The sequence below is a fragment of the Salmo salar genome, chromosome 02 (genome assembly GCF_965601325.2).
Source record: "Salmo salar chromosome 02, fSalSal1, whole genome shotgun sequence".
Lineage (NCBI taxonomy): Eukaryota > Metazoa > Chordata > Actinopteri > Salmoniformes > Salmonidae > Salmo > Salmo salar.
In genome coordinates this window covers 92374180-92513430 of record NC_138292.1, presented here as the reverse complement: position 1 = coordinate 92513430, position 139251 = coordinate 92374180, and the positions used below count along the sequence as shown (strand labels likewise).

At 41.1% G+C, this 139251-nt stretch overlaps 3 protein-coding genes, 1 long non-coding RNA gene and 1 pseudogene across 4 annotated transcripts; 2 read left to right on the top strand and 3 right to left on the bottom strand.

Moving 5' to 3' along the window:
• Nucleotides 1–3974: 3974 nt before the first annotated feature.
• LOC123732742 (uncharacterized) lies at nucleotides 3975–16939 on the bottom strand. The gene is made up of 2 exons (XM_082968237.1): nucleotides 16304–16939; nucleotides 3975–5779 (listed from the first exon to the last, which is right to left on the bottom strand). Exons 1-2 carry the CDS (start codon nucleotides 16698–16700, stop codon nucleotides 4977–4979), a joined length of 1200 nt encoding a protein of 399 aa, XP_082824363.1. The 5' UTR covers nucleotides 16701–16939; the 3' UTR covers nucleotides 3975–4976.
• A 7346-nt stretch (nucleotides 16940–24285) lies between these two features.
• LOC123732767 (uncharacterized) lies at nucleotides 24286–78357 on the top strand (annotated as a pseudogene).
• Nucleotides 51716–58640, bottom strand: LOC145863045 (uncharacterized). Its single transcript, XM_082968234.1, has 2 exons — nucleotides 58087–58640; nucleotides 51716–54610 (listed from the first exon to the last, which is right to left on the bottom strand). The coding sequence occupies exons 1-2, from the start codon at nucleotides 58379–58381 to the stop codon at nucleotides 54402–54404; spliced, it is 504 nt and encodes a 167-aa protein (XP_082824360.1). The 5' UTR covers nucleotides 58382–58640; the 3' UTR covers nucleotides 51716–54401.
• Nucleotides 78358–106315: 27958 nt separating the features above from the next.
• LOC106610832 (uncharacterized) lies at nucleotides 106316–115957 on the top strand. The gene is made up of 2 exons (XM_045711980.2): nucleotides 106316–106926; nucleotides 114436–115957. The coding sequence occupies exons 1-2, from the start codon at nucleotides 106551–106553 to the stop codon at nucleotides 115419–115421; spliced, it is 1362 nt and encodes a 453-aa protein (XP_045567936.2). The 5' UTR covers nucleotides 106316–106550; the 3' UTR covers nucleotides 115422–115957.
• A 6480-nt stretch (nucleotides 115958–122437) lies between these two features.
• LOC123732733 (uncharacterized) lies at nucleotides 122438–135934 on the bottom strand. Its single transcript, XR_014382378.1, has 2 exons — nucleotides 135356–135934; nucleotides 122438–125469 (listed from the first exon to the last, which is right to left on the bottom strand). It is a non-coding gene; the product is annotated as an uncharacterized LOC123732733 (long non-coding RNA).
• Between the last annotated feature and the right edge of the window lie 3317 nt (nucleotides 135935–139251).

Sequence of the window (139251 nt, the reverse complement as noted above, 5' to 3'; positions counted from 1 at the left end):
TCATTCAGAAGGCGAGATCAGTACAGGTGCATCAAAGCTGGGACCGAAAGACTGAAAAACAGCTTCTATCTCAAGGCCATCAGACTGTTAAACGGCTCACGCACAGAGAGGCTGCAGCCTGCATATAGACTTGACATCATTGGCCACTGTTAATCAGGCACATGGAACACTAGTCACTTTAATAATGTTTCCATATCATTTCTCATCTCATATGTATAAACTGTATCTCAGTCTATGCTGCTCTGACATTGTATATCCATATATTTATATATTCCTAATTCCATTCCTTACCTTAGATTTGTGTGTATTAGGTATTTGTTGTGAAATTGTTAGATATTAATTGTTAGATATTGCTGCACTGTGGGAACTAGAAGGACAAGCATTTCACTACACCTGCAATAACATCTGCTGAACACCTGTATGTGACCGACAACATTTGATTTGCTGAAGGTAATTTGTGTAAAATGTATTTTTCCCCTCATTCACCCCATGTGGGAGAAAGGTAGACTTGCTGAGGGAAGAAAGATAGAAATACATTAGCTAGCGAAAGAGGAGACTGACAGCAGGCCCTGAGTGGAAATAACAGATGGCCATACATCCCCAAGTAGGAACGGCCAGGCAAGCTGTATGTATGGCCATGACTAAATATATGCCAAGCGTAAGCCTGCAATGCATGCATTATTTTCATATCCATATGAGGAGAGTCTAGCCCCTACTATGTTAGAGCTAAAAGCAGATATGGGCGTTATCCATTGGGTTGAAAGAAAAAGGTGGCAGAACGCATAGGGGGTTTTACTTCATTTACATAAAGGATGGATTTATGTATTGTATATGCATAAAAGCAGAGCCGGGGCCTAAGGAAGGCAGTTGTTGTCCGCGGACCGGCTCGGCTTTGTTACTCTGTATTAAAGTCTATATTGAATTTACAAGTTCTGTAAGAAGTGTTATTCTTAAGACAATTTTCCACGACACCCATCTCTTTACATTGCTTATTTATATTCAGTGGCCTGACTGTGTCCAGACTGTCAAAGGCCCTTCCTGGTAGATCTGAACCTAATGCAGCTTTGAGTGATCAGATGACAGAAATCACATTTAGGTACCAGGTGTAACTGAGGCCATAGATGCTCCATATCCATTACATTGAGTGTTTTATATAATATGACTAAATGTGTTTATTTCTGTGTTGCAGGGGCAGTCAAGAAATGGAACAGCAAGGCCACAGAACATGACATAAGCAGAGCTGTGGGAGACCACCTCAAGCCCCTGGTAGAGCCGGGGGTGGTGTTTACCACTCCACCACGCCTTCAGCAGGCTGGAAAAGTGGGATTGATACTGTTTTCATGCTAAGATGGACCAAGATACGTGTTGCTTTTACACATGTTTGACAAGAGTCTTGATTGGTCGGTCATTGGGTTCATTTGTCTCACAATATGTTCAAATCAAATCAAGCTTTGTTTATACAGTACATTTAAGACATGGATGCAACACAATGGCTTCACAGGAAAAAAATGATAGAAGAATTTATGTTAAAGTATTCCACCCTGAAACTGTAGAATTGTGTGACATGTGTTAAGATCATAAGACTATAATCTGATGATGTATGTTTCAAAGTAGGTCAGAGAAATATTGACGGTTATGAGGGAACATGTCTGTGGGTTTGAAACAAGTTGATCTATTTCTCTGAAGACTGAGCTCTGAGAAGGGAAGTAAGCCAGGCGTTGCGAAACCACAGAGGTTTCCTGTTTTGAGCCAGACTTGTCAGTTGCAGACATGAAGGTGGAGGAACCCGGTCAGACAGAAAGAGCTATCAAAGTAGAACATTGCGACAGAGTTAGTGAGGAGGGGCATTTATAAAGTGTATGATATAACCAAATGTGAGGTATAAAAGGCTATGTACATTGTATGATTTTTAGAATAAAGGACTAATCTATTGCAGAATCTGAGACTTTGTCTAATTCTTTATTAATTGAAGCCTTTACAACCTTCTGGAAATAGACAAAGCTTTGAGTAGTAGTTGAGTTCAACCATTGAGATAGCAAAATTCCCATGACAAATAAACAGATATTTAGTACACAAACATAAGATAACAGATGACTAAACTGAAAGACTAATGAGCATTGATTAAAATATGAATTGGATGCAATATCCAATCCAAAAATACAGGCTTGTTTTTTAGGAGGGGCTCTGAAAGTCACTATGGGGGTGTCCACAGGAAGTTGACTAGTAACAACAACTGGGACCTAAAAGACACCCACAAAATCTGCCCAAGAAGAGGCAAACAAAATAAAAACCCACACCAAACTTAAAGACAGGAAGCAAACCAAAAAGGTTGAGCAACTAAAAGTGTTGACTCTCCACATCTATCAAGACAACTGGAGCACTGGGCCAGACACTCTTAAATAGAACCTGGACCAGCTCAGGTGAAACACCTTCCCACTAACGAGATGGACAAGCCAGCACAGGTGTAACACATACTGACTAACGAGGTGACACCAATCAGTGCGTCCTACGTGCTAACGAGCTAGACGTGCTAACGCGCTAACGGGCTAGACGTGCTAAAGTCCAACCTCAAAACATAAGTGGAAAAACCAAAGAATGTAACACCTTCCCCCTGTTAGGGTTGAACTGGCTATTTGTTTGCATAACCTATATAATATACCGGGGAAGCTATGCTACAATATTAAGTATATAAACTACGGATAAGTCAACTGCTGAAGACAAGAACTACAACCGGCGACAGGAAGTGCGTCACGAGGCTGGGACCAGCCTGCACGCCGACGATAGGATGAGCAAGTTTAAACCACGCTCCTCCTCCCTCTGACAGGCCAGCATTGAGCGGGAACTATCTCTGTCAGAGTATATAAGGGAAAACAATAGGATGTGATGCTCTCTTCTCTGTCTGCCCTGCGTGGTGTCACAGCGAGACCGTATATATACGAACAACCTATTTACCATACACGTGTTTGCAATAATTAAAGAACAAAGAAAACTTGAGTTACTCTTTGCCAAATAATTTGTTCTAATACCAGATTTGAATTGACGCGACTCGATACCCCTTAAGAGAATGCTTACCACCACAACTTCCATTCCTCATTATAATCAACTACAATGCTTCACCTTCTACAATATAAACATGTTGTCTACTGGATGTCAACAGTTAAAAACAAGAAAAAACACATTTCTAAGTACATATATATTTTTTGAAAAATTCACTAGCTTCTAGAACTCTAGTCTTCCTAAAAATTCACTAGCTTCTAGAACTCTCGTCTTCCAAAAACTCACTAGCTTCTAGAACTCTCGTCTTCCTAAAACTCACTAGCTTCTAGAACTCTCGTCCCCTTGGAACGAGCCCAAACAAAACTCCTCTCCAAAACGGAAAAACATGCAGTCAAAATAAATTGTGATCCATGGTAAGGCACTGGCTAAACGCAAAACACAAATCTTTTTGACTGCCCACCCTTGAGACAATCAGCAACCAAGTTGTCCTTACCACGGACATATCTGATTTCAAGAGGAAACTCCTGCAATATCCGTAGTAACTTTCCACCTCACTGCGGAGCTTCTCACTCTTTTCACGGTTCACTAGATAGGCATGTTGTTGGATCGGGGCCCAGTCCCCAATGTCATGCTCTAGTACATCTGGGTTGGCACATCTGAGAATGAACCCTGATATTCTAAAAGCAGGGCAACAATGTCAATATAATTGTTCCCAAAAATGGTCAGTTGGTTGAATAAATAATTATGATTACTTAATGTTACATGAATTGTAAATATGAAATATAAAAACCAAATGTACACCCCTTTGTTAATATGTATTGACAATAATGAACTTAATGGTGAGGCATGAAATAATAAAACATGTATATTTTGTCAGGCTGAATGTTTCAAATATGAGGTGTTTTGAGTCATGCTTCTTCAGTAGTGGAATAAAGACAATTAGCACTTCAATGTTGTAAATAAATACTGGAGTGATGTAGGATTGTTCATAAAATTGATTATAGACCAATTTATTATACTGCGTTCATGTGTACAGGCTGCAAGTACGTTGAAATTCAATTGTTTTAAAGTCATTGAAAATAAACGACCCAAAACAACATTTTCAACTTTCACATTCAACTAAACCGAACGCATATTGGACGTTAGCCTTCTTTTCAATGTCTTTCCAATCACATTTTTTTTTACAAGTTTCCAAATCAATAACCAATATGCAGAAACAGTTTGGGATAAATTGAAAACCTAAACATAAAATGTGCAATAAACACAAACATCTGCCACAATAATCATATTACTTGTATTTTTTAAACAAGCTTTTTATAAATTGCACAAGCACCAGAAACGCTGTAGTTTTGACAAGTAGCAATAAATCACTGATATCGATTAGGGGGGGGAAATCAGGTTGTACGTGCTGTTGAAACTAACACAACTAAAAAAAACACATGGAAATGGGAGATATCTTTCACCTCACTGGTTAGAGGACAACCTGCAGAAGACAGTCAGCTACATTTTGGAGTGATGCATTTAAATGTAGGGGTCACTAAACAAAGGAATGCAACACTTATTTGTCATTACTCATCAATATCATGTTGAAATCAATTGTGAGAGAGGAGGGAGATGAGGTTGCACGTCCTGTTAAAACTAACGCAGCAAAAACCACTGGTTAGAGGACAATTTGTAGAAAACAGCTAGCTACATTTTGAAGTGCTGCATTTTGATTCAAGTGGGTCACCAACATGGTAAGCGGAACACAACTTTTTTTATTTTTTATTAGTCACTCTTTGTTAAATCTCATATTTGGTAACTCTTCCATTTCAGAGCCTGGATTTTTCCCCTGAGGCTAATATCCATATCATGCTGAAATCAATAGAACAGGGGACAAACGTTTAGGGTTCTACATTGTGACATTATTAAAATAGTCCTACTACAATGTTAAAACATTCTACATTGTGACATTATTGTGAGATTTCATTTAATTGATATCATGAAACGATTCCATGTATTTTCTGATGTTTAATCAGACATCTTTTATCAGAGTATTTCTTCCCACATTGATGACAGCTATAAGGTTTCTCTCCTGTGTGTATTCTCTGGTGTAAAGTCAGATGGCCAGATCTACTAAAACTCTTCCCACATTGATCACAGCTATAAGATTTCTCTCCTGTGTGTGTTCTCTGGTGTAAAGTCAGGTAGTCAGATCTAGCAAAACTCTTCCCACATTGAGCACAGCTATAAGGTTTCTCTCCTGTGTGTGTTCTCTGGTGTAAAGTCAGCTGGCTAGATGTAGTAAAACATTTCCCACATTGATGACAGCTATAAGGTTTCTCTCCTGTGTGTATTCTCTGGTGTAAAGTCAGCTGGCCAGATGAAATAAAAAGCTTTCCACATTGAGCACAGCTATAAGGTTTCTCTCCTGTGTGCATTCTCTGGTGTAAAGTCAGCTGGCCAGATGTCGTAAAACTCTTCCCACATTGATCACAGCTATAAGGTTTCTCTCCTGTGTGTGTTCTCTGGTGTATAGTCAGATGGCTAGGTGCAGTAAAACTCTTCCCACATTGATCACAGCCAAAAGATTTCTCTCCAGTGTGAATTCTTTTATGTATTTTAAGTTTTACTGCAGAGTTGAATCTTTTCCCACAGCCAGAGCAGCAGTGAGGTTTATTTCCTGTGTGTCTCGGCTGGTGTTTCTTGAGGTGTTCTGATCTGGAGAGACTCTTCTCTGCCTCATCAGCATCCTGATGTTGTTGAGGCTCCCCAGAGGATCCACGATAGTCCCGTCTCTCTCCTTTGTGAACGACAAAGTCAGACAGATGGTTAAACCTCTTACATCTAGATGTTCCGCTAGCGGAACACCTCACCAATATCCAATAGTATAGCGTGGCGCGAATTTCAAATACCTCAAAAATGCTAAAACTTCAATTTTTCAAACATATGAATATTTTACACCATTTTAAAGACAAGACTCTCCTTTATCTAACCACATTGTCCGATTTCAAAAAGGCTTTACAACGAAAGAAAAACATTAGATTATGTCAGGAGAGTACCCAGCCAGAAATAATCACACACCCATTTTTCAAGCTAGCATGTAAGTCACAAAAACCAAAACCACAGCTAAATGCAGCACTAACCTTTGATGATCTTCATCAGATGACACTCCTAGGACATTATGTTATACAATACATGCATGTTTTGTTCAATCAAGTTCATATTTATATCAAAAACCAGCTTTTTACATTAGCATGTTTTGTTCAGAACTAGCATACCCACCGAAAACTTCCGGTGAATTTACTAAATTACTCATGATAAACGTTCACAAAAAACATAACAATTATTTTAAGAATTATAGATACAGAACTCCTTTATGCAATCGCGGTGTCCGATTTTAAAATAGCTTTTCGGTGAAAGCACATTTTGCAATATTCTGAGTAGATAGCCCGGCCATCATGGCTAGCTATTTTGACACCCACCAAGTTTGGCACTCACCAAACTCAGATTTACTATAAGAGAAATTGGATTACCTTTGCTGTTCTTTGTCAGAATGCACTCCCAGGACTTCTACTTCAACACCCAATGTTGTTTTGGTTCCAAATAATCCATAGTTATATCCAAATAGCTGCGTTTTGTTCTTGCGTTCAAGACACTATCCGAAGGGTGACGCGCCGGCGAGTATCGTGACAAAAAATGTCAAAATATTCCATTACCGTACTTCGAAGCATGTCAACCGCTGTTTAAAATACATTTTTATGCGATTTTTCTCGTAAAATAGCGATAATATTCCAACCGGGAGACGTTGTATCCGTTCAAACACTGAAAATAGAAAATGGAGTCGTCACATGCACGCGCACCCCCGTGTCATTGTTCTCAGAACGACCACTTTCCAAAACCCCTACTGTTTTTCGCCCAGGGATTGCAGAGTTATCATTCCGCCTTCTGAGAGCCTATTAAAATGTCACGTTACAGCAGAGATCCTGTATTTTCGATAAAGAGGCTACAGAAGGCCAAGAAATGGTCAGACAGGGCACTTCCCATATAGAATCTTCTCAGGTTTTGGCCTGCTATATGAGCTCTGTTATACTCACAGACACCATTCAAACAGTGTTAGAAACTTTAGGGTGTTTTCTATCCAAAGCTAATAATTATATGCATATTCTAGTTTCTGGGCAGGAGTAATAACCAGATTAAATCGGGTACGTTTTTTATCCGGCCGTGAAAATACTGCCCCCTATCCTAAACAGGTTAAAGGCCCACAACAGCAGTAATCCACTGTTTATTTGAGGTAAAAGGTGATGCCCAGAGCGTACCCATGAAGTTGTACAACAATTGACGTCTGTTAAATAATTTGACAATTATTTGCCGCCGTATGAAAATCAACCCAGAGGACCTCCGGGTGACTATACACAGATCTACCCTCTCTGACAGAAGAAAATGGAGATGCTACCACAATTATCCTCAAGGGGACTCCGATGAAGGAGGTGGAAGACACAACAGCAGCAACAAGCAGCATGAGAACATTAAAATTGGATGAAAAAAGAAAGCACAGTTCCTGGAGGGAGTTTCCCTCGCCACCCCAACTCACTCCACACAAAGGAACAGACTGGAAGATCCTAGACATATGGCCGCCTGTAGAAAACACTAACTACTACAGAAGCAGAAGAAAAGTCCAATGTGCCACCATCCATGGGTGACCTATTCAGAGAGCAAGAGAAGGAGGACTAGACACTGCACTGAAGAAGGCCCAGCTTGCACAGATCCAGACAGGAAGTGGTGGTTTTACTCACAATATGATGGCTGCTCAAAGTTTTCTACAGGCTCACCACAACCACAGCCTGCAGCTCCCCCACAGTCACATCAGTCACACCCGTGAACCTGGTGCCTGCAGGGTATGTGCTTTTCACCACTCAACCTTATGGTGACCCTCAACCATGGACCGGAAGAGGAGGTAGGCCCGCCAGAGCCCTGCATGACTGGAACAACACTCAATGCTGGACCTGTGGGCATTTGGGGCATGCGAGTTCACAGTGTGGGGGAAATGAAAGAGGAAGAGGTTACAATAAGGGCAGAGGAAACTTTGGGTCTGGCAGAGGAAGAGGAAACTCAGCCACAGTACCACTCGCCTGGAGCTGAATATGCTCCCTGGGGCCACTTATGCCCTATGGACAAGGAGGACAAGTTAATGACAGAGAAGAGCCGTGGCCAATGGGAAATCACAACACCAACAGTTGTTATTTCCCTCAGAATCAACAATGAAGGAACAATAACAGGGACATGGGGACAGCCCAGGAATGTGTACTGGACAAAGACTTGTTTGATGAACCTCTGCTTGACTCTGACATGGTGCTGTTTGTTGATGGTTCTACTTATATAGATCAAAGCACAGGGAAGACTCATGTAGGATCAGCTGTAGTAGATGTGGGAGGTGACATTGAGGTTATACGGCCCCTACCAGAACATTTATCACGGCACATTTATTAGCTCTGAACACAGCTTGTGAATTGGGGGAAGGGAAGGCCCTTACTGTCTACTCAGATTCAGCATAGTGGGGTTTAGAGAGCAGGAGAGTTGACTAATACCACAGACACACCTATTAAAAACAGACCTTATGTTGAACAGGTGATTGAAGCTGTGAAAACCCAACACATTGGCTATTGTTCATAACAGTTCATTTATCGTTGCGTGACATGTTTGTTATATAACAGAGAAAATGGAACCAGCCAAGATGGATGGGACCCTTCCAGGTGACCATGGCAACAAAAGAGGCTGAGATCCACCGATGAGGAGATGCCAGAGGAGAAACGGGGAAGACCACAGCCAGAGGAGAAACGGGGAAGACCACAGCCAGAGGAGAAACGGGGAAGACCACAGCCAGAGGAGAAACGGGGAAGACCACAGCCAGAGGGGAAACGGGGAAGACCACAGCCAGAGGGGAAACGGGGAAGACCACAGCCAGAGGAGAAACGGGGAAGACCACAGCCAGAGGAGAAACGGGGAAGACCACAGCCAGAGGAGAAACGGGGAAGACCACAGCCAGAGGAGAAACGGGGAAGACCACAGCCAGAGGAGAAACGGGGAAGACCACAGCCAGAGGAGAAACGGGGAAGACCACAGCCAGAGGAGAAACGGGGAAGACCACAGCCAGAGGAGAAACGGGGAAGACCACAGCCAGAGGAGAAACGGGGAAGACCACAGCCAGAGGAGAAACGGGGAAGACCACAGCCAGAGGGCCGAGACCAAAGGCCAGAAGAACCAACAGAGTGTTCAGCCACAGAACCTGAAGAGTCATCAGATGTCGAGGACACCATCACACACTATGGTTGTGAAACAAGAAAATCACAACCATAGAAACACATGCAGGGTATTTATTGCTCTCCAAATCCTACTGGTTCCCTTTGTGGACGGGGATGTGGACAATAATAAATGGGTGAAAGCAGTGACATACATAGGATTAAAGGGGAACACATCTGGCACATGGGTAATGCAACAGGTGACAGGTGTAAACTTTTCCAGAATGGAGGAAGGCATTGGAGCACCTTTTGGATGGATGTGGGTATGCAGTGACAGGGGATACCTCACTTTACCTCCTGGATGGGGGTGGATGTTGTTATTTGGGGAGAACAGAAATGTACATGTTAAGAATTCTGGTCACCGACCTTTTCAATGAGACAGGTAAAACCAACTCTGGGGAACTGAAGCGTGCCAAACGACTCATCCCAGACAATCAGGAAGACTATGGTCATGTCCTACACCCGGGGGAGATTTTTGGTATGTCAGTCATACCCTCCTGGGGTGTGGCTGTCCTGGGAAAGTGGGTGAATAATTGAACCTATTATTTACAGGCCCATATGAGTTTAACGATCCCAGGATTTAGCCAACTCTCATTAGATGTCCAAAATCTGAAAGCTGTCGTCGGCTGCCAAGAGTTGGTTTAGATGATCTTTTGGAGAAGGAAGAAGGACACTGTAACGTACTAGGTATTATTGATCCTGATAATTGTGTTCTGCTCCTCCTGACTCCTCTGAGAATATGACTGCCAAAATGGATCCGATCGCTGATCTTAGTAAAACTCTCTCAAAAATCTGTCTTTGACAAAATTGGTGACTGGTTTAATGCTAAATTTGGAACTGTAATAGGGAAAGTTATGTTGACTTTGTTTTCATTGTTTACTCCTGTACTTGTAGTGGGATTGGTGATTTTGGCTACTGTTTGTATTTGGAAGAGAATGACTAACTGCTCTGGAACATGCTGGAGTGATGGTGTTGCTGGAAGCTGATGCAAATTATGCTGAAGGTGAGACTGGTGCTTTTCTGGTTTCTCTTAATCCCATTGTCCATCCAACTCATGAGGTTCATTCCAGGAACCTCAGGAGGAATGGGAATATAGACAGACTCACCCCACCACCATTCCAGGACTCAGGAGGAATGGGAGTATAGACAGACTCACCCCACCACCATTCCAGGACTCAGGAGGAATGGGAGTATAGACAGACTCACCCCACCACCATTCCAGGAACCTCAGGAGTTGTTTCTCCCTTTAGCAAGCCATCCCTGGGATCAAATGGATCCTGGGGTTTTGCCAACTCTGTTTGATTTCAGAGGAGAATATTATGATTGAACCTGTGAGACGTATTAGTCTCAGAGGGGGGAATGTAGGGGGTGGGTCCCAAAGACCCTCTCCATTATTGATTAAGGGGACTTTAAGATTCATATGTTTTGCTGCAGGCCTTATAATAAGATACTGTTGCTATGTGCCTAAACTCTGCCACTATACGTTGCACAAGCCATCTATATTAGTCTTTGTGGTTAAGCTCTGGCTGTTGTGAGTGTGCTGCAGGCTGGGTCTGAGTCAGACTGAAACTAGATAAAGAGAAGTAACCACTGTCTGGTTTTGACAGTTTGATCTTGTGTGACAGTTTACAATTCTAAGAAATTCAGAGAAGCTACTGTACTAGGTTGCCTTATAAGGTAACCTCAGCTTATTGATACACACATACATTGACATAGGTGATCATACCACTAGGGAGTGATCACATGTATAAAATCAGCTGGGCCTTTAGGTGGGGAGCAGAACTTACTCAGAAACATGCCTTATGTTCCTGTTGTCAACATCTGTCTGCAATTACATTAAATAAAGGTTTGATTGGTTTACTTAAAGAAGATATTGTCTGACTGCTGATTTCACCAATAAGCTGGGGCGTCAGCGTAGTGGTTAGAGCGTTGGACTTGTAACCGAAAGGTTGCAAGTTGGAATCCCTGAGCTGACAAGGTACAAAATCTGTTGTTCTGCCCCTGAACAAGGCAGTTAACCCACTGTTCCTAGGCCGTCATTGAAAATAAGAATTTGTACTTAACTGACTTGTTAAATAAAGGTTAAAAAAAAAAGCCAAAGAGGGACAAGGAACCTACCCCGACAACGCTAATGAGGAAACCGCTAGTTTTGGACGAAGGTTCAGGTTTTTACACAATGTGTTCTGAATATTACAACTTTGGATTATAATTGTAAGGCTCGTTTGAATCTCCTGCTTAGTATAATGTTTGTGTTATTGCCGCAAATCAACTGCTTTATACTTCAAGAAGTAAAATGCTCTTTGGCTAGCTTTTCCATCGGCCTTACAATGAGTGTTTGTACACTTTGTGTATGCCAAATTGACCCATAACTTCACCTAACAACAACATAGACGTAGGACTAATTTAATATTTCAGGTGAAACAAGGAAACTAAAATGTATTTGTCATGACATTTCATAACCTGATCACCAGATAATTTTGTGAATAATCCCACTAGGCTACTCTGTAATGAGTTGTCATTCTAAATGTCCTGAATAAAGGAAAATAGCTCTGTGTGTTGTACAATAGTTTATACATCAAGGAACAATTCTCTACATATTATGAGCTAAGTATCTCTGTGGTCAAACAGACTAACGAGACCCTACTGGAAATCAAGCAGACAATAACACATTATAAACATGAATTTGTTTAGGGAGGTTGGATCCAACGTGGAGCACGGCATAACTGTCTTTAAGATGGCGCCAGAGAGCAAGGCTGACTTTTTACTTATTCCCAACCAATTGTGTTTTTTTTAAATAATTTCTTTGCATTGTTAGGAACTTATTTTTTTTACTTATTTTGTAAATAATGTTGTCGCTACCGTCTCTTATGACCGAAAAGAACTTCAAGACATCAGAACTGCGATTACTCACCACGGACTGGCAGAATCCTTTTTTTCCTTTAACGAGTCTGACGTGAACGATGTACTGCTTTTTCGGGAACATGCCCAGATCCCTGTCAATTACGTGAAGCGAAGGTGGAGAAATAGGGGCCAAAGGACAGGCTGCCTTCTGAGAATTCGTAGGCGATTGAATAAACCCCCACTTCCTTCCATTCTGCTAGCAAACGTGCAATCTTTGGAAAATAAAATCGATGACCTACGCGGAAGACTAAACTACCAACGGAACATTCAAAACTGTAATATCTTACGCTTCACGGAGTCGTGGCTAAACGATGACATTATCAACATACAGCTGGCTGGTTATACGCTGCACAGGCAGGATAGAACAGCGGCGTCTGGTAAGACAAGGGACGGCGCACTATGTATTTTGTAAATAACAGCTGGTGCACGATATCTAAGGAAGTCTCGAGCTATTGCTCGCCTGAGGTAGAGTATCTCATGATAAGCTGTAGACCACACTATCTACCTAGAAAGTTTATCTGTATTTTTCGTAGCTGTTTACATACCAACACAGACTGAGGCTGGCACTAAGACCGCATTGAATGAGCTGTATTCCGCCAAAAACAAACAGGAAAACGCTCACCCAGAGGCAGTGTTCCTATTAGCTGGGGACTTTAATGCATGGAAACTTAAATCCGTCTTACCAAATTTCTATCAGCATGTTAAATGTGCAACCAGAGGGAAAACAACTCTGGACCACCTTTACTCCACACACAGAGACACATAGAAAGCTCTCCCTCGCCCTCCATTTGGCAAATCTGACCATAATTCTATCCTCCTGAACCCTGCATACAAGCAAAAATTAAAGCAGGAAGCACCAGTGACTTGATCAATAAGAAAGTGGTCAGATGAAGCAGATGCTAAGCTACAGGACTGCTAGCACAGACTGGAATATGTTCCGGGATTCCTCCGATGGCATTCAGGAGTACACCACAACAGTCATTGGCTTCATCAATAAGTGCATCGATGACGTCGTCCCCACAGTGACCGTACATACATACCCCAACCAGAAGCCATGGATTACAGGCAACATCCACACTGAGCTAAAGGCTAGAGCTGCCACTTTCAAGGACCGGGACTCTAACCCGGAAGCTTATAAGAAATCCCGCTATGCCCTCCGACGAACCATCAAACAGGCAAAGTGTCAATACAGGACTAAGATCAAATCGTATTACAAAGGCTCTGACACTCGTTGGATGTGGCAGGGCTTGCAAACCATTACAGACTACAAAGGGAAGCACAGCCGATAGATGCCCAGTGACACGAGCCTACAAGATGAGATAAACTAAGGCAAATAACACTAATGCATGAGAGCACCAGCTGTTCCAGAAGACTGTGTGATCACGCCCTACGCAGCCGATGTGAGTAAGACCTTTAAACAGGTCAGCATTCACAAGGCCGTAGGGCCAGACGGATTACCAGGATGTACTGCGAGCATGCGCTGACCAACCTGCAAGTGTCTTCACTGATATTTTCAACCACTCCCTGTCTGAGTCTGTAATACCAACATGTTTTAAGCAGACCACCATAGTGTTCTTGGGCACAGGGACTAAGGTAACCTGCCTAAATGACTACCAACCCGTAGCACTCACGTCTGTAGCCATGAAGTGCTTTGAAAGGCTGGCCACGGCTCACATCAACACCATTATCCCAGAAACCCGAGACCCACTCCAATTTGCATACCGCCCTAACAGATCCACAGATGATGCAATCTCTATTGCACTCCACACTGCCTTTTCCCACATGGACAAAAGGGACACCTATGTCAGAATGCAACAAAAAATTGCATGAAATGAAATGTATGTTTCAACTGTATTACCCCATCAGAAACCAAAACATGAGCTGGTATAAGGCCACTGTTTGTAAACAAATACTATATGGCTGAGGAGTAGGGTCGAGCCAAGCGTTCTGACCTCACAATGACAGTAAAGCACCCAAGCTAACTGGCTAAGGTTGGATAGCTTGCTAGACACAAATGAGAAAGAACCTCACTCTTACCATTTTACTTGCCCTAGCAGAGCTGGTTAGGCAGTTTTCATGTTATCCAGAACGTTGGTGAATAACTGTGCTGCTGGCAACAATTTAATTTGAGCTTTTTTGCAGACGTTTACTGACACCGGCCATATTCAACGGGTGTTGAGCGAGCGTCAGTAAATTACATTTACATTTGAGTCATTTAGCAGACGCTCTTATCCAGAGCGACTTACAAAATGGTGCATTCACCTTATGATATCCAGTGGAACAACCACTTTACAATAGTGCATCTAAATCTTTTAAGGGGGGGGGGGGGGGGGGTTAGAAGGATTACTTTATCCTATCCTAGGTATTCCTTAAAGAGGTGGGGTTTCAGGTGTCTCCGGAAGGTGGTGATTGACTCCGCTGTCCTGGCGTCGTGAGGGAGCTTGTTCCACCATTGGGGTGCCAGAGCAGCGAACAGTTTTGACTGGGCTGAGCGGGAACTGTGCTTCCTCAGAGGTAGGGGGGCCAGCAGGCCAGTGGTGGATGAACGCAGTGCCCTTGTTTGGGTGTAGGGCCTGATCAGAGCCTGAAGGTATGGAGGTGCCGTTCCCTTCACAGCTCCGTAGGCAATCACCATGGTCTTGTAGCGGATGCGAGATAATAATGATATAATGATAACTAAATTCATCAGTTATTCTGCGCTCTGGTACTCAGACAAGAGTGCTCTGAAATCGGAGTAGAGAGCCAGAGCGAATTTATGAACGCACCCAAATTAACAATGTCCATTGAGAATGCACACGACCCCTTGGCTAAGAATGACGTTAATAATCAAGTTGGGTAGTTAGTTAGAATATAGTTAATATACTGGCAATTTTGATGTATAAGTAGCTGATAAGAGAATTATCTAATAAAGGTAAATGAATCAATAATCCATTATGAATTAGTAGTTATGTAGCATGGATAATGAATAATTAAGGTACTGAATGGTTAGTCACATAAGGTCTAGTAGAGGGCCAGAACAAAATGTGTGTGTGTGTGGTTTTAGCAGGGAGATAAGAGAACAGTAGGCATCTGTTTTACCCGACCTAGAAAGTTGGGGAGACTTTGGAGAAAACCGGGAGGTACCTCCAAGGTTTCTCTAATCTCGGGGGGAGAGCACAGACAGCGCTGGATAGTGATTAACGGTTGTGAGAAATCCGAGGAGTGTTTCATATATCTGGTGTTTGTGAAAATGTATGTGCGTTAGCAGGGAGGGAACTATAAAATGTCTTTGTTATTTGGACCTCAGAACTTTCTCTGAATAAAGCCGAATGAACCTTTTGCAGATGCTGAGTCTTTGCCTAATTATTACCCCATTGTCTTACAAACCTTGGGAATTAGTCAAGGCTTATTGATTGTTAATTATTATCATTGGGATAGAAAATTCATTTGACAGTAGCCAACTAATGTTAGGTAGCTAGCTGACATACTGGTACATACTGCTGTAAAGATATGCTATGCGGTTTGTAAGGATAGCGTAGCTAACGTAATGTGTAACGTAACTTATTTGAAAAGTCATTACATTGCTCAACATTTTCTTAACATTTGTCATAATTAGTTAAAGCAATGAATTCATTTGTATCCGCTCTCTCGTCGGATTTTGGCTGCATATTTTCCGCCATTTTCTACAAAACTGAAAATAGTTGAAGCCACGCCCATTTCCAGAAGAATTGCATTATGGGCCCTAAAAGCACAGAAATAGTGTCCTCTGCATGTATACTTTGTATTTTGTTGAATGTAGTACGACATCCGGGAACTTTTGGCATACTAACTATATCCATACTATGACCAATAAGCATACTATATACTCAACTCACAATTCACATCACAAATAGTGCGGTTAGTATGAGTATTCTAACACAGCTCAGGTCTCTGGGCTGCCATTTTGTTTCTGTTTCTTATTGATCAAGTCACTGGTGCTTTCTGCTTTCATTTTTGCTTGTAAGCAGGATTCAGGAGGATATCAATGTCTATAAATAAATAATAAAACATTTAAATATTGATGTAGCAATTGCAGATTTCCCCTTTAACACCACACATCAGTTCAACAACTGCAGAGTTTGTGCCTCTGTTTTTAAGACAGTACTTACTAGTATTAACCAGGGTCCGTTCATAGTTAGAACCATTGGACGCCTTAACATGCCTTTGGGAAACCGAGCCCAGATATCCAGTTTCCTCCTCTTCTTCCTTTTTCGATGCGACAGTCCCCCTCTCCCTCTCTTTCACTCCAAAAAATGCATCCTCCTCTTGTTTCACTGTAACATCCTCCTCTTCCTTCACTCTGAAGGCCTCTTCTTCCTCTTTTACTGTAACATCCTCTTCTTTCACTCTGAACGCGTCTTTTTCTTCTTTCACAGTAATGGCCTCACCCTCTACTTCTTGTTTTACTGTGATATCCTCCTCTTCCTTCTCCTCTTTGACGAGAGCTTCTTTTTCTGTCCAGCAGATCTGCACTTCTTTATCAGGAGAGTAGTTTAGTGAACTCATGGTCGGAGATGTTAGCTAGTTAGGCTAATGCTAACTTAACCAGCCCGCTACCTGACTAATAACGACAACACCGTAAATATGAAATTAAATCTGATGACTAACTAGACGACCGAAGTGGGTTTAAAACACAGTAGCTAATATACACTAAAGAGTTTAATTGGTTCGGCTATTTTGTCTAGCAAGCTACCGAGGTGGCTGAATAACTGTTGTTGCGGTTGAAAGAAGTGTTCCGTCCACTACATTATACGTCACACCAACAGCATTACCTTAAATTCCCACACCGCCATCTGCTGACTGGAATGGGTAACGCAGTTGAGTAAAATGTTCATTTTATTTTCAGACAACAAGTTAAAGTGTAGGAAGCGTTAGTTTTTACTCACCAGTGTAACAACACAGTGTGGTTAAAGACTTAGTAACGTAGTTGTATTCACGATCTGGTTACCTGTAAGTACAAACAGTTATGTTTTTGTGTTATTACATATTTATTAATTTATTTTGGGATACCTTCTAAACTACCCACAATGCAATATTCCCAAGTCATATGAAGTATCTACTCTGTACTACCGAGTTTGTATGCTAGTGTAACGGTGTAATTATGTTGTTAAATTCCTGCATAAAATGGGTATTATTCCTCCTGGTCTATTAGTGTGTTTACATTGTCTAATACAATCAAATCAAAGTGCATTTGTCACATGCGCCGAATAAACCGGTGTAGACCTTACAGTGAAATGCTTACTTACAGGCTCTAACCAACAGTGCAATTTTTTAAGTAAAAAATAGCTATTAGGTGAACAATACATAAGTAAAGAAATAAAAACAACAGTAAAAAGACAGTGAAAAATAACAGTAGAGAGACTATATACAGTAGAGAGGCTATATACAGTAGAGATGCTATAACAGTAGAGAGGCTATATACAGTAGCGAGGCTATATACAGAAGAGGAGGCTATATACAGTGGGAGAGGCTACAACAGTAGAGAGGCTATAACAGTAGAGAGGCTATAAACAGTAGAGAGGCTATAACAGTAGCAAGGCTATAACAGTAGGGAGGCTATATACAGGCACCGGTTAGTCGGGCTAATTGAGGTAGTATATACATACATGAATGTGTAGTTAAAGTGACATACATATATGATAAACAGAGAGTAGCAGCAGCGTAAAAGAGGGGTTGGGGGGGGGCGGCACAATGCAAATACTCCGGGTAGCCATTTGATTACCTGTTCGGGAGTCTTATGGCTTGGGGGTAAAAGCCCCCCTTCGCGTGAACGCGCACGCACTCAATTCTTCTTCCGCCATCTGCTGACTGGAGTGGGTAACGCAGTGTAGTAAAATTTATTTTCTATTTTGGCTTCGGTGTTGTGCCGAATTCTTCATTGCTGCGACTTGCTTGCTAGTTGAAGTTTCTGATCACGTCAGGCTGCGTTTCATTTTATTTTTCATGACGGTTTGATCGTGGGGAGGCACTAGTAATGTCTGCAGTTTTCGGTTTGGCTATTTGTTTCAAGTGTATTAGTCTATTAATTATTCATTTCGGTTGCCTATCCTGATGTGAAGTTTGTTCTATAGAAAGTATTTGACTCTAGCCACAAAATTAAGGAAATTAGAAGGGGGGGGGGGGGGGGGGGATTTCAGCAAGGCTATTTTACATTTTAGTCATTTAGCAGATGCTCATATCCAGAGCGACTTACAGTAGTGAATGCATACATTTCAAACATTTCATGTAATTTAATTTTTTTCGTACTGGCCCCCTGTGGCAATCGAACCCACAAACCTGGCATTGCACACACCATGCTGGCGTAGCACACACCATGCTGGCGTAGCAAATACCATGCTCTACCAACTGAGCCACAGGGAAGGGCCTGTTGGAATTCTATCTTGGGACTGCAAGGCCTGGCACACGTCATAATCATTTTTGGTGACCTATCATGCCCTCTGATGTGCCACAGGAAGTATTAGAGTCTAGTCACATTAGGAAGTGGTTATTTCAGAAATAATAGTTTTCAGAGCCCTCTACTGTTCTCTCTACCCATCCCTCAATCCCCCATCCCATCCTGCTTTTCCCTCTTATGGCTTTTCCAACAACAACAAAAAGTACACTTTTTCTGTCTTAGGTATTAAGAATGTAGGTACAGTAGTAATAATAAAATAATAATAACAATAATAAATCAAAAATTTGTACTCTGGGCGAAAAAGAACGTTCAAATATATAAGTCAACATGAGTGCATATCCATAATCACAGTAAACGGTTATAATAATAGACAAACAACAATAAATAAATAAATGTATAATAATATCATAAACAAAACTATGACTGAATGTGCCTCCATGAAGAATCCCCTCCCCAATAGGTCCCTTCACCTCCACCATCCCATCAGCCCACAATAGGACACGCCCAGCACCTCCATCATCCCCATCAACCTCCCCCCACCCCTCAACCACAAAACACTATAATGACAATAATAATAGAAATTAAAATACAAAAAAATATATGTAACAGTGTAGGTTCCGTCCCTCTCTTCGCCCCAACCTGGGCTTGAACCAGGGACCCTCTGCACACATCAACAACTGACACCCCAAGAAGCATCGTTACCCATCGCGCCACAAAAGCCGCGGCCCTTGCAGAACAAGGGGAACAACTACTTCAGCTCTCAGAGCGAGTGACATCACCCGATTGAAACGCTATTAGCGCGCACCACCGCTAACTAACTAGCCATTTCACATCGGTTACATATAGACCAAGATATATATACACATACATGTACAGTACATATAGATCAACATATTGACAGGACACTCAACATGTACAGTACATATAGATCAACATATTGACAGGACACTCAACTTATCTCTTTTCCTCCATCAGATATGCAGCTGACATTTCCACCTGGATGACATCACATAATCAGCAACACGGAGATGCTCTTCATCCGAGGGAATGCCCACCCATTCTCATTGTTACATCATTTACATTCCAGCCCTAAGGAATACCTGCCCATTCTCATTGTTACATCATTTACATTCCAGCCCTAAGGAATACCTGCCCATTCTCATTGTTACATCATTTACATTCCAGCCCTAAGGAATACCTGCCCATTCTCATTGTTACATTATTTATATTCCAGCCCTAAGGAATACCTGCCCATTCTCATTGTTACATCATTTACATTCCAGCCCTAAGGAATACCTGCCCATTCTCATTGTTACATCATTTACATTCCAGCCCTAAGGAATACCTGCCCATTCTCATTGTTACATCATTTATATTCCAGCCCTAAGGAATACCTGCCCATTCTCATTGTTACATCATTTACATTCCAGCCCTAAGGAATACCTGCCCATTCTCATTGTTACATAATTTACATTCCAGCCCTAAGGAATACCTGCCCATTCTCATTGTTACATCATTTACATTCCAGCCCTAAGGAATACCTGCCCATTCTCATTGTTACATCATTTACATTCCAGCCCTAAGGAATACCTGCCCATTCTCATTGTTACATCATTTACATTCCAGCCCTAAGGAATACCTGCCCATTCTCATTGTTACATCATTTACATTCCAGCCCTAAGGAATACCTGCCCATTCTCATTGTTACATCATCCCAGATGATCACATGTGATTTACATTCCAGCCCTTGTCAGCTCCAGATTTGACTATTTCAACTCTCACCCTGCTGGAATCCCTGCATTCTCATATTCCCCTCTACTGATTAGCACCCTGGACAGGCTCCCTACTGCACCTCACATTATGTTCAGGATTCTAATTCTAGCCTACAGGGCCAGAAAATGACCAGCTCTTTCATAACTCTCGGCCTGGATAAAGTGCTGTACTGTTGTTCTTTCTCTGTGATCTACAGTTGCGTCATTCTTGAAGTCGTCTTCTCTTTCAGGATTCAGTGGACAACCACCAAGACTTGGCTGTGTGCTGTTGCCTAATTGGTTGAATGAGTTGAGCTGCAGGCATCATAACTGCAAAGTCCCTTGTTGTTTGTAAATGCTGATTATATAACCACCTATTCAAAAAGCACTTTGATACTGATTTACTTTTGTACTAGGAATACATTTCTCCCTGTTGCTCTATGTTTATAATACAAACATGTTGTTGTGCTTTTACTCTCGCAGTGAACAGGTTAGGTAGCAGTTTTCTACTGATCATACTGCATATAATATACTGTATATGTTACATTTTAGAATATGGTCGATTCCATCATGTAATACAACATCTACCATAACATGTATTTATGGTTTCAGCATATACTGTACAAATTGATAACTTTAAAATCAATCTGATTTGCTAAAGGTACATTTATTCTCCCCTGATCCTCTTTATTCTCCCCTGGTCCTCTTTATTCTCCCCTGTCCTCTTTATTCTCCCCTGATCCTCTTTATTCTCCCCTGTCCTCTTTATTCTCCCCTGGTCCTCTTTATTCTCCCCTGTCCTCTTTATTCTCCCCTGATCCTCTTTATTCTCCCCTGATCCTCTTTATTCTCCCCTGTCCTCTTTATTCTCCCCTGATCCTCTTTATTCTCCCCTGTCCTCTTTATTCTCCCCTGATCCTCTTTATTCTCCCCTGATCCTCTTTATCCTCCCCTGTCCCTCTATTCTCCCTTGATCCTCTTTATTCTCCCCTGTCCTCTTTATCCTCCCCTGTCCCTCTATTCTCCCCTGATCCTCTTTATTCTCCCCTGATCCTCTTTATTCTCCCCTGATCCTCTTTATTCTCCCCTGATCCTCTTTATTCTCCCCTGATCCTCTTTATTCTCCCCTGAACCTCATTATTCTCCCCTGATCCTCTTTATTCTCCCCTGACCCTCTTCCTTATTTCTACATTTAGTTAACCTCAAATAACACAACAGGTTTGGTTTGTCTTTTTTAATCATAACATATGGTATTGTCTTGCCTCACAGATATCATGATATACAATAAAGACAGAATGAAGTGATTTATTTTCCATCACTGTGGCTTGTCCAAGATCCAACGTATTCCACATCCAGACACACTCATTGTTCTTCTGACTATAAGTGATATGGCTCCACTGCTATGGAAAACACACTGTATATTATCAGCATCACAGATGATAAAGATTGTAATGATAAGTTTGTATTTACACGTCACCATGTGTTTTCCAAAACAATATATAAACGTGGGCGTCTTTCTGTGGGTTGCTGAAGCCTCTTTTTTTGTGAAAGAGTGCTTCGTTTTACTGTTAATGGCTTTTATACTGTAGAGTATTTTTATTTTTTGAAGTGTCACAACATATCATGGAAGACGTCAGGCCTACCTACACTACGCCATACTTCTCATTTGACCTTTCAGTAAAGCAACAACAAGAAGCTTCATTGATGACTGACATTAGGCAAGGTAATCCAAATTACACAACTGGCAGAAATGTCACAACGTTGCAGATTATTACAACACAGTTGATTGATTTAATTTGGAAAACTGATGTTTTCAGAAGAATGGATCCTGCAACCGATAGTAACTTTGTCAATTACAAAAGCAATGGTGGCTGTCCCGTGGGCTTGACCAAGAAGGAAAAAAATCATTTTTTTCTGAAAAATGCCATTGATTTTGTTGTTGAAGGCGAGATTTACAAGTCCACTTTATCTGTGGATTGTTCCGTTATTAATTGGTCTAAAACTATCAACCCGTTGTCTTATCTACCGCCATGACTATAATATTTATTATATCGTCTTATAGCAATTTGAAACCGTTATGACACAAGGCCGAGTTGAGTCGTTTACACCCAATCTTCCTCAGAGATCAGCCTTTTAATAGCAAATCTCGTGTCAATTCGATGTTGTTGTGTTAATTTGTAGTTGACAAAACGTTTTTGTGACGTCAGATCTACTAGTGTTCAACATGAAACGTCATTTAATTTCACATTGGGATTAATAATGCATCGTTTACACTCACCTGTGCATATGACTAAATAGCGGACTATCAAATCCAAACGGCTGAGAGATTTATCTCAATGTCATAGTTTCATAGATTATAACCTTCATCAAAATATATACAGACGGTGGCTGAAAACTTGGCCATTTTGTCTTAGAATCAACAGTAGAGGTTTGAAGTAAGTAGGCCAACTTGTTGAATATTGTAGCCTTACTATATCAAACTTTTAATACAATTAATGAGTGGAACAAATGTAATTTTATTCAATTGTTTCAAGTTTTCTTAATGAATACTTTTATCATGTTTAATAATGTATCCACTGAATACTTTTGTGTTTAACTCACAGCTGGTGAGCTATTGTCACGACTTCCGGCGAAGTCGGTGCCTCTCCTTGTTCGGGCGGCGTTCGGCGGTCGACGTCACCGACCGTCGACCGCCGTCATTTTCCATTTGTTTTGTCTTTATTTTACACACCTGATTTCTCTCCCACAATTGCTGTTTCATTATTTAACCCTCTGTTTCCCCATGTTTTTTTGTGAGTGATTGTTTATTGTATTTTCGATCTGTCATGGTGTGCGTGTATTTTTTACTTTGGATTTTTGACATTTTGAGTAAAAGTACATTGAGTACTCATATCTGCTGTCCTGCGCCTGACTCTCTACACCAGCTACACATAGGACCCGTTACAGCTATAGTACAGCAGGAACAAATACACCTCCCGTGCCTTCTGGACAAAGGTAGTCTGTGCTGCTGAGGAGGCCAACAACATCTCTGTTGAGTTTCATGCAAGCATAGGGGCTCATTGTGGACAAAAAAAAAACAAGAGATGCAATCTCAAAAATATTTTATTGGTCAGGGCTGACATAGACAAATGGGTAATTATAAATCTAACGTCCTCTTATCTAAATAAAACTGGCTATTCTAATTCTGATACTTCTTGTGAAAAAATATGCTAATGTTTTTGTGTTTGTTTTAATAGTTGGCAATTGCTATTGAGAACTATTGAAACACTTCTGAAAACTATAGCTCTATCAGTCCTAATATTTTTCCTCCTTCAATCAGGTGTCACAATGTGTACCTTGTCAGGCCAGCATGACATCTATAAAACAGGAGGTGGAGTATACTCCAATAATGCTATGTGGCTTTACGATTACATTCCTCCTTTTACAAAATGTAATATATTTATTTTGAGAATATAAAGTCATAATGTTAACATTTACATTTAGTGTTACTATGTTATTACATAACTTTAGCTTAGCTGTCAAAACAACATTGCAGTTACACAGTAACAGCTATGTAATTGTAGTTTGTCAGTATAGGTTATAGGTGGATACACGGTATAGGACTGAGTATAATCTGATTGGTCCCATTGGGAGCTGCCTCACATGTATTCAAATTGGACATGGATAGTTTTCCAGGTGCTACTGTCTGGACCTGGGGGCGACCAATCATGTGTACTTTCTGGAGTAATAGACTCAAACACTATTGTGAAGGTGTGAGGTTTCACAGTAGACCTGTGGGGGATTGTGTGAGTGTGGAGACCTCTCCCCCAGTCACTCTTCTGATTTATTGCCCTGGTTACCTGGAGAGAGCCACAAAAGCCAGTTGTTTTTCTGTAGTTCAATAGTAATATCCTCTAAAACTATCTGATGACAAACAAACTTTGCTGCCCTGTTTCCAATTATCCACATGGCTAGGAGAACCTATTCAAGTAAGTAAGTAAATAGATTATGAAAATGTAAAAAAAACAACGATGTATTATTAGCTAACTAGCTACAGTGCAGGCTAACACTAATGAGCTGCTAAATGAGCTAGCTAGCTAGCCAACTTCAAATACTGTATAGATAGATAGATAGATAGATAGATAGATAGATAGATAGATAGATAGATAGATAGATAGATAGATAGATAGATAGATAGATAGATAGATAGATAGATAGATAGATAGATAGATAGATAGAGTAGATGGAGATAGATAGATAGATAGATAGATAGATAGATAGATAGATAGATAGATAGATGGGGAGATAGATAGATAGCGAAGTGAATTAAATATCACCAGCTACCTAACTTCATATTAGCTAGCTATCTTGATGTATTTATCACAGTAAAAAACAAACTCCAAATGCATTTGTAGGTAGCTAGCTAACAGCCATGGAGGAGGGTGAAAGGATAGCAGCCCCAACTGTCAGTGAGAGGGGAGGCTATTCTGGATAGGAAAGGTACTTTTGTGTAGTTCCTGTCCCTAGAAGTGAGGACGGAGATAATAGTAACATAATATTCAGTGTGGTGTAATTTGACTATAATGAAGTCTGTTTCTTGTGAGGTTTTCTGTCCTCAGATAAAGAGCTCTATGAAAGCCAGTCTACATATGAAGAGGTCCCAATGAAGAGCAGTGGTTCTCAGTCCTGGGGACTCAAAGGGGGGCACATCTTCACACTGCACAGCTGATTCAAATGATCAACTCATCATCAAGCTTCAAGTGGTATTTATGTATTCATTTGTGATGCCATCCTTGATATGATCCTGTTATTGTCACATGCTACACATGTACATATGTGTGACCATGCATCTAACAATCCAATGTTATCATGATTTGTTATCAGGGATATTATACTTTAGTAATCCACAATGACCTGGTGATGTAACAGTCTAATAATTACATTGTCTACCATATTCCTACAGATACCTTGTAACTGGAGATTCCTTCAAAACGATCGCCTACAGTTACCGTGTAGGGCGCTGCAAGGTTGGGTGACCAGGGTCATCTGGGACTGCCTCCTGGAGGAATTCTGGTGTGTGAAGGCTACCTGTGTCCTGCGTAACTTCATGAGGATGGACACGAGGACCAGGAGGGGATCTGCAGCTCGCCGCCGTGTGCCAGAGGAGGAGTCTGCTGCTCTGCAGGATGTTTCAAGGATGGGGTCCAACAACGCAGCAAGAGAGGCAATCCGTGTGCAGGAGATCTTCACCTCCTACTACTTCAGAGGGTGCTGTTCCCTGGCAACACCATAGACTACACTATGCACAACCAAAGGCTCTTTTAAGAGCCATTCACATTGCAATAAGAGTATTCTTCCATTTACTGAGCTATGTCAACTGCAGTTATTCAATTCACAGTTTCTCTCCCTTTGATTTCTACTTCTCAGGTGAGGGTGCTGTTTAGGTAAGGGTGTGATGTCTGTGCAAAAACAAAACAGGCTATTTTAAATCACCCATATCGAAAAAATGTAGAACAATTAGACACCCTATAACCCACACCTACACACTCATGTATCAATCTGATTGATGGATTGTGTTGTGCAGTAAGCAGGTTCAGGTGTATAACTGTGGCTCCTTCCATCTTCAAAGAATAGGCAAGAGGGCCAACCATGGAGAATAGTAAGACACTTCATTATTTCTATAACTATGCTATATTGTTTGTCGTTGTGGGTCCGTTCATGTTTTTCAGCATAAAGTACTCTGCAGCCACTTAGTGTGGTGTGGACACCAGGTGAGGCCACACACAGATTCCTGTTGAACACTGTCGCTTTAACTACCTTATTTTCTCAATAACAGTCTCTCTCCTTCACTTCATCCCTCTCTCCCCTTCTCCCTAAATCCTCTATGTTATATCAGCTGTGTCGGTGAACCCCTCCTGCATCTGAACTGGCTACATAGAGGGCACAGCATGATCAGAGGTGAGAGGTCACTTGGTCAGGTCAACAGGAAGTATTATTAAAGAGATGCTTTACATTGAAATACAGACAGAGATGCAGTAGTCCCAGAGTTAATGATCCAAGGTCAGTTTATATTATACAGGAAGTATTATTAAAGAGATGCTTTACATTGAAATACAGATAGAGATGCAGTAGTCACAGAGTTAATGATCCCAGGTCAGTTTATATTATACAGGAAGTATTATTAAAGAGATGCTTTACATTGGAATACAGATAGAGATGCAGTAGTCCCAGAGTTAATGATCCAAGGTCAGTTTATATTATACAGGAAGTATTATTAAAGAGATGCTTTACATTGAAATACAGATAGAGATGCAGTAGTCCCAGAGTTAATGATCCCAGGTCAGTTTTACATTTCACCTCCTGATTGATGACTAACAATGTTAGAATAAAAAATAAAAACACAAGGTTTAAACATGCTCTCTCTCTCCTTCTGTCTCTCGTCTGCAGGTATGTTTTGATGTGAGAGGATGCCAACCCCCAGTCCCATCATCACCACCTCACCTGCTTTTAAGAACCTTTGGGCCGACGAGAGACACTATTATGTAATTGTGATGAACTGAGAGAATATTTATGTAGCACTGTGATTCATTAATCATGTGCTGCCTTCCCTGCTCCTATGTGCTTACCTCTTTCCCGTTCTGTCTTTTACACCTCTCTCACCACCTCCTCTTTCTTCCTCTGTTTTTATAATGCACAACAGATGTGCATTGAAGGACAGATTGAAACTTGTATTTATAACACTTGGATAATGAGCTTTTCAATAAAGCGTTTCACATTCTCTACTGGTTGAAATGAAGTGTAATGTGATGAAATACTCCACCTATCCTGTGTTTATCAGATCAATGCAGATGAAGGACATTAGATGTTGAGATGAACCAGTGTTAGAGTATTTACATGATGCATAGGAAGTGTAGTGTTCTGTTTTTAACATTATATTTCTATATATATGAATTAACTAGTTAAATCCTGTTTCTAGTCTATTAGTTACAATGTGTAACCATTGATGTCCCAGGACCAAGATTGGTAAACACTGTTGAAGTGTATAATTGTAATACATACATGCAGACACAGCGTCATTCAAAGATGGGAATTTGATACTCCTGGTATTGGATATGACTGAAAAATAATCTCGAAGACATTCATACCTAAACTGCACCTTTATTTGCCAAGGTAGAGTACATGATCAGTGAATATATTAAATGTACAGGCTACAATGTGGGGATCTCATGCATGGTAATAACTACATGTATATACGACTTGCATCCTTGGCACAACATGATATTATATTCTACTCAATCCATAGGCTTCATTAATGTCATTCAGGCTGTTTTGAAGTTGATACAACTGGCTATGATAGCTGAGGTTCATAGGTTCTGAACTAATATGTATACCAAACGTTTGGGTCCATACACAGATCGGCTAGATAGCTAGCTACACATCCATAGGCATACAGGTATTTTAAATAATCCACTGCACAATAAGCAAGAACATAGCTAGCTACGTTATTTCATCTATCTGCATGGCAAATATCAGCAAGGCAAGCTTACACAATTGTACATTCAATTTGCAGTAAATTCTTCAGCTAACTAGATTCTATACATCCACTGTTTCACAAAACGACAGCCTGGTTTGCTGGTTGTTTCAGGAGTCCCTAAAACAACCAGAATGACAATTTCATACTCATGCCACAACACCCATAAAGCTAGCCCAGCTAGCTGGCTAATGTTAGCTAGTCTAAAAAATAAAAAATAAAAAAATAAAAATGTTAGCTAGTCAGCTAGCTGGCTAAAGTTAGCTAGTCAGCTAGCTGGCTAATGTTAGCTAGTCAGCTAGCTGGATAATGTTAGCTAGTCAGCTAGTTGGTTAATGTTAGCTAGTCAGCAAGCTGGCTAATGTTAGCTAGTCAGCTAGTTGGCTAATGTTAGCGTGTCAGCTAGCTTGCTAAATCGCGATTTTCGTAAATGAACTTTACGATAAAAAAAAGCATAATCGTTTGTCTCTACATTAACTAACATTCCTGTCAACTGTACATGTTTCTGCATGATTCGTTGTGACTTTAAAATCCCTTACATTTGCTTCCATCCTAGTATTTCTGTCCTCCATCTTTGATCCAGTTCAGTTCTGTGTAGGGGTACCCCTCTCTCCTAGTATTTCTGTCCGCCATCTTTGATCCAGTTCAGTTCTGTTTATGGATACCCCTCTCTCCTAGTATTTCTGTCCTCCATCTTTGATCCAGTTCAGTTCTGTGTAGGGGTACCCCTCTCTACTGGTATTTCTGTCCGCCATCTTTGATCCAGTTCAGTTCTGTGTAGAAGTACCCCTCTCTCCTAGTATTTCTGTCCGCCATCTTTGATCCAGTTCAGTTCTGTGTTGGGGTACCCCTCTCTCCTAGTGTTTCTGTCCGCCATCTTTGATCCAGTTCAGTTCTGTGTAGGGGTACACCTCTCTCCTAGTGTTTCTGTCCGCCATCTTTGATCCAGTTCAGTTCTGTGTTGGGGTACCCCTCTCTCCTAGTGTTTCTGTCCTCCATCTTTACTGAAGAAAGTCTAACAGTCACTGGTGCAGCAGCAGCCTCCCCTGGTCCTAGTGCCGGCCCGATAAAAAGTTTAAGATGCGATGTAACTGTTCACGAAAAAAATAAATCACAGAAAAAATATATTGACTGATATTGATTTATTTAAGGGGGGCTAATGAATATTTAGGCTAATGAATATTTAGGCCTAGCGACGTCCCGGATTCCTACCCTTTAACTTTTTGTCTGAAAATTAAATAAACATTTTACTCAACTGCATTACCCACTCCAGTCAGCAGATGGCGGTGTGTGAATTTAAGGTAATACTGTTGTATTAATAAATGCTGTAAAATAGTCATACGTTTGAAAAATGGAAGTTTTCGGATTTTAGAGGAGTTTGTATTTCGCGCCACGCCCATCATTGGATATTGGAGCAGGTGTTCCGCTAGCGGAACGTCTAGATGTAAGAGGTTAATGATCTTCATCTGGTGGCACTCCCAGGACTCCATGTTACACTAATGTTTGTTTTGTTCAATAAAGTCCCTCTTTATGTCCAAAAACCTCAGTTTAAATTGGCGCGTTATGTTCAGTAATGCATTGTCTCAAATAACATCCGGTGAAATTGCAGAGAGCCAAATCAAATTACAGAAATATTCATCATAAACATTGATGAAAGATACAAGTGTTATACGTAGGTTTAAAGAAACTTCTTGTTAATCCAGTCGCTGTGTCAGATTTCAAAAAGGATTTACTGCGAAAGCAAACCATACTATTATCTGAGGATAGCACCCCATCAAACAAACACAGACAATCATATTTCATCCCGCCAGGCGCGACACTAAACAAAAGAAATAACAACATAATTCATGCCTTACCTTTGAAGATCTTCTTTTGTTTGCACTCCAATATGTCCCATAAACATCACAAATGGTCCTTTTGTTCAATTAATTCCATCGTTATATCTCCAAAATGTCCATTTTTTTGGTGCGTTTGATCCAGAAAAACACCAGTTCCAACTCGCACAACATGACTACAAAATATCTAATAAGTTACCTGTAATCTTTGTCCAAACAACTTTCCTAATAAAACTTTAGGTATTTTTTAACGTAAATAATCGATAAAATTTAAGACGGGATAAACTGCGTTCAATAGCAGATAAAAACAAAGTGGAGCGAGCTTTCAGGTCACGCGCCCCAACCACAACAGCACACTTCACTCGACCCTCGTTCTGAACAGGGCTACTTCTTCATTTCTCAAAGGAAAAACAAAAAAGTATTTCTAAAGACTGTTGACATCCAGTGGAAGCGATAGGAACTGCAAGCAACTGCCTTAGAATTCTAGATTCCCATTGAAAATCCATTGAAAAAAGAGTGACCTCAAAAAAAATGTCCTGGTTAGTTTATCCTCGGGGTATCGCCTGCCAAATAAGTTCTGTTATACTCACAAACATCATGCAGTTTTAGAAACTTCAGAGTGTTTTCTATCCAAATCTACTAATAACATGCATATCCTAGCTTCTGGGCCTGAGTAGCAGGCAGTTTACTTTGGGCACGCTTTTCATCCGGACGTGAAAATACCGCCCCCTAGCCAGAGAGGTTAAGCTTCTCTAGTGTCCGTGAGTTATTTACTCTGAAAAATTAGAACCTAACACTATAATTACTGTTCCCTGAAGGAGGGAAACGAGGTACAACACCTTTTTGACCCCACCCCTTCCTGGGTCGGTGAAGAGCGGTATTAAATTTAAGGAATAAATCCGAGCCTCGCGCTCATCACCTGTGGAAGGCAGGGCTTCATGCGTGGCGTGAATTGAATAGTATGTTGTACCCAGTTTCCCTCCTTCAGGGAACTGGCGGCAACAGTGAGAGACATATTTCTGGAGAGATACATTAGAAGCTCGAACTGTAAACATGGGCACCCTCATAGATATTATCCTGACCAACTTGCCCTCCAAATACACCTCTGCTGTTTTCAATCAGGATCTCAGCGATCATTGCCTGCATCCGTTATGGGTCCGCGGTCAAACGACCAACCCTCATCACTGTCAATCGCTCCCTAAAACACTTCTGCAAGCAGGCCTTTCTAATCGACCTGGCCCGGGTATCCTGGAAGGATATTGACCTCATCCTGTCAGGAGAGGATGCCTGGTTGTTTTTAAAAGTAATTTCCTCACCACCTTAACTCTTACATCTAGACGTTCCGCTAGCGGAACACCGCTCCAATATCCAATGATAGGGCGTGGCGCGAAATACAAACTCCTGGAAAATCCGAAAACTTCAATTTTTCAAACATATGACTATTTTACACCATTTTAAAGACAAAACTCTCCTTTATCTAACCACACTGTCCGATTTCAAAAAGGCTTTACAACGAAAGCAAAACATTAGATTATGTCAGCAGAGTACCCAGACAGAAATAATCAGACACCCATTTTTCAAGCTAGCATATAATGTCACATAAACCCAAACCACACCTAAATGCAGCACTAAGCTTTGATGATCTTCATCAGATGACACTCCTAGGACATTATGTTATACAATACATGCATGTTTTGTTCAATCAAGTTCATATTTGTATCAAAAACCAGCTTTTTACATTAGCATGTGACGTTCAGAACTAGCATTCCCACCGAACACTTCCGGTGAATTTACTAAATTACTCACGATAAACGTTCACAAAAAACATAACAATTATTTTAAGAATTATACATACAGAACTCCTTTATGCAATCGCGGTGTCCGATTTTAAAATAGCTTTTCGGTGAAAGCACATTTTGCAATATTCTGAGTAGATAGCCCGGCCATCACAGGCTAGCTATTTTGACACCTACCAATTTTGGCACTCACCAAACTCAGATTTACTATAAGAAAAATTGGATTACCTTTGCTGTTCTTCGTCAGAATGCACTCCCAGGACTTGTTGTCACGGTTGTCGTTGGTAAAGGAGTACCAAAATGCAGCAGGACTGTGTATGCTCATCTTGACGTTTATTTAAACTATAATCAAGTGAACACCAGAACAACAAACAAACAAAACAAACTTACAATCAACGAACAGTCTTGAAAGGCTCACTCACGCTAAACAAGAAACAATCTCCCACAAAATACAAACACACCCTAATATATGGGACCCCCCCCCTAAAGGTGCTAACCCCGGAAGCACCTCAAGAATAACAAAAACGCCAAACTGCAACAAAAAATCCCCCTAAACGAAAGAGAGGGAAGGGAGGGTGGCTGCCGTCACCGACGGCACATGTGCTACACCCCCCCCCCCCCCAACCCACCTATGCAGGTGGTGGTTCAGGCTCCGGCCTATTGTCCTCCAGGGTGCCGACCGACCCGATCAGCCTCGGACCGTAGGCAGACTCCCCCTGCACCGGATCATGGGCAGACCTCCTCCTCTCCACCCTGTATGCAGAATCATCAATTAAACCGTTAATTACTTTAAGTTCTGAAATGTCAGGCTTACTCAGTTTAGGCTTGTTGCTAGACTCCCTTGATTTTTGGTCATCGGCAGACTCTGGGCAGATGGGTCACTCTGGCTGATCCTGGCCGATGGGCCACTCTGGCTGATCCTGGCCGATGGGCCACTCTGGCTGATCCGGGCAGTCGGGCCACTCTGGCTGATCCGGGCAGTCGGGCCACTCTGGCTGATCCGGGCAGTCGGGCCACTCTGGCTGATCCGGGCAGTCGGGCCACTCTGGCTGATCCGGGCAGTCGGGCCACTCTGGCATCTCCGGGCAGTCGGGCCACTCTGGCATCTCCGGGCAGTCGGGCCACTCTGGCTGATCCTGGCCGATGGGCCACTCTGGCATCTCCGGGCAGTCGGGCCACTCTGGCATCTCCGGGCAGTCGGGCCACTCTGGCATCTCCGGGCAGTCGGGCCGCTCTGGCGACTCCTGACTGACGGGCAGCTCTGGCGACTCCTGACTGACGGGCAGCTCTGGCGACTCCTGACTGACGGGCAGCTCTGGCGACTCCTGACTGACGGGCAGCTCTGGCGACTCCTGACTGAGGGGCAGCTCTGGCGACTCCTGACTGAGGGGCAGCTCTGGCGACTCCTGACTGACGGGCAGCTCTGGCGACTCCTGACTGACGGGCAGCTCAGGCGCCTCCTGACTGACGAGGCTGGGCTGACACACTAGACGCCTGATGCGTGGAGCTGGTACTGGATGTGCCAGCCTGGAGACACGCACCTCAGGGCTAGTGCGGGGAGCGGGAACAGGCCGAGTCAGACTGGGCTGACGCACCTCAGGGCTAGTGCGGGAAGCTGGCCTGGGGCTCCATTCTTGCCCCGCAAAACTGCCCTTGTGCCCCCCCCAAAAAAATGATTGGGGCTGCCTTTCGAGTTTCCTTAACTCTTCCAAAGCCCTTGAAACGCTCATCCTTAGCTCCGCCCACGTCCATGCTTCTTCCTCGTTACTCTGCTGCTTGGTCCAACTTTGGTGGGAGATTCTGTCACGGTTGTCGTTGGTAAAGGAGGACCAAAATGCAGCAGGACTGTGTATGCTCATCTTGACGTTTATTTAAACTATAATCAAGTGAACACCAGAACAACAAACAAACAAAACGAACTTACGATCAACGAACAGTCTTAAAAGGCTCACTCACGCTAAACAAGAAACAATCTCCCACAAAATACAAACACAAACGCACCCTAATATATGGGAATCTCAATCAAAGGCAAATAGACCACACCTGCCTTCAATTGAGAGTCTCCACCCCAATTACCTAAACATAGAACCAGACTCAATAGACTAAACATAGAATTACATGAATATCAAACAGTGCCCAAAAACCCTGGAATACATAAATCAAATGCCCTCCTAAATAACACACCACCCCAAACCACATAAAACAAATACCCTCTGCCACGTCCTGACCAAACTACAATAACAATTAACCCTTATACTGGCCAGGACGTGACACTTGTACTTTAGACCCAATGTTGTTTTGGTTCCAAATAATCCATAGTTATATCCAAATAGCGGCGTTTTGTTATTGAGTTCAAGACACTATCCGAAGGGTGATGTGCCGGCGCGTATCGTGACAAAAAATTTCCAAATATTCCATTACCGTACTTCGAAGCATGTCAAACACTGTTTAAAATCAATTTTTATGCGATTTTTCTCGTAAAATAGCGATAATATTCCGACCGGGAGACACTGTTTTCATTCAAAGACTGAAAGAAGAAATGGTGTCTTCACGTGCACACGCACGCCCGTGTCAATGTTCTCAGATCGACCACTATCCAAATGCGCTACTGTTTTTAGCCCAGGGACTGCAGAGTCATCATTCAACATTCTGGCGCCTTCTGAGAGCCTATGGGAGCCTTAGAAAATGTCACGTTACAGCAGAGATCCTCTGTTTTCAATAAAGAGGCCAAGAAAGGCCAATATAGAAGGCCAAGAAATGGTCAGAGAGGGCACTTCCTGTATAGAATCTTCTCAGGTTTTGGCCTGCCATATGAGTTCTGTTATAGTCACAGACACCATTCAAACAGTTTTAGAAACTTTATGGTGTTTTCTATCCAAATCAAACAATTATATGCATATTCTGGGCAGGAATAATAACCAGATTAAATCGGGTACATTTTTTATCCGGCCGTGAAAATACTGCCCCCTATCCATAACAGGTTAACAAACCTCCAAATGAGCTTCAATGCCATTCAATGCAATACCAAACTCCTTCTGTGGCCACCAACTGCTCTTAATTGCTAGTAAAATTAAATGCATGCTCTTCAACCAATCTTCTCTGCACCCGCCGCCTGGATAGCATCACTACTCTGGACGATTCTGACTTAGGTATTTGTTGTTGTCCACATATTCTAAGTGTCTGGTAAACTCTCCTTCCATCTCCAATCCAAAATTAAATCTAGAATCGGCTTCCTATTTCGCAAACAAAGCCTCCTTCACTCACGCTGCCAAACATACCCTCGTAAAACTGACTATCTTATAGATCCTTGACTTCGGCGATGTCATTTTCAAAATAGCCTCCAACACTCTACTCAGCAAACTGGATGCAGTCTATCACAGTGCCAACCGTTTTGTCACCAAAGCCCCATATAGCACCCACCACTGCAAACTGTATGCTCTCGTCGGCTGGCCCTCGCTACATATTCGTCTCCAAACCCACTGGCTCCAGGTAATCTACAAGTCTTTGCTAGGCCGCCTTAACTCAGCTCACTGGTCATCATAGCAGCACCCATCCATAGCACGCGCTCCAGGAGGTATATCTCACTGGTCATCACCAAAGCCAACACCTTCTTTGGCCGACTTTCCTTCCAGTTCTCTGCTGCCAATCACTGGAACAGAAAAAATGTATGAAATTGTATGAAATGTATGCATTCACTACTGTAAGTCGCTCTGGATAAGAGCGTCTGCTAAATGACTAAAATGTAAAAAAAAATGGAACGAATTGCAACAATCGCTGACTTTGGAGACTTATATCTCCCTCACTAACTTTAAGCATCAGCTATCTGAGCAGCTTACCGATCGCAGCAGCTGTACACAGCCCATCTGTAAATAGCCCATTCAACTGCCTACCTCATCCCCATGTTTTTATATACTTTTTTTGCTCTTTTGCACCCCAGTATCTCTACTTGCACATCATCTGCACATCTATCACTCCAGTGTTAATTTGCTAAATTTTAATTACTCTGCTACTATGGCCTATTTATTGCCTTACCTCCTTAATCCATTTGCACACACTGTATATAGATTTCTCTGTTGTGTTATTGACTGTACGTTTGTTTATCCCACTTGTAACTCTGTGTTGTTTGTGTCGCACTGCTTTGCTTTATCTTGGCCAGGTCGCAGTTGTAAATGAGAACTTGTTCTCAACTGGCCTACCTGGTTAAATAAATAAATAAATAAAATCTTAACTTTATTGACAACACCCAAATGGATACTGTCATTAACGCAGTTCTTCAATAATTACACATAATTCTTAATGCTTTAGCAAACATTTTATTAAACAGGACATTCAAAAATATCCTTGCAATTATAATCCAAAGTAGTGTGAAATGTACTCATAAGCAACCTGGAAATGGAGGTTACTGCCCTGAATTTCCCCCATTCACATTCAGAAAACATTGTGAAAAACTAAAATCTTTGCTCACCATTTTTGCTCCAGGCAGATATAGTACATCCATAACTATCGGTTTCCTCATTAGCAGGGAGGAGTTTCTGCAATCAAATTGCCCTCGTGCCGCAATTTTAGCAAACACAGAAAGGGGCCTATATTGGAGACCAAAAGTCCTCTGGCACACTGCTTAGAGTTTCAACAACATGAATAACTTATTTCTAGCCTACAATGATCAATGTCACTACGAATGTGAAAACAAGACAAAATATGACTGTTCTTGCTCATTTTAAGGCAAATATCAAATATTTTTTACATTCATTAGAGACGTCAATTGTTGTCCAACATCATGGCTCCGCTGTTGGCATCACCTTTTACAATGGATTACCGCTGTTGTGGGCCTTTAATCATCTGTCTGACTTTGTTGTTCACACAGGAGAGATATGGGACTATCATGGATCCTCTGGGGAGCCTCAACAACCTCATGATGCTGAAGAGGCAGAGAAGAGTCTCTCCAGATCAGAACACCTCAATAAACACCTGCAGAGATCCACAGGGAAGAGAACTCACTGCTGCTCTGACTGTGGGAAGAGATTCACCTCCCCATCAGGCATTAAAATTCATCAGAGAATCCACACAGGAGAGAAACCTTATAGCTGTAATCAATGTGGGAAGAGTTTTGGTCGATCTGGAAATCTGACTGCACACCAGAGAACACACACAGGAGAGAAATCTTATAGCTGTGATCAATGTGGGAAGAGTTTTACTACATTTGGCACTCTGACTCAACACCAGAGAATACACACAGGAGAGAAATCTTATAGCTGTGGTCAATGCGGGAAGAGTTTTGTTTAATCTAGCACTCTGACTCAACACCAGAGAATACACACAGGAGATAAACCTTATAGGTGTGATCAATGTGGGAAGAGTTTTGGTCAATCTGGCTATCTGGTATCACACAAGAGAATACACACAGGAGAGAAATCTTATCGCTGTGATCAATGTGGGAAGAGTTTTGGTGGATCTGGAGGGCTGACAGTGCACCAGAGAACACACACAGGAGAGAAATCTTATATCTGTGGTCAATGTGGGAAGAGTTTTGGTGGGTCTGGAAATCTGACTGCACACCAGAGAATACACACAGGAGAGAAATCTTATAGCTGTGATCAATGTGGGAAGAGTTTTACTACATTTGACACTCTGACTCAACACCAGAGAATACACACAGGAGAGAAATCTTATAGCTGTGGTCAATGTGGGAAGAGTTTTGTTTAATCTGGCTCTCTGACTCTACACCAGAGAACACACACAGGAGAGAAATCTTATAGCTGTGATCAATGTGGGAAGAGTTTTGTTTAATCTGGCCATCTGGTATCACACCAGAGAACACACAGGAGAGAAGCCTTATAGCTGTGATCAGTGTGACAAGAGATACTCTGATAAAAGATATCTGATCAAACATCAGAAAATACATACATGAAGGAATTGTTTCATGATATCAATGAAATTAAATCTCACAATGTAGAATGTTTTTAACATTGTAGTAGGAGTATTTTAATGATGTCACAATGTAGAACCGTAAGCGTTTTTGTCCCCTGTTCAATTGATTTCAACATGATATGGATATTAGCCTCAGGGGAAAAATCCAGGCTCTGAATTGAAAGAGTACTATTTATGTGATTTAACAAAAAGTGACTAACAAAAGAAAGAGTTGTGTTACACTTACCACGTTGGTGACCCACTTGAATCAAAATGCAACACTTCAAAATTTAGCTAGCTGTTTTCTACAAATTGTCCTCTAACCAGTGATGTACACATTATTCCCAGATTCCGTGTGGTTTTTGAGCTGTTAGTTTTTACAGGACGTGTAACCTCTTCTTCCTCCTTTCGCACAATTGATTGCCAGCAGCATACCACCCTGCATCCCACTGCTGGCTTGCTTCTGAAGCTAAGCAGGGTTGGTCCTGGTCAGTCCCTGGATGGGAGACCATATGTTGCAGGAGGGCCAGTCGGAGGAACTCTTTCCTCTGGTCTAAACAATATCCCAATGCCACAGGGCAGTGACTGCCCAGTGTAGGGTGCCGTCTTTCGGATGGGACGTTAAACGGGTGTCCTGACTCTCTGAGGTCATTAAAGATCCCATTGCACTTATCGTAAGAGTAGGGGTGTTAACCCCGGTGTCCTGGCTAAATTCCCAATCTGGCCCTCATGCCATCTAATCATCCCCAGCTTACAATTGGCTCATTCATCCCCCTCCTCTCCCCTGTAACTATTCCCCAGGTTGTTGCTGTAAATGAGAATGTGTTCTCAGTCAACTTAACTAGTAAAATAATGGTAAAGAAAAAAAAAATCCACATGATATTGATGAGTTATGACAAATAAATGTTCCTTTGTTAAGCGACCCCTACATTTAAATGCATCACTCCAAAATGTAGCTGACTGTCTTCTGCAGGTTGTCCTCTAACCAGGGAGGTGAAATATATCTCCCATTTCCATGTGTTTTTGTTTAGTTGTTAGTTTCAACAGCACGTACAACCTGATTTCCCCCCTAATCAATATCAGTGATTTATTGCTACTTGTCAAAACAACAGCGTTTTTCGTGCTTGTGCAGTTTATAAGGTGCTTGTTTTAAAAAATACAAGTAATATGATTATTGTGGCAGATGTTTGTGTACATAGCACATTTTATGTTTAGGTTTTCAATTTATCCCAAACTGTTTATGCATATTGGTTATTGATTAGGACATGTTAAAACTGTGTTTTGACATTGGGGATATCCCACCTAGCAACATGTAATTGAAAAGCTGTTGAAAATAAGACTATGCAATCAAATATTTCATATTTACATTTCATGAAACATTTAGTAATGATAATTATTTATTCAACCAACTGACAATTTTTTGGTACAATTATATTGACATTGTTCCCCTGCTTTTAGAATATCAGGATTCATTCTCAGATGTGCCAACCCAAATGTACTAGAGCATGACATTGGGGACTGGGCCCCGATCCAACAACATGCCTATCTAGTGAACCCTGAAAAGAGAGAGAAGCTCCGCAGTGAGGTGGAAAGTTACTACGGATATTGCAGGAGTTTCCTCTTGAAATCAGACATGTCCGTGGTAAGGACAACTTGGTTGCTGATTGTCTCAAGGGTGGGCAGTTAAAAAGTTGAGTGTTTTGCGTTTAGCCAGTGCATTGCCATGGATCGCAGTTTATTTTGACTGCACGTTTTTCTGTATTGGATAGGAGTTTTGTTTGGGCTCGGTCCAAGAGGAACGAGAGTTCTAGAAACTAGTGGGGGGGGAATATATATATATTGTTGACAGCCAGTGGACACCATGTTTATATTGGTGAAGGTGAAGCATTGTAGTTGATTATAATGTGAATTGGAAGTTGTTTTCTGTTGGTTGTAAGCATTCTCTTAAGGTATTACCGTCTTTGGTTTTTCCATTTTTGTTTTGAGGTTTGGAACGTAGCACGTAGGACGCACTGATTGGTGTCACCTCATTAGTCAGTATGTGTTACACCTGTGCTGGCTTGTCCATCTCGTTAGTGGGAAGGTGTTTCACCTGAGCTGGTCCAGGTTCTATTTAAGGGTGTCTGGCCCAGTGCTCCAGTTGTCTTGATACATGTGGAGAGTCAACACCTTTAGTTGCTCCACCTTTTTGGTTTGCTTGCTGTCTTTAAGTTTGGTGTGGGTTTTTCTTTTGTTTTCCTCTTCTTGGGCAGATTTAGTGGGTCTCATGGTGAGTGACTTTTATGTCACAGTTGTTGTTACTAGTCAACTTTCAGTGGACACTGAGAGCAAAACTGCATGATTATGTTATAATACTTTTATTGCATCAAATGGTTGTTTTATGCAACAGAATAGAGGGTTCTTAGAACTATTGTGTCTGTGTTCTACTGAGGATGGGCCTCTGGGAGAAAACACTGACTAGAGATTTACAATGTCTTTTGGGTGATAAAACCTAAAGAGACCACATTCCAGAGCATGAGTTAATGTTTCTGTTATATATGGTACCAGGGAGAGATGACCCCAGGGCCAGACCCTGGTCTCTACACAAAGAGTACTGTTTTTACAGCAGATACTGTAGGTGAGAATTATAAGTATCTTTCATACAAATCTTAACCTTGTGACCCGTTTTATACATCTGTTGGTCATGTAGGTTGAAAGGGGTGCATCTTGGCTATAAAAGACCTTTGTACTTTTCTCTCGTGGCTCTCAACGAATCATCTGGTGGTGGTTCGACCAGCCATCATTATTGTAGGGCGCCCAATTGATTGACTTTATTTGTGTGTTGTATTGACCTGCTCCCTTATGTGAATAAAGATTTAGTTTAAGAATAACTCTGACTTGTGTGATAAGTTTGTCTCATTTGATATTAACCACCACATTTGGGGATGTGAATCTTGACTTGGTGACCGCTCCTGGTGACCTGGGTAAATGGTGCACCAAGGATCCCTCAAACTTGGGATCTCAGGGAAACCACACTGCACGAATGGAGAAAATGGACCCACCTCTTTCTCCCCTGACCCATCTGTCTATCTCCTCATTTGAATTCCATGCTGTCACAGTTACCAGCCCTTTCAAGCTTAACATCCTTATCATTTATCGCCCTCCAGGTTCCCTTGGAGAGTTCATCAATGAGCTTGACGCCTTGATAAATTCATTTCCTGAGGATGGCTCACCTCTCACAGTTCTGGGTGACTTTAACCTCCCCACGTCTACCTTTGACTCATTCCTCTCTGCCTCCTTCTTTCCACTCCTCTCCTCTTTTGACCTCACCCTCTCACCTTCCCCCCCACTCACAAGGCAGGCAATACGCTTGACCTCATCTTTACTAGATGCTGTTCTTCCACTAATCTCATTGCAACTCCCCTCCAAGTCTCCGACCACTACCTTGTATCCTTTTCCCTCTCACTCTCATCCAACACTTCTCACGCTGCCCCTACTCGGATGGTATTGCGCCGTCCCAACCTTCGCTCTCTATCTTGCGCTACTCTCTCCTCTTCCATCCTATCATCTCTTCCCTCTGCTCAAACCTTCTCCAACCTATCTCCTGATTCTGCCTCCTCAACCCTCCTCTCCTCCCTCTCTGCATCCCTTGATTTCCTCTGTCCCCTATCCTCCAGGCCGGCTCGGTCCTCCCCTCCTGCTCCGTGGCTCGACGACTCACTGCGAGCTCACAGAACAGGGCTCCGGGCAGCCGAGCGGAAATGGAGGAAAACTCGCCTCCCTGCGGACCTGGCATCCTTTCACTCCCTCCTCTCTACATTTTCCTCTTCTGTCTCTGCTGCTAAAGCCACTTTCTACCACTCTAAACTCCAAGCATCTGCCTCTAACCCTAGGAAGCTCTTTGCTACCTTCTCCTCCCTCCTAAATCCTCCTCCCCCCCCCCCCCCCTCCTCCCTCTCTGCGGATGACTTCGTCAACCATTTTGAAAAGAAGGTTGACGACATTCGATCCTCGTTTGGTAAGTCAAACGACACCGCTGGTCCTGCTCACACTGCCCTACCCTGTGCTTTGACCTCTTTCTCCCCTCTCTCTCCAGATGAAATCTCGCGTCTTGTGACGGCCGGCCGCCCAACAACCTGCCCACTTGACCCTATCCCCTGCTCTCTTCTCCAGACCATTTCCGGAGACCTTCTCCCCTACCTCACCTCGCTCATCAACTCATCCTTGACCGCTGGCTACGTCCCTTCCGTCTTCAAGAGAGTGAGAGTTACACCCCTTCTGAAAAAACCTACACTCGATCCCTCCGATGTCAACTACAGACCAGTATCCCTTCTTTCTTTTCTCTCAAAAACTCTTGAACGTGCCGTCCTTGGCCAGCTCTCTTGCTATCTCTCTCAGAATGACCTTCTTGATCCTAATCAGTCAGGTTTCAAGACTGGGCATTCAACTGAGACTGCTCTTCTCTGTGTCACAGAGGCTCTCCGCACTGCTAAAGCTAACTCTCTCTCCTCTGCTCTCATCCTTCTAGACCTATCTGCTGCCTTTGATACTGTGAACCATCAGATCCTCCTCTCCACCCTCTCCGAGCTGGGCATCTCCGGCGCGGCCCACGCTTGGATTGCGTCCTACCTGACAGGTCGCTCCTACCAGGTGGCGTGGCGAGAATCTGTCTCCGCACCACGTGCTCTCACCACTGGTGTCCCCCAGGGCTCTGTTCTAGGCCCTCTCCTATTCTCGCTATACACCAAGTCACTTGGCTCTGTCATATCCTCACATGGTCTCTCATATCATTGCTATGCAGACGACACACAATTAATCTTCTCGTTTCCCCCTTCTAACAACCAGGTGGCGAATCGCATCTCTGCATGTCTGGCAGACATATCAGTGTGGATGACGGATCACCACCTCAAGGTGAACCTCGGCAAGACGGAGCTGCTCTTCCTCCCGGGGAAGGACTGCCCATTCCATGATCTCGCCATCACGGTTGACAACTCCCTTGTGTCCTCCTCCCAGAGTGCTAAGAGCCTCGTCGTGACCCTGGACAACACCCTGTCGTTCTCCACTAACATCAAGGCGGTGACCCGATCCTGTAGGTTCATGCTCTACAACATTCGCAGAGTACGACCCTGCCTCACACAGGAAGCGGCGCAGGTCCTAATCCAGGCACTTGCCATCTCCCGTCTGGATTACTGCAACTCGCTGTTGGCTGGGCTCCCTGCCTGTGCCATTAAACCCCTACAACTCATCCAGAACGCCGCAGCCCGTCTGGTGTTCAACCTTCCCAAGTTCTCTCACGTCACCCCGCTCCTCCGCTCTCTCCACTGGCTTCCAGTTGAAGCTCGCATCCGCTACAAGACCATGGTGCTTGCCTACGGAGCTGTGAGGGGAACGGCACCTCCGTACCTTCAGGCTCTGATCAGGCCCTACACCCAAACAAGGGCACTGCGTTCATCCACCTCTGGCCTGCTCGCCTCCCTACCTCTGAGGAAGCACAGTTCCCGCTCAGCCCAGTCAAAACTGTTCGCTGCTTTGGCACCCCAATGGTGGAACAAGCTCCCTCACGACGCCAGGACAGCGGAGTCAATCACCACCTTCCGGAGACACCTGAAACCCCACCTCTTTAAGGAATACCTGGGATAGGATAAAGTAATCCTTCTAACCCCCCCCCCCCCCCCCTTAAAAGATTTAGATGCACTATTGTAAAGTGGTTGTTCCACTGGATATTATAAGGTGAATGCACCAATTTGTAAGTCGCTCTGGATAAGAGCGTCTGCTAAATGACTTAAATGTAAATTTAGACATTCCACATAGTCCAGGCTCCCTCACAAAAAGCACTAAGCAGAAGTTAAACCTACCTCTTTGAAAGATTCATTTAATCTTCCATTTAGTCCTGGAGTAGCTCTAATCCTCACTCTTGCGATCGGACAGGTTAAATCTACCACTATTTTAAGATAACTCAAAGCGACTTGAACAGACTTAAGACAGCTCAAACAAGCATTTTAGTCTGGACTAAGCTTAAGCCTTGTCTGTGAAACCGGCCCTGAGTGTTTTATATAATATGACTAAATGTGTTTATTATATATAGACATCTTGAACGTAGTTTTAAAAAAAGAATGAGGTGAGCGAAACACGCAAAGTGGAGTTTTTAGAAAAGCCTCATAGGCTCTGAGTTTGTGTTCCTGTGTGGCGGTGTAAACAGGGTCCAGTCAGGAGGCTCTGAGTGTGTATTCCTGTGTGGAGGTGTAAACAGGGCCCAGTCAGTAGGCTCTGAGTGTGTATTCCTGTGTGGAGGTGTAAACAGGGCCCAGTCAGTAGGCTCTGAGGCTGAGTCAGCTATCTGTGTGAACTGGATGAAAACTAGAATCTGTTTACTAGTTAAGACCATTTGTGCTATAGTATAAGATGGTACGGTGCACCTGTAATTATTTTAAACCTGTAATTGTTTTAAACCTGGACACCATTTTAGAAGTATTGAAAGATGTAAATGTATGAGTTGCATTATCCTAGGAACTAACCATGAGATAGAAATGTGAAAATATTCCTGCAGGTTAAAATATTGTTGAAAAACAACTAATTGATTAGGTATGTTTGGGAATAGCATTGTGTGACTGTGAAATGAGAGTTGTGTGGCTGTGAAATGAGAGTTGTGTGGCTGTGAAATGAGAGTTGTGTGGCTGTGAAATGAGAGTTGTGTGGCTGTGAAATGAGAGTTGTGTGGCTGTGAAATGAGAGTTGTGTGGCTGTGAAATGAGAGTTGTGTGGCTGTGAAATGAGAGTTGTGTGGCTGTGAAATGAGAGTTGTGTGGCTGTGAAATGAGAGTTGTGTGGCTGTGAAATGAGAGTTGTGTGGCTGTGAAATGAGAGTTGTGTGGCTGTGAAATGAGAGTTGTGTGGCTGTGAAATGAGAGTTGTGTGGCTGTGAAATGAGAGTTGTGTGGCTGTGAAATGAGAGTTGTGTGGCTGTGAAATGAGAGTTGTGTGGCTGTGAAATGAGAGTTGTGTGGCTGTGAAATGAGAGTTGTGTGGCTGTGAAATGAGAGTTGTGTGGCTGTGAAATGAGAGTTGTGTGGCTGTGAAATGAGAGTTGTGGAAATGAGTCTTAATCTGTCGTTTGGATAGTAACATATAGAAGTATTCTTAATCAGATGATTGAAATGTGGATAATAAGCGGGATGATATTTTAGAAAGCAGCTGAAGGTCTATAGTTCCTGGGAGGCTTGATTTTGCCGTGGTCTCTGGGAGGTTAGAGAACCGTTGACCATCCGGTCATTGTCCGGGAAACAAACGTTTATTTTTGGTTCTGCTGGGAGTATGTTTGGAGAGCTGCTTCGTAGCTATGGAGAGTCCTTGAAAAAGCAAATGGAATGGTTGTTGTGACTACCTGAGAATTTCTTACGTTTTATATGGATTCTGTAAATATATGAAAATATGACGAATTTTATGTGTGTATAATGATTACTAGAGATTTGATAAAGTAATACTGGGAATATAATTAGATACAATTTAAACAACCCATATATAGACGAACATAGGCTTTGAGTTGGTATCTTTAATGGATCATTTGATAAAGATGAGGTTTAAGCATTATTAAACAGTCTACAAAGTCTGGGCAGTTGTCTCAGAAACTGATGGGAGTGTGTCCACTTTAGGGGAAGTTACCCTAACGATGAAACTATAAAATGCTTTTTGGACTTTCTCCGTCCGGGGACTATATTTGAAATAAAACTGCCCTTAAGGTCTGGGGGGGGGGCTGCCCCTACGAACCAACGACTCCCTTTGAAAACGGGCGATGCGGCATCAGAAACATTTATTATAGTGTAAAAATGTACTACAAAGTGTAGCTAAATATAATAACTTTGGTCATACCCACTCAGCACGTGACGTCAAAGGACGTTGAATTACGGTCGATATCAGGTCCGTCTGTGGCCTCTATTTCGCCCCTAAAAAGTCATCCCAAATTGGGCTGTGTATAACTATGTAAATGTCTCTCGGACAAGGTGACTTTTATCAATATACACTCTAAAAAGTAAAGGTTCCTGGAGTATCCTGTAGGGGTTCTTCAAATTGAAACTGTGGGGGAACCCCTAAAAGTTATTTGAAGAACCTTTTGTGGGAACCCCTATAAGTTCTTTGAAGAACCCCTTATCATGGTTCCTCAAAGAACCTTTTGGGGTTCATTTTTTAAACTCCCTGTCCACCCTCCCTTAATATTTACAAAACAATTTACCAAACAAAACACATTACCAAATTGCAACATTCCTGCAGACATGTCAGACCATAATAAATAATACATTTACTTTGTATAGTGCTTTTCATGACGTTTAAAATATATAAAATAATGATGTACATTAAAAACATACATTAAAAATGAATCATAGGTAAACTAACAACATTGTAGACTTGATGCTAAATACAGATTTTTCAGCTTTAGTGTGTATATCGTATCCACTTAGTTATGTTAGGAAGTTTTCCATCTTTAAGACCGGCCCTGGTAACTTCACCCCAACTTCTCTTATCCCCAGAACACAGTAACTTAAGAACACAAGTGTTTTTCTGACATTTTTGGGAAATTTAAGGGAAAATAAAAATACAGCCGTAGCAGAGCTCCAAGTCCCATGGGGACGTCCTCGAGGGCCTGGATGTTCTCCCCATCAAAGGCCAGCGGGATTTCACTCTCATGGTGAAATGGATTTCCACCGATGTGCAGTAAAGAAGTGAAGAGCGGTGAAATCTGTGTCAACAAAGGTAAGAAAAGATTAATACACATACAATAACCTCTCTAAGGGGTGTGGGACGGTAGCGTCCCACCTGGCCAACATCCGGTGAAATTGCAGAGCGCCAAATTCAAAATTAAATTACTATAAATATTTAACTTTCATGAAATCACAAGTGTAAAACATCAAAATAAAGCTTAACTTGTTGTTTATCCAGCCGCCGTGTTAGATTTCAAAAAGGCTTTACAGCGAAAGCAAACCATGCGATTATCTGAGGACAGCGCTCAGCACACAAAACATTACATACATTCTTGACCAGCCAAGTAGATTAGTCACGAAAGTCAGAAATAGCAATAAAATGAATCACTTACCTTTGATGATCTTCCTATGGGTCACTCACAGACTCCCAGTTACACAATAAATGTTTGTTTTGTTTTGTTCGATAAGTGCCTCTTTATATCCAAAAACCTTTGCGCGTTTTGTTCAGTAATCCAATGGCTCAAAGGCAGTCACAAGAGGCAGACTAAAACTCCAAATAGTATCTGTAAAGTTCGTAGAAACATGTGAAACGATGTTTATAATCGATCCTCAGGTTGTTTTTAGCCTAAATAATCGCTAATATTTTAACCAGACAATAGCGTTGTCAATATAAAAGAAAAACAAGAAAGGCGTGTTCTCGGTCGTGCGCAGTAAACAGCTCTGGGGGCATCCCACTATCCACTGACTCAAAGTTGTCATTCTCCCTCATTTTTCAGAATAAAAGCCTGAAACAATGTCTAAAAACTGTTCACAACAAGTGGAAGCCATAGGGAACGGAATCTGGGTCGTATCCCTTTAAATGGTGGATAGGCTTTCATTGGGGAAAACAGCCATTACAAAATAATGGCACTTCCTGGATGGATTTTCCTCAGGTTTTCGCCTGCCATTCCAGTTCTGTTATACTCACAGACATTATTTTAACAGTTTTAGAAACTTTGGAGTGTTTTCTATCCAAATCTACTAATTATATGCATATCCTAGCTTCTGGACCTGAGTAGCAGGCAGTTTACTTTGGGCACGCTTTTCATCCAGAGGTGAAGGAGTGAGAGCGGTGAAATCTGTGTCAACAAAAGTAAGAAAAGATTAATACACATACAATTAACAAAGAATATAACAAATGTTCAGCTGTAGTTTTATATAAGCATGCACACCTATGTTTATGAAGAAACAGATGATTGGTGCATAGACATACCTTGTCATGGACATAAAGGCCACTCGGGTCATCATTGAAGAGGTAGGGCAAGAGCAGAATCGCTGCTGTGGTCTCCAGTCCTAGTAAAGTAAAGCAATGATCTTACTACACTTGCTAATTTTATTACAAAATACATTAGAGAAAGGGAAGGAATAAGAGCAGATCCCTCTTCTGTATTGTCCTTCAGGGACTGTCAAAATAGCAGGATGATGTCCTCACCCCTGCCTCGCCTCTACCTCTGCTAGTCCATGAATTATATATTTATATTGAAATATAAATATTGAAAGATAAATGGCATCAACATACAATTGAATGCAAAATAGAAGAACATATTGGAAAAAGCACTAGCCAATACAGTACTGCCATACAGTAACAGTACTGCCATACAGGCCTAATATCACATTTCAAGATATCTTTGTACACAAATTGTTCAATATTTTATCAGGCTGACTTGAAAGATTATATGCAACATTTTGCTGCTTGGCAATACTGTGTTTGGATTCTGAAGGGCATTTATACAAAAGAGGTAGTCTAATACCATTATGCATTTCAATCCCATCTACAGCTACCATCTAAGATATTAATTTCCCTCCACAAGGAGGAGGACATGTAACGTTTCCAAAATGGGATAGTATTGTACATGTAACGTTTCCAAAATGGGATAGTATTGTACATGCAACGTTTCCAAAATGGGATAGTATTGTATATGTAACGTTTCTAAAATGGGATAGTATTGTACATGTAACGTTTCCAAAATGGGATAGTATTGTACATGTAACGTTTCTAAAATGGGATAGTATTGTACATGTAACGTTTCCAAAATGGGATAGTATTGTACATGTAACGTTTCCAAAATGGGATAGTATTGTACATGCAACGTTTCCAAAATGGGATTGTATTGTATATGTAACGTTTCCAAAATGAGATGGTATTGTCCTTAGTTAGTTAGTTAGTTAGTTAGTTAGTTAACGAAGCTAACGTTAGCTAGTTCATTATCACAAAAGTGAGAACTGCTCTAGATTGGAAACTTACGTTAATGAGTGTAAAGCCATGTTGGCTTTATGGAAACGATACACAATATATGGGAAAGAATATAGTTGAGGAAATAATCCAAACCTAGTTGTGCCTAGTTAGGAGATAACGTTAGCTAGCTACCTAACGGTACTGTACTGTAGCTCATACAACGCCGACGGTCAAACCCGGCTTTCTAATATTTACGTTCATTAACTATAGTAACGTAATGGAAGATATTCACAGAAAACCATCATTGTCTTCGTTATTCATTATTAGTATGTTATATTATTATAATAAATGATTTAGAGACATATTCAGAGCCAAACATCAACCCAACTTAACCTTTTTAACTTTTGTCGCATCCAAACTTGTCACCATCGTTTTCAGTTGTAATTGCGAAGTTCCCGGAAGAAGTCCAGCAACAACGGAGGTTCCTCGATGAACCCACCTTCTAACAAGTTCTTTGAAGAACCTTTTGGGGCTGTTTTTCATTGACCAAGAACCCTACGGTTCTTAGGGGATCTGAGAACAACTCCAGTTGAACCCTTCATTTTTAGAGTGTAGTCGGCTCTATTTACTTTCAGATTCAAACATGATGATTAGCATCAACGATCAAGTCAGCTGCTGCTGCTCCAATACAGTATGAGGTGAGACGGTGAACTGACGTTGAACTGGGCAGTCAGCTGCTGCTGCTCCAATACAGTATGAGGTGAGACGGTGAACTGATGTTGAACTGGGCAGTCAGCTGCTGCTGCTCCAATACAGTATGAGGTGAGACGGTGAACTGATGTTGAATCATAATGATTAAGTTAATTAGTGAAACTGTTAAAACAAAGAATGTATGACATATTAAATATATTACTCTATTGTTATCATAGAGAAACATCATGAAATATTGTACTTCATATTAACATCAACATGCATTATTGTTTCAATTCAAATTCACATAATAAGGATATTTCGTGTTTAAAAGTTCAGAAGTCAGAACCCATCACCTGCTATGTAAAAGAGACAGAAGAATGCACAATGGTCAATGCTATCTGGGATCCTTGGGACATCCCTACCCTAAACCCTAACCTTAACCCCCTACCTTAACCATTTTAAATGTCAACTTCAACAGGATAGGGACGTCCCAAGGATGTATCTCTACCTGAAAATACATGATCTAAGTGATTGATAGTTGGTATTCAGCAGTTATAAAGCCTTATTTACTTTAATGAACTACTAAAATAGTGATTTTGTCAGACAGCAGCACTACACTTTATTGAGTGACTGATCCATTCATCCTTCCATCCCTCCTCAGCCTTCCTCTCCTCTGAAGACCCAGTGAGGGTGGAGCTCAGTCAGAGAGCTGTTGAGGGACTTGTTAGGAAGAACACTTCTACAGCCAGAGAGGTGAGAGGTCACACATGGTTTAGATGGTAAATATTTATGTCCCCTTAGCGGTTCATCACGTCAGCAAAATGGAATATGTTCCATCATCTATGTTTATTTACATTAGTGCAAATTATCCACTGATATTGGTGTAATTTCTCACCCCTTTTGGCTGTATGAAAGTTAATTTCCCCTCAGGCACACACATTTGTTCTTTGTTATTACCCGAGCCACTGCCTGTTCAGCCTGCTATCATCCAGAAGGTGAGGTCAGTACAGGTACATCAAAGCTGGGACCGAGAGACAGAAGCTGTTTTTCAATCTCAAGGCCATCAGACTGTTAAATAGCATCACTAACACAGAGAGGATGCTGCCTACATACACAGACTTGAAATCATTGGTCACTTTAAGGAATGGAACACTAGTCACTTTAATAATGTTTACATATCTGGCATTACTCATCTCATATATATATACTGTATTCTCTCCTATTCTACTGTATCTGTCTATGTATTACTCATCTCATATGTATATACTGTATTCTATCCTATTCTACTGTATCTGTCTATGTATTACTCATCTCATATGTATATACTGTATTCTATACTATTCTACTGTATCTTTCTATGTATTACTCATCTCATATGTATATACTGTATTCTATCCTATTCTACTGTATCTGTCTATGTATTACTCATCTCATATGTATATACTGTATTCTATCCTATTCTACTGTATCTGTCTATGTATTACTCATCTCATATGTATATACTGTATTCTATCCTATTCTACTGTATCTTTCTATGTATTACTCATCTCATATGTATATACTGTATTCTATCCTATTCTACTGTATCTGTCTATGTATTACTCATCTCATATGTATATACTGTATTCTATCCTGTTCTACTGTATCTTAGTCTATGTATTACTCATATCATATGTATATACTGTATTCTATCCTATTCTACTGTATCTTAGTCTATGTATTACTCATCTCATATGTATATACTGTATTCTATCCTATTCTACTGTATCTGTCTATGTATTACTCATCTCATATGTATATACTGTATTCTATCCTGTTCTACTGTATCTGTCATCTCATATGTATATACTGTATTCTATTCTACTGTATCTGTCTATGCAGCTCTGACATTGCTCGTCCATATATTTATATATTCTTATTCCATTACTAAGATTTGTGTGTATTAGGAATTTGTTGTGAAATTGTTAGATATTACTGCACTGTTGGAGCTGGGAACACAAGCATTTAGTTAGATATTACTGCACTGTTGGAGCTAAGAACACAAGCATTTAGTTAGATATTACTGCACTGTTGGAGCTAGGAACACAAGCATTTAGTTAGATATTACTGCACTGTTGGAGCTAGGAACACAAGCATTTAGTTAGATATTACTGCACTGTTGGAGCTAGGAACACAAGCATTTAGTTAGATATTACTGCACTGTTGGAGCTAGGAACACAAGCATTTAGTTAGATATTACTGCACTGTTGGAGCTAGGAACACAAGCATTTCGCTACACCCGCAACAACAACTGCTAAACACATGTATGTGACAAATAACATTTGATTTATTATGAAGGTCATGTGTAAAATGTACTTTTCCCCACTCATTCACCCCATCTCTTTACGTTGGTAATTTTTATTCAGTGGCCTGACTATGTCAAAGGCCCATCCTGGTAGATCTGAACCTAATGCAGCTTGGAGTGATCAGATGACAGAAGTCACATTTAGGTGCCAGATGTAACTGAGGCCATAGATGCTCCATATCCATTACTTTGAGTGTTTTATATAATATGACTAAATGTGTTTCTGTGTTGCAGGGGCAGTCAAGAAATGGAACAGCAAGGCCACAGAACATGACATAAGCAGAGCTGTGGGAGACCACCTCAAGCCCCTGGTAGAGCCGGGGGTGGTGTTTACCACGCCTTCAGCAGGCTGGAAACGTGATACTGTTTTTCATACTAAGAGGGACCAAAAGTCAGTCATTGGGTTCATTTGTTGAAATCAAATCAAGCTTTATTTATACAGCACATTTCAGACATGGATGCAACACAATGGCTTCACAGGAAAAAATTAAAAAATGAAAGTAAACAACAAATAGAAGACTAACAACTGAAAGACTACTGAGCATTCTAAGGAAATGACATTGATTAAAATACTAAGAATTGGATGCAACATCAACCCAAATTATAAGCTTGTTTTTTAGGAGGGGCTCTGAAAGAAACTATGGGGGTGTCCACTGAAAGTTGACTCGTAACAACAACTGGGACCTAAAAGACACCCACCATGAGACCCACTAAATCTGCCCAAGAAGAGGAAAACAAAAGAAAAACCCACACCAAACTTAAAGACAGGAAGCAAACCAAAAAGGTGGAGCAACTAAAGGTGTTGACTATCCACATCTATCAAGACAACTGGAGCACTGGGCCAGACACTCTTAAATAGAACCTGGACCAGCTCAGGTGAAACACCTTCCCACTAACGAGATGGACAAGCCAGCACAGGTGTAACACATACTGACTAACGAGGTGACACCAATCAGTGCGTCCTACGTGCTAACGGGCTAAACATGCTAACGAGCTAGACGTGCTAACGAGCTAGACGTGCTAACGAGCTAGACGTGCTAAAATCCAAACCTCAAAACATAAATGGAAAAACCAAAGCCTGTAACACCTTCCCCCTTAAGACAACAAATATATCCTATATTTTTGTTGGACAAGTTTGATTACCAACAACAGAAAACAACTTCCATTTCATATTATAATCAACTACAATGCTTCACCTTCACCAATATAAACATGGTGTCTACTGGCTGTATACAATTAAAAACACGTATTTCTAAATAATATACAATCGTATTATTTTCTCTCCTTTTTCTTTCTATAGAATCCTAAAACTCACTAGCTTCTAGAACTCTCGTCCCCTTGGAACGAGCCCAAACAAAACTCATCTCCAAAACGGAAAAACATGCAGTCAAAATAAACTGTGATCCATGGCAACGCACTGGCTAAACGCAAAACACAAATCTTTTTGACTGCCCAACCTTGAGACAATCAGCAACCAAGTTTTCCTTACCACGGACATGTCTGATTTCATTAGGAAACTCCTGCAATATCCATAGTAACTTTCCACCTCACTGCTGAGCTTCTCTCTCTTTTCAGGGTTCACTAGATAGGCATGTTGTTGGATCGGGGCCAGTCCCCAATGTCATGCTCTAGTACATTTGGGTTGGCACATGTGATAATTAACCCTAATATTCTAAAAGCAGGGCAAAAATGTCAATACAATTCTAACAAAAATGGTCAGTTGGTTGCATAAATAATTATGATTACTAAATGTTACATGAAATGTAAATATGAAAAATTTGGTTGCATAGTCTTATTTTCAGTCTTCTAATCATATTACTTGCATTTTTTTTTAAACAAGCACCTTATAAACTGCACAAGCAGCAATAAATCACTGATATCGATTAGGGGGGAAATCAGGTTGTACGTGCTGTTGAAACTAACACAACTAAAAAAACACATGGAAATGGGAGATATCTTTTACCTCACTGGTTAGAGGACAACCTGCAGAAGACAGTCAGCTACATTTTGGAGTGATGCATTTAAATGTAGGGGTCACTAAACAAAGGAACACAACACATATTTGTTATAACTCATCGATATCATGTTAAAATGATTTGTGTGACAGAAGGGAGATGAGGTTGCACGTCCTGTTAAAACTAACAACTCAAAAACCACACGGAATCTGGGAATAATGTGTACATCACTGGTTAGAGGACAATTTGTAGAAAACAGCTAGCTACTTTTTGAAGTGATGCATTTTGATTGAAGTGGGTCACCAACGTGGTAAGTGTAACACAACTCTTTTTTTGTTAGTCACTTTTTGTTAAATCTCATAAATAGTACTTATCCATTTCAGAGCCTGGATTTTCCCCCTGAGGCTAATATCCATATCATGCTGAAATCAATAGAACAGGGGGCAAACGTTTAGGGTTCTACATTGTGACATCATTAAAATACTCCTACTACAATGTTAAAACATTCTACATTGTGACATGAATTCATTGATATCATGAAACAACTCCTTTATGTATGTATTTTCTGATGTTTGATCAGATAACCTTTATCAGAGTATCTCTTCCCACATTGAACACAGCTATAAGGTTTCTCTCCTGTGTGTGTTCTCTGGTGTGATATCAGGTTGCTTAGCTGAGAAAAACTGTTCCCTCATTGATCACAGCTATAAGGCTTATCTCCTGTGTGTGTTCTCTGGTGTAAAGTCAGCTGGCCAGATGTAACAAAACTCTTCCCACATTGAGCACAGTCATGAGGTTTCTCTCCAGTGTGTGTTCTCTGGTGTGATATCAGGTTGCTTAGCTGAGTAAAACTGTTCCCACATTGATCAAAGCTATAAGGTTTCTCTCCTGTGTGTCTTCTCTGGTGTATAATAAGATGGCTAGATGTAGTAAAACTCTTCCCACATTGATCACAGCTATGAGGTTTCTCTCCTGTGTGGATTCTCTGGTGTAATGTCAGCAGACCAGATCCAACAAAACTCTTCCCACATTGACCACAGCTATAAGTTTTCTCTCCTGTGTGTGTTCTCTGGTGAAGAGTCAGATGGCCAGATGTAGTAAAACTCTTCCCACATTGAGTACAGCTAAAAGGTTTCTATCGTGTGTGGATTCTCTGATGAATTTTAATGCCTGCTGAGGAGGTGAATCTCTTCCCACAGTCAGAGCAGAAGTGAGTTATCTTCCCTGTGGATCTCTGCTGGTGTTTCTTGAGGTGTTCCGATCTGAAGAGACTCTTCTCTGCCTCGTCAGCATCATGAGGTTGTTGAGGCTCCCCAGAGGATCCACGATAGTCACGCCTCTCTCCTGTGTGAACAACAAAGTCAGACAGATGGTTAAAGGCCCACAACAGCGGTAATCCAGTGTAAAAGGTGATGCCAACAGCGTAGCCATGATGTTATACAATAATTGACATCTGTAATGAATGTAAAAATTATTTGACAATTGTCTTAAAATGAGCAAGAATTGTCATATATTGTCTTGTTTTCACATTAGTAGTAACATCGATGATTGTAGGCTAGAAATAAGTTATTCATGTTGTTGAAACTCTAAGCAGTGTGCCAGACAACTTTTGGTCTCCAAAATTTAGTTGTAGAAACTCCTCCCTGCTAATGAGGAAACCGATAGTTATGGATGTACTATATCTGCCTGGAGCAAAAATGGTGAACAAAGATTTTAGTTTTTCACAATGTATTCTGAATGTGAATGGGGGAAAACTCAGGGGAGTAACCTCCATTTCCAGGTTGATTATGAGTTCATTTCACACTACTTTGGATTATAATTGTAAGGCTCGTTTGAATGTCCTGCTTAATATAATATTTGTGTCGTCATCGCAAATCAACCGCTTTGTACTTAAAAAACACTTCAACCAGTAAAATGCTCTTTGGCTTTTCCATCAGCCTGACAATGAGGGTTTGTAAACTAAGTGTTTGGCAAATTGGCCCATAACTTCACCTAAGAATAACATAGACCTACTGTAGGACCCATAACTTCACCTAACAACAAATATACCCATGTCGTGATGTTTGTCATGTGACTGTCATTCAGAAAATGATTTCCTGGATCAGCTGATGATAGTTGAACATGTGACTAACTAAACAGCTACAGTATTAAGTATTATGTGTAATTATTGAAGACCCGCGTTAATGACAGTATCCATTTGGGTGTCGTCAATAAAGTTAAGGTGACTCTAGGTTAAAACCATTGGATTTAGCAAACTCTGAAATGACTTAGGATTTCTGTGCCCATAAAACTGTTTTCCCAGTGTAACATAAGGAGACACTAAATGTTACATAGTTAGAGAGCATTTCAGAATACAAAAAAAACCCATCATATGACAAGGGTAACATTATGACTATAACTACTGTTCCCTGAAGGAGGGAAACTAGGTACAACATACTATTAAATCCACATGTTATGACTATAACTACTGTTCCCTGAAGGAGGGAAACTAGGTACAACATACTATTAAATCCGTGCCTCGCTGGAAGCCCCGCCTTCCACAGGTGATGAGCGTGAGACTCGGATTTATTCCTTAAATTTAATATCTCACTTCACCGACCCAGGAAGTGGCGCGGCCAAACGGGTGTTGTAACTCGTTCATAACTGGCACGCAGATCGGTAGAAATGGTAAGATAAATTGGCACTTCAAATGGAAATGAAAAAAGTTTGCCGGTTTTACCGGAAACTTCAGGAGCATAACATAGCATCCTCAAGTCATTTGTGTGTGTTAATTATTTAATAAAAAACTTGAAGCATCAGTTCAGTTCAAGTTCCGCACATACATTTGATTTTATTAAACACATGGGGTGTGTCTATATGGAAAAATACACGTCATAACATTTCAACCAATCAATTGGTAGAAATAAACAATTATTTTTTAGTTTTATTTGGGACAGCCCTAGAACATAGTGCATTCAGACCCCTTCCCTTTTTACACATTTTGTTACGTTACAGCCTTATTCTGAAATGGATAACTTTTTTTTTAATGATCAATCTTCAGACAATACCTCATAATGACATCACAATACCCCATAATGACATCACAATACCCCATAAAAGTCAGAAGAAAGTTTAGAAATGCTTGCATACCAGTAGGTTGTATCTCTGTAGGACATGCCAGGGGGTTGTAACTCTCTAGGTCATGCCAGTAGGTTACAGTAGGTTGTAACTCTCTAGGTCATGCCAGTAGGCTACAGTAGGTTGTAACTCTCTAGGTTATGCCAGTAGGCTACAGTAGGTTGTAACTCTCTAGGTCATGCCAGTAGACTACAGTAGGATGTAACTCTCTAGGTCATGCCAGTAGGCTACAGTAGGTTGTATCTCTCTAGGTCATGCCAGTAGGCTACAGTAGGATGTAACTCTCTAGGTCATGCCAGTAGGCTACAGTAGGTTGTATCTCTCTAGGTTATGCCAGTAGGTTACAGTAGGTTGTATCTCTCTAGGTCATGCCAGTAGGCTACAGTAGGTTGTAACTCTCTAGGTCATGCCAGTAGGTTACAGTAGGTTGTATCTCTCTAGGTCATGCCAGTAGGATGTAACTCTCTAGGTCATGCCAGTAGGCTACAGTAGGTTGTATCTCTCTAGGTCATGCCAGTAGGTTACAGTAGGTTGTAACTCTCTAGGTCATGCCAGTAGGCTACAGTAGGTTGTATCTCTCTAGGTCATGCCGGTAGGTTACAGTAGGTTGTACCTCTCTATGTCATGCAGGTAGGTTACAGTAGGTTGTAACTCTCTAGGTCATGCCAGTAGGCTACAGTAGGTTGTAACTCTCTAGGTCATGCCAGTAGGCTACAGTAGGTTGTATCTCTCTAGGTCATGCCAGTAGGCTACAGTAGGTTGTAACTCTCTAGGTTATGCCAGTAGGTTACAGTAGGTTGTACCTCTGTAGGTCATGCCAGTAGGTTACAGTAGGTTATATCTCTCTAGGTCATGCCAGTAGGTTACAGTAGGTTGTATCTCTCTAGATCATGCCAGTAGGCTACAGTAGGTTGTATCTCTCTAGGTCATGCCAGTAGGCTACAGTAGGTTGTATCTCTCTAGGTCATGCCAGTAGGTTACAGTAGGTTGTATCCAAGTGGAAACAATTATCAACCCAATGTGGAAAGTGTTGAATTTGGTCAATAACAAAATGAATGGCTTATTTGCTACGTGAGGTTTACTTGATCTAACAGAAGTTTCGTAATGATTAAGTTGTTATGTGGACACGTGACATACCGACAACTTTGATAAAAACACTATAGGAGTTGTCTCCAGATCGCTATGCATATTCATGCTAGTAGCTTAGCATCTCTCTCCATTGAATACAGGCGGTGGACGTCAACAACCCTCATGGAATATAAACAATAGATTACAATAATAAGATGTATCCACCAATCCAAAGACAGGATAGGTGGGAGATAGACAACCCACAGTGCAGCTTTGTGGACAACGACTCCCCTTGTCAGGACGGAGAGACATCTTGTCAGTATATCCATAATCTTTGGTGTAGCCAACCCAACTCTCACATGGCTCTATTGGGGGTCACGGTGTGTAGTAAAACATCACTACATTCAAATCACTACATGCCGTGGCCCCCAGTCTGCGGTCAGCAGATAGACCCTTCTCAAATATATATGTTAAGTCACTTTTTGGAAACGGAACGGAGAAAACAAGGGGTAGCTTGTTCTCTACGTCCTGATTCTAGAAATATCAGTCATCATCCCAGGGCCCTCCGTTGAAGAGGTATTGACGAGCCAACTCCGAATATCCAAAGTTAAAAACTAATTGAATGCGGTACTTACTGGTGTTAATCAGATCTCCTTTCTCCTCCTCTTCATCTTTCAATCTGACAGTAATCTCTCCTTCCTTCTTCACTCCTTCCTTCTTCACTCCAAAAACTGCATCCTCCTCTTTCTCCTCCTCCTCTTTCACTGAAACGTCTTTCTCTTCTTCTTTCACTGTAACAGCCTCTTGTTTTACTGTAACATCCTCCTCTTCCTTCTCCTCTTTCACGACAATGTTCAGCCCCAGAGCTTCTTTCTCCGTCCAGCAGATCTCCTCTTCTTTAACAGGAGGGGAGTAGTTTAGGGAGCTCATGTTCGGGGATGTTAGCTAGCTAGCTATCATTAGCGACCAGGCTAATGCTAACTTAACCAGCCAGCTACTATAGCTGACTAATAAAAAATAACGTAATATTAAATTAAATAGGTTAACGAGTAGATACGACAGAAGTGTGTCTAAAACACAGTAGGTAATATAGACCGAAAGCGTATAAATATCTTGAATCTTTCGGCTATGTTGGCTAGCAAGCTACCGAGGTGGTTGACGAGCTGTTTATGAAGAACCGTCCACTAGATTATACGTCACGCTGGCAGCATCGCCTGAAAGACGCACATCGCCGTCTGCTGACTGGAGGGAAACGCAGTTGAGGATCAGATTTTATTTTCAGACAAAGATTATTTTACATGGATTTAATTAAATAATACTATTATATTGAGACATACAAAGACAGAAATGTGTTGATTGATTAGTGAAAATAAAACATGTTTACTACAGCACATTTAAGGTAGTTCCATTAAATCAAACCAAATCTAAATAAGTAGCCAGCTACTGTAGGTCTATACTGCTCCTACATGGTGTAACAATACATCATGTAGATGTATATAATGAACAGACTAGGTCTATACTGCTCCTACGTGGTGTAACAATACATCATGTAGATGTATATAATGAACAGACTAGGTCTATACTGCTCCTACATGGTGTAACAATACATCATGTAGATGTATATAATGAACAGACTAGGTCTATACTGCTCCTACATGGTGTAACAATACATCATGTAGATGTATATAATGAACAGACTAGGTCTATACTGCTCCTACATGGTGTAACAATACACCACTACCGTTCAAAAGTTTGGGGTCACTTGGAAATGTCCTTGTTTTTGAAAGAAAAGCACATTATTTGTAAACACTGTGCTGGCCTTCTTGTTCTTTATCGAGGCTTTTGTAAACAGTGTTTTTGCAATGCAGCAATTCAACCATGAAGGCCTGATTCTCTGAACATTTGATGTTGATATGTGTCTGTTACTTGAACTCTGTTAAGCATTTATTTGAGCTGCAATCTGAGGTGCAGTTAACTCTAAGGAACATATCTTCTGCAGCAGAGGTAACTCTGTGTCTTCCATTCCTGTGGCAATCCTCATGAGAGCCACCCATACCTTGTCACAACACAACTGATTGGCTCAAATGCATTAAGAAGGAAAGAAATTCCTCAAATTAACATTTCACTTGGCACACCTGTTAATTGAAATTAATTCCAGGTGACTACCTCATGAAGCTGGTTGAGAGAATGCCAAGAGTGTGCAAAAGCTGTCATCAAGGCAAAGGGTGACTGCTTTGAAGAATCTCAAATATAAAATATTTTTTGATTTGTTTAACCCTTTTTTGGTTACTGCGTGATTCCATGTGTTATTTAATAGTTTTGATGTCTTCAATGTTATTCTACAATGTAGAAAATAGTAAAAATAATGAAAAACCCTTGAACGAGTAGGTACTGTATGTAAATTTGATATTTCAGTTGTTGTTTTTGTTACATTTGAAACGTTTATAAAAACCTGTTTTCACTTTTCCATTATGGGGTATTGTGTGTAGATTGATGAGGATTTAAAAAAAATGTAAAATCCATTTTAGACTAAGGCTGTAACGTAACAAAATGTGTAAAAAGTGAAGGGGTCTGAATACTTTCCGACTGCACTGTATATATAGGGGCAGTACTTAGTGACATCACTTCATAAAACAGGAGGTGCAAATATATAACATAGGTTCACAATATCAACATTCAATGTATCAAAATATATGACCAAGCTGGAAGTGTAAAGGCCAGCCCAACCACAATCCTAGAGGTTCACTGATGATCAACCTCCTCCTTCACATCTGACTCCTGATGATCAATCTCCTCCTTCACATCTGACTCCTGATGATCAACCTCCTCCTTCACATCTGACTCCTGATGATCAACCTCCTCCTTCACATCTGACTCCTGATGATCAACCTCCTCCTTCACATCTGACTCCTGATGATCAACCTCCTCCTTCACATCTGACTCCTGATGATCAACCTCCTCCTTCACATCTGACTCCTGATGATCAACCTCCTCCTTCACATCTGACTCCTGATGGTCCAGCTCCTCCTTCACATCTGAGTCCTGATGGTCAACCTCCTCCTTCACATCTGACTCCTGATGATCAACCTCCTCCTTCACATCTGACTCCTGATGATCAACCTCCTCCTTCATATCTGACTCCAGTGATCAATCCAGAGCATCTTCTTTTTTGGGGGAATCCCGATGGAGGACGTCATCCAATAGGCCGTCATCACCACCACCGCCCACAAGATAATTGTCATTCAGGTTATCAATAGGAAGAGCATTAGCAATATGTCCTGTCTGGTAACTTTTCTCGTTCAATGGATTTACATTGGCAGGTGCACAGGGAGAACCCCCATTAAAAAAACTCAGTTGATCTTAAACTGCGGAAACACTTTTGGAAGTCTTTAACTATATCTAAGTCTGTGGCCTGTGATGTTGGGACAGATGATAGTCCCTTATTATACAAGAGACAAAATCCCCTAATTGTCACCGGCGAATAGAACCGTTTTAAGGGTGAGTCAAGCGCAGGAGACTGAGGTCCGTTGGAACAAACTTGATTTAATAAATCCAAGGGCAAAATCCATATACGGCTGGGAGCACAACAGTCAAAAAGACTAAAAGAAGCTCCGCTCAAAAAGGCAGACGGGGCGCAGCCCGGCAACCCTAATGCCTATACAATAAGTCGTAAACCAAACAATATAACACCACACGTAACAAAGAACGATCCCGCACGAATCCTAACAAAACACAGACAGACTAAATACCCCCCCACTAATGACAAACACGAAACGGGTGCAATCAAAAAACAGACATAACTAACAGACACTGAAACACAGATCGGTGGCAGCTAGTAGGCTGGCGACGACGACCGCCGAGCACTGCCCGACCGAGGAGAGGCGCCACCTTCTGTGGACGTTGTGACAGTACCCCTCCCCTGACGCGCGGGTCCCGCAGCGCGCCGACTCCGGCCTCGGGGACGACCCGGAGGGCGAGGCGCTGGGCGATCCGGGCGGAGGCTGTGGAACCCAGCACCTCTCCTCCGGACCGTACCCCTCCCAGTCCACGAGGTACTGCAGGCCCCCCACCCAACGTCGGGAGTCCAAGATGGCCTGGACTGTATACGCCGGGGCCCCTCCGATGTCCAGGGGGGGTGGGGGGGCCTCCCGCACCTCAGCATCCTGCAGCAGACCAGCTACCACCGGCCTGAGGAGAGACACATGAAACGAGGGGTTAATACGGTAATATGTAGGAAGTTGTAACCTATAACACACCTCGTTTATTCTCCTCAGGACTTTGAATGGCCCCACAAATCGCGGACCCAGCTTCCGGCAGGGCAGGCGGAGGGGCAGGTTCCGGTTCGAGAGCCAGACTCTATCCCCTGGGTTAAACACAGGGGCCTCACTGCGGTGGCGGTCAGCACTCTCCTTGTGTCGTTCTCCAGCCCTCTTTATACACTCCTGGACAGCATTCCAGGTCTCCCTAGAGCGCTGGACCCATTCCTCCACCGCAGGAGCCTCTGTCTGGCTCTGTTGCCATGGCACCAGGACCGGCTGATAACCCAACACGACCTGGAAGGGTGACAGGTTAGTTTAGGAGTGGCGCTGAGAGTTCTGGGCCATCTCGGCCCAGGGCACGAACCGCGCCCACTCCCCTGGCCGGTCCTGGCAATACGACCGCAGAAACCTGCCTACATCCTGGTTAATGCGCTCTACCTGCCCATTACTCTCGGGGTGGAAACCCGAGGTCAGGCTGACCGAGACCCCCAGCCTCTCCATAAACGACCTCCATACCCTGGACGTAAACTGGGACCCCGATCAGATACGATGTCCTCGGGCACCCCGTAGTGCCGGAAGACGTGGGTGAATAGGGCCTCCGCGATCTGTAGGGCCGTAGGAAGACCGGGCAACGGAAGCAGATGGCAGGACTTCGAGAACCAATCCACAACAACCAGGATCATCGTATTCCCCTGAGATGGCGGGAGATCCGTAAGGAAATCCACCGAGAGGTGAGACCAAGGCCGCTGTGGAACGGGGAGGGGCTGTAATTTCCCTCGAGGCAGGTGCCTAGGAGCCTTGCACTGGGCGCACACCGAACAGGAAGAGACATAGTGTCTTACATCCTCAACCAAGGTGGGCCACCAGTACTTCCCCTTCAGGCCTCGCACTGTCCGTTCCACCCCAGGGTGACCCGAGGAGGGTAGAGTGTGGGCCCATCGGATCAAGCGATCGCGAACACCCAGCGGAACGAACTTCAGACCCGCGGGACATTGAGGTGGAGTGGGTTCTGACCGACTCGCGCGCTCGATGTCCGCATCCACCTCCCATACCACCGGTGCCACCAGACAGGAAGCAGGGAGTATGGGAGTGGGATCGATGGTCCGCTCCTCGGTGTCGTAGAGACGCGACAGTGCGTTGGCCTTCCGGTTCCGAGAACCTGGAATGTACGAAAGGGTAAACTGAAACCTCATAAAGAACATGGCCCACCTGGCTTGACGAGGATTAAGTCTCCTCACTGCCCGGATGTACTCCAGGTTACGGTGGTCGGTCCAGATGAGAAAAGGGTGACATGCCCCCTCAAGCCAATGTCTCCACACTGTCAAAGCCTTGACCACGGCTAACAACTCCCTGTCCCCCACATCATAGTTGCGCTCCGCCGGGCTCAGCTTCTTAGAAAAGAATGCGCAGGGGCGGAGCTTCGGGGGAATGCCCTGAACGCTGTGAAAGAACAGCTCCTACCCCAGCCTCGGACGCGTCCACCTCCACTATGAATGGCAAAGAGGGATCCGGATGCGCCATCACCGGAGCATCGGTAAACAGAACCTTCAGACGACGGAAGGCTCTGTCCGCCTCTGCTGACCACCGCAATCGCACCGGACCCCCCTTCATCAGTGAGGTAATGGGAGCTGCCACCTGACCAAAACCCCGGATAAACCTCCGGTAATAATTGGCGAACCCCAAGAACCGCTGCACCTCCTTCACCGTGGTAGGGGTCGGCCAATTACGCACAGCCGTAACGCAGTCATCTTCCATCACCACCCCTGTGGTGGAAATGCGATATCCCAGAAAAGAGACGGCTTGTTTGGAGAACTCACATTTCTCAGCCTTGACGTATAGGTTATGCTCCAGCAGCCGCCCAAGCACTTTACGCACCAGAGCTACATGCGCGGCGCGTGTGGCGGAGTAGATCAAGATGTCATCGATGTACACCACCACACCCTGTCCAAGAATGTCTCTGAGAACCTCGTCCACAAAGGATTGGAAGACGGCGGGAGCATTTTTTAACCCATACGGCATGACGAGGTACTCATAATGGCCAGATGTGGTACTAAATGCGGTTTTCCACTCGTCTCCATCTCGGATACGCACCAGGTTATACGCACTCCTGAGATCTAGTTTGGTGAAGAAGCGCGCCCCGTGAAATGACTCCACGGCCGTAGCAATGAGAGGTGAACTAACTGAACCCCACTGTGATAAAATTTAGACCTCTATAGTCAATACACGGGCGCAGGCCTCCCTCCTTCTTCTTCACAAAAAAGAAACTCGAGGAGACGGGTGATTTAGATGGCCGAATGTATCCCTGTCTCAAGGACTCAGTGACGTATGTCTCCATAGCCACTGTCTCCTCCTGCGACAGAGGATACACGTGACTTTTAGGAAGGGCCGCGCCAGCCTGGAGGTTTATCACACAATCCCCCTGTCGATGGGGTGGTAATTGAGTCGCCTTCGTTTTACTGAAGGCGATAGCCAAATCGGCATATTCAGAGGGAATGTGTACAGTTGAGACTTGGTCTGGACTCTCCACCGTAGTTGCACCGATGGAAACTCCTATACACCTACCTGAGCACTCCCTCGACCACCCCTTAAGAGCCCTCTTCCCCCATAAAATCTGAGGGTTGTGAGAGGCTAGCCAGGGAAGTCCCGCACCACCGGAAATGCCGCGGAATCAATAAGGAACAGGCTGATACGTTCCTCATGACCCCCCTGCGTCACCATGACCAGTGGCACTGTTACCTCCCTCACTTGGCCAGACCCTAGTGGTCGACTATCTAAAGCATGCACGGAGAAGGGTTGGTCCAGTTTAACCAGGGGAATCCCTAACTTATCAGCAACCCCACGGTCCATAAAACTCCCAGCTGCGCCTGAATCGACTAGTGCCTTATACTGGGAGTGAGGGGAAAACTCAGGAAAAAAAACAGTGGTCGACAGGGGGCTCTGGGAGTGTCTGGTGCTGACTCACCTGGGGGGTCGAAGTGATGCTCTGCCTGCCATCTGAATTCCCGGGAGAACCTCTCCAGCACCGGTCCACAGTGTGTCCTCTACGGCCACAGTGGGTGCAGGAGAGGCCCCCCCCTCCGGTCCTCCTAGCAGCAGTCCCTCCTAGCTCCATGGGCGTTGGAGCAGGAGGGATGGGAGGTGGAATGAATAGGCCCCGATCGGAACGTCCCCGGGCAGCCAGCAGGTTATCCAGCCTGATGGACAAATCAATCAACTGGTCCAGGGTGGTGGTATGGTCCCGGCAAGCCAGCTCCCGGCGGACGTCCTCACGTAAACTACACCTGTAGTGGTCAATCAGGGCCCGCTCATTCCACCCCGATCTGGCGGCTAGAGTCCGGAACTCCAGGGCAAAGTCCTGAGCGCTCCTCGTCTCCTGCCTCAGATGAAATAATCGCTCGCCCGCCGCCTTGCCCTCCGGGGGATGATCGAATACCGCCCGGAAGCGGCGAGCCAACTCTGGGTAGTTGTCCTTAGCTGAGTCTGGGCCCTCCCAGACGGCGTTGGCCCATTCCAGAGCTCTACCCGTGAGGCACGAGACGAGGACGCTCACCCTCTCTTCATCGGAGGGAGAGGGCCGGACGGTCGCCAGGTATAGGTCCAACTGGAGCAAAAACCCCTTGCACCCAGCGGCCATTCCATCGAACTCCCTGGGAGCCATGATCCGGATCCCGCCGGTACTGGGTTCGGTGGGTGTCGGTAGGGGCGCAGGGTGATGACTTGGTCCTGGTGGGGGTGAAGGAGCGACTCGCTCCCAGCTCTCCAAACGGGCCAGCACCTGGTCCATGGCCGTGCCCAGTCGGTGGAGGAGGCTGGCATGTTGGGAGACTTGTTCCTCCATTGATGGTGTTTCTGTCCCTGCTGACTCCATAATGTGGTGCGGGATTCCGTTTTAAGGGTGAGTCAAGCGCAGGAGACTGAGGTCCGTTGGAACAAACTTGATTTAATAAATCCAAGGGCAAAATCCATATGCGCCTGGGAGCACAACAGTCAAAAAGACTAAAAGAAGCTCCGCTCAAAAAGGCAGACGGGGCGCAGCCCGGCATCCCTAATGCCTATACAATAAGTCGTAAACCAAACAATATAACACCACACGTAACAAAGAACAATCCCGCATGAATCCTAACAAAACACAGACAGACTAAATACCCCCCCCACTAATGACAAACACGAAACAGGTGCAATCAAAAAACAGACATATCTAACAGACACTGAAACACAGATCGGTGGCAGCTAGTAGGCCGGCGATGACGACCGCCGAGCACCGCCCGACCGAGGAGAGGCGCCACCTTCTGTGGACGTTGTGACACTAATTCTACAGCACAACGGCAGACTCATGTCTTCAGTGTAAAACTAACAATGACTCAATTATCATTCTGGGAATGTTATGATGTCATAAAGTTATGGGCGGAGTTAGAAAGTTGGCTGTCAGAAGTACAGTTATACAATGTAAAATGTATTTTAATCCGTCTGCCTGCATATTTCAAGACATGGCATTTGAGGGTGCAGTGAGATACCCGATGGTTGGACGATACTTTTCTCATCATCATCTTAAATATTATACTTAATTAAAACCTGGAAATGAACCAATCCTCTGTTGTTAATTCAATAGAAAGGTCAAATGCTTTATTATCTAAAAGTTGAAAGTGACGGAGAGAAATAAAATGGTGCTGATGCGGGCGCTGGAGATGGGGGTGTGTTCTAGTGGGTCTGGGCAGGTGTGATGTAGTTAATGGAGATGGAGGTGTGTTCTAGTGGGTCTGGACAGGTGTGATGTAGTTAATGGAGATGGAGGTGTGTTCTAGTGGGTCTGGACAGGTGTGATGTAGTTAATGGAGATGGGGGTGTGTTTAACGTTTACAAGCTTGAGCTAGATATCAACCTAGTGTGACCTTCCTGGTCCCTCATGTCAGTGAGTCAACACAGGAAGGAGCAATGGATGGACAGTTCATTTATTTCCAAAGCTGAAATGATTGGACACACACAGTATGGATGAATGATCAGTAGTGATGGGATATAAACAGCACTCCCACAGCAATTCTCCATAAATTTGCCCTGTAATATACTAACAAAAAACTATCAAGATGTCTGTCAAAGTTATTGTGATCATATAGTGGATTTAACAATTCCTAATAATTCTTAATTGACTATAATAAAATAAATACATAGTTTCCATGTGTAATCTCATATTCACAACATCAGAATAAACTGTCATCCATTTTAGTATGAAAATATATCAAATTAACCTGAAATATTACTCAACGTCCCCCTCTGGTGGTGAAGAAGTATAATCCACCTAAACTAACAGAACCGGGCTGATAAACTGGCTGGTGTTCATGAGTTTATAAAACACATACTTTATACATGTCATAAATTACCTGCATTGATGAGACACACAGTGTGGATGAATGAACAGTAGTCGACAGGATATAAATAGCACTCCTAAAGAAGATGCAGTGTGGATGAATGATCAGTAGTGACAGGATATAAATAGCATTCCTAAAGAAGATGCAGTGTGGATGAATGATCAGTAGTGACAGGATATAAATAGCACTCCTAAAGAAGATGCAGTGTGGATGAATGATCAGGATATAAATAGCACTCCTAAAGAAGATGCAGTGTGGATGAATGATCAGGATATAAATAGCACTCCTAAAGAAGATGCAGTGTGGATGAATGATCAGGATATAAATAGCACTCCTAAAGAAGATGCAGTGTGGATGAATGATCAGGATATAAATAGCACTCCTAAAGAAGATGCAGTGTGGATGAATGATCAGTAGTCGACAGGATATAAATAGCACTCCTAAAGAAGATGCAGTGTGGATGAATGATCAGGATATAAATAGCACTCCTAAAGAAGATGCAGTGTGGATGAATGATCAGTAGTGACAGGATATAAAAAGCACTCCTAAAGAAGATGCAGTGTGGATGAATGATCAGTAGTCGACAGGATATAAATAGCACTCCTAAAGAAGATGCAGTGTGAATGAATGATCAGGATATAAATAGCACTCCTAAAGAAGATGCAGTGTGGATGAATGATCAGTAGTCGACAGGATATAAATAGCACTCCTAAAGAAGATGCAGTGTGGATGAATGATCAGTAGTGACAGGATATAAATAGCAATCCTAAAGATGATGCATTTTCCAGTTTGCTACCAATTTGAAAGAGGGAACTTTAGCATATAACCCACATGGAAAACTGAGATTGGGCAAATAACATATAAAGAGAGGCCAACCCAACAACAGTAGTTACAAAAACATAAATTGCTAATTTATGATTTAAAAGGTGGATTTTATGATGTAATGTCAACTACATACATTTCTATCCCAGGACCACTCAATTTCCAAATTCTCCAAAAATCTGCTGTGGATTACCCAGAATCCCATACCTTTATCACTGAGTGTAATGTAAACACACGAGCAGCAGTCTAAGGTACTGCATCTCAGTGCTAGAGGCGTCACTACAGACCCTGGTTCAAAACTAGGCTGTATTTCCCGAAATAAGTTAATAAATATGTAATAATGCAAAAACATAACTGTTTGTACTTATAGGTAACCATAAAGTTACACTTGTGAGTAAAAACTCATGCTTCCTACACTTTAACTTGTTGTCTGAAAATAAAATATACATTTTCCTCTACTGCGTTACCCACTCCAGTCAACAGATGGCGGTGTGGGCCTTAAAGGTGAGGCTGTTGGTGTGACGTATAATCTAGTGGACGGAACGCTTCTTTCAACAGCAGCAACAGTTATTCAGCCACCTCGGTAGCTTGCTAGACAAAATAGCCGAACCAGTAAAGCTCTTTAGACGCTTTAGTGTATATTAGCCACTGTGTTTTAAACCCACTTCTGTTGTCTAGTTAGTTATCCGATTTAATTTCATATTTACGGTGTTGTTGTTATTATTCAGCTAGCGGGCTGGTTAAGTTAGCATTAGCCTAGCTAGCTAACATCCCCGACCATGAGTTCACTAAACTACTCCCCTCCTGTTAAAGAAGAAGAGGAGGAGGAAGTGGAGGCTGTTACAATACAAAAACAAGTAGATGGTGAGGCTGTTACAGTGAAAGAAGAAGAGAAAGACATTTCAGTGAAAGAAGAGGAAGACGCGTTCAGAGTGAGAGAGGAGGAGGATGTTACAGTAAAAGAAGAAGAGAAAGAGGATGCAGTTTATGGAGTGAAAGAGGAGGAGGGGGAGATGACTGTTACATCGAGAAAGGAGGAAGAGGAGGAGGAAACTGGATATCTGGGCCCGGTTTCCAAAAGGCATCTCAAGGCAACCAATGGTTCGAAGGATGAATGGGCCCTGATTAACACTAGTAAGTAGTGTCTTAAAAACAGAGGCACAAACTCTGCAGTTGTTGAACTGATGTTTGGTGTTAAAAAATCTGCAATTGCTACATCCATATTGTGACTTTTATTTATTTATAGCCATTGATTCTTGAAGAATATAACACATGCCTCATGAGCTTAGTTCAACTGTTGTACCCCATCACAACCCCAAATAAGCTTTTTTTACTCCAATGTTTAGAAACAATGTAAATCAACACTGTATAGCCTCAACATGGTTAAAAATATAATGTTAATATTATGGATGGTCAGTCCTTGCATCCATAGGTCTGTCTGTCTGTAGTTACATCTTATTACCAAAACAGTGGTGGAATGACAGATTTGTTATTGTATGAACTGCAGATTGCTGGGTTGTGTGGGTTTTTTGAACAGCAACAAATTGTCAGCCCAGAGACTTGGTTTGGTAAACAGCTGAGGGATGGGGGCTGGAGAAATGTAACCACTCTCACATTCATAGAGAAAGCTATTGTAGCAACCGTAACTCAACACCTAGCGACCTTGTCAAGAATTTCAGACATCTTGGCGTAACAGTTATAAGGTGTTGGCTTGACAGTTGCTTGGCCCAGGTTTGAGTTCAGCTCAGGGCTACCCCCTGAATTCACTACACTATGAATACAAGGACTGGCCATCCATGATGTCATAATGATAGTTTAACCAGGTTTCTAGGCTATATAGTATATTCTAGAATTCATCCATGATGTCATAATGATAGTTTAACCAGGTTTCTAGGCTATATAGTATATTCTAGAATTCATCCATGATGTCATAATGATAGTTTAACCAGGTTTCTAGGCTATATATTATATTCTAGAATTCATCCATGATGTCATAATGATAGTTTAACCAGGTTTCTAGGCTATATACACTGCTCAAAAAAATAAAGGGAACACTTAAACAACACATCCTAGATCTGAATGAAAGAAATAATCTTATTAAATACTTTTTTCTTTACATAGTTGAATGTGCTGACAACAAAATCACACAAAAATAATCAATGGAAATTCAATTTATCAACCCATGGAGGTCTGGATTTGGAGTCACACTCAAAATTAAAGTGGAAAACCACACTACAGGCTGATCCAACTTTGATGAAATGTCCTTAAAACAAGTCAAAATGAGGCTCAGTAGTGTGTGTGGCCTCCACGTGCCTGTATGACCTCCCTACAATGCCTGGGCATGCTCCTGATGAGGTGGCGGATGGTCTCCTGAGGGATCTCCTCCCAGACCTGGACTATAGCATCCGCCAACTCCTGGACAGTCTGTGGTGCAACGTGGCGTTGGTGAATGGAGCGAGACATGATGTCCCAGATGTGCTCAATTGGATTCAGGTCTGGGGAACGGGCGGGCCAGTCCATAGCATCAATGCCTTCCTTTTGCAGGAACTGCTGACACACTCCAGCCACATGAGGTCTAGCATTGTCTTGCATTAGGAGGAACCCAGGGCCAACCGCACCAGCATATGGTCTCACAAGGGGTCTGAGGATCTCATCTCGGTACCTAATGGCAGTCAGGCTACCTCTGGCGAGCACATGGAGGGCTGTGCGGCCCCCCAAAGAAATGCCACCCCACACCATGACTGACCCACCTCCAAACCGATCATGCTGGAGGATGTTGCAGGCAGCAGAACGTTCTCCACGGCGTCTCCAGACTCTGTCACATCTGTCACGTGCTTAGTGTGAACCTGCTTTCATCTGTGAAGAGCACAGGGCGCCAATGGCGAATTTGCCAATCTTGTGTTCTCTGGCAAATGCCAAACGTCCTGCACGGTGTTGGGCTGTAAGCACAACCCCCACCTGTGGATGTCGGGCCCTCATACCACCCTCATGGAGTGTATTTCTGACCGTTTGAGCAGACACATGCACATTTGTGGCCTGCTGGAGGTCATTTTGGAGGGCTCTGGCAGTGCTTCTCCTGCTCCTCCTTGCACAAAGGCGGAGGTAGCGGTCCTGCTGCTGGGTTGTTGCCCTCCTACGGCCTCCTCCACGTCTCCTGATGTACTGGCCTGTCTCCTGGTAGCGCCTCCATTCTCTGGACACTATGCTGACAGACACAGCAAACCTTCTTGCCACAGCTCGCATTGATGTGCCATCCTGGATGAGCTGCACTACCTGAGCCACTTGTGTGGGTTGTAGACTCCGTCTCATGCTACCACTAGAGTGAAACCACCGCCAGCATTCAAAAGTGACAAAAACATCAGCCAGGAAGCATAGGAACTGAGAAGTGGTCTGTGGTCTCCACCTGCAGAACCACTCCTTTATTGGGGGTGTCTTGCTTATTGCCTATAATGTCCACCTGTTGTCTATTCCATTTGCACAACAGCATGTGAAATTTATTGTCAATCAGTGTTGCTTCCTAAGTGGACAGTTTGATTTCACAGAAGTGTGATTGACTTGGAGTTACATTGTGTTGTTTAAGTGTTCCCTTTATTTTTTTGAGCAGTATAGTATATTCTAGAATTCATCCATGATGTCATAATGATAGTTTAACCAGGTTTCTAGGATATATAGTATATTCTAGAATTCATCCATGATGTCATAATGATAGTTTAACCAGCTTTCTAGGCTGTATAGTATATTCTAGAATTCATCCATGATGTCATAATGATAGTTTAACCAGGTTTCTAGGATATATAGTATATTCTAGAATTCATCCATGATGTCATAATGGTAGTTTAACCAGGTTTCTAGGCTATATAGTATATTCTATAACTGCCAGTGTAGATTTCCTGTGGAGGCTAATTATTACAGCTGTTGATAAGTCATTGTATAATATTCAACCAATTTTTTTTCATGCCATTACATTAAAGGCAAGACATACCTAGATTCAATTACATTCATGAATTGGTTTGAAACCTTTGTTTTAAACCCTTCTCAAAGTTGGTGCCTTGATGGATTTGTAAAAAATGGTTTGTCATAAAACACTTTTTATTTATTTAAATGTAACCTTTATTTAACTAGGCAAGTCAGTTAAGAACAAATTCTTATTTACAATGACTGCCTACCCCGGACGACGCTGGGCCAATTGTGCGCCGCCCTATGGGACTCCCAATCACGGCCGGTTGTGATACAGCCTGGATTTGAACCAGGGTGTCTGTAGTGATGCCTCAAGCACTGAGATGCAGACCGCTGCGCCACTCGGGAGCCCCAGAATCATGTTCTAGTGCTGTCCCCAACTAAAATACATCTTGGTCAACCAAGAGTCATCTGTTCTTTCTACCAATCACCCCATGTGTTTTTATAAAATCTATATGTACTGAACTTGTCTGATGCTTTAAGCACGCTGTTTGATTAAATAAATAAGACACACAAATGACTGGAGGGAGCCAGAGATCAAGATAACCTAACCAGAAGAGAGAGAAATTCTGTAGTTTCCGGTAATGGGCTACACCAGCGGTCGGCAACCTTTTCCATTTGGAGTGGCAATGTATCTTACCATTTCTACCAATCTGTGTGCCAGTTATGATTTTCATATGCGCATTTTTGTAGAACAGTTTCATTTAATTTATAATAGTATCTCAAAATCATAGAATGTAGATTAATCACAGACAATCTAAATGAAAATTATACAAATCTAAAAGTAACTTTTATTGCCATTGCCAACTATGTACAAAAAAATAGCCTACATAAAGCCAAAAATAAAAGTTAAATAAATAATAAAAAATATTGCATTCTGCATTTACATTTTAGTCATTTAGCAGATGCTCTTATCCAGAGCGACTTACAGTAGTGAATGCATACATTTCATAAATTTTTTCTCCGTACTGGTCCCCCCTGTGGGAATCGAACCCACAACCCTGGCGTTGCAAACACCATGCTCTACCAACTGAGCTACATGGGACTAAAAGGTAAGAAATAAATATCCTAAAAATCACATTGGCTGCACATGGCCTGTCTACAACGAACTTGAAACATATCAACTGGGTCGGCCCGAAACTCGAGATAGCAAGCTTGCAACATTGTATAAAATATTCTGGGTCCTCAGTTTCCCGGCACCAGTGAGTTCGGGACAGACACAGCTGTCGGCTATTTGTGCAAAGGATAAGAAGTAATCAGGTATTTTATGACATTTCCACTGGATCAGAGCAATACATTTTTTCCTTTTATGCTGAGTGGTTATCAAAAGGGCGAGAGCTGGAAATATTTTACTAAAATACTTTATTCGCAATTGATTTTGATTAGACTTTGTTTACTTGCTGTTTGAGGTGAAGAAAAAATGTCTTTGAGAAGCTCCACAACTCATTAGTGGTGGTGCGTTAAGACAATCAAATGTTATCAGACATCCCAAATTGACACATTTACAGGCCTAGAATACAGTATATACATATGAGATGAGTAATGTAGGGTATGTAAACATTATTAAAGTGACTGGTGATACCTTTGATTAAGTCCATTTATTAAAGTGGTCAGAGATTGAGTCAGTATGTTGGTAACAGCCACTCAATGTTAGTGATGGCTGTTCAACAGTCTGATGGTCTTGAGATAGAAGCTGTTTTTCAGTCTCTCGGTCCCAGCTTTGATGCACCTGTACTGACCTCACCTTCTGGATGATAGCGGGGTGAACAGGCAGTGGCTCGGGTGGTTGTTATCCTTGATGATCTTTTTGGCCTTCCTGTGACATCGGGTGTTGTAGGTGACCTGGAGGGCAGGTAGTTTGCCCCCATTGATGCGTTGAGTAGACCGCACTACCCTTTGGAGAGCCTTGCGGTTGAGGGCGGTGCAGTTGCCTTACCAGGCGGTGATACAGCCTGACAGGATACTCTCGATTGTGCATCTGTAAAAGTTTGAGTGTTTTCGGTGACAAGACAAATTTCTTCAACTTCCTGAGGTTGAGGAGGCACTGTTGCACCTATTTCACCGCGCTGTCTGTGTGGGTGGACCATTTCATTTTGTCCGTGATGTGTACACCGAGGAACTTAAAACTTTCCACCTTCTCCACTACTGTCCCGTCGATGTGGATGGGGGGTGCTCCCTCTGCAGTTTCCTTGAAGTCCACGATCATCTCCTTTGTTTTGTTGACGTTGATTGAGAGGTTATTTCCCTGACACCACAATCCGAGGGCCCTCACCTCTTCCCTGTAGGCCGTCTCGTTGTTGTTGATAATCAAGCCAACTACTGTAGTGTCGTCTGTAGTTGGAAGCGCGCATGGCCACCCAGTCATGGGTGAACAGGGAGTACAGGAGAGGGCTGTACACCCTGTTCAACACTGGGGCCCCTTGCGGGGGCCCCAGTGCGGGGCCCCAGTGTTGAGGATCAGCGGGGTGGAGATATTGTTTCCTACCTTTACCGCCTGGAGGTGACCCGTCATAAAGTCCAGGACCCAGTTGCACAGGGCGAGGTCTCCAGCTTAATGACGAGTTTGGAGGGTATTATGGTGTTAAATGCTGAGCTGTAGTCAATGAACAGCATTCTTACATAGGTGTTCCTTTTGTCCAGATGAGATAGGGCAGTGTGATGGCGATTGCATCGTGGCCCTATTGGGGCAGTAAGCAAATTGAAGTGGGTCTAGGGTATCAGGTAGCGTGGAGGTGATATGATTCTTGACTAGTTTCTCAAAGCACTTCATGATGACAGAAGTGAGTGAAATGGGGTGATAGTAATTTAGTTCAGTTACCTTAGCTTTCTTGGGAACAGGAATAATGGTGGCCATCTTGAAGCATGTGGGAACAGCAGATGATTGAATATGTCCATAAACACATCAGCCAGTTGGTCTGCGAATGCTATGAGGACGCGGCGAGGGATTCCGTCTGGGCCGTCAGCCTTGCGAGGGTTAACACGTTTAAACGTTTTACTCACATCGGCCATGGAGAAGGAGAGCCCACAGTCTTTGGCAGAGGGCCGTGTCGGTGGCACTGTATTGTCCTCAAAGCGAGCAAAGAAGTTGTTTAATTTATCTGGTAGCAATTTCGTCCACCTTGTTGTCTAGAGATTGGACATTGGCGAGTAATATGATCGGAAGCGGTGGATGATGTGCTCTCCTTCTGAGTCTGACCAGTAGGCCGCTCAGTCTGCCTCTCCTATGATGATGATGATGATGATGATGATAATAATAATACCTAAAACAACAAATAACAGTCATCTTAACTTTACAGACAACACCCAAATGGATACTGTCATTAATGTGGTTCTTCAATAATTACACATAATACTTAATACTGTAGCTGTTTAGTTACAGTCACATGTTCAACTATCATCAGCTGATCCAGGAAATCATTTTCTGAATGCCAGTCACATGGCAAACATCACAACATGGTATTTATATATATATATATATATATATGGTATCACGATATTTGTTGTTAGGTGAAGTTATGGGTCCTACAGTAGGTCTATGTTATTGTTAGGTGAAATTGTGTGCCAATTTGGCAAACACTTAGTGTACAAACCCTCATTGTCAGGCTGATGGAAAAGCTAGCTAAAGAGCATTTTACTGGTTGAAGTGTTTTAAAAAAAAGTATAAAGCAGTTGATTTGCGATGATGACACTAAATTTATATTAAGCAGGACATTCAAATGAGCCTTACAATTATAATCCAAAGTAGTGTGAAGTGCACTCATAAGCAACCTGGAAATGGAGGCTGTTATTATTCCCTGAGTTTTCCCCCATTCACATTCAGAATACATTGTGAAAAACTAAAATCTTTGCTCACCATTTTTGCTCCAGACAGATATACTACATCCATAACTAGTGGTATCCTCATTAGCAGATATACTACATCCATAACTAGTGGTTTCCTCATTACCAGATATACTACATCCATAACTAGTGGTTTCCTCATTACCAGATATACTACATCCATAACTAGTGGTTTCCTCATTACCAGATATAGTACATCCATAAATAGCGGTTTCCTCATTAGCAGGGAGGTGTTTCTACAACCAAATTGCGTGTGCATCGCCCTCATGCCGCAATTTTAGCAAACACAGAAAGGTGCCTATATTGGAGACCAATAGTTGTCTGGCACATTGCTTAGGGTTTCAACAACTTGAATAACTCAATCATCGATGTTACTACTCATGTGAAAACAAGACAAAATAGGACTATTCTTGCTCCTTTTTTGTGGGCCTTTAACCATCTGTCTGACTTTGTTGTTCACACAGGAGAGAGACGTAACTATCGTGGATCCTCTGGGGAGCCTCAAAAACCTCATGATGCTGACGAGGCAGAGAAGAGTCTCTCCACATCAGAACTCCTCAAGAAACACCTGCAGAGACCCACAGGGAAGAGAACTCACTGCTGCTCTGACTGTGGGAAGATATTCACCTCCTCATCAGGCATTAAAATTCATCAGAGAATCCACACAGGAGAGAAACCTTTTAGCTGTACTCAATGTGGGAAGAGTTTTACTCAATCAACCAGCCTGATATCACACCAGAGAACACACACAGGAGAGAAACCTTTTTACTGTGCTCAATGTGGGAAGAGTTTTTCTCAGTCAACCAGCCTGATATCACACCGTAGAACACACAGAGGAGAGAAATCTTATAGCTGTGATGAATGTGGGAAGAGTTTTGTTACATCTAGCAGTCTGAGTAAACACCGGAGAACACACACAGGAGAGAAATCTTATAGCTATGCTCAATGTGGGAAGAGCTTTACTGAGTCTAGCTGTCTGAGTAAACACACAGGAGAGAAATCTTATTGCTATGCTCCATGTGGGAAGAGCTTTACTGAGTCTAGCTGTCTGACTAAACACCGTAGAACACACACGAGAGAAATCTTATAGCTGTGATGAATGTGGGAAGGGTTTTGTTACATCTAGCGGTCTGACTAGACACCGGAAAACACACACAGGAGAGAAATCTTATAGCTGTGCTCAATGTGGGAAGAGTTTTACTCAGTCAACCAGCCTGATATCACACCGGATAACACACACAGGAGAGAAATCTTTTAGCTGTGCTCAATGTGGGAAGAATTTTACTCAGTCAACCAGCCTGATATCACACCAGAGAAAACACACACAGGAGAGAAATCTTATTGCAGTGCTCAATGTGGGAAGTTTTACTACATCTAGCAAGCGGACTACACACCATATAACACATACAGGAGAGAAACTTCAGCTGTGATCAGTGTGACCAGAGATAAAATGATAAAATACCTCAATTAATGAATTAATGTCACAGTGTAGAATGTTTTAACATTGTAGTAGGAGTATTTTAATGATGTCACAATGTAGAACCCTAAACGTTTGTCCCCTGTTCTATTGATTTCAACATGATATGGATATTAGCTTCAGGGGGAAAATCCAGGCTCTGAATTGAAAGAGTACTATTTATGTGATTTAACAAACAGTGGTTAACACAAAAAGAGTTGTGTTACACTAACCATGTTGGTTACGCACTTGAATCAAAGTGCATCACTCCAAAATATAGCTGACTGTCTTCTGCAGGTTGTCCTCTAACCAGTGAGGTAAAAGATATCTCCCATTTCCATGTGTTTTTTTTTGTTGTGTTAGTTTCAACAGCACGTACAACCTGATTTCCCCCCTAATCGATATCAGTGATTTATTGCTACTTGTCAAAACAACAGCGTTTCTGATGCTTCTGCAGTTTATAAGATGCTTGTTTAAAAAAATACAAGTAATATGATTATTGTGGCTGATGTTTGTGTATATAGCACATTTTATGTTTCGGTTTTCAATTTATCACAAACTGTTTCTGCATGTTGGTTATTGATTTGGACACTTTAAAACTGTGTTTTGACATTGGGGATCTCCCACCTAGCAACATGTTGTTGAAAATAAGACTATGCCTGACATCCAATATATGTTCAGTTGTAGTTCAAAGTGAAAGTTGAGAAGATGTCTTTTCTGGTCGTTTTGTCAATGACTTGAAAACAACTTCATTTCAACGTGCTTGCAGCCTGTACACATGGACGCAGTATAATAAATGGGTCTATAATCAATTTTATTAACAAACCTACATCACTCCAGCATTTATTGACAACATTCAAATGCTAATTGTCTTTATTCCACTACTGAAGAAGCATGACTCAAATCACCTCATATTTCAAACATTCAGCCTGGCAAAAGATACATGTTTTATTATTTCATGCCTCACCATTAAGTTAATTATTGCCAACAAATATTAACAAAGTGGTGTATATTTAGTTTTGATAATTCATTTAACATTTAATAATAATTATTAATTATGCAACCGACTGACAATTTTTGGGTACAATTATATTGACATTGTTGCCCTGCTTTTAGAATATCAGGGTTCATTCTCAGATGTGCCAAACCAAATGTACTAGAGCATGACATTGGGGACTGGGCCCCGATCCAACAACATGCCTATCTAGTGAACCCTGAGAAGAGAGAGACGCTCTGCAGTGAGGTGGAAAGTTACTACGGATATTGCAGGAGTTTCCTCTTGAAATCAGACATGTCCGTGGTAAGGACAACTTGGATGCTGATTGTCTCAAGGGTGGGCAGTCAAAAAGATTTGTGTTTTGCGTTTAGCCAGTGAGTTACCATGGATCACAATTTATTATGACTGCATGTTTTTCCGTATTGGAGATTCGTTTTGTTTGGGCTCGTTCCAAGGGGACGAGAGTTCTAGAAGCTAGAGAGTTTTAGGAAGACGAGAGTTCTAGAAGCTAGTGAGGTTTAGGATTCTATAGAAAGAAAAAGGAGAGAAAAATAATACTATTGTATATTATTATTTAGAAATACGTGTTTTTTCTTGTTTTTAATTGTTGACATCCAGTAGACACCATGTTTATATTGTAGAAGGGAATCAATTTAGTTGATTATAATGTGAAATGGAAGTTGTTTTCTGTTGGTGGTGAGCAAACTTGTCCAACAAAAATATAGGATATATTTGTTGTCTTAAAGGGGAAGGTGTTACAGGCTTTGGTTTTTCCATTTATGTTTTGAGGTTGGACTTTAGCACGTCTAGCTCGTTAGCCCGTCTAGCTCGTTAGCACGTCTAGCTCGTTAGTACGTCTAGCTCGTTAGCACGTCTAGCTCGTTAGCACGTAGGACGCACTGATTGGTGTCACCTCGTTAGTCAGTATGTGTTACACCTGTGCTGGCTTGTCCATCTCGTTAGTGGGAAGGTGTTTCACCTGAGCTGGTCCAGGTTCTATTTAAGAGTGTCTGGCCCAGTGCTCCGGTTGTCTTGATACATGTGGAGAGTCAACACTTTTAGTTGCTCCACCTTTTTGGTTTGCTTCCTGTCTTTAAGTTTGGTGTGGGTTTTTCTTTTGTTTTCCTCTTCTTGGGCAGATTAAGTGGGTCTCATGGTGGGTGTCTTTTAGGTCCCAGTTGTTGTTACTAGTCAACTTTCAGTGGACACCCCCATAGTGTCTTTCAGAACCCCTCCTAAAACCACCACCTGTTTAGTTGTGGTTGTTGTCAGTGACTCTTTGTTAGTTCCCTCTTCTATTTAAGGGACATTTCAGGTTTACTTGATGGGGAACGCAGCAACAAACAAGCTTATATTTTGGGATCCGATTCTTTAATATTTTAATCAATGGATTTTCCTTAGAATGCTCATTAGTCTTTCAGTTGTTCCTCTGTTTTTTTATCCTCTTATGTGTAAAATAAATAATTGTTTATTTTCTTTTTTTCCCCCAGTGAAGCCATTGTGTTGCATCCATGTCTGAAATGTGCTGTATAAATAAAGCTTGATTTGAACATATTGTAAAACAAATGAACCCAATGACCGACCAATCAACAAATATGTGCAAAAGCAACACGTATCTTGGTATGAAAAACAGTATTAATTCAGTAGATCTCCCACTATGTCAAAATAGTGTGTGTTATGTACGTTTAGTATCACTTTTCAACCAACCCAGTTCATTTGTTGGAAATGAAAAATGTTGAAATCAACAATACATCAAAGGATTCAACTACTGGAAACTGAAACAAACAAATGGATCAACCAGATCAATCCCACTTTTCCAGCCTGCTGAAGGCGTGGTGGAGAGGTAAACACCACCCCCGGCTCTACCAGGGGCTTGAGGTGGTCTCCCACAGCTCTGATTATGTCATGGTCTGTGGCCTTGCTGTTCCATTTCTGACTGCCCCTGCAACACAGAAACACATTTAGTCATATTATATAAAACACTCAAAGTAATGGATATGGAGCATCTACAGCCTCAGTTACACCTGGCACCTAAATGTGACTTCTGTCATCCGATCACTCCAAGCTGCATTAGGTTAAGATCTACCAGGATGGGCTTTTGACATAGTCTGGATGCAGTCAGGCCACTGAATATGCATAAGCAATGTAAAAAGATGGGGTGAATGAGTGGGGAAAAGTACATTTTACACAAATGACCTTCATAATATCAAAGAACAAATGTATGTGTCTGAGGGGAAATTAACTTTCATACAGCCAAAAGGGGTGAGAAATTACACCAATATCAATGGACAATTTGCACTAATGTAAATAAACATGGATGGAACATATTCCCTTTAGCTGACGTGATGAACCGCTAAGGGGACATAAATATTTACCATCTAAACCATGTGTGACCTCTCACCTCTCTGGCTGTAGAAGTGTTCTTCCTAACCAGTCCCTCAACAGCTCTCTGACTGAGCTCCACCCTCACTGGGTCTTCAGAGGAGAGGAAGGCTGAGGAGGGATGGAAGGATGAATGGATCAGTCTGTCAAAGTGTAGAGCTGCTGTCTGACAAAATCACTATTTTAGTAGTTCATTAAAGCAAATAAGGCTTTATGACTGCTGAATACCAACTATCAATCACTTAGATCATGTATTTTCAGGTAGAGATACATCCTTGGGACGTCCCTAGCCCGTTGAAGTTGACATTTAAAATGGTTAAGGTAGGGGTTAAGGTTAGGGTTTAGGGTAGGGATGTCCCAAGGATCCCGGATAGCATTGACCATTGTGCATTCTTCTGTCTCTTTTACATAGCAGGTGATGGGTTCTGACTTCTGAACTTGAAAATATGAAATATCCTTATTATGTGAAATTGAATGAAACAACAATGCATGTTGATGCTAATATGATGTACAATTATCCATGATGTTTCTATATAACAATAGCCTAATATATTTCATATGATGTACAATATTCCATGATGTTTCTATATGATAACAATAGAGTAATACATTTAATATGCCATATACTATTTTTGAACAGTTTCACTAACTAATTTTAATTAACTTAATCATTATGATTCAACATCAGTTCACCCTCTCACCTCATACTGTATTGGAGCAGCAGCAGCTGACTGCCCAGTTCAACATCAGTTCACCGTCTCACCTCATACTGTATTGGAGCAGCAGCAGCTGACTGCCCAGTTCAACATCAGTTCACCGTCTCACCTCATACTGTATTGGAGCAGCAGCAGCTGACTTGATCGTTGATACTAATCATCATGTTTGAATCTGAGAGTAAATAGAGCCGACTACGCTCTAAAAATGAAGGGTTCAACTGGAGTTGTTCTCAGATCCCCTAAGAACCGTAGGGTTCTTGGTCAATGAAAAACAGCCCCAAAAGTTTCTTCAAAGAACTTGTTAGAAGGTGGGTTCATCGAGGAACCTCCGTTGTTGCTGGACTTCTTCCGGGAACTTCGCAATTACAACTGAAAACGATGGTGACAAGTTTGGATGCGACAACAGTTAAAAAGGTTAAGTTGGGTTGATGTTTGGCTCTGAATATGTCTCAAAATAATTTATTATAATAATATAACATACTAATAATGAATAACGAAGACAATGATGGTTTCCTGTGAATATCTTCCATAACGTTACTATAGTTAATGAACGTAAATATTAGAAAGCCGGGTTTACCGTCGGCGTTGTATGAGCTACAGTACAGTACCGTTAGCTAGCTAGCTAACTGTTAATGTTGCGACAGTTCGTTTCTGGTAACAGAACAAAATAGTCAGCACATAGTGACTTCTGATTTAGCTGTACTTTAATTAATGCAAACACGTGTGTGGTAAATGGGTTGTTCGTATATACGGTCTCGCTGTTTTACCTCGCAGGGCAAAACAGAGAAGAGGGCGACACATCCTATTGTTCCCTCTTCTATACTCTGACAGAGATAGTTCCCGCTCAATGCTGGCCTGTCAGAGGGAGGAGGAGCGTGGTTTAAACTTGCTCCTCCTGTCGTCGGCGTGTAGGCTGATCCCAGCGTCGTGACGCACTTCCTGTTGCCGGTTGTAGTTCTTCTTGTCTTCAACAGGTGATTTACCCGTAGTTTATGTACTTAGCATAGCTTCCCCAGTATATTATATAAGTTATGCATACACATAGCCAGTTCAACCCTAACAATCCCCCTTTTCACACCCCTTGGGGTGTGAACATATTCCAATAAGAAATTTCAGGGAAATTTAAGAGTCCCCCTTTTGACACCCCCTAGGGTGTCACTCAACACAATTTGTATATCTCAATTTCAATGATTATATATTTCCTTATAAACCCTCACATCCTTCCGTCTACACCTCACTTATACTAGGTTGACTACCAGTCACCCAGGAACTTCAAACCCTCACATCAGGAAAGACAAATAGTATACAGGATAAATTCATGACATATTATTCAACACATATAAAAAATATTTTTGCAACAGTGGCTACACCTAACGTGTGGGACAGACTCTTTGTCCCAGAACTTAAAACCTTCTCATCCACCTGCCACTACATTCAATACATATTAATTTATTGTGCATACGCTTTATTCAACCACTTCCTCAACAGCAAAACAAGGATCGTCCTCAGACAGATCCATCTTTGGCCCAGAGCTGGATTTAGTGTTCTCCGGGGTCAGTTCCATCAAAGGCATCATTCCGGTTGCTCTGACAACTTCTGTAAGAGACTTTCTTATGCAAGGGATTATACAGGCAGTACAACATAACAATAATAGGAACACAAGTACTAGGGTCAGAATTCCAGTAGCCACCATAGATGTGTACTTGCCAAAAAAGAAATTCATCCAATTTCCCTCGTCTACCCCTGCTTCACCCTTCATCTCAGCAGATAGCTTGTCAAGTCTCAATAGGGATTAAAATCATATCATTCCCATTACAATCCACCTGTTTTGCTAGATATTTCACATAAATTATAACACATCTATTTTTATTGGATTCATAAATTTCACACAAATTCAAACTAATTCATGCATCCCAATAGATGGTCTCATCTAATATGTGCTCCTCATAATCCTCCACCAGGCTCGGCGGTAGGTACTTGTCGTCTCATTGGTCTGAACTTTGACTCGGTCCGTAGCCCACCATCTGCTCCGTTATCCATCTCTCTAGAGTTCTGGTGATTAAACCTATCGCACACGGGACCAAACAACAACCACACAACCCAAACACACTCATACAGGTGAAAGCAGGCCAGAATACAGTTCTTGCAACACTTTTCCATTTCCCAAACATGAGCTGTGTTATCAGAAATGTACAGTAATGAACCTAATCATTCTACCTACACCATCCTCTTTGCCCGTAACCTATCGAGAGTCAGTCTATTTTACCAGGTCATGAGGGAGGTGGCGGATAATTGGTCAGAGAACCTCTTTACTGCATCCCCTGTTTCATTCATGAATCTCTGTTGATTAAAAAAGATGTCATTAATTCAATCCACATTATTATTTATTGTCAACTACCAAAATAATGTAGTGTTAAAGCCTTCACATATTTGATTCATAGCTTTGTATTCATCTGGAACTTCCCTCTGGATGCCAATAGCATCCATCTAGACAAAGCCACTCCCATCCTGGTCAAAACTCCTCCTGTGCCTACTTTAGCCTCCTATAACTGGTCTCTGATCACTAATTCGAACTGGTTGGACCAATAACCCCAGGGCGCAAACTCCTAACCCCCCTTTGTGGTATTTTCTGTCGTATATGTCCTTTGCTGGTACTAGCCCACCCTTCATCAGTTATAGGTGCTATGAGGTTACACATTTTCTCCTGCGCTTTCAAACCTAAGTCAGTCACATTAACGATTACCTTTCCAGCCATTAAAATCATCTTAATTCTCGGTGCCATTCTTGTATCTATCACACTGGTGCTCATCAGAAATTTAGGTGAACCGAGGTGGGTTGGCTGAATACTTCAATCTGGCCAACCCCAATTCCTGTACAGTTGTCTGCTTCCCCAGGAAATTGTTTAATGTTTACCTTAAATTCTACATCTTGATCTTCTTTGATTCCTTATTCTGTATGTCACTCATCAGTGTATTATATAGTTTATCTTTTACTTCTTCTCAATGACAACGGTATCCTATGATTAGTACCCGTAGGTGGTGGATCTGAATATATCAGAAAGATTAGACTATGATGCAGCTCAGAGTTTCTACTCTTCCCAAAAACCGTCAACTCTCTCCTGCCTTTAGTCTCTCTGCTTGGTACCACCCCATACTCACACCTCTAGGAGCACACACAGTGATGAACGGTCGGGATAGGAAATCTTCATTAAGGAGGTAACCCCCGGACCTTATTGGTTCTCGGTTCTTCTCCTAACTCTGTGTGTGTGATCAGCAGTGCTCATATGTGTACATACCTTCTTGCAGTGGGTAACGTGGACCCAAGTGACTCTCTCAGCTTTCCTAATGGCAAAGGCAGTGGTTTAACAGCACCTGGTATGGGCCTTCCCAACGGGGCTGCTTCCAGTCTTTTCTCCTCAGGGACTGGATCCACACCCAGTCTCCTAGTTGTACTGAGTGAATCACCTTCTCCTGTAATTCACCTGTTGGACACAAAATCTTGGACATACGGGTTTGGTTAACAAACAGTCTTCTCATGTGCTCTGCTAGTATTTCTTCAACTTCTATGTCTACCTGTTCTGGTCTCTCTAACTCTGGCATTCTATAGGCTCTACCTAAATAACTAAAATGTCATCCATCATTTAAAGAGATAGATCCCAGTATCAACACTAGGGATAATATCTTGTCCTAATATTCTAGCTACCATAATCATGTCCACCAAGTAAGTTGGGAACGCTTCTACACATTTGCTATGCTTATCTGTTATTGTTAAACACCCCTTCTTCCCCTCAATTCGGAATAGTTCAATAAGTCCATTTCCAAATGTTGGAATGGAAATTCTACAAAAATGTTTTTGTTCAAGTAATTATTCTAACCTGTTCTATCGCCTGCTCTACCATACTCCCCCTTTTTATACATGGCTCAAGCCATGTATCAATTTTGCTGCATTTCTTAATAATGTCTTTTGTAAGGTTATTAAATTATCCTTATGTCAGCCCTTCTCTTGTAGGATTGCCCCCTTTTACTTTCCACATGTCCAATTCTCCCTGGGGCATTCCTCCTTCGCTACCCTGTAACAATTCTCTATCAAGTGTCGTAAGATTTATCTGTGCTGCTTTGTGTGGTTTTAAATGCCTATGTGCTTGTGCTCTCCTCCTTCTACTTCCAACCCATCAAGGTCTCAGCAGTGCAGGGGAGTACTAAATGTCTCATTGTCTTATTCCATAGCTACTTAAATGTATCTCGATACCCTCAATGATCCTGGATCACCTACAGATGTCATATATTCCTGTCCTGTTGGCTTAGAATATATCCTAATGCTTGACATAAGTCTACCATTTAAAACTTATTTAACAACAAAATATAATATTACTATTATATTAATTCCAGTCTTGTTGTGTTAAATCTCTTCCACTAAATACAACCACAGCTGACTTCCCAAGGGAAAATAAAGTTATCTAGATAATGTAAAAAGTTCTCATGCTTATTAATCTGAACTACTCCACTAAGAAAATGTATTATACCCTTGTTGTCATTCTGTCTTTTCATTAGTTCAAATTATCACTTGTGTCCAACAACTTTAACTCCATCATAATTATCAGTTCTCCAAATGTCCTTAAAGTCAGTATCACAAATGACCCTAAATTCACCATCCAAATGGCTTTTCATTGTGGCTGATCAGACCACAAAAGGAAAAGTCACCAGTGGGGTCAAAAGTCATACCACCCTTTCAGAACCGTGTTTCTTACTATATTAGACAAATGAAGCTAGTAACTTTATCTACATTTTGTATCTCAATTTCCCAGAACATTCCCTATCAAAAGAATTTCACGTGTTTAATTAAAACTCAGAAAACAAAACTTCAAAATGTCATGTGTGTCTACCCCTTTAAGATATCCTGTCCCTAGGAATTTTTCCCCAAAGAGCTAAGCGCTCCTTATTCCATAAAATAACCACTTTGTCAGCATTTCCTCATACTACACCGATTCAGAAACCCAAAAGTTAACTACAAACAAAACCTAAAAATGCTTATAATTCCATTGTACTACCCCCAATCATTAGTATTAAACTTAATTAAACATGCGCTACCCTTGGATACAATACTTTACTTCAATCTATGAAACCCCATATTTTAACGTACTTATTTGACTAATTTGACCCAAGATTGCTTAAAACGTTAAAACCCCTTCAGTTTGTCTGCAGACCGGCCCATTCTGTTTGCTAGGAATACCCTGCCATTATACACAACTGTGTTTAATGTGCACCGTCCCTGTTAATATAAATTTACTCCACCTGTAATTCACTTTAATGACTTGATATTGTTTCCATGCAATGTTCAATTCACTGGTATTACTAAACAATCAATACCACGACTCAATAACCAGAATTTATCACATCACAAAATGCTTCTTTCCCGCCAAACATAGCCCAGCGATTACCTCTTTTCAAACAGCGTTCTGCCTTTCCTCTATCGCAAGATTAAAACCAATGTTCCAACTGTATCTCTCTTTCGGCTTCACACTTATGAAATGTCTATGACCTTATATGTACCATGTAAATCGCCAAATTTATATAATACTTAATATAATTTATTACTACTCCCTTTAAACCTATCCGCTCATTATAATTCATTAGATTTCGGTAATTTTCTCTTCATTTTAAACTAAACAAGCCATCAAAACGTTCGGTTTATATCTTAAACAACCACCATCAACCTTATGGTTCCATTCAAAACATAACAATTCAATTTCAGTCCCATGGTGCATGGGCTGGGATCCGAACCCGGGCCTCCCGCGTGGCAGGCGAGAATTCTACCACTGAGCCACCAATGCTATTGTATAGGGGTGCAATTTCGGTGGTTATATCCAACTCCATCACAATGTTTACAGGGTGTATTACAGTTTCTGGCGAGATGTCCCGTCCTATCGCAGTTAAAACACCGCTTCACTCCGTCTTTGTCAGCGTATCTCCCTGTTTTTTCCCTTCTGTCTACGGAGTCTCCGCTCCCCCCCGCTATTTCTCCTAGGTTTGTTATCAGGTACTCTGTTACCCCGACAGTTACTGTTAGTTGCTCTATCTCAACCGATTCACTCTTTTTGCAGTTTCGACCTATTTTATTGCAGTGTTTACACAGAACCTCACATTCTCTAGCGAAATGACCCGGTTTGTTACAGTTAAAGCATCTATCTCCCCCTTTCTTTTGTCTATTCCTATCCAGACTTTGGTTATGGTAAACGAGTCTACTGGGGGCTCTGGGTGGTGCAGCACCACTAACACGCTCTCGACCCCACGTTCTTATCATTATATCTCCCTTTGTTTCTATCCACTTTTTTAATAAAGTGGCTACATCCTGTCTTCCTCCCTGTGTCTCTTCCTCTCTACCTCCCTCCGCTCCCTGAGGACTAGCATATGGGGGAGGGGGTAACGTTACAGGCGGCACTTGATATAGTTGCCTCCGTCCCACTACCACCACCTCGCTATCTGGTTTCTCCCGCCACCCCTGGTCAGCCAGGGAGGGGTATAATATGGGTTTAGATGTTGTCTCTGTGTGAGCCGTGGGAGTCCTCTCTGTCTTTTCCTGTTCCTCCTCGTTACTTTGTTCTACTTTCCCCATTTTCTTAAGTTTATCTATCATTATCAGTCCTATTCCCTCCTTCAGTCTAGCTTTCTCCATTGCTTCCATAAATGTACCTTCTCCGGGTTCTCCCGCTTTCTTCCATTTCCCCTCTGCTTTCTGAATTTTCCGCTTCAATGCTCCCAGTATTCTACCTGGCTCACCTTCTGTGGGAACTCCATCAGGAGACAATACCCAACCATCCTCTATCCATTCCATATAGAGTTTCTCTCCTCGTCTCTTCCATTCCTTCCCTCCTTTGATTTCGAGCGTGGATTTTAGAGCCTGTAATACTCTCTCCACTTCTTCACTGATAGTCATATTTTAGTTTTACTGTATTATTTTCATTTTTATTTCTAACCAATTTGATAAATAGTCCCTTATTTAAAGCACGTTAACTATTTATTTAAATCAACTTATTTCAACCTATTTAGTTAAATTCGGTTCTTTTTTTAACCTAATTATATGGAACCGGAGTTATTCAATACAATTCAAATATCACTCCATAACATTTCAACCCAATTATTTAAACCCGTGTTTTACAGTGTCAAGCTTCAAACATCAACTAATTTGATAACTCTCCAGTCGAGTCAACAATATCTCTCATTTAAACCATATATTCTTCAGACCCAACCACTCCCGCAGTATGGGCCTTGCCAATAGTCACAATTATCGTCCTATCTAAAATATTCCACCCGTCTTTTATTGCTTTTTCGTTAATAATTTCAAACAGTAAACTATTCCCTATTATTCCACGCCGAAATTTATCATATTATTTTATTTCCAATCCTTTCATTATACCATCATTCTCTTATCTTTAAATCCTCAATTCAGTATTCCTCTTATACTCCGCTTTATAACCTCACCTCCTTTCCCAAGAATTACTCTACCGAACCCAACCGCACCTGTATATGAACGGATCTTGCCGGTCATCCAGTATTCTTATCTAAAATTTCCCGATCTTTGTCGTGGTAATTCATCGAACCTAACCGTGTTTCTATATGTACGAATCATTGCCGATACCAATTACAAACCCAATTATTCCCTATATCATCGAACCTAATCGTACCCTTCCTTACGAATCTCGCCGATAGATTTCAGTATTCTCCCTGAACCTAACCTTTACGGATCTCATCAGGTGATCAATACTTAAGGTACCATTAATAACAACACATCTACCACAGGTTTGCATTTCACAATGGTGACTCTATCAAATTTCTTATCTACTCATAATAATTCATAATATTGTTCACTTACATCGAACAGGTGCTTCACAAAATTAATTTGGTTAAAGCCAATATGCAGATCTTTAGTTATTATAACAATAGGCGTCTGCTTACCTGTTTTTAGTTGTCCGGACAGTTTGTAAAGTACACCGTTTCCCCGAAAGCGAAGTCCAATTGGCTGATTAAATGCTCAGCGTAGACGTCCTATATACCAGACCGTCGGTGTTCACCATGTTAATGTTGCGACAGTTCGTTTCTGGTAACAGAACAAAATAGTCAGCACATAGTGACTTCTGATTTAGCTGTACTTTAATTAATGCAAAGACGTGTGTGGTATATCTGTGGTTCGTGTATATATACGGTCTCGCTGTTTTACCTCGCAGGGCAAAACAGAGAAGAGGGCGTCACATCCTTTTGTTCCCTCTTATATACTCTGACAGAGATAGTTCCCGCTCAATGCTGGCCTGTCAGAGGGAGGAGGAGCGTGGTTTAAACTTGCTCCTCCTAACATCGGCGTGCAGGCAGGTCCCAGCGTCGTGACGCACTTCCTGTTGCCGGTTGTAGTTCTTCTTGTCTTCAACAGGTGATTTACCCGTAGTTTATGTACATAGCATAGCTTCCCCAGTATATTATAAAGGTTATGCATACAAATAGCCAGTTCAACCCTAACATAACGTTATGTCCTAACTAGGCACAACTAGGTTTGGATTATTTCCTCAACTATATTCTTTCCCATATATTGTATATCGTTTCCATAAAGCCAACATGGCTTTACACTCATTAATGTAAGTTTCCAATCTAGAGCAGTTCTCACTTTTGTGATAATGAACTAGCTAACGTTAGCTTAGTTAACTAACTAACTAACTAACTAACTAAGGACAGTGACCTGTCCAGACGAGATGTTACAACGAACTGAATCTTCAATGGAGGTCTTCCTCTTTATATAGCCTGCTACAGCATGCAATACTATTAACTCACAAGGGGGCATAATGTTACATGTACAATACTATCCCATTTTGGAAACGTTACATGTACAATACTATCCCATTTTGGAAACGTTGCATGTACAATAATATCCCATTTTGGAAACGTTACATGTACAATAATATCCCATTTTGGAAACATTACATGGACAATACTATCCCATTTTGGAAACGTTACATGTACAATACTATCCCATTTTGGAAACGTTACATGTACAATACTGTCCCATTTTGGAAACGGATTGAGGGATCCCTCGTGCTCGATTTACCCAGGTCGTCAGGAGCGGTCACCAAGTCAAGATTCATATTCCCATCGCCAAATGTGCTTGTTAATTTCTTTAATATCAAATAAGGAGACAAACTTATCACACAAGTCAGAGTTAATCTTAAAATAAATCTTTATTCACGTATAAGGGAGCAGGTCAATACAACGCACAAATACAAAGTGAATCAATTGAGTGCTCTACGATAATGGCTGGTCGACAAATCACCCCCAGATGATTCACTGAGAGATGAATCACCCCCAGATGATTAATTGAGAGATGAATCACCCCCAGATGATTCATTGAGAGATGAATCACCCCCAGATGATTCGTTGAGAGCCCAGAGACAAAAGTACAAAGGTCTTTTATAGCCAAGATGCACCCCTTTTAACCTACATGACCAACATGTATGAAAGATACTTATAATTCTCAGCAGACAGTATCTGCTGTAAAAACAGTACTCTTTGTGTAGAGACCAGGGTCTGGCCCTGGGGTCATCTTTACCTGGTACCATATAGAACAGAAACATTAACTCATGCTCTGGAATGCGGTCTCTTTAGGTTTTATCACCCAAAATACATTGTAAATCTCCTGTCAGTGTTTTCTCCCAGAGGCCCATCCTCAGTAGAACACACAGACACAATAGTTCTAAGAACCCTCTATTCTGTTGCATAAAACAACCATTTAATGCAATAAAAGTATTATAACATAATCTTGCAGTTTTGCTCTCAGTGTCCACTGAAAGTTGACTAGTAACAACAACTGGGATCTAAAAGACACCCACCATGAGACCCACTAAATCTGCCCAAGAAGAGGAAAACAAAATAAAAACCCACACCAAACTTAAAGACAGGAAGCAAACCAAAAATGTGGAGCAACTAAAGGTGTTGACTCTCCACATGTATCAAGACAACTGGAGCACTGGGCCAGACACTCTTAAATAGAACCTGGACCAGCTCAGGTGAAACACCTTCCCACTAACGAGATGGACAAGCCAGCACAGGTGTAACACATACTGACTAACGAGGTGACACCAATCAGTGCGTCCTACGTGCTAACGAGCTATACGTGCTAACGGAGCTAGACGTGCTGACGAGCTAGACGTGCTGACGAGCTAGACGTGCTAAAGTCCAACCTCAAAACAAAATAGAAAAACCAAAGACTAACACCTTAAAAGTTTGCTTACCACCAACAGAAAACAACTTCCATTTCACATTATAATCAACTACAAATGCTTCACCTTCTACAATATAAACATGGTGTCTACTGGCTGTCAACAATTAAAACAAGAAAAAAAAACTTGTCTTCCTAAAACTCACTAGCTTCTCGGACTCTGGTCCCCTTGGAACGAAAAATACGGAAAAGAATAAGAGATAAAACTCATCTCCAATACGGAAAACCAGTCAAAATAAATTGTAATCAATGGCAACGCACTGGCTAACGCAAAACTTTTTAACTGCCCACAATCAGCAACCAAGTTGTCCTTACCACGGACATGTCTGATTTCAAGCTTCTCTCTCTTCTCAGGGTTCACTAGATAGGCATGTTGTTGGATCGGGGCCCAGTCCCCAATGTCATGCTCTAGTACATTTGGGTTGGCACATCTGAGAATGAACCCTGATATTCTAAAAGCAGGGCAACAATGTCAATATAATTGTACCAAAAATTGTCAGTTGGATGCATAAATAATTATGATTACTAAATGTTACATGAAATGTAAATATGAAATATTTGGTTGCATAGTCCTTTTTTCTAAGTATTTTCAATTACATTTTTCTAGGTGGGATAGCCCCAATATCAAAACACAGTTTTAACGTGTACAAATCAATAACCAATATGCAGAAACAGTTTGTGATATATTGAAAACCTAAACATAAAATGTGCCACACTGCATACACAAACATCTGCCACAATAATCATATTACTTTTTAAAAACAAGCACCTTACAAACTGCACAAGCACCAAAAAACCTGTTGTTTTCACAAGTAGCAATAAATCACTGATATCGATTAGGGGGGAAATCAGGTTGTATGTGCTGTTGAAACTAACACAACTAAAAAAACACATGGAAATGGGAGATATATTTTACCTCACTGGTTAGAGGACAACCTGCCTGGAGAGATACGGTTGCTAGCGTTTGTTTAAGATATAAATGTAACATTTTGATAGATTGATTAGTTTAAATTGAAAGGCTAACTAATTAGAAAATAATAGCGAGGGAATTTTGATATAATACGTTGTCTGTTGCTGGAAATGGCATACAGAGAAAGAGTTGAATGATGTTATTTTTATAAGTATGGCGATTTACATGTTACTTTTAAAGTCTTGGATATTTCATAAGTGTAAAGCTGAAAGAGAAGAGGAAGTTGTGAAGTTTGGGTTTTAATCTTACTATAGAGGTAAGGCAGAACGTTGGTTGAGTAGTGGGTTATATTTTTGCTTACGGGTAAAACAAAAGATGAGAAGAGAATTGGTTATGTGCGCTGAGCTATGCTTGGGCTATGTTTGGCTGGAAGGAAGCATTTTGTGATGTGAAGCTGGTTATTGATTCTTGGTTTGAATGTTTAGGTAACACCAGTGAATTAGAAAAGGAAGTTTATGTATTTAAACATTATACTCTGTTTCCATTACGTGGAACAATGTCAGGACAGTACAGTGAATTGCAGGTTGAGTTAATTTTATATTTACAGGGACGGTGCACATTAAACACAGTTGTGTATAATGGCAGGGTATTCCTAACAAACAGAGTGGGCCGGTTTGCAGACAAACTGAAGGGGTTTTAACGTTTTAAGCAATCTTGGGTCAAATTAGTGAAATAGTACGTTCAAATATGGGGTTTCATAGATTGAAGTACAGTATTAAGTTTAATAGTAATGATTGGGGGGAATACAATGGAATTATAAGCATTTTTAGGTTTTGTTTGTAGTTAACTTTTGGGTTTCTGAATCGGTGTAGTATGAGGAAATGCTGACAAAGTGGTTATTTTATGGGAAAAGGAGCGCTTAGCTCTTTTGAGAAAAATTCCTAGGGACAGGATATCTTAAGGGTATACACACATGGCATTTTAAAGTTTTATTTTCTGAGTTTTAATTAAACACGTGAAATTCTTTTAATAGGGAATGTTCTGGGAAATTGAGATACAAAATGTAGATAAAGTTACTAGCTTCATTTGTCTAATATAGTAAGAAACACAGTTCTGAAAGGGTGGTATGACTTTTGACCCCTCTGGTGACTTTTCCTTTTGTGGTCTGATCAGCCGCAATGAAAAGCCATTTGGATGGTGAATTTAAGGTCATTTGTAATACTGATTTTAAGGAAATGTGGATAACTGATAATTATGATGGAGTTAAAGTTCTTAGACACAATTGATAATTTGAACCAATGAGAAGACAAAATTACGAAAAGGGTACAATACTTTTTCTTTGGGGAGTAGTTCAGATTAGTCATTTTGATCTGATTATGTTACGTGAATATCGTTTGATAATTAGGGGTATTTTTTACATGATCTAGATACGTTTATTTTCTCTTAGGAAGTCAGCTGTGGTTGTATTTAGTGGAAGAGATTTAACACAACAAGACTGTGGAATGAATATAATAGTAATATTATATTTTGTTGTTAAATAAGTTTAATAATGGTAGACTTATGTTAAGCATTAGGATATATTCGAAGCCAACAGGACAGGAATATATGACATCTGTAGGTAATCCAGGATCATTGAGGGTATCGAGATACATTTAAGTAGCTATGGAATAAGACAATGAGACATTTAGTACTCCCCTGCACTGCTGAGACCTTGATGGGTTGGAAGTAACAGGAGGAGAGCATAAGCAAGGAAGAGAAGATAAATGTGAAAAAGAAGAATTAGATAACGGTTAGTGAGTGACGACCAGCATAGCTCAATTATAAACAGGTGAGGACAGAAATGACACTGGGAGAAACAGAAAAGACATAAGAATAGAAGATAGAAGGATCATTTAGTTAGGTTCGTTTAGTTAGGATATTAATACATGGAGGGACTATCAGTTCCATTGGCATGTATTTTAGTTTTGATTTTAAGGTTATGTTTGGTAAATTCTATAAGGAGAGATATTACTATATACACAGACAAGCACATAGGCATTTAAAACCACACAAAGCAGCACAGATAAATCTTAAGATACTTGACAGAAAATTGTTACAGGGTAGCTAAGGATGAATGCCCCAGGGAGAATTGGACATGTGGAAAATGAAAGGGGGCAATCATACAAGAGAAGGGCTGATATAAGGATAATTTACTGATCTTACCATAGACATTGTTTAGATATGCAGTAAAATTGATACATGGTTTGAGCCATGTATAAAAAGGGGGAGTATGGTAGAGCAGGCGATAGAACAGGATAGGATGCTACTAGAACAAAAACATTTTTTGTAGAATTTCCATTCCAACATTTGGAAATGGACTTATTGAACTATTCCGAATTGAGGGGAAGAAGGGGTGTTTAAAAATAACTGATAAGCTTAGCAAATGGGTAGAAGTGTTCCCAACTTACTTGGTGGACATGATTATGGTAGCTAGAATATTAGGACAAGATATTATCCCTAATGTTGATACTGGGATCTATCTCTTTAAATGATGGATGACAGTTTAGCTAATCAGGTAGAGCCTATAGAATGCCAGAGTTAGAGAGACCAGAACAGGTAGACATAGAAGTTGAATAAATACTAGCAGAGCACAGGAGAAGACTGTTTGTTAACCAAACCCGTATGTCCAAGATTTTGTGTCCAACAGGTGAATTACAGGAGAAGGTGATTCACTCAATCCAACTAGGAGACTGGGTGTGGATCCAGTCCCTGAGGAGAAAAAACTGGAAGCAGTCCCGTTGGGAAGGCCCATACCAGGTGACGTTAAACCATTGCCTTTACCATTAGAAAAGCTGAGAGAGTCACTTGGGTCCACGCAGGGGCGGAAATCCCGGGGGGGACGGGGGGACACGACCCCCCCATCCTGGGAAAAATATGATTTGTCCCCCCCAATATATCACTGAAACATAACTATGCAATTTAAATAATATTAATAATATGCAATGAAAGCAATTGTGCTGATTATAGACACTTAATAGCGCGTTTTTAAGTTTCAAAAGATTGCGAACCCCCCACCCTTTGCCTCACAATGGTTTGATCCACTGCCAGTTCGTTAGCTTGCTAGGTAACAGAGAGGTCGTATCCACTGTCTGAAAGGCACTCAATGCACGTAACTGACGTGAGGTTAATCCAGTCAATCGCGCACACACACTAGCTGAATATGCAGAGCTAGCGTGCAAATATTAACTATTAAGCTAGCTAGTACCTATTCCATTTATGTGGCGTCATCAAAGATGGAATCTTTGCTATCGTCAATTTATTCCAAGATCAGCATGCAGATGATGTAAATTAGTGCTTCAACGTCCCTGTGATAAGGTTAGCGATAAACTGAAATCCAAACTGAACAGAACTACACTCTCTTCTACCATTGTCTTAAATATATTTAATGGTCTCGTTGCAAAAGCTAAATTGTCGCAAGGGAACTTTTATTTATTTATTTTATTTCACCTTTATTTAACCCGGGTAGCAAAGATTATAGCAAACACCACTGAAACTGAATTGTTATTGTTGGAAGCCAGCCAATATGAAACAAACGACTAAAATTACAAAAGGTTGCAGCATATGTTGTGTAAATGGTGAACTCATACAGCTGTCAACTCTTGTCATTTTAATCCATTTCACATTTGCTAGCTACCTTTTAGATCGAAGCCCAAATAGAATGATTGAAGATGATAGAAGCCCATCTCCTACTGTAAATAACCTACACACTGCGTGTGTAGCCAGCCAGCCAGCCAGGTAGAAAAATTGCAGAAAAATTAAAGACGGACATCAGAGTATTTTTTAATACACCAAAACGCATAGTAAGAACCCTAGTAGCCTAATATCTCAAAGACTAGTTGATAAAATGTTCATAAGAAAGAAATGAAATTCTAATGGAAATGTTTCACAATGATGTCATTAGGCAGAGCAGGCAACAGATGGCACACAGACAGCAGAGTTGGGGACAGATATGCAGGGACAGACTGGCAGTGACAGGGAGTCTCAGGTAAGTTTGTTGAGTCTTTATTTGGCAACATTATGAAAGGTTCTCAATTTTTTCACTTGTAAAATAGGAACATAATTGGAAAATGCCATGGATACCCCCACTCTCAACTTAAACTGGTGACTGAACTAAGATTTGTTAAAGGCAATGGTATTGCTGTTGTGATTAGTTGTGTAGTTTTGGGTACCGGTAGTTAGGAGTACGGCAAACACCTTATTTCTTTGGTTCCTCAATATACATTTACCATATTACAATGTAGGCTATGTGTTACAGCACTACTTTTGGTGTCCCCTCAGGAATTGCTCTTGAGAAAATTTCATGTAATTGTCCCCTCCAAAGTTGATATCAGATTTTCGCCCCTGGGTCCACGTTACCCACTGCAAGAAGGTATGTACACATATGAGCACTGATGATCACACACAGAGTTAGGAGAAGAACCGAAAACCAATAAGGTCCGGGGGTTACCTCCTTAACGAAGATTTCCTATCCCGACCGTTCATCACTGTGTGTGCTCCTAGAGGTGTGAGTATGGGGTGGTACCAAGCAGAGAGACTAAAGGCAGGAGAGGGTTGACGGTTTTTGGGAAGAGTAGAAACTCTGAGCTGCATCATAGTCTATTCTTTCTGATATATTCAGATCCACCACCTACTGGTACTAAACATAGGTTACCGTTGTCATTGAGAAGAAGTAGAAGATAAACTATATAATACACTGATGAGTGACATACAGAATAAGGAATCAAAGAAGATCAAGATGTAGAATTTAAGGTAAACATTAAACAATTTCCTGGGGAAGCAGACAACTGTACAGGAATTGGGGTTGGCCAGATTGAAGTACTCAGCCAAACCACCTAGGTTCACCTTAACTCCTGATGAGCACCAGTGTGATAGATACAAGAATGGCACTGAGAACTAAGATGATTTTAATGGCTGAAAGTAATCGTTAATGTGACTGACTTAGGTTTGAAAGCACAGGAGAAAATGTTTAACCTCATAGCACCTATAACTGATGAAGGGTGGGCTAGTACCAGCAAAGGACGCATACGACAGAAAATACCACAAAGGGTGGTTAGGAACTTGCGTCCTGGGGTTATTGGTCCAACCAGTTCGAATTAACTATCAGAGACCAGTTATAGGAGGCTAAAGTAGGCACAGGAGGAGTTTTGATCAGGATGGGAATGGCTTTGTCTAGATGGATGCCATTGGCATCCTCAGGGAGGTTCCAGATGAATACAAAGTTATGAATCAAATATGTGAAGGCTTTAACACTACATTATTTTGGTAGTTGACAAATAAATAAAAATGTGGATTGAATTAATGACATCTTTTATAATCAACAGAGATTCATGAATGAAACCGGGGATGCAGTAAAGAGGTTCTCTGACCAATTATCCGCCACCTCCCTCATGACCTGGTAAAATAGACTGACTCTCGATAGGTTACGGGCAAAGAGGATGGTGTAGGTAGAATGATTACGTTCATTACTGTACATTTCTGATAACACAGCTCATGTTTGGGAAATGGAAAAGTGTTGCAAGAACTGTATTCTGGCCTGCTTTCACCTGTATGAGTGTGTTTGGGTTGTGTGGTTGTTGTTTGGTCCCGTGTGCGAGAGGTTTAATCACCAGAACTCTAGAGAGATGGATAACGGAGCAGATGGTGAGCTACGGACCGAGTCAAAGTTCAGACCAATGAGACGACAAGTACCTACCGCCGAGCCTGGTGGAGGATTCATTCAATTATGAGGAGCACATGTTAGATGAGACCATCTATTGGGATGCATGAATTAGTTTGAATTTGTGTGAAATTTCTGAATCCAATAAAAATAGATGTGTTATAATGTATGTGAAATATCTAGCAAAACGGGTGGATTGTAATGGAAATGATATGATTTTAATCCCTATTGAGACTTGACAAGCTATCTGCTGAGATGAAGGGTGAAGCAGGGGTAGACGAGGGAAATTGGATGAATTTCTTTTTTGGCAAGTACACATCTATGGTGGCTACTGGAATTCTGACCCTAGTACTTGTGTTCCTATTATTGTTATGTTGTGCTGCCTGTATAATCCCTTGCATAAGAAAGTCTCTTACAGAAGTTGTCAGAGCAACCGGAATGATGCCTTTGATGGAACTGACCCCGGAGAACACTAAATCCAGCTCTGGGCCAAAGATGGATCTGTCTGAGGACGATCCTTGTTTTACTGTTGAGGAAGTGGTTGAATAAAGCGTATGCACAATAAATTCATATGTATTGAATGTAGTGGCAGGTGGATGAGAAGGTTTTAAGTTCTGGGACAAAGAGTCTGTCCCACACATGTTAGGTGTAGCCACTGTCGCAAAAAGGTTTTCTTTTTATACTTGTTGAATAATATGTTATGAATTTGTCGTGTATACTATTTGTCTTTCCTGATGTGAGGGTTTGAAGTTCCTGGGTGACTGGTAGTCAACCTAGTACAAGTGAGGTGTAGCCGGAAGGATGTGAGGGTTTTTTAAAATTCATCTAATCATTAAAAATGGAAATATACAAATTGTGTTGAGTGACACCCTAGGGGGTGTCAAAAGGGGGACTCTTAAATTTCCCTGAAATTTCTTATTAGAGTATGTTCACACCCCAAGGGGTGTGAAAAGGGGGATTGTTAGGGTTGAACTGGCTATTTGTATGCATAACTTATATAATATACTGGGGAAGCTATGCTAAGTACATAAACTACGGGTAAATCACCTGTTGAAGACAAGAAGAACTACAACCGGCAACAGGAAGTGCGTCACGACGCTGGGACCTGCCTGCACGCCGACGTTAGGAGGAGCAAGTTTAAACCACGCTCCTCCTCCCTCTGACAGGCCAGCATTGAGCAGGAACTATCTCTGTCAGAGTATATAAGGGAAAACAATAGAATGTGACGCTCTCTTCTCTGTTTGCCCTGCGAGGTAAAACAGCTAGACCGTATACGAACGACATATTTACCATACACGTGTTTGCATTAATTAAAGTACAAATAAATCAGAAGTTACTATGTGCTGACTATTTTGTTCTGATACCAGAAACGAACTGTCGCAACTTTAACACTAACATACACATATCAACCTTTACGAACTACACCCGGTCACATGAAAACTTAGCTAACACCGCGCGGAAATGCCTTCACCCCCAAAGATGTGTTGCTACGATAATGATCCCCGTTACAACAGTTATTAGCCACGTAGTTCCACCTGTCTTATCATTTCCCCCGCATAGCGAAAACGTAAACAATTCAAACAAAAAAACAAAGACATAGACTTACAGATTAACTGTCAGTTACACCCTGTTTTATAGAAAGTACTCACTGTATTTACTGGTGTTAATCAGATCAATGCCCCTGTTTTATTAGATAGTACTCACTGTATTTACTGGTGTTAATCAGATCAATGTCCCTGTTTTATTAGATAGTACTCACTGTATTTACTGGTGTTAATCAGATCAATGTCCCTGTTTTATTAGATAGTACTCACGGTATTTACTGGTGTTAATCAGATCAATGCCCCTGTTTCCACATAAGTATGTTTAAAGCAAAGTGACAAATAAACCACGAAATTGTCTAAAGAACTTGAATGTTACGACTTTAAAAAAAAAAAAAATTTAAGTTTGCACAAATCTTTATTTAACTTGCTGTAAATAACAGTAACATGCAAAACATAAACATAACATAACAGCCAGAGGGAATCCAAAGAAATTAGAGAAAAAAAACAAAAAAACTATTATATCAAATCAAATACAGACATATATCGAATACATTTTTTTGACATATTGTTTTGTATACGTTTTAAAGATTCTACGTACTGTTCCAAATCAGATAAAAAAATTAAGAAAAGGGGCTTTTTCTTCATAAATTTTGATTTATGGATAAAAGATTTTCCTAATAAAATAAAGAGATTTATGACATACTCACGTTCAACTGTGGAATCAGTGTAGTAAAATAATATGTCAAACTTAGTAATATCAATGGTTGTATGCAATTTGCGGCTAAAATATAGTTTTACATCAGTCCAAAACACTTCACTATATAAACAATTACAGAATAAGTGTTCAATAGATTCAGTTTCTAGTTCACAAAAACTGCATTCACTGGTAACGTCAAATATATATTTAGAAATCAAGCTATTACACGGATAGCATCTATGGATTATCTTAAAGGAGATCTCCTTTACTTTATTGGTCACCATAAATCTGTGTGGAGTGAGCCAAGCACGGCGCCAGTTTACATCAAACGATGAAGCCCAACAAAATATCGCAGAGGGAATAGACTTCCTGTAGAAAATATCCCTTATTAAACGATTGTTGAATTTCGTATCTAGTAGACCAATGCCATTCACCTGAATATCGCTTACAATCGGAGATATTCCAAAATATGCATTATTCTGAAGTAAAGTTTTTATCCCACTAGGTATAGCTTTAATAACAGTGTCATATTCCTTGCTTGAAACCTCAAAGTTGTATATTTCCATAAATTCTCTCTGTGTAAATAGATTCCCACTGTTATTAACCAATTGGCTGACAAGAACAATGTTTTTCGAGAACCATTTATGGTTAAATAACATCTTATTTCTATGTAATATTGACCCATTGTTCCAAATAAAACATTTATGAGGTGAAAAGTTGTGTTTATACAACAAAGCCCAGCACATTAAAGCCTGCTTGTGAAAAACCGCCAGTTTCACAGGAATTTTACCCACAATATATGGACATTGTAGTAAAAAATTAAGCCCGCCGAACTTCTGAAAAACAAAATGAGGTATAATATTCCAGAAGCTATGAGGATTTTTTATGTACCTTTTAATCCAGTTGACCTTTGATATCTGATTGAAGAGAGTGAAATCTAAGACATTTAGACCGCCATCACAAACCCTGTTGGTGATAACATCTCTTTTTATCTTATGTGGCTTGTTTTTCCATATGAAGTTGTACAAAAGCCTATCTAAGGTACAGCAAGTGGATTTGGGAATGTCAATAGATGAAAAAAGATAGGATGCACGAGATAGCCCCTCAGCTTTGGATAAAAGCACCCTTCCTTGAAGACTTAAATCCCTCCCTAACCATGAGGATAATTTTTTTTGGACAGATTCAGTTACAGGGTTCAAATTAAGATCATTCATAGCCTTAAGATTTTTGGTGATCTTTACACCGAGGTAGGTTACAGTATCTTTTTCAGAGATGTTACAATCTGCTGGGTTGACAGCTCCTTTCACAACAAACAACTCACATTTGGAAAGATTTAAAGTCAAGCCTGAGATTTTGGAGAACTGCTTCACGATATCCAATGCTAATCTAGCTTGAGATACATTTTTCAAAAAAAGTGAGGTGTCATCCGCCAGTTGGGATATCTTGATCTCTCTGGACTGGAATGTAATGCCTTCAAATGGACTTTTATGAACTAATGAGCATAACATTTGAGAAACTAACAAAAATAAAAAAGGTGAAATTGGACAACCTTGTCGTATTCCTTTGTAAATGTTAAATCTTGAGGATGTTCCATGACAGACTTTGATACAGCTATTGCCACCATTATACAGAGTTCTAATAGCATCAACAAAGAAACGACCAAATTTCAAATGCTTAAGACAATCAAAGATAAAATTGTGACTTACTGTGACTCAAATGCTTTCTGAAAATCCAGAAATAGGATAACAGGGAAGTCATCTAATAGATCACGATACTCAACCAAGTCTAATATCAGCCTCAGATTATTAGATATATGGCGCCCTTTCATAAACCCTGATTGACATTCATCAATCAGATCATTTAAGCAAGACTTTAACCTTTTTGCAAAGATTAAGGCTATAATTTTGTAGTCGTTATTTAGGAGTGTGATTGGACGCCAATTATCAATACTTAGGAGATCCTTGTGTGGTTTAGGTATAAGAGTAATAACCCCTTGCTTCAGAGAGGCAGGTAGTTCTCCCTTCTTTATAGCCTCCTTAAAGGTTTCAAGTAAAAAAGGTGCTATTTCTTCAAAGAAGGTTTTGTAAAATTCAGAGGTTAATCCATCACAACCTGGAGATTTGTTCTTTTTTAACTGAGCAACCCCGTACTGGATGTCCATAATGGATAAATCTTGGCAACAAGACTGATTGAGTTCTTCACTAATCGAATTAACATTCTCTATAGAATCAAGGAGATCCTTAGAGTCACTCAAATTGTTATCTAAGGAGTAAAGATTCTCATAAAATGTAGTGGTAAATTCTGATATCAACTCTCTATCCTCAGTGGTAACCCCATTAATTTTAAGTTTCCGAAGTGTGTTGAGTTCCCCTCTCCTCTTCTCCAAATTAAAAAAGTATCTACTGTTCTTTTCACCTTTTTCAAGCCATTGTTTTCTAGATCTTATGAAAGCTCCTCTAGCCTTTTCCTCATACAATGTATCTAGTTGATTCTGTAAATCATTCAATTTAGCTTTCTCATTAAGATCAAGATGCTCAATATCTGTGATATCGGCAATTGTCTTAGAGAGTTCAGCTACCTCACATCTCCTTCTTAAAGCAAGCCGTTTTCCATAAGTAATACAGGCTGAGCGGATTTTAAATTTCAGCAGTTCCCAATATTTCCCATATTCTGCATTAGATGTAGCTAAACTCCAGTAAACAGAAATTAGATTCTTAACCAGATTTTTTAAATCATCATGCAATAACAATGAGTTATTTCGTTTCCAGTAACCACCAGAGTATTTCTTACCATCATTACTGCATATTCTTACAGTCAACCATATGACTTTATGATCCGTCAGGACTGCAGGCAGTATTTTCACCTCTACAGTGTTGGGCACAAGACTAGAGGTTATCACCCACAAATCAATTCTTGATTGTAAGGAACGATCTCTATTACTCCATGTGTATTGTATCTCTCCAGGGTTTTTTACTCTCCATATGTCAATTAAGTCCAGGCTTTGGCAGAAATTCACCAACTTGTTCACACCAATGTTAGGCCTATGAGGCAATCTATCAGTCTCATTAGAATAAACCATATTAAAATCTCCACCAACTATTATCTGACTGGATGGATATTTTCTCAGAAGATTTTTAAGAATTTCTTCAATTTCCTCTAGAAGTAAGTTATTTGGAGGACTAGAACAGTATCCATATACATTACACAACACAAATAATCTGTCCATGTGGTTGATGACCGCTACTAGCCAATGTCCATTGGAGTCCATTTGAGTAAACAAAAATTTCCCTTTGAAATTGTGTGCTAAAATTGCAACCCCAGCTGAATGATTTGTCCCGTGGGCCAAAAAAATGTCACTGCCCCACTGATTTTTCCAATAATTATAGTCCTCTTTGCATGAATGTGTTTCTTGAACGAATACAAGATCTGCGTTGCAGTCCTTACAAAACAAAAAAAAAGCTTTTCTCTTCAACATGTTACGTATCCCCCTGGCATTGATTGACATAAACTTCAAGTCCATATCTATAGAATAGAAAGAAAAATCCTATGCAATCTCAACTTTACCCTCTCTATAAAAAGTTGCTTCATATATGTATTAAGAGAATTCTTAACTTGTAAAATAGTAACACCATGTTTCAAAAGTAGAACGTTCAGTTTGCAGTGGGGAAGGAACTACCTTGTAAACCTACCGACAGAACAAATCAAATCACCCCGGTCGTATGTCTTTACCGTTGGCGAAAAAAGCTCTGATTCCCCTGTAGTATCCACCGTTTCCTTGATTTCGGGCCTGTTGTACGAGAGGCCACAATTTTGCCTTTGCTGCCTTGTCTGCTGCAGTCAAGTCCTCACCGAATCTAAGTTTTCTTTCTTTCAGAAAGGCGCTTTCCTTTGCTTTCTTCCAAACTGCATCTCTCGCTGTGCGAAAAGCAAACTGGATGATGATCGATCGGCTGACGATGGCATCTTGTTTCTTCCCAATACGATGAGCGACATCCACAGCCATATCCATATATCCATCGGGAAAGTCCGGTGCCACACGGTTACAGATGTCTCTTACTAAGCGCTTCACATTCTCATCCTGGTCCTCGGGGACACCGTAAAGCCGTAGCCCCCACCTTCTCCGGTATCGCTCTGCTTCCGATAAGCGCTCTTGCATGTCTGCGATGGTCTTCTCCTGAGCAATGCATTTCTCAGACGTAGCAGTGTTTGCAAGTTTAAGCTCTTCGATACTCTTGTATGCATGATTCAGAGAGGTCTCGAGGTCAACTATTTTTGATGTGTTTTCGCGTATCATTTTCTCCAGACCGTCGGCTCTTTCGTTTATCTTTGCAGAGACAGCATCGATTATGTTGACCTGTAATTCGCGCAAAGACAATTCTTTCTGTGTCTTTTTGGGTGCAGGACTATTGACTGCATTTTCAGAATCAACCGAATGTCCAGAATCCTCCATTTCTTCTCCTGATGAGTCAGGTGGCGGTTTTTCTCCAACGTATGAGTGCTCAGCTAGCAACTGCCTTCTCCTCCCTTTGCTCTTTCGCACATTTTTTCCTTCCATTTCTCAAAGTTATGAATCAAATTATCGGTCAACTAAGTGTTGTTCTCTATTGTGTTTACTATAAGCCAAGTTCCGTTACATTTAAGTAAGTTTGAGAGGGATAAAAGTTAAGGTTACTCGGAGCAAGCTGAAATCTCGTCTACACTCGCCGCCATCTTCCAGCGCCCTCGAATGTTACGACTTTGTTGGCTAGCGAGCTACTGAGGTGGCTGCAGTTGTTGAAGAAGAGTTCCGTCCACTAGATTATACGTCACACTAGAAACGTCGCCTGAAAGACACATATCGCCATCTTCTGTCTGGAGGGAGGAAACGCAGTTGAGGAGGGAAAACGAATTTCTTCTTCATTGAATTATAATATTATAAAGCAGTTTAGGGAAACGTTTTCTTTATCTCCATTAAGTAAGAATATTATATCAACACGTACAAAGAGCAACAAGTGTTGTTTGATTAGTTCAGATTTTATAATGATAATTTAAAACAAACTCTACATCTACTCCACATCTGTATTTCTGATTCAGTCAAATAACTAGATATCAAAATAAGCACCTAGTTATTGATACCCTTGATAAAGATGAGCAAAAATTACTGTATAAAATAAATAAATAAACTTTACCCACTACCAGGATATTTTAGCCCAAAACCTGGTTACATCTCTGCTAGGAGGCTGAAACTTGGCCATAAGTGGATCTTCCAGCAAGACACATCAACATCCACAAAGAAATTGTTAATTAGGCACAAAATCAACATTTTCAATGGCCATCTCAGTCTTCGGACTCATAAAACATTTCAGTGTCATTATCCTCCCAAGGGGAGGGTGCTGGAGTATTGAAAACATGGGTGGCAATAATTCAGAACCCTACCCTTTGAGAATTACATGTTAAACTAAATCTCTTTTTCTGAGCAATTGTATTAGTATAAAATAATATAGGACTAGGTATAGGACTAGATCTATTCTGCTCCTACATGGTGTAACAATATATCATGTAGATGTATATAATGAACAGACTAGGTCTATACTGCTCCTACATGGTGTAACAATACATCATGTAGATGTATATAATGAACAGACTAGGTCTATACTGCTCCTACACGGTGTAACAATACATCATGTAGATGTATATAATGAACAGACTAGGTCTATACTGCTCCTACACGGTGTAACAATACATCATGTAGATGTATATAATGAACAGACTAGGTCTATACTGCTCCTACACGGTGTAACAATACATCATGTAGATGTATATAATGAACAGACTAGGTCTATACTGCTCCTACACGGTGTAACAATACATCATGTAGATGTATATAATGAACAGACTAGGTCTATACTGCTCCTACATGGTGTAACAATACATCATGTGGGGCTTTAAGGCGATGCTGATGGTGTGACGTATAATCTAGTGGACGGAACGCTTCTTTCAACAGCAGCAACAATTATTCAGACACCTCGGTAGCTTGCTAGACAAAATAGCCGAACCAATAAAGCTCTTTAGACGCTTTTGTGTATATTATCCACTGTGTTTTAAACCCACTTCTGTCGTCTAGTTAGTTATCAGATTTTATTCCATATTTACGGTGTTGTTTTTATTAGTCAGCTAGCTGGCTGGTTAAGTTAGCATTAGCCAAGCTAGCTAACATCCCCGACCATGAGCTCACTAAACTACTCTCCTCCTGCTAAAGAAGAGGTCTGCTGGACGGAGAAAGAGGGACTGTGGCTGAACGTTGTCGTGAAAGAGGAGAAGGAAGAGGAGGATGTCACAATACAAAAACAAGTAGAGGGTGAGGCAGTTACAGTGAAAGAAGAAGAGAAAGACGTTTCAGTTAAACAAGAGGAAGACGCGTTCAGAGTGAAGGAGGAGGAGGATGCTGTTTTGGGGGTGAAAGAGGAGGAGGGGGAGATGACTGTCACATTGGAAGAAGACGAGGATGAAGAGGAGGAAACAGGATATCTGGGCCCGGTTGACAAAAGGCATGTTAAGGCATCCAATGGTTCTAACGATGAACAGGCCCTGATTAACACTAGTAAGTACTGTCTTAAAAACAGAGGCACAAACTCTTGCCGTTTTTTAACTAATGTGTGGTGTTAAAGGGGAAATATGCAATAGCTACATCCATATTTAGACTTTTCAAATGATTCATTTATAGCCATTGATTCTTGAAGAATATAACACATGCCTCATGAGCTTAGTTCAACTGTTGATCCCCATCAGAACCCCAAATAAGCTTTTTTTACTCCAATGTTTAGAAACAATGTAAATCAACACTGTTCGCCTCTACATTGTTAAAACTATAATGTTGATATCATGGATGGTCAGTCCTTGCATCCATAGGTCTGTCTATGAATTTGAGAGTAGTTACATTTCTCCAGCCTCATCATCATCTTATAACCAAACTAGTGGTGGAATGACAGCTTTGTTATTGTATGAACTACAGATTGGTTGATAGATGTGCAGCTATTTTATACGGGTAACCTAGGATTTAAATAGCAAAAAATTGTCAGCCCTGAGACTTGGTTTGGTAAACAGCTGAGGAATGGGGGCTGGACAAATGTAACCACTCTCACATTCAGCCTTCCCTGTAGCTCAGTTGGTAGAGCATGGTGTTTGCAACACCAGGGTTGTGGGTTCGATTCCCACGGGGGGCCAGCACAGAAAAAAAATGTATGAAATGTATGCATTCACTACTGTAAGTCGCTCTGGATAAGAGCGTCTGCTAAATTACTAAAATGTAAAATGTAATTCATAAAGAAAGCTATTGTATCAATCGTAACCCAACACCTAGTGACCTCGTCAAGAAGTTCAGACATCTTGGCATAACAGTTAAAAGGTGTTGACTTGTCAGTTGCTGAACCCAGGTTTGAGTTCAGCTCAGGACTACCCCCTGAATTGACTACACTATGAATACAAGCACTGGACATCCATAAGGTCAAAATGATAGTTTTAACCATATGTCAAGGCTATATAGTGCTTGTTTACAAATAGTGGTGTTATACGAGCTTATGTTCTGGTTTCTGATGGGGTAATACAGTTGAAACATTTGAGGCATTTATAAGTTATATTCTTCAAGAAGCAATGGTTGTATAGTAAATGGGTCTTTCTATAACTGCCAGTGTAGATTTCCTGTGAGGGTCAAATTGTTAGAGCTGTTGATAAGTCATTAGCTGTGTTAGAATACTCATACTAACCGTACTATTTGTGATGTTAATTTAGTATATAGTGTTGTCGTGTCTTTGGGGGTACCATTAAACTGAAGATATGTTTATCAATTAGCTCCCTGTAATTATTATCACGCGATTAAACTGATTAATCGTTTAATTGTAATTAACTAGGAGATCGGGACACCAAGGAGAATATTCAGATTACAAAGCTATAATTTTCCTAATATAACTTTCCTGTACTATAATATTATATTCTATTATAGTATAGGCCGATTATCTTCTGGTTTAAATGGTGTATTTTACCTTTAGTCCAGTCTCATTCCAAACGTCGTAAATTGTTGTATCTGCACGAACCCAGTCTTTACTAAAAGCATCCATACATCAATTGTCTTAAAATCATTTATTTACTACACTAAGTGATTAACAGAAGACATACAAACAGTAATTATCGTCACAAAGGATTGGTAGCGTAATGTGCCCTAGTGGTCTAAAACAGGCATGGCTGGTCTGTTAGACAATGGGTCATAAACGGTCAGCTGAGAATGCACACCTACAGAGTTCATTAATATTAACAATTGAAGGCTCACTCATTCGGGAACAATTGCAATCAATATATTTTTACGCTCAGTGTTGCGTTCTGATGGAGAGTTTTGTCCGCGTTCTCTCTCTCTCTCTCTCTCTCGGTTAGAATGGATCTTTCAGAGCGACATTCATTAATGTCGTCATAGAATGGTTGTTTCGTTGGTCTTCGCATTCAATGATATAATTTACTTAGCTGCAGACTAATAATTAATATCAAAGACTTGTTCTTATTCTGTCGGTATCAATAGTCTAAAAGTTAACCACGTGGTATGGTTCACTTTCAGTAGAGGAATTGGATGGTAAAACCTATAGGCCACGGAGTGTAGGCCTGGTCTGGGGAAATGTAAATCAAGGGGGTGTTTTATAGTGCCCATCGAACAGGCTTGTCAAATGACGCCTGGTCCTGTATGTGTCCCTGGGGCGTGCCTATGACTGAGCTAGACTTGGTTACAGAAATACAATTCTATCACATTACATCAGTACAATAGCATCTCAATGTATTATAAAAGCTTTATCCTTATTAATACATTCTATACACCCATTATGATGCGAGTCTCAAGCTGAGGCTATTATATAAACAGTTTTATGGTAATATGGCTATATTGTCTCTTCTGAGTATCACAAAATTGTACCAAGCGGATCAGTTCGTAGCTGGATTCTTCACCAATCTTCCATACCTTCTCCAGAACACAAAATGTCGCTTCTATGAGTTGGAAGAATTTCCTTTGTCTCTCTATGGGCCATGTGGCCAGAGACTCTCCTGGAATTTTAGAGTTTTTACAACCCTTTACACACAGGGTGGATTGGGGGGAAGGTAGGTTGGGTGGTGGTGCAAAAGGGAGGGGGTCAACTGTCCTCCCTGTACCAAAAGAGGCCAACGTCATGACAGTGTGCTTATTGGTCATAGTATGATGTAGTTAGTATGCCAAAAGTTCCCGGATGTCGTACTAAATTCACCAAAATATGACGTAAACACGCAGTACGTTAGGGCCCATAATGCAATTCTTCAGGAAATGGGCGTGGCTTCACATTGTTTTCAGATTGGAAGAAAATGGCGGAAAATATTCAGCCGAAGTCCAACCAGAGCCGATACAAATTCATTGTTTTAACTAATTATGACAAATGTTAATAAAATGTAATAAAGTAATTACTTTTCAAATAAGTTACTTTAAACGTTATTTTGGCTGACAATTTGTTAGCATGTTATTACAGCAGTAGGTACCGGTATGTTATCTAGCTACCTAACGTTAGTTGGCTACTTATACATCAAACTTGCCAGTATATGAACTATATTCTATCTAACTAACTACCCAACGTTTATTGACTTGATTATTCCCGTCATTCTTAGCTAAATGGTATAGTCGTTGTTTTTTCTCAATGGACATTCGGGTGCTTTCATAAATTCACTCTGACTATCTACTCTGATTTCAGAGCACTCTCGTCTGAGTACCAGAGAGCAGAATAATGAATTTACTAGCGCTCAACACCCGTTCAATATGTCCAGGTGTCAGTAAACGTAGGCAACAAAAAACATAATTTCAATTTTTTTCAGCAGCACAGTTAGTCACCCTGGATAACATGAAAACTGCCTAACCAGCTCTGCTAGGGCGAGTAAAATGGTCAGAGTCTCATTTGTGTCTGGAAGTAGCTAGCAAGCTAAGGTCAGAACGGTCAAATCAACCCAACTCCTCAGCTGGAGCGGCCAGTGGCTCCGAGAGTGAAACGGGCTGAATTTACAAACAGACAATCTGACAACGGTCTGAATTTATGAAGCACTCTGGTATTCAAGATTGAATTTAAAAACACACCTGAAGTCGTAAAATGTCTAACTTGTAATGTGTTATGCTAACTAGCTAGCAAGAGGTTGCATAGCAACAGTATAAACTTCCGGTAGACAGGAGAAGAGCCTCAACTGAAAGGAAACGGTTCGGTTACAGTTTACTACAATTATCTAATAGTATGTAGTATATACTCATTAAGTATGTAGTTACAGTATACTACAATTAAGTAATAGTATATACTCATTAAGTATGTAGTTACAGTATACTACAATTAACTAATAGTATGTAGTATATACTCATTAAGTATGTAGTTACAGTATACTACAATTAACTAATAGTATGTAGTATATACTCATTAAGTATGTAGTTACAGTATACTACAATTAACTAATAGTATGTAGTATATACTCATTAAGTATGTAGTTACAGTATACTACAATTAACTAATAGTATGTAGTATATACTCATTAAATATGTAGTTACAGTATACTACAATTAACTAATAGTATGTAGTATATACTCATTAAGTATGTAGTTACAGTATACTACAATGAACTAATAGTATGTAGTATATACTCATTAAGTATGTAGTTACAGTATACTACAATTAACTAATACATTAAATGAACTAATAGTATATACTCATTAAGTATGTAGTTACAGTATACTACAATTAACTAATACATTAAATGAACTAATAGTATATACTCATTAAGTATGTTGTTACAGTATACTAAAATGAAACCTATGAAATGAAAACCTCTCCTAAACAGGTGTTCTACTCTGCTAGCCAGCACCTGTCCTAAACAGGTGTTCTTCTCTGCTAGCCAGCACCTCTCCTAAACAGGTGTTCTACTCTGCTAGCCAGCACCTCTCCTAAACAGGTGTTCTACTCTGAAGGAGAGAAACAAGGTACAACACCTGTTTGGCCCCACCCCTTCCTGGGTCGGTGAAGAGCGGTATTAAATTTAAGGAATACATCTGAGCCTTACACTCATCACCTGTGGAAGGCGGGGCTTCCTTCGAGGCACGGATTTAATAGTATGTTGTACCTAGTTTCCCTCCTTCAGGGAACAGTAGTTATAGTCATAATGTTACGCTTGTCATATGATGAACTTCAACTTAAATACTGGATCTTGCTATCGGACAGTTTGTTGTATTCAGATCTCTGAAATGCACTCTAACTAAGTAACATTTAGTATCTCCTTATGTTACGCTGGGAAACAGTTTTCATGGGCACAGAAATCTTAAATCATTTCAGAGTTTGCTAAATCCAATGGTTCTAACCAAGAGTCACCTTAACTTTATTGACAACACCCAAATGGATACTGTCATTAACACGGTTCTTCAATAATTACACATAATACTGTAGCTGTTTAGTTAGTCACATGTTCAACTATCATCAGCTGATCCAGGAAATCATTTTCTGAATTCCAATTGAATGACAAACATCACGACATGGGTATATTTGTTGTTAGGTGAAGTTATGGATCCTACAGTAGGTCTATGTTGTTGTTAGGTGAAGTTGTGGATCCTACAGTAGGTCTATGTTATTGTTAGGTGACGTTATGGGTCCTACAGTAGGTCTATGTTATTGTTAGGTGAAGTTATTGGCCAATTTGGCAAACACTTACTGTACAAACCCTCATTGTCAGGCTGATGGAAAAGCTAGCCAAAGAATATTTTACTGATTGAAATGTTTAAGTATAAAGCAGTTGATTTGCGATAATAACACAAACATTATATTAAGCAGAACATTCAAACGAGCCTTACAATTATAATCCAAAGTAGTGTGAAATGCACTCATAAGCAACCTGGAAATGGAGGCTGTTATTATCCCCTGAGTTTTCCCCGTTCACATTAATTTTTTGCTCCTGGCAGATATACTACATCCATAACTAGTGGTTTCCTCATTACCAGATATACTACATCCATAACTAGTGGTTTCCTCATTACCAGATATACTACATCCATAACTAGTGGTTTCCTCATTACCAGATATACTACATCCATAACAAGTGGTTTCCTCATTACCAGATATACTACATCCATAACTAGTGGTTTCCTCATTACCAGATATACTACATCCATAACTAGCGGTTTCCTCATTACCAGATATACTACATCCATAACTAGTGGTTTCCTCATTACCAGATATACTACATCCATAACTAGCGGTTTCCTCATTACCAGATATACTACATCCATAACTAGTGGTTTCCTCATTACCAGATATACTACATCCATAACTAGCGGTTTCCTCATTACCAGATATACTACATCCATAACTAGTGGTTTCCTCATTACCAGATATACTACATCCATAACTAGTGGTTTCCTCATTAGCAGATATAGTACATCCATAACTAGTGGTTTCCTCATTACCAGATATACTACATCCATAACTAGTATATACTACATCCATAACTAGTGGTTTCCTCATTACCAGATATACTACATCCATAACTAGTGGTTTCCTCATTACCAGATATACTACATCCATAACTAGTGGTTTCCTCATTACCAGATATACTACATCCATAACTAGTGGTTTCCTCATTACCAGATATACTACATCCATAACTAGTGGTTTCCTCATTACCAGATATACTACATCCATAACTAGTGGTTTCCTCATTACCAGATATACTACATCCATAACAAGTGGTTTCCTCATTACCAGATATACTACATCCATAACAAGTGGTTTCCTCATTACCAGATATACTACATCCATAACTAGTGGTTTCCTCATTACCAGATATACTACATCCATAACTAGCGGTTTCCTCATTACCAGATATACTACATCCATAACTAGTGGTTTCCTCATTACCAGATATACTACATCCATAACTAGTGGTTTCCTCATTAGCAGATATAGTACATCCATAACTAGTGGTTTCCTCATTACCAGATATACTACATCCATAACTAGTGGTTTCCTCATTAGCAGATATAGTACATCCATAACTAGTGGTTTCCTCATTACCAGATATACTACATCCATAACTAGTGGTTTCCTCATTAGCAGATATAGTACATCCATAACTAGTGGTTTCCTCATTACCAGATATACTACATCCATAACTAGTGGTTTCCTCATTAGCAGATATAGTACATCCATAACTAGTGGTTTCCTCATTACCAGATATACTACATCCATAACTAGTGGTTTCCTCATTACCAGATATACTACATCCATAACTAGTGGTTTCCTCATTACCAGATATACTACATCCATAACAAGTGGTTTCCTCATTACCAGATATACTACATCCATAACAAGTGGTTTCCTCATTACCAGATATACTACATCCATAACTAGTGGTTTCCTCATTACCAGATATACTACATCCATAACTAGCGGTTTCCTCATTACCAGATATACTACATCCATAACTAGTGGTTTCCTCATTACCAGATATACTACATCCATAACTAGTGGTTTCCTCATTAGCAGATATAGTACATCCATAACTAGTGGTTTCCTCATTACCAGATATACTACATCCATAACTAGTGGTTTCCTCATTAGCAGATATAGTACATCCATAACTAGTGGTTTCCTCATTACCAGATATACTACATCCATAACTAGTGGTTTCCTCATTAGCAGATATAGTACATCCATAACTAGTGGTTTCCTCATTACCAGATATACTACATCCATAACTAGTGGTTTCCTCATTAGCAGGGAGGAGTTTCTACAACCAAATTGCCCTCGTGCCGCAATTTTTGCAAACACAGAAAGGGGCTTATATTGGAGACCAAAAGTCGTCTTGCACACTGCTTAGAGTTTCAACAACTTTAATAACTTATTTCTAGCCTACAATCATCGATGTTACTACTGAAATTTGACTATTCTTGCTCATTTTAAGACAAATAATTTTACATTCATTGCAGCCAATTGTTGTACAACATCATGGCTATGCTGTTGCCATCACCTTTTACAGTGGATTTCCGCTGTTGTGGGCCTTTAACCATCTGTCTGACTTGTTGTTCACACAGGAGAGAGACGGGACTATCGTGGATCCTCTGGGAAGCCTCAACAACCTCATGATGCTGACGAGGCAGAGAAGAGTCGCTCCAGATCAGAACACCTCAAGAAACACCAGCAGAGATCCACAGGGAAGAGAACTCACTGCTGCTCTGACAGTGGGAAGAGATTCACCTCCTCAGCAGGCATTACAATTCATCAGAGAATCCACACAGGAGAGAAAGCTTATATCTGTGATCAATGTGGGAAGAGATTCACTTCCTCATCAGGCATTAGAATTCATCAGAGAATCCACACAGGAGAGAAATCTTTTAGCTGTACTCAGTGTGGGATGAGTTTTACTCAGTCAACCAGCCTGTCGTCACACCAGAGAACACACACAGGAGAAAAATCTTATAGCTGTGATCAATGTGGGAAGAGTTTTACTACATCTAGCTATCTGATTGTACACCAGAGAACACACACAGGAGAGAAACCTTATAGCTGTGGTCAATGTGGGAAGAGTTTTGGTCAATCTAGCTATCTGACAGTGCACCAGAGAATACACACAGGAGAGAAACCCTACAGCTGTGATCAATGTGGGAAGAGTTTTACTGATTCTAGCAATCTGACTCTACACCAGAGAACACACACAGGAGAGAAACCTTATAGCTGTGGTCAATGTGGGAAGAGTTTTGGTCAATCTAGCGATCTTACAGTGCACCAGAGAATACACACAGGAGAGAAACCCTATAGCTGTGATCAATGTGGGAAGAGTTTTACTGCATCTAGCAATCTGACTCTACACCAGAGAACACACACAGGAGAGAAACCCTATACCTGTGATCAATGTAGGAAGAGTTTTGGTCAATCTAGCGATCTGACAGTGCACCAAAGAACACACACAGGAGAGAAGCCTTATAGCTGTGATCAATGTGGGAAGAGTTTTGTTCGATCTGGGCAGCTGACTCGACACCAGATAACACACACAGGAGAGAAATATCATAGCTATGACTAGAGATAATCTGATAAAAGTACATACATGAAGGAGATGTTTCATGATATCAATGAATTAATGTCACAATGTAGAATGTTTTAACATTGTAGAAGGAGTATTTTAATGATGTCACAATGTAGAACCTTAAAAGTTTGCCCCCTGTTCTATTGATTTACAATGACCCGATCAAGATCCACACAGAAATGGTTCTGTGACAACAAAATCTCCAGTCGCATCTCAGTCGCCGGACCTCAATCCAATCGAAAACCTGAGTGGAAGAGGGCAGTTGATAAGCGCTAACCCGGGAATGTGAAGGATCTTGAAAGGATCTGCAAAGAAGAATGGTCCAAAATCCCTCCAAATGTGTTCCTTAACCTTGTCAAACATTACAGGAAAAGACTATGCTGTTATCTTTGCCGGAGGTGGTTGCACTAAGTACTAAATGAGGAGTGCCAATAATTATGAAACCTTGATTTTGGTTAAATGTATTTTGTATTAAATAATTGAATGATTTTGGTTGGTTCCATTGAAACATTAATAAAGTACAATATTTCTCACATGTTGGTATTTTGAGTTTCTCTATAATTATATTGTTTATAGTTTTTTAACCTGTTTAGGATAGGGGGCAGTATTTTCACGGCCGGATAAAAAACTTACACGATTTAATCTGGTTATTACTCCTGCCCAGAAACTAGAATATGCATATAATTGGTGTCTGTGAGTATAACAGAACTCACATGGCAGGCCAAAACCTGAGAAGATTGCATACAGGAAGTGCCCTCTCTGACCATTTCTTGGCCTTCTATAGCCTCTTTATCGAAAACAGAGGATCTCTGCTGTAACGTGACATTTTCTAAGGCTCCTATAGGATCTCAGAAGGCGCCAGAACGGGGAATGATGACTCTGCAGTCCCTGGCTGAAAAACAGTAACGCATTTGGATAGTGGTCGATCTGAGAACAATGAAACGGGTGCGCGCGTGCACAAGAAGAGTGCATTTTACATTTTCAGTCCTTGAACGAAAACGACGTCTCCCGGTCGGAATATTATCGCTATTTTACGAGAAAAATCGCATAATAAGTGATTTTAAACAGCGTTTGACATGCTTCGAAGTACGGTAATGGAATATTTTGAATTTTTTGGTCACGATATGTGCCGGCACGTCACCCTTCGGATAGTGTCTTGAACGCAAGAACAAAACGCCGCTATTTGGATATAACTATGGATTATTTGGAACCAAAACAACATTGGGTGTAAAGTAGAATTCCTGGGAGTGCATTCTGATGAAGAACAGCAAAGGTAATCCAATTGTTCTTATAGTAAATCTGAGTTTGGTGAGTGCCAAACTTGGTGGGTGTCAAAATAGCTAGCCATGATGGCGAGCTATCTACTCAGAATATTGCAAAATGTGCTTTCACCGAAAAGCTATTTTAAAATCGGACACCTCGATTGCACAAAGGAGTTCTGTATCTATAATTCTTAAAATAATTGTTATGTTTTTTGTGAACATTTATCGTGAGTAATTTAGTAAATTCACCGGAAGTTTGCGGTGGGTATGCTAGTTCTGAACGTCACATGCTAATATAAAAAGCTGTTTTTTGATATAAATATGAACTTGATTGAACAAAACATGCATGTATTGTATAACATAATGTCCTAGGAGTGTCATCTGATGAAGATCATCAAAGGTTAGTGCTGCATTTAGCTGTGGTTTGGTTTTTGTGACATGTTAGCTTGAAAAATGGGTGTGTGATTATTTCTGGCTGGGTACTCTCCTGACATAATCAAATGTTTTGCTTTCGTTGTAAAGCCTTTTTGAAATCGGACAATTTGGTTAGATAAAGGAGAGTCTTGTCTTTAAAATGGTGTAAAATAGTCATATGTTTGAAAAATTGAAGTTTTGGGATTTCTGAGGTGTTTGTAATTCGCGCCACGCCCTATCATTGGATATTGGAGCGGTGTTCCATTAGCAGAACATCTAGATGTAAGAGGTTTAAGTATCGTTTGTGCATTGCCAGTCAGGGGTGCCAGTAATTTTGGAGCCCACTGTATATATATATATATATATATATATATATATATATATATATATAAATGTGACTTCTGTCATCTGATCACTCCAAGCTGCATTAGGTCTGGATGCACAAAAGTCACAATGTGCTGCATTAGGTTTAGATCTGCCAGGATGGGCATTGTGTTCGGAATTTGAGTCTGGCCACTGAATATGCATCAGCAATGTAAGGAGATGGGGTGAATGAGTGTGGAAAAGAACATTTGACACAAATTACCTTCATAATATCAAAGAACAAATGCATGTGCCTGAGGGGAAATGAACTTTCATACAGCCAAAAGGGGTGAGAAAATACACCAATATCAGTGGATAATTTTCACTAATGTAAATAAACATAGCTGACGTGATGAACCACTAAGGGGACATAAATATTTACCATCTAAACCATGTGTGACCTCTCACCTCTCTGGCTGTAGAAGTGTTCTTCCTAACCAGTCCCTCAACAGCTCTCTGACTGAGCTCCACCCTCACTGGGTCTTCAGGGGAGAGGAAGGCTGAGGAGGGATGGAAGGATGAATGGATCAGTCAGTCAATAAAGTGTAAAGCTCCTGTCTATGCTGTCTGAAAAAAATCACAATTTTAGTAGTTCATTAAAGTAAATAAGGCTTTATGACTGCTGAATAACAACTATCAATCACTTAGATCATGTATTTTCAGGTAGAGATACATCCTTGGGACGTCCCTAGCCCGTTGAAGTTGACATTTAAAGTGGTTAAGGTTAGGGGTTAAGGTTAGGGTTTAGGGAAGAGATGTCCCAAGGATCCCAGAAATGATTGACCATTGTGCATTCTTCTCTCTTTTACATAGCAGGTGTAAAATAAACAGACAAGACAAGGAGGCACGCATCGGATTATGGCCATTGTGGTTAATTACATTTTATGCGCTAAACTATGTATAATATTGGCCTGTTGGAAACTACAACTCTACTACATCACACAGTTCAGTCTGGGTCTGATTTATCTCTGTGCAATTTTGTGAGGGAAGAATCTATGTTAACCCCTTTAAGTTGATATGACTTCGAATGTGTTGAAGGATCTCTTTAAGGTTGAGAAGTTTATGTGTATGTTTGTGTGGGTGTGCAACCACACACCCTCTGGGCAGACAGGCCAAAGGCGCTTGGCCCAATCCAGGGAACCGTTGATCTACTTCAGAGGAACTGTGTCTAGAGTGATTTCCTGTTGTTTTGACAACTCACTAGAAAACTAGAATAAATAGCTGTTGCTACAGAACGAGATGACCAATTCACAGTTAGTCTGTCTCGTTCTCCACACACATACACATACCAAGATCACGTGTTTTCTATATGAACAAGATAGTTTGACTATATAAGGCTTCTGAACTCCTTGTGTCATCGAGCTCTCAGCCTTCCACCTCAGAGTGTAGGGCTGACCAGCTACATTATTGCAATTCTTATAAAGGTTGATTGTTTGAAGAAATGACAAAGTCTCTCCTGATTGGTTAGAATTTCCACCACAATGTGCAATAGGGCTTTTCAATACCAACAATGATAGACCAGACTCATAGAACAGACTGGATGACTGACTGCCCAGTTCAACATCAGTTCACCGTCTCACCTCATACTGTATTGGAGCAGCAGCTGACTGCCCAGTTCAACATCAGTTCACCGTCTCACCTCATACTGTATTGGAGCAGCAGCTGACTGCCCGGTTCAACATCAGTTCACCGTCTCACCTCATACTGTATTGGAGCAGCAGCAGCTGACTTGATCGTTGATGCTAATCATCATGTTTGAATCTGAGAGTAAATAGAGCCGACTACAACTCTAAAAATGAAGGGTTCAACTGGAGTTGTTCTCAGATCCCCTAAGAACCGTAGGGTTCTTGGTCAATGAAAAACAGCCCCAAAAGGTTCTTGTTAGAAGGTGGGTTCATCGAGGAACCTCCGTTGTTGCTGGACTTCTTCCAGGAACTTCGCAATTACAACTGAAAATTATGGTGACAGTTAAAAAGGTTAAGTTGGGTTGATGTTTGGCTCTGAATATGTCTCGAAATCATTTATTATAATAATATAACATACTAATAATGAATAACGAAGACAATGATGGTTTTCTGTGAATATCTTCCATAACGTTACTATAGTTAATTAACGTAAATATTAGAAAGCCGGGTTTGACCGTCGGCGTTGTATGAGCTACCGTACAGTACCGTTAGCTAGCTAGCTAACGTTATGTCCTAACTAGACACAACTAGGTTTGGATTATTTCCTCAACTATATTCTTTCCCATATATTGTATATCGTTTCCATAAAGCCAACATGGCTTTACACTCATTAATGTAAGTTTCCAATCTAGAGCAGTTCTCACTTTTGTGATAATGAACTAGCTAACGTTAGCTTAGTTAACTAACTAACTAACTAACTAACTAACTAGGACGGTGACCTGTCCAGACGAGATGTTACAACGAACTGAATCGTCAATGGAGGTCTTCCTCTTTATATAGCCTGCTACAGCATGCAATACTATTAACTCACAAGGGGGCATAACGTTACATGTACAATACCCATTTTGGAAACGTTACATGTACAATACTATCCCATTTTGGAAACGTTACATGTACAATACTATCCCATTTTGGAAACGTTACATGTACAATACTATCCCATTTTGGAAACGTTTCATGTACAATACTATCCCATTTTGGAAACGTTACATGTACAATACTATCCCATTTTGGAAACGTTACATTTACAATACTATCCCATTTTGGAAACGTTACATGTACAATACTATCCCATTTTGAAACGTTACATGTACAATACTATCCCATTTTGGAAACGTTACATGTCCGCCCCCTTGTGGAGGGAAATTAATATCTTAGATAGCTGTAGATGGGATTCACTCCTCTCATACTGGGAAGAACCCTAAAGTGGACACACTCCAGTTTCTGAGACAATAAGCGTTTTATAGTTTCATCCAACTGCCCAGACTTTGTAGACTGTTTAATAATGCTTAAACCTCATCTTTATCAAATTACCCATTAAAGATACCAACTCAAAACCTACGTTAGTCTACATATGGGTTGTTTAAATTGTATCTAATTATATTCCCAGTATTACTTCATCAAATCTCTAGTAATCGATTATACACACATATAATTCATCATATTTTCATATATTCACAGAATCCATATAAAACGTAAGAAATTCTCAGGTACTCACAACAACCATTCCATTTGCTTTATCAAGGACTCTCCATAGCTACGAAGCAGCTCTCCAAACATACTCCCAGCAGAACAAAAAATAAACTTTTGTTTCCCGGACAATGACCATGGGATCCTCAACGGTTCTCTAACCTCCCAGAGACCACGGCAAAATCAAGCCTCCCAGGAACTATAGACCTTCTGCTGCTTTCTAAAATATCATCCCGCTTATTATCCACATTTCAATCATCTGATGAAGCATATTTCTATATGTTACTATCCAGACGACAGATTAAGACTCATTTCCCACATAACGCTCATATCACAGTCACACAACTCTCATATCACAGTCACACAATGCTATTCCCAAACATACCTAATCAATTAGTTGTTTTTCAACAATATTTTAACCTGCAGGAATATTTTCACATTTCTATCTCATGGTTAGTTCCTAGGATAATGCAACTCATACATTTACATCTTTCAATACTTCTAAAATGGGGTCCAGGTATAAAACAATTACAGGTTTAAAACAATTACAGGTGCACCGTACTATCTTATACTAAATCATAAATGGTCTTACCTAGTAAACACAGATTCTAGTTTTCATCCAGTTCACACAGATAGCTGACTCAGCCTCAGATTCTGACTGGGCCCTGTTTACACCTCCACACAGGAATACACACTCAGAGCCTACTGACTGGGCCCTGTTTACACCTCCACACAGGAATACACACTCAGAGCCTACTGACTGGGCCCTGTTTACACCTCCACACAGGAATACACACTCAGAGCCTACTGACTGGAACCTGTTTACACCTCCACACAGGAATACACACTCAGAGCCTACTGACTGGGCCCTGTTTACACCTCCACACAGGAATACACACTCAGGGCCTACTGACTGGGCCCTGTTAACACCTCCACACAGGAATACACACTCAGGGCCTACTGACTGGGCCCTGTTTACACCTCCACACAGGAATACACACTCAGAGCCTACTGACTGGGCCCTGTTTACACCTCCACACAGGAATACACACTCAGGGCCTACTGACTGGGCCCTGTTTACACCTCCACACAGGAATACACACTCAGGGCCTACTGACTGGGCCCTGTTTACACCTCCACACAGGAATACACACTCAGAGCCTACTGACTGGGCCCTGTTTACACCTCCACACAGGAATACACACTCAGAGCCTACTGAATGGGCCCTGTTTACACCTCCACACAGGAATACACACTCAGGGACTACTGACTGGGCCCTGTTTACACCTCCACACAGGAATACACACTCAGGGCCTACTGAATGGGCCCTGTTTACACCTCCACACAGGAATACACACTCAGGGACTACTGACTGGGCCCTGTTTACACCTCCACACAGGAATACACACTCAGGGACTACTGAATGGGCCCTGTTTACACCTCCACACAGGAATACACACTCAGGGACTACTGACTGGGCCCTGTTTACACCTCCACACAGGAATACACACTCAGAGCCTACGAGACTTTAATAAAAACTCCACTTCACGTGTTTTCGCTCACCTCTTTCTTTTTTTTTTTTTTAACTAGGTTCAAGATGTGGTATCCACGCGGCTCGCTGCCTCTCAGTACAAAGGTGGGTCCATCTGCTCCGTTCCCGAAGTGTGGTCTCCCTGAGATCCCAAGTTAGAGGCAGCCCTCGTGCACCATTTACCCTGGTCACCAGGAGCGGTCACCAAGTGAAGATTCACATCGCCAAATGTGGTGGTTCATTTCTTTAATATCAATTGATAAGACAAACTTATCAAACAACTCAGAGTTATTCTTAAACTAAATCTTTATTCACTTATAAGGGAGCAGGTCAATACAACGTACACATATAAAGTGAATCAATTGAGTGCCCTACGATAATGATGGCTGGTGGACCCATGGGACTGAAGTACAAAGGTATTTTATCGCCCTTTCATCCTACATGACGAACAACAGAAGTATAGAACAGGTCACAAGGTTAAGATTTGTATGAAAGATACTTATAATTCTCAGCAGACAGTATCTGCTGTAAAAACAGTACTCTTTGTGTAGAGACCAGGGTCTGGCCCTGGGGTCATCTCTCCCTGGTACCATATAGAACAGAAACATTAACTCATGCTCTGGAATGCGGTCTCTTTAGGTTTTATCACCCAAAAGACATTGTAAATCTCCTGTCAGTGTTTTCTCCCAGAGGCCCATCCTCAGTAGAACACACAGACACTATAGTTCTAAGAACCCTCTATTCTGTTAATAAAACAACCATTTGATGCAATACAAGTATTATAATATAATGTTGCAGTTTTACTCTCAGTGTCCACTGAAAGTTGACTAGTAACAACAACTGGGACCTAAAAGACACCCACCATGAGACCCACTAAATCTGCCCAAGAAGAGGAAAACAAAAGAAAAACCCACACCAAACTTAAAGACAGGAAGCAAACCAAAAAGGTGGCGCAACTAAAGGTGTTGACTCTCCACATCTATCAAGACATCTGGAGCACTGGGCCAGACACTCTTAAATAGAACCTGGACCAGCTCAGGTGAAACACCTTCCCACTAACGAGATGGACAAGCCAGCACAGGTGTAACACATACTGACTAACGAGGTGACACCAATCAGTGCGTCCTACGTGCTAACGAGCTAGACGGGCTAACGAGCTAGACGTGCTAACGAGCTAGACGTGCTAACGAGCTAGACGTGCTAAAGTCCAACCTCAAAACATAAATGGGAAAACCAAAGCCTGTAACACCTTCCCCCTTAATTAAGACAACAAATATATCCTATATTTTTGTTGGACAAGTTTGCTCACCACCAACAGAAATCAACTTCCATTTCACATTATAATCAACTACAATGCTTCACCTTCACCAATATAAACATGGGGTCTACTGGCTGTCAACAATTAAAAACAAGAAAAAAAACAGGTATTACTAAATAATAATATACAATCGTATTATTTTTTCCATTTTAGTCTTTATAGAATCCTAAAACTCACTAGCTTCTAGAACTCTCGTCCACTTTTCATTTAACCTTTATTTAACTAGGCAAGTCAGTTAAGAACAAATTCTTATCGACAATGACGGCCTAGGAACAGTGGGTTCAACATATTTTTACCTTGTCAGCTCGGGGATTCGATCCAGCAACTTTTTGGTTACCGGCTCAACGCTCTAACCACTAGGCTACTTGGAAGTACGTTGAAATTAAGTTGTTTTCAAGTAATTTAACTACAACCGAACGAATATAGGACATCAGGCATAGTCTTCTTTTCAAAGACATTTTGCTAGATGGGATAGCCCCAATGTCAAAACACTGTTTTCAATAACAAACACGCAGAAACAGTTTGTGATATATTGAAAAACTAAACATATAATGTGCTATATACACAAACATCTGCCACAATAATCATATTACTTGTATTTTTTTGACAAGTAGCAATAAATCACTGATATCGTCAGGGGGGAAATCAGGTTGTACTGTTGTTGAAACTAACACAAATAAAAAAACACATGGAAATGGGAGATATATTGTACCTCACTGGTTAGAGGACAACCTGCAGAAGACAGTCAGCTATATTTTGGAATGATGCATTTAAATTTAGGGGTCGCTAAACAAAGGAATGCAACACTTATTTGTCATCAGTCATCGATATCACGATGAGATCAATTGTGAGAGAGGAGGGAGATGAGGTTGCACGTCCCGTTAAAACTAACAGCTCAAAAACCACACGGAATCTGGGAATAATGTGTACATCACTGGTTAGTGGACAACTTGTAGAAAACAGCCAGATACATTTTGAAGCGTTGCATTTTGATTCCAGTGGGTCACCAACGTGGGAAGTGTAACAGAACTCTTTTTTTGTTAAATCTCATAAATAGTACTCTTTCAATTCAGAGCCTGGATTTTCCCCGAGGATAATATCCATATCATGCTGAAATCAATAGAACAGGGGACAAACGTTTAGGGTTCTACATTGTGACATCATTAAAATACTCCTACTACAATGTTTAAACATTCTACATTGTGACATGAATTCATTGATATCATGAAACAACTAATCAGAGATCTTTTACTAGAGTATCTCTTCCCACATTGATTACAGCTATAAGATTTCTCTCCTGTGTGTGTTCTTTCGTGTCTAGTCAGCATGCTAGACCAAGTAAAACTCTTCCCACATTGAGCACAGCTATAAGGTTTCTCTCCTGTGTGTGTTTTCTGGTGGTATATCAGGCTGCTTAGCAGAGTAAAACTCTTCCCACATTGATTACAACCAAAAGATTTCTCTCCTGTGTGTGTTCTCTGGTGTGCTGTCAGGCCGCCAGGTGAAGCAAAACTCTTCCCACATTCATCACAGCTACATTGTTTCTTTCCTGTGTGTGTTCTCTGGTGTGATATCAGGGCGATTAAAATAGGAAAACTCCTCCCACATTGATCACAACTGTAAGTTCTCTCTCTTGTGTGTGTTCTCTGGTGTGATATCAGGCTGGTTGACAGAGGAAAACTCTTCCCACAGTCAGAGCAGAAGTAAGGTTTCTCTTTTGTGTGATTTCTCAGGTGTATTTTGAGTTCTGATGAAGATTTAAAAAATTTCCCACAATCAGAGCAGCAGTGAAAATTATCACTTATGTGAATTCTCCGGTGTAGTTTAATGCCTGATGAGGTGCATCTTTTCCCACAGTCAAAGCAGCGGTGAGATCTTATCCCTGTGGTTCTCCGCTGGCGTTTCTTGAGGTGTTCTGATGTGGAGAGATTCTTCTCTGCCCTGTCAGCATCATGAGGTTGTTGTGGCTCCCCAGAGGATCCACGGTAGTCACGTCTCTCTCCTGTGTGAACAACAAAGTCAAACAGATGGTTAAATGGCCCACAACAGCGAAAATCCACTGTAAAAGGTGATGCCAACAGCGTAGCCATGATGTTGTACAACAATTGAAGTCTGTAATGAATGTAATGATTACTTGACATTTGTCTTAAAATGAGCAAGAATAGTCATATTTTGTATTGTTTTCACATTAGTAGTAACATCGATGATTGTAGGCTAGAAATAAGTTATTCATGTTGTTGAAACTCTAACCTCTCTGGGCTATGTGGGATGAAATCGTCCCACCTACTCAACAGCCAGTGGAATCCCGTGGCGCGTTATTCAAATACCTTAGAAATGCTATTACTTCAATTTCTCAAACATATGACTATTTTACACCATTTTAAAGACAAGACTCTCGTTCATCTAACCACACTGTCCAATTTCAACAAGGCTTTACAACGAAAGCAAAACATTAGATTATGTCAGCAGAGTACCCAGCCAGAAATAATCACACACCCATTTTTCAAGCTAGCATATAATGTCACATAAACCCAAACCACAGCTAAATGCAGCACTAACCTTTGATGATCTTCATCAGATGACAATCCTAGGACATTATGTTATACAATACATGCATGTTTTGTTCAATCAAGTTCATATTTATATCAAAAACCAGCATTTTACATTAGCATGTGACGTTCAGAACTAGCATACCCACCGCAAACTTCCGGTGAATATACTAAATTACTCACGATAAACGTTCACAAAAAACATAATTATTTTAAGAATTATAGATACAGAACTCCTTTATGCAATCGCTATGTCCGATTTTAAAATAGCTTTTCGGTGAAAGCACATTTTGCAATATTCTGAGTAGATAGCCCAGCCATCACGGGCTAGCTATTTAGACACCCACCAAGTTTAGCCCTCACCAAAGTCAGATTTACTATTAGAAAAGTTTGATTACCTTTGCTGTTCTTCATCAGAATGCACTCCCAGGACTTCTACTTCAATAACAAATGTTGGTTTGGTTCAAAATAATCCATAGTTATGTTCAAATATCCTCTGTTTTGTTCGTGCGTTCAAGACACTATCCGAAGAGTAAAGAAGGGTGACGCGCCCGACGCGTTTCGTGACAAAACATTTCTAAATATTCCATTACCGTACTTCGAAGCATGTCAACTGCTGTTTAAAATCAATTTTTATGCAATTTTTCTCGTAAAAAAGTGATAATATTCCGACCGGGAAACCCTGTTTACGTTCAAAGATTGAGAAAATAAAAACATGGGGTCGCCTCGTGCACACGCCTCAGTCTCATTGTCCTCTGATAGACCACTTACCAAAGGCGCTAATGTTTTTCAGCCAGGGGCTGCAAAGACATCATTCAGCTTTTTCCCGCCGTCTGAGAGCCTATGGGAGCCGTAGGAAGTGTCACGTTACAGCAGAGATCCTAAGTTTTCAATAAAGAGAGTCAAGAAGCCCAAGAAATTGTCAGACAGGCCACTTCCTGTAAGGAATCTTCTCAGGATTTTGCCTGCCATATGAGTTCTGTTATACTCACAGACACCATTCAAACAGTTTTAGAAACTTTAGGGTGTTTTCTATCCAAAGCCAATAATTACATGCATATTCTAGTTTCTGGGCAGTAGTAATAACCAGATTAAATCGGGTACGTTTTTTATCCGGCCGTGTAAATACTGCCCCCTATCCCTAACAAGCTAAGCAGTGTGCCGGACGACTTTTGGTCTCCAATATAGGCCCCTTTCTATGTTTGCTAAAATTGCGGCATGAGGGCAATGCACATGCAATTTGGTTGTAGAAACTCCTCCCCACTAATGAGGAAACCACTAGTTATGGATGTAGTATATCTGGTAATGAGGAAACTACTAGTTATGGATGTAGTATATCTGGTAATGAGGAAACCGACAGTTATGGATGTAGTATATCTGGTAATGAGGAAACCACTAGTTATGGATGTAGTGTATCTGGTAATGAGGAAACCACTAGTTATGGATGTAGTATATCTGGTAATGAGGAAACCACTAGTTATGGATGTAGTATATCTGGTAATGAGGAAACCACTAGTTATGGATGTAGTATATCTGGTAATGAGGAAACCACTAGTTATGGATGTAGTATATCTGCCTGGAGCAAAAATGGTGAGCAAAGATTTTAGTTTTTCACAATGTATTCTGAATGTGAACGGGGGAAAACTCAGGGGAGTAACCTCCATTTCCAGGTTGCTTATGAGTACATTTCACACTACTTTGGATTATAATTGTAAGGCTCGTTTGAATGTCCTGTTTAATATGTTTGTGTTATTGTTGCAAATCAACCGCTTTGTACTTAAACACTTCAACCTGTAAAATGCTCTTTGGCTTTTCCATCAGCCTGACAATGAGTGTTTATACACTGCTTGTTTGCCAAATTGGCCCATAACTTCACCTAACAACAAATATAGGAAAATAGCTGTGTGTGTTGTACAATAGCCTATCCATCAAGGAACAGTTCTCTACACATTATGACCAAAGTAGGAATGTTGGATCCAATGTGGAGCACGGCATAACTGTCTTTACCAGAGTAATGAATGAAGAAGCACTTTGGTTGTTGTTGCATGTCGTGATGTTTGTCATGTGACTGTCATTCAGAAAATGATTTCCTGTATCAGCTGATGATAGTTGAACATGTGACTGTAACTAAACAGCTACAGTATTAAGAATTATGTGTAATTATTGAAGAACCACATTAATGACAGTATCCATTTGGGTGTTGTCAATAAAGTTAAGGTGACTCTTGGTTAGAACCATTGGATTTAGCAAACCATTGGATTTAGCAAAAGTTACTACATATATATATATATATATATATATATATATATATATATATATATATATATATATATATATATAAATATATATATATATATATATATATATATAACCTTTATTTAACCAGGTAGGCCAGTTAAGAACAAGTTCTCATTTACAACTGTGACCTGGCCAAGATAAAGCAAAGCAGAGCGACAAAAACAACAGTTACACGTTGGACAAACAAACGAACAGTCAATAACACAATAGAAAAATCTATATACAGTGTGTGCAAATGGAGTACGGAGGTAAGGCAATAAATAGGCCATAGTAGCGAAGTAATTACAATTGAGCAAATTAACACTGGAGAGATAGATGTGCAGATGATGATGTACAAGTAGAAATACTGGTGTGCAAAAGAGCAGAAAAAGTAAATAAAAACATGGGGATGAGGTAGGCAGTTGGATGGGCTATTTACAGATGGGCTGTGTACAGCTGCAGCAATCGGTAAGCTGCTCAGATAGCTGATGCTTCAAGTTAGTGAGGGAGATATATGTCTCCAACTTCAGCGATTGTTGCAATTCGTTCCAGTCATTGGCAGCAGACAACTGGAGGGAAAGGCGGCCAAAGGAGGTGTTGGCTTTGGGGATGACCAGTGAGATATACCTCCTGGAGCGCGTGCTCTGGGTGGGTGTTGCTATGGTGACCAGTGAGCTGAGTTAAGGCGGAGCTTTACCTAGCAAATACTTATAGATGACCTGGAGCCAGCGGGTTTGGCGACGAATATGTAGCGAGGGCCAGCCGACAAGAGCATACAGGTCGCAGTGGTGGGTGGTATATGGGGCTTTAGTGACAAAACGGATGGCAATGTGATAGACTGCATACAGTTTGCTGAGTAGAGTGTTGGAGGCTATTTTGTAAATGACAACGCCGAAGTTAAGGATCGGTAGGATAGTCAATTTTACGAGGGTATGTTTGGCAGCGTGAGTGAAGGAGGCTTTGTTGCGAAATAGGAAGCCGGTTCTAGATTTAATTTTGGATTGGAGATGCTTAATATTTTAATATTAGTCTGGAAGGAGAGTTTATAGTCTAACCAGACACCTAGGTATTGTAGCTGTCCACATATTCTAAGTCAGAACCGTCCAGAGTAGTGATGCTAGTCGGGCGGGTGTAGGCAGCGATCGGTTGTTGATTGATCGGTTGTTCTTTTCGGCTGATGAGTCTGCCGATAAGAATACGGTGACTGACAGAGTCGAAAGCCTTGGCCAGGTTGATGAAGACGGCTGCACAGTACTGTGTCTTATCGATGGCGGTTATGATATCGTTTAGTACCTTGAGTGTGGCTGATGTGCACTTGTGACCAGCTCGGAAACTGGATTGCACAGAGAAGGTACGGTGGGATTCAAAATGATCAGTGATCTGTTTGTTAACTTGACTTTCGAAGTCTTTAGAATGGCAGGGCAGGATGGATATAGGTCTGTAACAGTTTGGGTCTAGAGTGTCACCCCCTTTGAAGAGGGGGATGACCACGGAAGCATTCCAATCTTTAGGAATCTCGGACGATACGAAAGAGAGGTTGAACAGACTAGTAATAGGGGTTGCCACAATGGCGGCGGATAATTATAGAAAGAGAGGGTCCAGATTGTCTAGCCCAGCTGATTTGTAGGGGTCCAGGTTTTGCAACTCTTTCAGAACATCAGCTATCTGGATTTGGGTGAAGGAGAAGATGGGGAGGCTTAGGGAAGTAGCTGTGGGGAGCTGTTGGCAGGGGTTGGGGTAGCCAGGAGGAAAGCATGGCCAGCCGTAGAGAAATGCTTCTTGAAATTCTCGATTATCGTGGAGTTATCGGTGGTGACAGTGTTTCCTAGCCTCAGTGCAGTGGGCAGCTGGGATGAGGTGCTCTTAGTCTCCATGGACTTTACAGTGTCCCAAAACTTTTTGGAGTTAGAGCTACGGGATGCAAATTTCTGTTTGAAAAAGCTAGCCTTTGCTTTCCTAACTGACTGTGTGTATTGGTTCCTGACTTCTCTGAAAAGTTGCATATCGCGGGGACTATTCGATGCTAGTGCAGTACGCCACAGGATGTTTTTGTGCTGGTCGAGGGCAGTCAGGTCTGGAGTGAACCAAGGGCTATATCTGTCCTTAGTTCTACATTTTTTGAAAAGGGGCATGCTTATTTAACCTGTTATGGATAGGGGGCAGTATTTTCACGGCCGGATAAAAAACGTACCCGATTTAATCTGGTTATTACTTCTGCCCAGAAACTAGAATATGCATATAATTGTTTGATTTGGATAGAAAACACCCTAAAGTTTCTAAAACTGTTTGAATGGTGTCTGTGAGTATAACAGAACTCATATGGCAGGCCAAAACCTGAGAAGATTCTATACAGGAAGTGCCCTCTCTGACCATTTCTTGGCCTTCTATAGCCTCTTTATCGAAAACAGAGGATCTCTGCTGTAACGTGACATTTTCTAAGGCTCCCATAGGCTCTCAGAAGGCGCCAGAACGTTGAATGATGACTCTGCAGTCCCTGGGCTAAAAACAATAGCGCATTTGGATAGTGGTCGATCTGAAAACAATGACACAGGGGCGCGCGTGCACGTGAAGACACCATTTCTTCTTTCAGTCTTTGAACGAAAACAACGTCTCCCGGTCGGAATATTATCGCTATTTTACGAGAAAAATCGCATAAAAATTTATTTTAAACAGTGTTTGACATGCTTCGAAGTACGGTAATGGAATATTTAGATTTTTTTTGTCACGATACGCGCCGGCGCGTCACCCTTCGGATAGTGTCTTGAACGCACGAACAAAACGCAGCTATTTGGATATAACTATGGATTATTTGGAACCAAAACAACATTGGGTGTAAAGTAGAAGTCCTGGGAGTGCATTCTGACGAAGAACAGCAAAGGTAATCCAATTTTTCTTATAGTAAATCTGAGTTTGGTGAGTGCCAAACTTGGTGGGTGTCAAAATAGCTAGCCCGTGATGGCTGGGCTATCTACTCAGAATATTGCAAAATGTGCTTTCACCGAAAAGCTATTTTAAAATCGGACACCGCGATTGCATAAAGGAGTTCTGTAATTATAATTCTTAAAATAATTGTTATGTTTTTTGTGAACGTTTATCGTGAGTAATTTAGTAAATTCACCGGTAGTTTTCGGTGGGTATGCTAGTTCTGAACGTCACATGCTAATGTAAAAAGCAGATTTTTGATATAAATATGAACTTGATTGAACAAAACATGCATGTATTGTATAACATAATGTCCTAGGAGTGTCATCTGATGAAGATCATCAAAGGTTAGTGCTGCATTTAGCTGTGGTTTTGGTTTTTGTGACATTATATGCTAGCTTAAAAAATGGGTGTCTGATTATTTCTGGCTGGGTACTCTCCTGACATAATCTAATGTTTTGCTTTCGTTGTAAAGCCTTTTTGAAATCGGACAATGTGGTTAGATTAACGAGAGTCTTGTCTTTAAAATGGTGTAAAATAGTCATATGTTTGAAAAATGGAAGTTTTCGGATTTTCGAGGAATTTGTAATTCGCGCCACGCCCTATCATTGGATATTGGAGCGGTGTTCCACTAGCGGAACATCTAGATGTAACAGGTTAATATCTCAATGTTCAAAGTTTAGCCCGAATCCAACAATAGTCATAAAGTTACACTCCCTTTCAGTCGGTCAACTTCGGTACAACATACTATGGGAAAATACAATCATTCCCCATGCCGACCCAAACGGACACTAAATGAAACGGCCCCTGGCAGACCACCCAGACCTGACCCCGCAAGATGCATCAGTTTTGTCAATTTATTAATTGTCTTTTGTTTGAAACACTCCTGTCAATGTTGAGTAAGGACGCACCCCTAATTACGCATATAGAAGTAGGACTAGTCTACCTGGCCTGTGTGCAAATGTAGGCCTATAAAATGTGCCCATTTGGGGATGTCTGATAGTATTTCTGATTGTCCTCTTAAGGATACCCTAGGATAGGGGGCGCCACAGCGCATTTTGAAAAAAATTCGTTCCCATTTTCAACGGCCTACTAATCAAACTCAGAAGCTAGGACATGCATGTACTTATTATATATGGATAGAAAACACCCTAAAGTTTCTACAACTGTTTGAATGGTGTCTGTGAGTATAACAGAACTCATATGGCAGTCAAAACCCCGAGACCGATTGAAACAGGAAGTGGAATTCTGAATTGTGGACTCGACTTCATCACTTTGCCTATTAATCACACCGTAAGCAATGGTTCACTGAGCACTTCCTATTGCTTCCACTAGATGTCCCCAGTCTTTTCACAGTGGTTTGAGCCTTATACAGTCGAAACTCAGTGAATGAGACGCATTGGAAATTGGTCACAGGGGATGGGCCATCACCATTATGACGTCGGCGGCCCAGTCTACCCCCACCTTTGGAAACGTTTTAAAACACTCTGCAACCGTCCCCGTCGAATCTTATTGGCTCTCTTGGTGTTACAGGCCCTGAAGATTATTTTTTTACAAGGTTTGACATGTTTGAACGAACCTAGAGGAGGGAAAAAGTACATTTTCCGAAACTACTGTCCCGCGCACGTCGGAGCATTTGGAGACAGCCCTAGGACACGCTACCAACAGCAGGCTAATGGAACATGAAGGATGGAATTTTTCGACCGAAAATACATCTGTTGTGGACCTGGGATTCCTGGAAGTGCTTTCTGATGAAGACAACTAAAGGTAGGCGATTATTGACAATATTATACAAGATCAGATGTGACTTGCGATTGTTCCAAGATGGCGCGGCGCTAGTTTTCCAGGCTCATTTTCTGAGTATCGCATCCCCTTTTATCGCAAAGTGTGATTACCCAGTAAAGTTAATTTAAAATCTGGTATGACAGGTGTTCTCAAGAGATATTCATCTATAAATGTTAGATTGACAATATAAATTTAAAAAATTGTTTTCGAATAGTAATAAAGGGAATTATGCACTGTTTCCCGGAACGCATTTGAGGGGAAAATAGTTAGTCAACGTCAGACGCCGATGTAAAATGTTGTTTTTATATATAAATATGACCTTTATTGAACAAAAGAATGCATGCTGTGTGTAACATGATGTCCTAGGTGTGTCATCTGATGAAGTTTGTAAAAGGTTAGTGCTGCATTTAGCTGTCTTCTGGGTTTTCGTGACATTATATGCTAGCTTGAAAAATGGGTGTCTGATTATTTCTGGCTTGGTACTCTGCTGACATAATCTAATGTTTTGCTTTCGCTGTAAAGCCTTTTTGAAATCGGACAGTGTGGTTAGATAAAGGAGAGTCTTGTCTTTAAAATGCTGGGAAATAGTCATATGTTTGAAAAATGGAAGTTTTCGGATTTTAGAGGAATTTGTATTTCGCGCAACGCCCATCATTGGATATTGGAGCAGGTGTTCCGCTAGCGGAACGTCTAGATGTAAGTTAATGCACCACCACTAATGAGTTGTGGAGCTTCTCAAAACAAATGTTTCTTCACCTCAAACAGCAACTGCACCTCAGTGACGCTCAAGGTCCTAAACGATATGTTAACCGCCATCGATAAGAAACAACACTGTGCAGCCGTATTCATTGACCTGGCCAAGGCTTTCGACTCTGTCAATCACCACATCCTCATCGGCAGACTCAATAGCCTTGGTTTCTCAAATGATTGCCTCGCCTGGTTCACCAACTACTTCTCTGATAGAGTTCAGTGTGTCAAATCGGAGGGCCTGTTGTCCGGACCTCTGGCAGTCTCTATCGGGGTGCCACAGGGTTCAATTCTTGGGCCGACTCTCTTCTCTGTATAGATCAATGATGTCGCTCTTGCTGCTGGTGAGTCTCTGATCCACCTCTACGCAGACGACACCATTCTATATACTTCTGGCCCTTCTTTGGACACTGTGTTAACAACCCTCCAGACAAGCTTCAATGCCATACAACTCTCCTTCCGTGGCCACCAACTGCTCTTAAATACAAGTAAAACTAAATGCATGGTCTTCAAACGATCGCTGCCTGCACCTGCCCGCCCGTCCAGCATAACGGACGGTTCTGACTTAGAATATGTGGACAACTACAAATACCTAGGTGTCTGGTTAGACTGTCAAACATCTCCAATCCAAAGTTAAATCTAGAATTGGCTTCCTATTTCGCAACAAAGCATCTTTCACTCATGCTGCCAAACATACCCTCATAAAACTGACCATCCTACCGATCCTCGACTTCGGCGATGTCATTTACAAAATAGCCTCCAATACCCTACTCAATAAATTGGATGCAGTCTGTCATAGTGCCATCCGTTTTGTCACCAAAGCCCCATATACTACCCACCACTGCGACCTGTACGCTCTCGTTGGCTGGCCCTCGCTTCATACTCGTCGCCAAACCCACTGGATCCAGGTCATCTACAAGACCCTGCTAGGTAAAGTTCCCCCTTATCTCAGCTCGCTGGTCACCATAGCAGCACCCATCTGTAGCACGCGCTCCAGCAGGTATATCTCTGGTCACCCCCAAAGCCAATTCCCCCTTCGGCCGCCTCTCCTTCCAGTTCTCTGCTGCCAATGACTGGAACGAACTACAAAAATCTCTGAAACTGTAAACACTTATCTCCCTCACTAGCTTTAAGCACCAGCTGTCAGAGCAGCTCACAGATCACTGCACCTGTACATAGCTCATCTATAATTTAGCCCAAACAACTACCCTCTTCCCCTACTGTATTTATTTATTTTGCTCCTTTGCACCCCATTATTTCTAGTTCTACTTTGCACTTTTTTCTACTTCAAATCTACCATTCCAGTGTTTTACTTGCTATATTGTATTTACTTTGCCACCACTGCCTTTTTGTCATTACCTCCCTTATCTCACCTCATTTGCTCACATTGTATATAGACTTATTTTTCTACTGTATTATTGACTGTATGTTTGTTTTACTCCATGTGTAACTCTGTGTTGTTGTATGTTGTCGAACTGCTTTGCTTTATCTTGGCCAGGTCGCAATTGTAAATGACAACTTGTTCTCAACTTGCCTACCTGGTTAAAAAAAGGTGAATTAAAAAAAATATATATATATCAATGTCCCTGTTTTATAGAAAGTACTCACTGTATTTTCTGGTGTTTATCAGATCAATGTCCCTGTTTTATTAGATAGTATTCACTGTATTTACTGGTGTTAATCAGATCTCCAGTCTTCTCTTCTTCGTCCTCCTCTAATGTGACAGTAATCTCCCCCTCTTCATCCTCCACCCCAAAAACTGCATCTTCCACCTCTTCATCTTCTTTCACAGTAACATCCTCCTCCTCTCTGAAGGCGTCTTTCTCTTCTTCTTTCACGGTAACAGCCTCACCCTCTACTTGTTTTTGTATTGTAACAGCCTCCTCTTCCTCCTCCTCTTTCACCAGACCTTCTTTCTCCGTCCAGCAGGCCTCATCTTCTTTAACAGAAGGAGAGTAGCTTAGTGAACTCATGGTCGGGGATAATAGCTAGTTAGCATTAGCGACTAGACTAGTGCTAACTTAACCAGCCAGCTAACTTACAACGTAAATATTACATAAAATGTAGTACTATGTTTAAATCACAGTGGCAATTAAACCACGAAATTGTCCAAACAGCTTTAATGTTCAGACTTTGTCAGCTAGCGAGCTACCGAGGTGGCTGCAGTTTTTGAAGAAGCGTTCCGTCCACTAGATTATACGTCACACTAGAAACATCGCCTGAAAGACATATATCGCCATCTGCTGTCTGGAGGGAGGAAACGCAGTTGAGGAGGGAAAACTATTTTTATTCTTCATTGAATTCTAATATTATAAAGCAGTTTAGGGAAACGTTTTTTTTTCTCTCCATTAAATATGAATATTATATCAACACGTACAAACAACAACAAGTGTTGTTTGATTAGTTCAGATTTTTTATTCGAATTTAAAACAAACTTAACCTCTACTCCACATCTGTATTTCTGATTCAGTCAAATAACTAGATATCAAAATAAGCACCTAGTTATTGATACCCTTGATAAAGATGAGCTAAAATTACTGTATAAAATAAATAAATAAACTTTACCCACTACCAGGATATTTTAGGCCAAAACCTGGTTACATCTCTGCTAGGAGGCTGAAACTTGGCCATAAGTGGATCTTCCAGCAAGACACATCAACATCCACAAAGAAATGGTTAATTGAGCACAAAATCAACATTTTCAATGGCCATCTCAGTCTTCAGACTCATAAAACATTTCAGTGTCATTATCCTCCCAAGGGGAGGGTGCTGGAGTATTGAAAACATGGGTGGCAATAATTCAGACCCCTACCTTTTGAGAATTACATGTTAAATTAAATCAATTTTTCTGAGCAATTGTATTAGTATAAAATAATATAGGACTAGGTATAGGACTAGGTCTATACTGCTCCTACATGGTGTAACAATACATCATGTAGATGTATATAATGAACAGACTAGATCTATACTGCTCCTACATGGTGTAACAATACGTCATGTAGATATATACTACCGTTCAAAGGTTTGGGATCACTTAGAAATGTGCTTGTTTTTTAAAGAAAGCACATTTTTCATCCATTAAAATAATAATAACATTTATCAGAAATACAGTGTAGACATTGTTAATGTTGTAAAAAATATTACAATTTTTTTTTTAAACTAATTCACCTTTATCTAACCAGGTGGCCAGTTGAGAACAAGTTCTCATTTACAACTGCGACCTGGCCAAGATAAAGCAAAGCAGTGCTACACAAACAACAACGTGTTCTTTAACAAAGCTTTTGTAAACAGTGATGTTGCATAACAATCAGGCAGTAGAACAACAATAATCATCACCCTCTTGACCAATCTTTCCTCCCCTTAACATTGGGTTTAATTCAGACCCTGTCAGTGTACCAGGTAGACATTGGGTTTGATTCAGACCCTGCCAGTGTACCAGGTGGACATTGGGTTGATTCAGACCCTGCCAGTGTACCAGGTAGACATTGGGTTTGATTCAGACCCTGCCAGTGTGCCAGGTGGACATTGGGTTTGATTCAGACCCTGTCAGTGTACCAGGTGGACATTGGGTTGATTCAGACCCTGTCAGTGTACCAGGTGGACATTGGGTTGATTCAGACCCTGTCAGCGTACCAGGTGGACATTGGGTTTGATTCAGACCCTGTCAGTGTACCAGGTGGACATTGGGTTTAATTCAGACCCTGTCAGAGAACCAGGTGGTCATTGGGTTTAATTCAGACCCTGTCAGTGACCCAGGTGGTCATTGGGTTGATTCAGACCCTGTCAGTGTACCAGGTGGACATTGGGTTTGATTCAGACCCTGTCAGAGAACCAGGTGGTCATTGGGTTTAATTCAGACCCTGTCAGTGACCCAGGTGGTCAATGGGTTGATTCAGACCCTTCCAGTGTACCAAGTGGACATTGGGTTTAATTCAGACCCTGTCAGTGTACCAGGTGGACATTGGGTTTGATTCAGACCCTGTCAGAGAACCAGGTGGTCATTGGGTTTAATTCAGACCCTGTCAGTGACCCAGGTGGTCAATGGGTTGATTCAGACCCTTCCAGTGTACCAAGTGGACATTGGGTTTAATTCAGACCCTGTCAGTGTGCCAGGTGGACATTGGGTTTGATTCAGACCTTGCCAGTGTACCAGGTGGACATTGGGTTTGATTCAGACCCTGTCAGTGTACCAGGTGGACATTGGGTTTGATTCAGACCCTGTCAGTGTACCAGTTGGACATTGGGTTTGATTCAGACCCTGCCAGCATGTCCAGAAATGTATTCCAAGGTCAGTAACTTATAACCACAGAACCACCCCAGACCTTTCATGCATGACTAAAAACACCTAAGTATTAGATTTAATGCCATCGTCTAGTATGTCACTGCATCAGACACCAGTCACAATGCTGGCTGAGGTACGAGTAAAACATGACATATTATTTCCTAACCATTCACAATGCTGGCTGAGGTACGAGTAAAACATGACATATTATTTCCTAACCATTCACAATGCCGGCTGAGGTACGAGTAAAACATGACATATTATTTCCTAACCATTCACAATGCTGGCTGAGGTACGAGTAAAACATGACATATTATTTCCTAACCATTCACAATGCCGGCTGAGGTACGAGTAAAACATAACATATTATTTCCTAACCATTCACAATGCTGGCTGAGGTACTAGTAAAACATGACATATTATTTCCTAATTGTAAAAAATGTCAAGGCTTTAGCTCAGTGGGCTTTTCCATTGTTGAGGAAAGCAGGGGAAGTGTTGTGAGTAACAGAACTGCCTGAGATGTGGGGGAAGGGATGCTGCTCGCTGATTGGCTGTAGTGACAAGGGACCCTCCAAAAATCTATCACTATTCCAACTGACATGTCAAATTCTCCCCCAAATCTACCACTAAAAGGCCAAGCCTCCACAGACCCTGTCTTGTATTGACAAACAGAACAAATCATTTGACATTCAAATATGTCATTTTAAATAGCTAAATTCAATCCAGCTGGGCCTTTTAACACAGACAGTTGTTCCTGCTGTAGATGTTATGCCTTTGTACAGATCTAGGATCAGTTCTCCTCCACAATGCATATACAGTACCGGTCAATTGTTTGGACACACCTCCAAATTCAATGTTTTTTCTTTATTTTAACTATTGTCTACATTGTAGAATAATAGTGGAGACATCAAAACTATGAAATAACTCATATGGAATCATGTAGTAACCAAAAAAAGTCTTAAACAAATCAAAATATATTCTATATTTTATATTCTCCAAGTTTATCATTTTAAAAGGCTAATTGATCATTAGAAAACCCTTTTGCAATTATGTTAGCACAGCTGAAAACTGTTGTTCTGATTAATGAAGCAATAAAACTGGCCTTCTTTAGACTAGTTGAGTATCTGGAGCATCAGCATTTGTGAGTTCGATTACAGGCTCAACATGGCCAGAAACAAATCAGTTTCTTCTGAAAATTGTTAGTCTATTCTATTTCTGAGAA

What these genes read in the sequence shown, in the direction of transcription:
- LOC123732742 (XM_082968237.1), bottom strand. Translation starts at nt 16,700, where the DNA reads ATGAGTTCACTAAACTACTCTCCTGATAAAGAAGTGCAGATCTGCTGG. An exon ending in ACGGACCCTGGTTAATACTA is followed by an intron (nt 5,780 to 16,303) that starts GTAAGTACTGTC and finishes TCGTTCACAAAG; the next exon opens with GAGAGAGACGGGACTATCGT.
- LOC145863045 (XM_082968234.1), bottom strand. Translation starts at nt 58,381, where the DNA reads ATGAGCTCCCTAAACTACTCCCCTCCTGTTAAAGAAGAGGAGATCTGC. An exon ending in AGGAGATCTGATTAACACCA is followed by an intron (nt 54,611 to 58,086) that starts GTAAGTACCGCA and finishes TTGTTCACACAG; the next exon opens with GAGAGAGGCGTGACTATCGT.
- LOC106610832 (XM_045711980.2), top strand. Translation starts at nt 106,551, where the DNA reads ATGAGCTCACTAAACTACTCTCCTCCTGCTAAAGAAGAGGTCTGCTGG. An exon ending in ACAGGCCCTGATTAACACTA is followed by an intron (nt 106,927 to 114,435) that starts GTAAGTACTGTC and finishes TTGTTCACACAG; the next exon opens with GAGAGAGACGGGACTATCGT.